The 144,179-nt window shown below is 45.6% G+C and overlaps 1 protein-coding gene across 2 annotated transcripts; it reads right to left on the bottom strand.

The window, feature by feature from the left end:
* Positions 1-49,923: 49,923 nt before the first annotated feature.
* LOC146172489 (uncharacterized) lies at positions 49,924-107,215 on the bottom strand. 2 transcript variants are annotated; one of them, XM_084585900.1, is made up of 6 exons: positions 107,087-107,209; positions 106,893-107,020; positions 105,633-105,871; positions 101,916-102,038; positions 79,470-79,661; positions 49,924-55,663 (listed from the first exon to the last, which is right to left on the bottom strand). In XM_084585900.1, the coding sequence occupies exons 2-6, from the start codon at positions 106,957-106,959 to the stop codon at positions 55,496-55,498; spliced, it is 789 nt and encodes a 262-aa protein (XP_084442026.1). In that variant the 5' UTR covers positions 106,960-107,020; positions 107,087-107,209; the 3' UTR covers positions 49,924-55,495. The 2 variants fall into 2 exon arrangements, with proteins under 2 accessions (XP_084442026.1, XP_084442025.1); XM_084585899.1 differs by having other exon boundaries at positions 106,893-107,215.
* Between the last annotated feature and the right edge of the window lie 36,964 nt (positions 107,216-144,179).

Below are 144,179 nucleotides of genomic sequence, written 5' to 3'. Positions count from 1 at the left end.
GCGGAATTCAAAATTTAGGGTTATCAAAGTCAGGCCATTAGCAACGGCGACGCTGTTGCTATAAAACTCGGGCCACTAGCAACAGCGTTGCTAAGGGCCCTGGGTACGTGAGCGTCGCGGAGAAAGAGAATGCGGAGGGTAAAGGAGGAGGAGAGGCGTTGCAGCATCCGGTCGCGGCGCGGCCGCGCCGGCTTCAAAAAAATGACGTCAGGGCCTCTCCTAAGTTCTTTCCTTCCTCCATGGTGTTTATCATGAGAGGTTGCGGCCAATTACTTCACCAGGGTGGGCAACTCCTGTTCTGGTGAGGGAGTGCGTTGCCGGAGGTGTTCACCGGCATTAGGTCGCACCCCAAACCTGTTTATGCAATTCCATCGACACGCGCGGATTTTTTTTTTTTTTTTTTAAATTCGGTGGAGAATTGCGCGGCACCGGGATTTGAACCCCGCTCCTCTTGCATGCGAGGCGGATGTTCTATCGCTACGCCACCGCTGCACTACAATGCAACGCATATACAAAACCTACCTTAAATATACATAAGTAAACAAAGGACACAACTGCCTAGTTGCAACAAGTAGTTATATGGAATAGAAAAAGGACAAAGAAACAAAAACGAGAGAACAAAAACACAAAAAGATAAAGAGGTCCAGGAAAGAAGGATGCACACAAGAAAACGTCCGTGGGTATAGCCAGAAACTGCAAAAGAAGAGCGAACAGAAACACAAAAATTGTGCATTAAGGATTAGCCAATACACAATAATATAACTTTATATAGAATTTGCTAAACACACTTCAGCCTAGAAAAAATACATATATTACTCCCCCCTTAAAAAAAGCATCGCCTCGATGTTCCAAAGCAAAGCAACTTAAACATAAGCAATGCATAAGCAATGCAATGCAACGCAAACAATACAGATTCTTTAACGCGCGTAATATGGCTTCAGTCGTACAACATGTACAATTTCTAGGCGTGCGCGTCGCCGTTGTGATGCTGATGTTCCTTCGGAAATGACTTCATAGTCCAGTGGTCAGACGCGGCGAATGATTTTGTACGGTCCAAAGTATCGACGCAACAACTTTTCACTTAGTCCGCGACGGCAAATTGGTGTCCAAACCCACACTTGGTCTCCTGGATTGCATTCTGCGTGGCGTCGTCGTAAGTTGTATCGTCGGCTGTCGGTGCGCTGTTGGTCTTTGATACGCAGCCGTGCGAGTCGTCGGGCTTCCTCTGCACGCTGCAGGTAGGCGGCGACGTCAAGGTTGTCCTCGTTGGTTACGTGCGGCAGCGTTGCGTCGAGCGTCGTCGTGGCCTCCCTGCCGTACACAAGCTTGAACGGGGTCGCTCTGGTCGTCTCCTGGACTGCCGTGTTATACGCGAAGATCACGCACGGCAAGATGGCGTCCCAGGTCTTGTGTTCAGCGTCGACGTACATGGCGATCATGTCCGCTATCGTTTTGTTCAGGCGCTCCGTAAGGCCATTGGTCTGGGGATGGTACGCAGTTGTTCGTCGATGGCTTGTATGACTGTATGGCTTGCGTCAACTCTGCCATAAACGCCGTTCCCCTGTCCGTGATGAGCACTTCTGGGGTGCCGTGTTGCAAAAGAATTTGTTCGACAAAAAATTTGGCGACTTCTGCCGCGGTACCATTTGGTAGTGCTTTTGCTTCGGCGTAACGGGTAAGGTAGTCAAAAACGCTTCCTTGAAAATCTCCCAATCCTTCATAGCTGCCTCATGATTTTCGAACCAAACTCGGGCATGTCCTTGAAGAACAAAGTAGACTTGCCTTAGTTTCACGGCGTCGTTCCAGCCATTGAATTCTGCCACACGGTCGAAAAGGTCCATCCAGTCTTCTGCATCTTCGTCCGGTCGTCCATGGAAGCAGGGGGGCTCACGGGGTTGAACGAAAACAACCGGTGCTGTAGGCTGGGCCATTGTCAGCGTCTATGCCTTCCGAGATCGAATGGGGTCCGGCAGCAGACCATGTTCAGGTTGGAGCCCTTGAAGCCGGCGACTGGTTCGGTGGCCTGTTGGCTGTTCCTCGGGTAACAGGAACAAGGCTGGGGTCTTCGCTTGAAGGATCAAGGGCAGCACCTCCACCAGATGTCACATAGTGGTGACAAGGTCGATGACACAAATGAAGGGTCGATGATTGCACTGAAGAAACTCTTTATTGGGCTGACTTGCGCCCGCAAAATACTAAGTAACTCGGCGGCGGCGATAGCAACAAACGTGCTCGTCGATCGTCGAACAAAGAATGTCCGTCACGCTCGTCAGTGCTCAATTTAAAGGCTGCTTAGAACAATCTAGATGACGTCGCAAACTGCTACTAGTGCACCCTGGAACATTGTGGAAACATACGCAAGTGATCGGAATCTTCGAGACAGATATTGGCGCATCTTTCGCGACAAAGAAAATGATAACGCGTCGTATCGCGACAACGAGCATGAACAAACACGGGATACAGAATTGATACGCGTGCCAGAATCACAATAATAAGGCCGCATGCCGGAGGCTGTAAAAAAACAGCAAATACAGTTTTAAAGTTTCGCGGCAATATATATAAAGCGGTTACCAAAGTCTGAAATGAAATGAAAAAAAAAGAAAGCATTGAAAAGTGTCGCGCATACAAAACTAGTGGAGACACAGACACACAGAACATCGCGCATAAAATCCTTGACAGCTCCTGTCACCTGTCACTAGACCACTACTACACTGTCTCGAGTGACAGGAGGGTCTAGAACATTTGGATTTACAAAACCCTGGATGGTCTGCCTTTGCCGGCAGACCATCCAGGTACAACTTCCCAGGTGTTCCGAATGTAGACGTTTTCCAAATACCACGGTGCCTGGTACTTTCTGTTCTGCTAAAGGCCTTGCGGCGGGACTTCGATCGTGCCGCATTTGACTCCCTTCGCTGCGCGCACTTCGCTTGGGCTCCTTTTACGCGAGCTCTGTCTGCCCTGTGTATCAAGCGACACATGCAACCTGCCAAGAGACAACGACCTGAGTGTCTTGAGGTACTGGTAGCCATGCTCGAAGAATATAGGGGCCTTGTACCTCTACATCTGCGAAGGCGGCCTAACACTGATAGTGCCGCAGGGTATTTTCGTCGACGTGGCACGCGCTTTACTTGTGCGCCTTTCTTGCGGAAGCTATGCACCATTCGTAGGAAGCGACACATTTTTCCTTTTAAGGGACAACATCGAGTTTCCTATGTTAGAGAAAGACATGTTAGAAGTGCTGAGGGGTCTCGAGCGTTTAGAAAAGCGTCTACGGCTTGACTTCGATTGCGCCGCAGTTGGCTTTTGCCTCCGCTACACGCGCTTGGCTTCCTTTCTTTTCAAGCGACAGCTAAACACCCTCTTTCGCAGCCCCCTCATGCCACCTCTCATTAGACTACTGTGGTGTCTGGAGACACAAGTAGACCTTTTCTTTGAAAATTTAGTTCCACAAAAGCCCCTACGGCCTGAGTCTGCTATCACAGTAGCTGGGTTTAACCTTTGCTCCGCGCGCTCCGCCTTTGCTCCTTTCACGCGGTAGCCATGCACACTCCGTAGCAAACGACACATCTCACCCGACAAACGACAACTACCGGCGTGTTTCATGTTAGGGGAAGACATACTCGAAATGCTGAGGGGTCTTGAACACGCTGTAGTTGCTGATCGATTCTTCAGGCAGTTGGTCGCGTAGCTGGAAGGCGTACCGGCTGTACAGCTCAGATGGTCTAGGGTCAAGTGCTTCTGGAGAAGTTGCGGAACCGAGACCTTCGACACTGCCTGCGCGCTGGTTGCACCGAAGACTCCTGGAGAAGTCATCTATCAAGACTTAGTCACATGACTAAGCGTCAGGAGGAGCGCGCGCTTCTTCACTTCGTTGGAGACGTCGTTTGCAACGTAGTAGAAATTGAGGCGGTGCATCCACGAAGACCAATTTCTGCCATTAAACGGCTCGATGGCGTCGTGCATCGTTCTAGTAGCCATGGCCTGACTTTCGACTGCGTCTGCTCTAAATCCTGCTTCTCGTCGCCAGTGTTACATTCCGGGCGTGGGAGCTCCGTGAGCGAGGACCCAGGAGACTGCGTTCATTGCGCTTTGGAAGAGAGGGGAAGAGAGGGAAAGAAAGAAACGTGAGCGCTTGTAAAGAAGGCATTGCTTCTCGTGCCTTGGTCGCGCACACGGTCCGAGGGCGGTCGAGTTCCAAGGAACGTACGGCTCGGGTTTCGTTGGCCCGCGCGTCGTCGTCGTCGCGGGCAGTGGGGAGTCGGGACCCCTGCTGGTCTTTCCGAAGCGGCCGGCTCGCGCGTGCAAGGAGGAATTGCAACTGGAGCGGCCGTGCGTCCGTTTGCTAGGAGGCGGTGTGGCTGTGCGTCGGTTCGCTAACACAACAATAATTACTCATGCAATTGGTATGACTGACAGGTCGTGCGGACACTTTTGCCGACATGGTCTGTCTAGGCTCTGTCTGCTCCAAGGGATGTCTCCGCGTTAATATCTAGCATGTGCTGCAGCTCGAGGTGATGCGGCCGCGCGTTAGCATAGAGAGGCGGGTCCTGATCGAGTGACAGTTTGGGGCTCTAGGTTCCTAGTATAAAGCAGTGTTTCTCAAATGGGGACCACCGGCCCCATGCAGAGGGTCCGCAAAAACCCCAGCGTACATCCCCCCCCTACACACACACACACACACACACACACACACACACACACACACACACACACACACACACACACACACACACACACACACACACACACACACACACACACACACACACACACACACACACACACACACACACACACACACACACACACACACACACACACACACACACACACACACACACACACACACACACACACACACACACACACACACACACACACACACACACACACACACACACACACACACACACACACACACACACACACACACACACACACACACACACACACACACACACACACACACACAAAAGGTCGCACCCTATTTCTGACCTGGCTAGACAGTTTTGCAGGGTTCAAAACACGTAGGTTCAAGCCGACTTTAGTTTATCAGAGCAAAAGAAATGCTAGAGCAGTGCGGAAAAGGAGATCTAGACAGTGAGAGGGAAGAGTGATCGAGCGTCTATGGCATTCGTTGATGCCGGCTTATGTGAAACTCGAGCTGGCTGCACTGCTCACGACTCACCTGTGTACGAGGAGCGAGCGGCGCGGTGTTGAGACCCCTATGTAGCGGCATGCTTGCAAACACAGGCGCCGACGCGTCGCCTCTTCGACACGTCCTCTGCATGCAGTGGCGCGCTGCTTATCAAGTTTTTTAGAGGCCACTTTAGCCTTGCCAGCGGTCCGCACAATAAAGCCCCCCTCTTCACCGGTCACAAGAGGTCCGTGGCTGAGAACCACTGGTGCAAACTTTACATGCGCATTCACAGACATCACCAGTAATTTCCCTGAGCGTTCCTTTTTCTGGCAACTCATAACGACTTTTTTTAACACTGATGACTGCCAGAAGTACTACTGCTCCTCTTGCTCAACACTGAGCCCCAAGAAACCTCTGGACGTCACTTTTACTAGCCTGCATCTTACACGCACCGGAGGCGATTAGGCAGCCTGTCTCAGCTTAGGGGGGCAGTAAGTGATGACCCGTGCGCTGCTGTGTCATGAGGAGAAGCCAATCAAAATAGGTACTCGCTATGGAATCTCCGCCGCGCGCCGACCCCACCTCCTAGCGCTGAAGCCAACGGAGGACGCAAAAGAAATCAGGCGCCCGTTGGCAAGATGACATATGCAGGGTGACTTTTTAATCATTTACAAATTTGCATTTTAAATAACAAAATACACGTCTGTGCTGTATCCGCAGGTGAGTTTTACAAGCAAGGCAAACATCAACTTTGAGCCTGTCAGAGAGCTTTATGAATTATTGGAAGGATAAATAAAATAAAGTGTGTAAGAGCAGATATATTGAGAAAGTGGAGGCCGTCTACAGCCAAGGTGAGTATTGGGCGCGAGCGCCACCACTGGAGCGAATGGCGCTAGTGTCGGCCTAGGGGAGAAAGTGGGATAACGTGACTCCTCTTACTGTTGCTAAAGCAGACGCTAGATTGAATTCGTGCGTTTTAAAAGCTAATAGTCGCGTTTATTTCTATAGTTTGGGTTGATATAGAGTGCCAGCCTTGCACTTTTTGACCTTGTATCGTTACTGAGGCTGCTGAAGTTTATTTAAGCTGTAGCTACGGTCCGTTACTGCTCTGTACCCGGACGTAAGCAAGGGAACCCGGCGCAAGCTCCCATTGCTACCCGAAACATAAGCTCACAGAATTCTTCTTCCTTAATTAAAATTTGAATGTGCAAATCAGCGAGTGATCGTTCTCATGATGTGCGCTGCAGACATTTCAGCGAGCGAGATTTTGTCCATAGAGTTGACGCTGAATGTTCGGTGAGCGGCAGAAGAAACGGCGCGCGCGTTTTAATTTGAGCTTATCACTTGTGAATTCTAACGATACTATTGCTGGAAGGATGGAAAAGATGTTGGGTTCTTCATGGAGCAGTGCGCTGTTGTGCCTGGCCAAAGCCGCCCAGAAATTCAGCCGGACGCCAAACTTCTTCGGCTAACGCCTCCTTCACAAAATACGGATACTTCTCTGCAAAGCACAAGTGCACTGGAGGCGAGCCGTGCCAAAGGGAGAGAAGCGACGTGTTTCAACATGAGCTGAGCGTCCAGACAGCACGGCGCCGTGGCCCTGACGCGTATATCCGATCCCAACAAACGGATGCGGCGCGAGGGGGAAAACGAAGATGGAGAGGGAGAAGAGGCCTTCGGCTGGCTGTTACGAGCTGCGGCCGGCACCCCCATTCCGCGCTAGCGACTCAAGGCATGGGCCTCGGCGCTCGTGTTGTAGCAGCGTGCGATGCGCGTTGTCGCGTGGATGTGTGTGTGCGCTCTTGTGCTATACTTGTGCCGCGAGTCTTCTTCAAAGACCGCATGAGGCTAGTCGTCTTGTCTTGTCCCGGATGAACTAAATGCTATTTGTGCATTGATTCAATCGCTGACGCTCGGTCGCTCCACGAAGCCCTTCGTGGCTCAGACGCAGGTTTGTTACATACCGCTTACATGCAAATCGGCCCCGAAATGCGATCTATTTTATGAGGGAACGCAAGCCTTGTATTTCCGCAAGATCCCTTGTGCTGACTGCTAGAGTTTGTTCTAGTAACGTTGCTGCTAGCCGTTGGATGTGCGTGCGTGATGTGCCGCGAGACTACCCCAAAGACTGCATGAGGCTAGTGCTCTAGTGGCTAGTCTTGCCACGAATCAATTAAATGCGGTTTATTTGTGCACGTTTTCGATCGCTGGTGCACGGCCGCGTCATGAAACCCGTCGTGGCTCTCAGTGCAGGTTTGTGTTACATATCGTTAACATGCAAATCGGCTCCGAAATGCTATCGCACGCTTTGTATTTCGGTGAGAACCCCACCTAAACCGTCCGGTGAAGCAAAAGCCTGCTTTAAAAAAAAAAAAGAAAAAAAGAAAGAAAAAAAAAAAAAAAAGCGACCGTCCGTAGCTGTGCTTCAACCCCAAAAGCTGATACATTACTTTTACGAGTGCCTCTACTGCGTGCAAACACCTTCCGCCGTGCATGTAGTGAAAATGATTTGTGTATTTTGCAAGTGGCTTTAAACAGCTCGTGCAGCTGTTGCTTAGGTATTGCAGCAATGTGGCACTGTTTAAAGCTATCTTGTTTGCTTCTTAGTTTCGCAGGGTAGTAGATAAGAGTGAAAGGGTGCTCACAGTGTCATAAATGGCAATATAGCATCAACAAAACCTGCAGATGTCGCCCTTCAACAATTTTCCTTCTAAAGATTTACTTTCAGATTAAAACAAGCATTCATTGAATATCCATGCTCAGGTGGAAATTGCCACCACCAGCTGCTGCCTCTGAATACACTTTCTTTCCTTCAACATCAGGGTTAAAAGCCAGGGCAATCGCAAGTTTCGTTTCTTTTTCACTTATTTGGTCAGTAAAGAAAGTGTTGTTCCTCCTTCGGTGTGGGATATGGTGTTTAACTTCCATAAGTGATATAGAAAAACTGCCTATAAGAGACGTCATAGTGGACAGCTCTACATTAATGCCATTGATTTGAGGTTCTTCGTGTGCACTGACATTGCAAGTGTGTCTTGCATTTCACCTTCATTGATATGTAACGACCACTATGGCTGGAACTGAACCCAGGTCCTCGGCCTAGCATGTCTTAATATGAGTACTATTTTCTTCTGCAAATGCAATCCTTAGAAATGCAGTTTGTTGATTGCAGACAGCAGCAGAAACAAAGCCTAGCACAAACACAGACTAGAAATCACTTTTTTCACTGGTACACACTATGTTACTTTATCTGTGTCAATGTGATGTGGGCATTAACAAAATCAGCCTTGCATGTTACACACATTTGCAAAAATGTTTTTTTTTCTTGCGAACAAAGTGGTAAATGTTTAATAATAATTTATTGGTACAATATATTAATCCATTTATTTCTGCTACCAGCCCGAAGTGCAATGTCTGGTGAAGGTATGTGTCTAATACTGATCAGTTAAGCGAGGCAAAATGCATGAAACAAAGTCTATTACTGTTTTCACATAGAGGAGAAGTAATTCATTTGTAGTCAGTGTGCACGAAGCAAGAAAAGTATTAACTTTGGCATGTTTTAACCTTGACAGTGTATTCCCTTGCAGCATACTTGCGCTCTTGCTGCCCATGCAGTCATGAGGGAGCTGCACTAGTTGCTACTGTTATCATATGGGCAAACTGTCCCGATGAACTAAAATGCTGGCAGAGGTATGTCGCTGTAGGTCGCTGTATGTGAGCAATTCTTCCATTTCAAGTTCCTCGGCATTAGGTCTCACCGCTCGGCCGACAAAACCTCGAGCGTGTTGATGAGCAGCCTCATTGCCTCGGTACCCTGAGTGGGCAGGCGTCCATACGAGTTCTATCTCTCTGTCGAGTCTGATATCCGCGAGGTTGTTTCTGGCAGTATTTGATATTCTGCTACGCGAGAAGTTACGTATGGCAGTTTTTGAATCAGTGACAATTATCTCCGCATCTGCTGTAGCGATGGCTAAAGCGATTGCGGCTTCTTCCTCCTGGTCCGAGTAGCGGACTTTGACCGAAGCAGCTGATACGCATTTACTTACTGTACTGCTTAATTACAAAGATAGCAACGGCACCGTCAGCCATATAGTAATACAAGGCGTTGGTATACACCACCCCATCGTGATTTCGGTATTTTCTGTTTAGGGCCCTAGCTCTAGCTTTCCTCCTGCCTTCATGGAAGGAGGGATGCATGTTTTTGGGCACAGGTTTGGAGATAATTTTGTCGCCAGCTCCTCTTGGTAGTGGTCCTAGTGGTTGGCTAGTGGTTCGGCATTAATTCTCATGCGCTTGAGAATTTGTCTGCCTGCTTTAGAGTTTGTTAGTCTTTGTAGCTGCAATCAGCTCCTCTACATTGTTGTGTATCCCAAGTGAGAGAAGTTTTTCGGTTGCAGTGTTTCTGGGTAGAACTAGCCCAGCCTTGTAGGTGCTTCTAATGAGTGTCTAATTTCTCCTTGTCAGATTGAATGAGGCGGAGATAAGGGACAGAGTATGTGAATCGACTTAGTACAAAGGCATGGATAAGACGACAAATGTCAGCCTCTTTCTTTCCGTTACTCTGTGTATCAGTCTAGTGATTTATCGCACAGTCATTTCCAGCCTGTTGATAGTAACATTGCTCTTCCTATTGCTCTGGATGTAGAGCCCGAGCACTCCAATAGTATCGACTGTGGGTATGGGTAGTCCGTGCAGGCAGACTTTTATCTCTACTTTGTCTTGCGTTTTCCTTCTCACTGCTAGTAGTTCAGACTTATGTTGTGAGCATTTCAGCCCAATCTGGTTAGTGTATGACTGGACTACATTCACTGCTTCTTGAAGCGTTTCCTCTATGTGAGCGTCCGAACCTTTTGCTACCCACAAGGTGACATCGTCAGTATATAGGGAGTGTTGAAGATCTTGGATTTCTTCAAGTTTGGGAGGCAGACTTATCATTGCTAGGTTGAACAAGAAGGGAGAGAGGACTGATCCTTGCGGGGTTCCTCTGTCTCCTATTGCTATTTTGTCCGATGCAAGTCCTGCGATACTTAGCTCTGCCCGCAGTCCTTCCCGAGAGAAAGGAAGGAATGTAATTAAAGGTTTTGTTCCCTGCGTTTATGTTGGCGAGGGTTTGGAGAATGGCTTCATGAGAGACATTGTCGAAGGCTTTTTCCAGATCCAAGGCAAAAATCGCTTTGGTTCCGGTTTTGTTAGGGGGATCTATCACTTCTGCATGCAACTGAAGCATTACGTCCTGAGTAGAGAGTTGAGTTTTGAAGCCAATCATTGAGCTGGGCAGAAGGTCATTCTCTTCTGCGTAGTTCTAAAGCCTATTTAGAATAACATGTTCCATAAGTTTACCTAAGCACGACGTAAGAGAGATGGGCCTTAAGTTCTCTATGCTTAGTTTCTTTTTGTGTTTAGGAATAAAGACAACCTTCACGTGTTTCCACATCTGCGAAAGTTCACCTTTGTTCCAATATTCATTCATTAAGTCGTTAATAGCTGAGAGGTAGTATGTAAATGGCGAATTGCGGCCCAAATTTCCGCTTCCGCGATCTCTCTGTCGAAGTCTTCATTAGGAACCCCTTTGTACTCATAGGTAGCATTGGGGTTGCTACCGGTATTGAGATATCTGCTTCGGAGTTCGCTTAGCAGATCTGCATCTGTACTTGGGTATTCTTATATGATTTGATTCATAATAGCATAATAATAACATATTAGCAGCGAAATGGCTGAACACAATCACTATAATATTTGACTTTTGCTGTGCCTTGGTTGTATAGTCCTTCCCCCTAGCAATAGCAACACACTTTCACCACTAGTGCAGTCGTCGGCACGTCCACAATGCTGAAGAGGTGTGCTGCGGAGCGAACAAAGTGAAATTTTTTCTGGGCTGCTCTAATAGTGGTAAAGTGTAGCTGTCAGTGCAAGTAGTATGCCTATGCACCTTCAGTATAGCGCCATCATTGTTCCTAGAATTGGGCCCCTGCTCAAAAATTTCACTTTCTTTGTGCGACAGGTTGGTGTTCGAGCACTCCGGGCAGACTTGCTGACGTCTGTACATCAAAAGTTGCTGGTTTACCTCGTGCCCCCCACAGTACCAACCTTGTGCCATTGAATTTCTAGCTGCTTCCTAGAATAAAAAAATCATCAACTGCTGTTCACTGACTAGTTTAGTCAACAGATGCACCAGTCACAGTTAGCGTGCTGCCACCAGTGAAAACTGAATCAAAATGTGTGAAGTAGGACTGAGCTCATTTCTAAGCGTTATTTTAAATGTAAATTCTTTCAGTTCCATCATGTAATGAGTTACAGGACAAAAAGCAAAACGTCTTTTAATGCATACTGTATTAGGAACAAAAGTGTTCCTGTGACACAAACAGCCAGTGGTTAATAAAGCCATTCGGAGCTGCCTAGCTGTGTCATCGTGCGGAAGAGCTAGACTTTTTTCTATGGCTACAGTGGAGAATATGATGGGCTTTCGAGTTTTTCCTCCTCAGCTAATTATATCTCTCATTTTTTTTGTTTACACCTTAGTGAATTTACGTCCTACGAGAACTGCAGATTACAAACTTTTTATGGCTGCAACATGCAACAACAATGGCTTTGCAAAATGAGTACATTTCTCACACCTTACAAAAGTTTAAACACCTAATCTTTTCGGCACAATGAAAAACATACTTCTAAGGTAATCATTCCATGAAATTTTTGTTAGAAATGCTGTAGAAAAGTTTTTACCAAGAATATTTTCATCAGTTGATGTTACTGATGTCTTTTGTTTGTATGAAGAAGCTGGAAACCATGATAAATGAGCAAAATGTCAATCACAGGCGGGCAAAAAGGATGTATTGAAAGCTAATATAAAAAGAAAGCTCTGCTGCCAGACATTCATTTTTTTTTTACAGAAGAGAATAATATATATATGAGTTCCCGCACCCAGCCGTTATGGCACTTTGACAAACGCCTAAGTCTATGCAAGCATTAAATGACCGTGGTCGCCATTGCAGCCAAGAAATGCAAAAAGAGTGACAGAAGCTAGACGCACTTCACTGGCGAAGTGAAGGGAGCATTTATAATCAGCAGAGTGATGGCCGGAGAGTGCATAAACTAAAATAGAACATGAACACTCGTGAAAGAAATAGAAAAAATCATGTGCACTCTAATACTTCACCGAGATGTGGCCATATGGTGGGATGCACCGGTAATGGCAAGGTTTCACAGCAATGTAACACTCTAGCTCATTTGATAAGATTTTCAGTGATAAATAAATCCTTTTGCTTCCTGTACTGCTTCCTCAATTGCAAGGCAAAAGCTTGCCATTTCCATCATAATTTATGGCACATTTTGGTCTGTTAGTCTCTTGAATGTGAATGTGAAGAAACCACCTACACATATTTCCGCCACTTTGTGATTCTGCCAAAAACAAATTCCGATAAATGAAGATTACAATCAGTTTGCCACTGCGTTTAAGATAGTTAGTGTATAGTGAGAACTCGGTATTTTTCTGTATTCCTACCCAAGCATGCTTCGTGAATGTGCGGACAAACCCAATCATTATCCGAAAATTACCTGCATCAACTCAGCTGCGTTTTCAACTGTTGAGGACAGTATAAAAAAAAAATTCGGAGTGAGAAAAGCATAACAGAGAGATTGCTGGCAACACTCCCAGGCTTTCCACATTAGGTGTACTGTAGATGCAAGATGTGTAGTGCTGAATGACCCTATAATTCGTCTCTTGTGCTTGATTGTACAAGTGCAAAACTAAAGGAAGTGCGAGTTGCTTTAAGGTCACTCATAAGGCAAAGCCACTTGCCTATGTCGCAAGGAACCCATCACAGAAAGAGCACAATACAGGAGCCTCGAGGCACAACATACACTGACACGTGACCAAGAGAAGATGGTTTGTGCTTATCGTGTTAATACAGTTCTTTACAGCTTTTGCTTAACAAAACTTTTCAGAGTTGTATATAATTCCTCATTAAAAACTACCTAGCACTAGTTCTAAGGAAAGTTCACACTTTTACAGCCATCTTCTACAAAATATAACTTGCCAGTACAATAATCTCAAAGCAGTGCACAAAACAGCTTTTGATAACTGCATCTCCTGAATGCAATTTCAGCGATTTCAGAGAAAGTTGCACATTCCCTGCAGTATACCTTTAACAGTGGCTCTGGCTAGAACCCTTTGGTGCTCCTAGAGGAGGACTAAAGGGTTTTGGTACAGCTGCTACTCTCACCACTCAATCGCATTCCAAGTGGCACTTGTGGTATTAGACCTATTGCCGCATTGGTTGGGGGTGACCCTTGTGAGCAATCTCAATATTCGGCTATGCACAACCGAATTAGTATACTCGGACGAACAAGGTTTAACAGCCACTGCTGTAGCTTTGGATCTCTCTATTTACATATAGTTGCCGTCTCTCCTACTTCCACCGTAATCTTTCAGGTAAAAAACGATTAAAGTAATAATTTTCCATTGAATATCCTGTGAAACAACAATAATAAAAATTTCCATATGCTTTACTTGATTTCAACCACTTTTGGCTTTTTTCATATGCATGTCGTCACGAGCCATTCATTTTCCTACACTTGTCTGTGCACGAAAGGAATAAAGTTGTTATAAAACAGCTGCATGGAAACCACAACAAAGAAGGAACAAATAGATGAAAGCAAAGCTGCATACATTTTTGTGATAATGAACGAACTAGTTCAGCTCAATTAAAAGAACAATGAAAAGGTATTTGCTGTGGCTAGAAAAGGTGCACTAACGATTAGTATTTCATCACTCATTTCCACGACACAAATTTTTAAGCTGGTTTTACTAACACAGATGGAGGTAAAAAATAATGCCCCTCCTTTCCCTTCAACTCGACACATGCCGATGAGAAAAGTAAAGAAAATGTCACAACCATTCCCCACTGTGGCCCATTTTGCCTGCATCATTTGGTCCCAGATGGCCAAGTTTATGTCAGTAGGGGGCAGCTAAGAGTAGGCCGCGAGATGATGTCCAAATAGACTGCGAAAAGCAATTTTGAGAAATTTGTAAATTAAAGGGGGTATGCAGAGACATTTAAAATTTGACTTGAATACCAACAAAAAAAATCCTAGAAGTGTACTGCATTACAATGACAATAATTACCTTTATAGGTTCCTTTTAGCATATTTCCTCAAAAATAAAAAAAAAATCAAACCTTAAAAAAAACGCAAGAAAAGAGAAAAAAACTGGAAGACATCAGCCCTAATGCGATAGTTTTAATGGCTTCCCCTGCAGATCCTCATTACTCTACAACTCGCTGAATCACCAATTCCTGAATTTGTGACACTATCATCCCACACCTACCCATTAGCTTATACTCGTGAGCTAGCACATTACGTGAAACACCAACAGCCATAGCTAAAAAGACCTGCTTCAACCAAGAACGTGCCTGCATGGCATAGGAGTAATGTGCTTGACTCGTTATCTGTTTCATGCCTGTTTAGTACGGATGAATTACTCAAGCAGTTTCTAAATGGGCATAACAGGTTCAACTAGTCTAGGCTACACAGGTGTGGGCCTGCTGTGTTGCAGCTAGAGAAGAGATGCCATGTAACATCAGTTGTCTGCTCTGTGTGAGGAGGGAGACAATGGCTGCCAACCACTCTACTCGGCGCACGGCACTCGGTTGGGGCTCCCAGCTGGCTGCTCCGATCGATGAGGATACGATGCATCGGTGTTGTAGCTTGCGCTATCAATGGGAGATTCTTGTTACAGTATAGAAGGCTTCCGGTGAGTCCGATTCTCATTTCCCCCTCCATCTCAAAGAAGCTGCTTGAGTCAGGAGTAGTTCCAAGTCGGCCATGTCTTGTGGCTTCGTGGCGACAGACAACCTGCTGACCAGTCAGTGCACGGCTTTTCACCTGCCAACTGCTACCTGCCAGAGGCATGCCCATGATTTTTCACTCACATCAATATTGCTGCTGTTGCTGGATTTTCTGGAAAACGAAGTCTTTAAGCTATCATATCAAAACAATGCCGCAGAAGCTAAATGCTACTTGGGCTCGAGGCAAGGCTGGCATTATGCAAAAAGGAACAGGGGCCGAATACATTGTAGGCTGAAGACCTCAGGAGCGAAGGACGAGACAGCTGATAAGGATCTAGACTAGAACAGACCAGCCAACTGTGGTTTCAAGTGCCACTGCCAGCCGGCGTCTTTTTTCATTTTTCCAGCGGCCATGCTTTGGCCGCAGTCTTTGCGCAGCCAGGGGAAGGCGCTACACCATGAAACTGTTTGATTTGGAACTGGCTCGCTTTGCCGCAATGTCATTTTGACATTGGCATAGGTGAGCAAACATTTTGGTAGGACAAAAAGGCAACAGCAGCCAATCGGCCATCGAGCGAGCTTTATTCTGCACTCACGAGAAGGTACCACTCAACTGAATTCGCGTGGGAAGCCTGTAAAACTTTTAAAATTTAAAATTTAATTTTAAAAACAAAATTTTTGCAGTGTTTTGCAGAAAATTTGCTGTCAGCGTTATGGAATGTGTCAGCATCATGAGCGAAAAATCACATGCCATTGCCAGAAAAAAATATGCATCTCAGTGCAAAAAACACAGGAAGAAGAAAGGAGACAGACGCAGGGCAAATGCTTCAAAGGATGCAGGACAAAGCGTTCATCCTGCGCCTGTCTCCTTCCTTCATCCTGTGTTTTTGTACCCGCAGTCATCATACCAATACCAACTAGCCTGTCTTTCCACTTTAACTTTGTCAGAAAGTAGTTGGCAGCTGTCATGGCCGGGCGCTTACTGGGTATCAGGTTGTCTTTATGGCAGAAGATTATACGGCATGGCCACTTTGGCAAGTGCTGCAAACTCAGACTTTGCCTTTGAGATAAGAGGGTGAGATCGGAATCCAGCCCTCCAAGACCCTTGGATCTTGAGTAGGACACACTGCTTCTAGGCCCAGGTAGGACAAAGGTCTCTCCCATATTTCTCGAATTAACCAGGTCCTGCACTAGTTGAATCCACTTGACCCCTGCAAATGTCTTGGCTTCATCAGTCCACTTAAGGGCAATGCTTGGCATCCGTTGGAAAAAGAAACTGCTACCTTTGCAAGCGGAAAGGACTATTCCAGTTAATGCAAAAAGGAAATGACCCCGAACTGTCCGTTCTTCTCCTCCGTGCACGTCTTTTGCGCTGTTTTTCTATCATGTCACCATACCAACTCGCCCAGATGTCTCTTCTTTTACTAAACATTGTCTCCGTTATGTCAGGCCCGCTGTAATGTTAATACTGTGTGGAAGTGGTGCTGTTGAACACAAGTGTGATGTGAGTGGTGCCCTAGGAGACCTAGCATATCATTGAAAAATGGGGGTAAATGTGCGTCAGTGCTTGAGAAAGTAGGTTTTGACATGTGGCAAACGCAACGACAATCAGGAAAATTTGTGAAGCATTTAACACAGCCCAGAAAGGCATTTTCATAGGTCCTTTATGACTATCATTCAGCAGGAAAGAATTCATGTTCATTGCGGGCACAGGCAAGCAAAAGAATGAAGCAGATGGACATGCTCAGAGGTATCGTCACACCCCTCACAAAGCTTCAAGAAGCTAGTACAGTCACAATCTATAAAGTTGTCCTACCTGCTTGAAGCTGATAAACATGCTGAGCTGATGAGTGCTTCAATGGTAATATTCTAATGCAAGAAGTTCACGGAGGTGGTCTTTCTGAGCACTCAAGTCAGATTTCAAAGCTTTGCAGATAATTCAGTTCAGTTCAGTTTATTACCTTAAGGACCCCCGTGGGGGTATTACATAAGGGGTGGATTATACAAAAAAAAAATAAGTACAATGGTTGCCATGTGGGTTCAACATACAATATGATCTGTTAGTGCTTTGGAAAAGTATGATGGGCAGGTGATAGCGGCGATGCTGTGGGAAAGGCCGTTCCAATCTAATGCTGCTCGGGGGAAGAAGGAGGCAGCGAACGTGGTCGTATGGGTCCGAGGCCGGGCAACTTGAAGAATGTGACCAGTGCGATGCGATATACGAGCTGGTGATGTGATATAGCCTGCGTAACCGTGGGTGCTGTAAAAGAACTTATGAAACAGGTTTAGGCTGGCAATGCGGCGACGAATAACAAGGGTTGATAAGGCGGATTCTGCTTTTAAAGACGACACGCTGGCTTGGTATGAATAGGTATTGTGGATGAATCTAGTGGCACGGTTCTGGACGGATTCGAGGGCATTTATGAGGTATATTTGATGTGGATTCCATATGGGGGATGCATATTCTAGTTTCGGTCTGATTAGCGATTGGTAAGCCAGGAGTTTAACTTGTTGGGGAGCGTGACGTAAGTGGCGTTTCAAAAAGCCTAGTGTTTTATTCGCGGATGATATTACATTAGAAATATGTGTGCGCCAAGATAAATCATGAGATAGCGTGACTCCTAAGTACTTAAATGACTTAACTGCTTCTATTGGGATTTGAGCTATATTGTAAGAAAAAATAAATGGTTTAGTGCGACGGGTGAAGGATACAATCTTGCATTTCTGAGGGTTAAGTGTCATCATCCACAGGTCGCTCCATTTCTGAACGTTAGTTAGGTCAGTCTGGAGGGCTTCTTGGTGGGAAGAGTTATTAATAGTACGATAAATGACGCAATCATCTGCGAACATACGAATGTGACATGAATGTGACGAATGTTTAAAAAGTGCTCCTGGCAACTGCTCGCAATCAAATAAGGTGACGCCTCTCGTGCGCTCACTCTTCAATGATGTTATTGGGGTCTGCTGGGTGCACAAAATAACTGGACACTCCCAGGTGATGCAGGCAGGCAGGCGGGATAGGGCATGGTGGCATGCGCTGAGTTGATGGGGACAAGAGTAATTTTTTGCACCGATACGATCAGTGCTAATGCAGGTAGCTTGAAAATGTTTGCATTGCAGAGGTACTGATTGCTTGCGCGCGTTTTCTAGTTTTAATAAATGGCTTTTCATGGGCCCTTTCAGTAACAATTCTACAGCAATTATGTGCGAGACGAGACACTTATTTAACAAACACAGTTCCACTGTAAAGATATGAATGTAGCCTATACCATGTTTTGTCATAACTCACTAGGCACGCCAAGGTGTTAAATCATTTGCATGAAATGTCAACCACGATATTGCACATGAAAGAACTGAACAATTGACTGCTACAAACTTGGCTTGACACTGCATTTAATCTTTGTTTCATCAAGATTTCTGATAACAGGAAACTTTTTATGAGGCAGTTTGAGTCTAGAATCAATGTGTACCTGTTAGCAAGGTATGACTAATTGTACTGGTGTTATAAAATGCTTTGGAAGCAATAACGGGCACACAATGCATGCTCATAACTGGGAGGTGAAAGAAGTTTGCTCGTGAGAACTTTATGCAAAACTGTGCAAAATATGAGCGCTCGTTACATTTGTGCAGTTGTGGAAGATGGTGGCTTAATTATTTCTTCCTTGTCCCTACATTTCACGCAATTACCTTTGAATCAAGATTGCTGAATAATTGAGCTATAATTCAGTTTGCAGCATGAAGTTCATACTTACCTAGAGAGCATGTACTATGGTTGCATTATCTAGCTCTCTTATTTTGCGCATTTTGAAATGCAGCTTTTGAAAGTTTTCACAAAGCCATGGCAGCACTCGCGCATCGTCAGAGTATCACCAACGAAACAGCCGCAGGCATCTGCAAAAAAGCTGCAGTACGCTAGTCGTTTTAGGACAACAGGCCCCATCTCAAATATTAGGTTGTTTACAGCCTTGCCAGAGACGTGTGCTTCGGAATAAGCCCTGAGCTGCGTTCTAGCTACAACACCCGTATGGAGTCCTAAACGAAGGGTCATCTTTTAGTTATCACTGCATGGAACACATCGCGCCTACGCTGCTCGTCGTCCTCGGGTCTCCGTCCGCTGGTCCGAACCATGATCCACTGCCGAAGTTTACAACGTTCCTGATGATGAAAGCTCTATGGCTCCACTTTGATGATGTCCGAATTCAAAACCACCGTGTACAAGTTTCTTCCCGTGCTGCGCCACAATGCGCCATGCTGCTAATGTCGCTGTGGTTGCGTTGTGTTGCTACGCTGCTACTGTTCACATACAATCATGTGCCTTTAGACACATTACAAATTATTTTGTTTACTCGTCATAATACAAAATACAATATAATTCACTACTTTGCGTGCATGTTTTGGAACAGTTAAATGTGGCTATATTTGACACATTTTGTTTTTTCTCTTAGTGTCATTGATGTTATTTTGCAAGATGGCTGCGCCCAGTATAGCGAGCTCGCTATCTCCTCAGATTATCTCAGAGGTTTGTTTTGCTCCTCCCGGTTTGCAAAGCATTTCTTTTGAAATTAACCTTAAACGAGTGTGGAAACAGTTGCGCTGCAAGTTCACATTTTTTCCCAGCAATAGTGCTGAAGCGATGTTGGTTTTCTGATGTCCACTTCAGGCACCGTCTGCTTCCACATTAAGCCGGATTTTAAACTATTGGCTTTCGTGAATGGTCTTGTGCTTACGGAAATGCACTACAGATATTTATGTTCTGAATGTATGCGGTTTTCACGGACGCGGTCCACTGTTACCATAGGGTGTCTACGGCTGTTGCCGCATGGGTTGCCCGCAAGTACTTGGCTCTGGCTAGTAGCATAATGTTGATCCGAGCTTTAAAGCGTCTGCCTGTCTGGTTTGACTGCACTGGCGCTAGATCCATATAGTTCTTTGGTGGTGCCACGAAATGTGCGTCATTAATTGAAGTTTCTACTGTTATACTTGTACTACTGCTTCGAGATTTGAGCGCTCATGCTTCAAACTGTTCGATTGAGACTTGTGCTGTTGGGCAAGTTGGTTCGACTTCAAGGCCAAAATGGACAACACACACGACTCAATTTCGTCGTTGCCTTGGCGCTGGTTGCCTAAATCATTATTTTTTATCCTTTACTCTGTAAGCGGTCACACATCGATGATAAGTATTTTTGTGGGGGTTTGGTATGTCGTTGCTATATTTATTTGTAGCTGTGGGGCCGACCAGTTGTAACTTACTGCCTCCCCCATTAGATATCCACTGCAAGGCAGTACAAACTACAATCGAAACATGCAAATTCTAGCTTTGTAAAACATATGTACACTTGGTTAGCAAGCCTGGCTTTTTGCTTGATGGTAATAGAGTATTTTTGTAAATAGATGAAGAGCTGCAAAGTGGTTTGCTCTCCCTAAGCCAGGGAAGCCACATTTTGGTCAAAGTGTTTTTTTTTTTTTTCTTTAGAAATAGCAATACAGCATACCCTACATACATACACCAGAGCAGATGCATGCTTTTTTTTAACCAAATTATAACAGCTCGTGCGTGCTGTTCAGATGTCATTGCCGTGCAGTAAACAAATTGAAGGAAATTGCCTGTCTTTGTTGAAATTGTGTGTTCTTGTGTTTTTCACCGGTACATTAGAAAATCAATAGTGCTTCAATCAGTTTGACTTCTGCTGTGTAATTTAAGACGTTATAAAGTCCTTGTTAAATTTAATACTGGAGTGCTTTGCCAGTAGTCATCTTAAATATTGTGGTTATCCAATCCTTTCATGCCACAACAAAAAGGAAACATACTAAATGTATATGCAGCATGAATGAAGACGAGAGTTCGGTTGCTAAGAAAGGGGACAGCTGGACAACTGCCATAATGTGGGTACAGAACTCTTCAGACTTGAGTTGCAGGTAGGATATGGCCTACAAAGCACAGTTCAAGGAAGGATGCTGATAATTGTTTGTTGCTGCTAGGTTAAATGTACCTTTTTGGCCCAGAAACCATAGTCCCCAGAGTTCATAACATTTTCACAACCATTTCAAGCTTATTGGTTCCATCAAAACCTATGGTACCTACCAGGCTGTTTGATAACACACATCCACAAGCTTTTGTCTGTAGAGGGTGCTAGGAAGCTGCTAACAGATATGGCCTACAAAGCACAGTTAAAGGAAGGATACTGACAAATGTTCATTGCTGCTAGGTTAAATGTACCTTTTTGGTCCAGAAACTGTAGTCACCCGAGTTCAAAGTGCATGAATGCATATTCATGTGACAGCCCCACGATGCCTTCCTTGTTCACTTCTGTAAGGGATGCCATAGAGAGTAGCGGCACAGTTGATTTCAGAACTCCTCAGGTGTGTCAATTAGTAATTTTATGAAGCTGGTATAATTTCATCTCAGTGTGACGTTTGTATCTTTTGATAACAGCTTTTACCGACAAAGACGAAGGATTTGCATGAGATCCTGCGTAGCCCCTGTGCTAACATTTTTTTAGCCTTTAATGACCGCACCCTAGAACTCAGTTTGACTGAGAAGGAGGTACTAAACGTTTTCAGGTATGTTGATGATTTTCTAATAGTTATTAAAGAACAGAAAGATTTGACCTACACAGATGCTGTAAGCCCAGTTTTAGCCAACTTTCAAGAAGAGGGGCAGGGATTGTGTTTTACCCGTGAACTCCCTTTGCGAGGATATTTTCAGTTTAAGGATAGATTTAAGTATTACCTTGGGCGAGCATCATGTGTGTTGGCAATACTCGCCTCGAGCACGGAAGGAGCTGCTGCCTTATTCCTCGGCTCATTCAAAGACTGAAACGCGCTATTGCTAACCTCTGCCTTGGGTCTGCTCTTGTGAAGTCGTGTGAACATACTATGCAGGCGAGCTTTGAAAAGCAAGTGGATTGATTTGCTATGGCGGGGTTCCCAAGCTCGGTAATCACTGGTGATGCTGAAGCCTTCCTAAGGAAAACCAAAACGTGCAATGTTCAAAAAGTCGTGCGAGACAAGAAAGTCAAGCGTGAAACCAGAAGTGGTACCCTATGTTCACAGGGTTCCGCACAATGTGAAAAAGGTTCCACGAAAGCTTGCACAATTATGCGCGCGCATTGCGAGCAATGAAAAGGAGGGCGCTTGCAGCAAAAAACATGGCAAGCAGTACGTGAAGTGCTGCATAGGAGTAGTATATGAGATACCACTGGCCTGCGGAAAAGCCTATGTGGGCCAATCGAGGCGCCGTGTGAATGACCGTGCAGCTGAGCATGCACTATCACAAAAAGAACTAGGAGGTGCACATCTTTCACAGCATTGTGCAAATTGCTTCATGTGCAACCGAGCGGCAAAACATGCACCGGGGGAAAAAATATGCGTGCACTGAAAGATATGTGAACCACAGCTTCATGAGATAAAGATTCTGGGCAGAAGTAGAGATTTGAAGGCACGCGAGGTCTTGGAGGCGTTTCACATAAGAAAGAGAGGGAAAGCGTGTGAGTGGTACATCGGTTCACCTTTTCAAGACCGAGATGACATATCTTGAACGGTTTGTTTAATGTGTCGTGTTGTTGTTCATGCGCATGCCTTAAAATTTCTATATATTTGCTGCCGTGGCAGTGAATAAAGGCCAGACGAATTTAGCGCTCGTCCTGCGTCATTCTCTCTTGTGTCACTTCTTAGCACTATTATTTTCAGTCTCGAACAGTATGCACTATTTAGCCCAAACTGACATTCTTCTAAACCATTTAATCATGTTGGCTATAGGGGCCATATGTGACAGAAAATATATTTAGAAAGCTGTGTATTCATAAGTCACTGAGAACAAAATATATCAAAAAGGCTGCGTTAATCATATCTGGTTCACTTTTCATACCCTTCTACTTTAAGATGACAGACATGGAGTACGACTGAAATCGACAATATGCAGGGATTGTCTGCCAACTTGAGCATCACAAGAATTTTGTACCTTTTTTCCAGCTTTACAGGACACAATAACAGATTTTTTTGCAGATAGTGACAGTGTAGGGCAGTATTGTTTATGCATCCAGAAATTACACCAGAGCTTAATGGTTTTTGCTTGGTGCATGTGAAGAAATGAAGCAGGAATAAGTTCTTAACAGAGGTCCATATTTTAAAGCAATGAAATTGCTCATGGATGTTTTTCTCAATGTGAAAAATACAAGTTTATGTTAATGAAGCAATGAAACTGAATTGAAAATGAAAAATAAGTTATGTATAAACAAAGACGGAGGGTAAAAAAAGTAGGAAAGGAGAAGCTCGGAAGCACTTCAGATTTTCCACTGTGGCCATGGAAAAAGTCTGGCTCTTCAGGACGATGACACCGGCTAGGCAGTTTCCATCAACCTTAGCCTCAGACCATTTGTGCCAAGTGAACACCTTACTGCATCATTTCTAACTAAATACCACTATTGATGATACGTCTATGGAAAAGTTTCGCTTCTCGTCTTGCAACTCATTACATGATGGAGCTGAAATATGTTCCGCTTATAATAAAGTTGGCTATGAGCTTCTCACACTTTTTGACAGTTTTCACTGGTGAAGTATGCTACTGTGAATGGTACAGGCGCCCAAATCTTTAACTGGCGTGTGCGAGCGGCGACTTTTCTGTGCGTCAGCGCCATATGACGGAGCGAAGTTCGAAACAGGATGAGGCTAAGCGCATGCTCACAAAGCACGCTCAGCTGGACGGAACAGCCTGGCAGACGACGCATCCAGCTGAGCGTGCTTTGTGAGCATGCGCTTAGCCTCATCCTGTTTCCAACTTCGCTCTGTCATAGGGCGCTGACGCACAGAAAAGTCGCCGCTCGCGCACGCCAGTTAAAGATTTGGGCGCCTGTACATCTGGGCACTCTATTGATGTGCACTCCACTGGTGTCTTATTCATCACATTCAGTGTTTATTCCCTTCAAATATAATTTATCCTAAGAGTGGCACAAGGTTGCTGCTGCAAGGTGCATGATGCAAACCAGCAACTTTCACTTGATGTACTAGTGGTGAAAGTGTGTTGCTATTGCTAGGGGGAAGGACTATACAACCAAGGCACAGCAGAAGCCAAATATTATAGTGATTGTGGATAATCCTGCCAGAATTCTAGTTCATCGGGACAGTTTGTCCATATCGTAACAGTAGCAACTAGTGGCTGCATGGGCAGCAAGAGTGCAGATATGCTGCAAAGGTTAAAACATGCCAATGATAGTACCTTTTTTGCTTCATGCACATTGGCTACAAATGAATTACTTCTTCTCTATTCCTCTATGTGAAAACAGTCACTGACTTTGTTTCATGCATTCTGTCTCGCTTAACTGATCAGTATAGACATATACCTTCACCGGACATGGCACTTTGGGCTGGTGGCAGAGAGAAATGGATTAATATATTGTAGCAACAAATTGTCATCACTTACTTTGCAAAAAAAAGAAACTTGCTTGTAGAAGTTGAACCCCTTATACCACACCAAAAGAGCAACAAAAAGCTGTTTAGTAACCATGCAAATTAACGAAACAAAACTCGCGAGTGCAGTCAGAGGCAGCAGATGGCGACGGGGCATAACGCAAACAAGATTGTTCTGAAATGTGCCACATGGCTGTCATTTATCGAAAAAGTAGCATACAAAAACAATGTTTCATACTGTAAAGGTCACTTCCTCTGATGATAACGCGGGCGATCTCCAAATTTTGGAATTGGTTTCCAAGATCAAATAAAAAAGGGCGTGCATGTCATTCATGAAAGCGGACGAGTAACGAACTTCGTGCTTTACACATAACCAAACTTCAATCACAGCTGTTTCATTTAGAGCTTGCAGAAGCCGCACATTACTGTCAGTAGAACAAAACACGTCATCCCGAAAGCAGCCAAATGCATTTGGTCTCCGCACTTTCATTTCATTGTAGCCTTGCGAAATGCACAAATCACTCTCACTGCATGCACGGCGGAACGTGTCTGCACACAGTAGAGGCGGTCAGAAAGCACAGCTGCGGACGGTTTGCTTTTTTTTAAATGCAGGTCTTTTCTTCACCGGAGGGCGTAAGTAATACAGTCGTACCTTAGTGGGGATCTTGCCGAAATACAAGGCTTGGGTTACCTCATAAAATAGATCGCATTTCGGGGCCGATTTGCATGTAAGCGGTACGTAACAAACCTGCGTCTGAGCCACGAAGGGCTTCGTGGAGCGGCCTTGCGCCAGCGATTGAATCAATGCACAAATCGCATTTAGTTCATCCGGGGCGGTGCAAGACAAGATGACTAGCCTCATGCGGTCTTTGGAGAAAACTCGCGGCGCAAGTATAGCACAAGAGCGCGCACACACATCCACGCAACAACGCGCATCGCGCACTGCCGCTGCTGCCACCACAACACGGGCGCCGAGAAGGTGTTGGCCGAGGCCCACGGGTCGCTAGCGTGGAATTGGGGTGTCGGCCGCAGCTCGTAACAGCCAGCCCACGGCCTCTTCTCCCTCTCCATCTTCGTTTTCCCCCTCGCGCCGCATCCGTTTGTTGGGATCGGATATACGCGGCCCTGACGGTGAACCCCTTCTCGCCCCGCGGCATATTTGAAGCGAGAGTGCAGCAAGCTCTCCCATTGGCCCTGCGAAAGTGCTGCCGTCGGATTGGACCATTTTGAGCGTCAACGGTTCTCGGCGACGGAGTCTCAAGTTCGAGACTCCGAGTGCGAGTTCGTCACTAGCGTCCATCGGGAGCAGTTCGCCCCCTGACAGTGCGGACGCGGCGGAATCTCCCCGGCCGTCGCTGCGCGAGAACAGTCGCGTACGGCTATGTTAGCTTTCGGCCCCAGAGCCGAACTAGTTGTTTAAATGCCTGTAAATAGTGTATAAAGCTTTTTCTTCATCTCACCAACGCCGACTCGGATTCATCGCTACCGCCCAGGGAGCTGACAGCCCTCGTTCACGAAACGGGTGACGAGCGCTGCGTTACCAACTCCTTGGCAAAACCCTGTTTACGGTGGGCTACTGTGTTATAACCCCACCGGCACAACATTGGTGGCAGCTGCGGGATCCACTTAAAACCCCTCAATAAACTAAAAGTAGCGCCATCTCCTCTCTCCTCCTCCGGCGGCGCCGCTCCTCCTCTCGCATTTCGACCGTGGCTCCGCCTACGGGGTGCGCGACTAGCGCGCGCTCTCCGGAGCAGGCGCCCTTCACAGCCGTCTCGATCAGCGCCGCGCGCGCGCCGATCGAGGCGGCCGTGCGCCGGGTCTCACCAGAGCCTTGCATTTTGTCGCAATGTGTTCAGGTTAAAATATTACTCACTGCTGAAACATAATTACCGAATGTTGACAGGGATTTCCCGCCAGAATAGTTTCAGCTGTGAGTGTCATACACCACATATACGCGATTTCGGCGTTGGTTCAACTCGCCGTCATCTCCGTGTGTCCGTAGTTCGTCACATTTGGCCACTCAGCGGCATGCTTTATAAAATTTGTAACTAGGCGGCGGACAGGAACAATTTTGGAACAGTCTGTGTATGGTTTCTTTGCAGCGTTGACTGGATTGCGAGCTGCCGGTAAACTTGAGAAGTGTGGCAGCAGCTGTCTTCCATGTATTTTCAACTTCAGCTGCAGATCAAATTAACTATAGGCGGCGGAAGCTGCAGTCTGTGTGGAGTCTTTGCAGCTTTGATTGACTTGTGAGCTACCGGTAAACTTGGGGAGGGAGGTAGCAGTTATTTTTTTTTTTATATTTGGCGTTGAGGCGGTGCCGTGTTCAGCTGCCATGGTGTGTCACCATACGTACACGATTTTGGCGTCGATTTAACTCGCCTTCACCTCCTTGAGTCCGTCAGCCGTTGACAAAAGTGCGCAACATGCTTGAAAAAAAAATTAACTAGGCTGCGGAAGCTGCAGTCTGTGTGGTTTCTTTGCAGGTTGGACTGAATTGTAAGCTACCGTGAAACTTGAGAAGCGTGGTAGCAGTTTTTTTATATTTTGCGCTGAAACGGTTCCGTTTTCAACTGTCAGTGCGTGACACCATTTGTACGCGATGTCTGCGTTAGTTGAATTCGCCTTCACCACCGTGCTTCTATCAGCCGCCGGCCAAAGAGCGCAACATGCTTGAAAAAAAAAATTAAATAGCCAGCGGGAACGATTTAGTAGCAGTCCGCGTGGCAGCAAAACACACGGCGATATGTGCCGCGCGCGCGCCGCCCGCCCCGCTGGAAAGGAGGAAGCTGCACGCCCAGCAAAAAAAAAAGCGCGCGCGCGCACGTGACGGCGCTCGGCCAATGAGAGGGTCGAACGACGAAGGAGAGCGCAGGAGAGGAGGCGGGCGGCAAACTTCACATGTTGGCGCTACTTTTAGTTTATTGAGGGGATTTAGATCCACTGGCACAACAGCGCCCTCCCAAAGAAAGGAGTGATCATGCGAAGGCCAGAAGGTGTCAAATTATTCTAAATGAATACGTTGACACGGAAGTTTCACTGAAGTGAACTAGCAGATTCTGCTTCCTCGGGCAGCGGTATGCATGGTGAGTTGTCTCAAGCAACGTCTCCAGTACTGTAGTAATTTTAAATGACAGAGTACGTGAATAAACGAAAAATAGAGCATTGCATGCATGTTGTGATGTGCTCATCAAGATATGCGTTAAAAAAAAAACCCCTACTGTGCGCGGGAAAAACAAATATCCGCTCTAACCAAGGGTATACAGTGCACAAGAATTCGCTGCGTGGAACACATGTCTTCACACTTGCTAAAAAGTTAATCCATGTCATCCCTGCAGTCAAACTTGCTTGCTCTACTACCTTCAAGAGAGCAAGCGAACGGCGCCGCTTCCGCCAGCGCTGTACGAAGGTGCTCAACATCTGTCAGGCACCTGACAGTCATCTGCTCTTGCAAAGGAATCCCATTACCTGTGCACTGACTGCTTACATCTGACTGGTTGTGTGGTAGCTTCAATTGTTGTTGTTTTTTCCTAACAGCAGAAATGCTGCAGCCGGTGCGCGTCGTCGTTGCAGTAAAGCTCGCCAACTTCGATAACTCTGATTCGGTGAAGTGCTTTCTTGCCGAATGAGTGGGTCTCATACCTCAAAATAAGCTCAAACAGGAACAGGCTGAGCTGTATATTAAATAAATATTTGAACTTAATGCTAACGTGCAACTTAACTGCCCAGCAAAGCATCCAACAGCAGCCGTTCAACGTGCGTTATCCCACTAACTTCGGCACGCGGGCGCTTCCGAGAGGTGGCGCCCCGGTTTATCCTCGCGCCCAATAACGCTTTTAAATTTTCTTCGCCGGCGGTGTGGTTCTAATTATCGCAAGCCAAAAATGCGTATTTTAAACTAAACTCGAGCGCTGCCTTTTTGGCAGTGCGCTGTTATAAAACGGAGTCTGTCGCCGCACGCACGTACACTGCACACGTCTTTTGTGTATTTGGCATCGTTGAAGCAGTTTGTTTTGGGAAGTTACCACGTCACTGCGCAATTATGCACTGCTGGAAAAGGCAATTAACTGAATGAGCTTTAAGATGAATATACTTTGACCTTCGACAATTCGAACCATATACAGCCGATTAAGAAAATTTATAAGGTTGGCGGATCGGTGCCAGTATAATCCAAAACCTTAAAACATGGACGAATAAAGCGCTCGCCCCTACAACTGTCCGTCAATCCTTTCTTCGTTCCGTGTTTTTAGCGCTTATAAATATGATTAATACAATTCAAAAGCAGGCTCACAGTTTTTGCTGTGGATGGCCTTCAATTTCTCAATATTTTAATTGCTAAGAAAAACTAAAGAAAAGCTGATTAACTGTCGTTAAATAATCCACTAGCTAATACAGTGGTTCTCACAACCAGCCATGGCTGTGCCGGGGACACTTTCAGACGTGGGGAGGGGGAATCTTGTAGGGACTTCTGCCACAGTTGCGGGAACAAATAGCGGAAACAAGTAGCGGAATTGGGATTGAATCACAGCTAAACTGGCATCTAAAAAGCAGAGCGACACGGCCTGCAGAGGAGGGGAGGACCAGGCGACGCGTCGGCGCCGATATGCATAGGCGGTGTACGCATCCCGACAAGGGATTCGACTCCTCCAAACACCGTGCCGCTCACTAATCGGACACCCATGACGTTTTGTATTGCAGCCTTGACCAGCAGTGCAGCCATCTAGAGCGTGAGTCTCACCGAATACGGCGTCAACAAATGCCATAGACGCCATATCCCCCCCGCCCCCTTCTTGAAGGTTTCTTTTTCGGCACACCTCTCGCGTTTGTTCCACTTTGAGAAACTAGTATATAGTATATAAAACCGCCGATGTTTTTAACCTTGCAAAACTGCGTGTGCGCGTGGGTTCCCCTCTACTCCCCGCTTGAGATACACTGCAACCAATAAGCTCTATCATGATGCCCGCCTGTGTGGTCTGTGCAGGTGGGTTTTATATGACCCACCTGCACAGACCATCATCATCATCAGCCTGACTGTACCCATTGCAGGGCGAAGGCATCTCCCATATTTCTCCAATTAATCCGGTTCTGTGCTAGCTGCATCCACTTGACCCCGGCGAACGTCTCAACCTCATCCGCCCACCTAATTTTCTGCCGTCCCCTGCTATGCTTTCCTTCTCCTGGAATCCAGTTTGTTACCCCCTAAGCGACCATCGGTTATCCTCTCTTCGCACTACATGTCCTGCCCATGCCCATTATGCACAGACCCCGCAGACGTTATTATCCCGACGGTTTTTGAAACACAAGTTTGTTTGAAGTACGTTTGGCAGTAATAGCAAGACGACGGCTCGGCACCTCTCGCTAGTCATTCGATAATTTTCAGAGTACCGCGAAGGTCCCATCGTATGCTGGCAACCATGACCGGCGCGGCCATGAAGCTTCCAACCGCTAGAGGGCGCCTCTGGCACGGCTATATTCAAATTAAACGTAGAGAACATTTTGAAAGCAGCATGAGCATTTGCCTATGCATTGCCTTGAAGAGCACCACAGCTATTTTAGAAACAGTAGAATTTGCGAATTGTGAACGGTAAGCTTGAAAAAAAAAATAGGCGGGGCTTAGCTTTAGTTTTAAGCCCGGTAGATTGCGAAAGCAATAATAACATGGCTGCGCTATACACGATTTTACAAAGCGGTGAAGGGTGCTCCGGCCCATGTTGAGGAACAGGGCTGCTCGTAGCAGAGGAAAGTGCTGACGACTTCCCGCCTTAACAGCTCAGCCAAACCGATTTCTCCAAGGGTCGTAAAATGGTCTTTAGCTCGTAGTGTAGCCAATTGTGGTGTACCATACTGACCGTACGACTAACAAAGGCCACACATTGGAGTTTAGTATTAGGAGGGGTTATTCGTGAATCATCTATGGAATTCACGCGTAGTCGAGTCAAATAGAGGCTTTACAAAAGTTAGCGCCATCTAGTGAAAGAGACAGAAACTGTGCGCGGCGGCCATGTTTTGTTCAGTATGCCCGCGCCTCCCATCAGGTACGCTGTCAACGTGCGCATTCGTGGAACCCGGGCTTGCACCGCAAGGTGCATTGGAACGATCACAAGCGATTGTTTCATTTTTTAACATCACAGCAGTCGCTGTTAGCTACAAGCTCTATTCGGAATGATGCCAGCATGTTGCTGCGTACCCTTCTGCGGCAAGCGTACCGTCGTAGACGCGCTCGGAAACAAGGTATACGCGAGTATGCGACCGCTCGTTTGCAATCCGGCTTTACACGTGTCACTTGCATCATGTAAAGCATTACTTCATGTCCCTCCGATTGGGAGCTAGCTAACAGAATGTGCTATCACCTAAAACAATAAGGTTGTTTTGCGTGCCATGGAGCCTTGTTAACTTGAAGGATAAGCTTATGCTTCAATGGAGGACACGGGAGAAGGAGCAATGCATGTATAACGAACACTATAGTTCAAATACGTTCTTGGAAACCTTTTGTACGTAGGTTGCGTTTGCCATTGTGTATTTGATTTAAGACAAGGGCATGATTACCGAAACTACTTTTTACGGTCGTACGAAATGGTAGTGCTTGGTGCAGAGAGCAATACGGCTGTCTAGTGCGCCCGAGGTGCGTGTTTCATGCTGCAAAAGCCGCTGCCAAACCCGCGGCGTCTAGTAAAGCAGGAAAAGATGACATCCAACTAGTGTGTTGTAATATGCTCACGTCCAGCCCGTTTCGAAAGGTATCACGTGATAATGCATGCGAAGTCGGGTCCGCGTCCAGAGCGCGCAGCTCAGGGTTCCATTCTGTGCCTTCATACCTGCCAGCGCGGCCGATAAAATAACGACGCGTGCGCTTCACTTTTGTGTGTTTTGTCGAGTCACCCGATGGTTCGCTAATTGGCAGCCACCTGAAATTCAGTTGATTTTGTAAATATGCCGATTTCTTGTTTATCCCCTCTGTCAGATAGTAGACATTTGAAGCCTTAATTTGATATGAAAGCGCTGTCATGGGAAGCTTCGAGGAACTCGGAGGAAGAGGAACTCGGCTGAAACGAAAATAAATTTGAAAACTCACATTACTGCGAAGTGTCTGTGCTTGGTGCAACTGGCTGTGTTCGTGAAGTCAGATTTATATTATATAATACTGTTATAAAATTTAGGGGGACAATTAAGCTCCGCACTTAACGGTATGACGCGATAGCGTCTCTTTCACACACACACACATGATGTTTTCTTTCTTCACGTTTTAAATTTTGAGCTTTTATTTATTTCATATTTCTATCATTTCCTTCTTTCTTTTATTTACTGTTTTTATTTTTATACACCAATACTCAAGGTCAGCAACAATCGCTTTTCCACTCTGAGTAATTTGACACCTCTGAACGCATTCTTCAGTATTTCAATTAATCATTTACACATTCTAAATTTTTTTCATTAGCATCACCAAGAACTGGTTTTTCATTCTAGCATTTTGACACCTTTAAACCCTCAATTTCCATTTTTTTTGCTTTATTTCATCAATTGCTCAATTACAAATATTTTATTAACTCATCATCGCCTATCGCACACCAATCAATCTTCACTCACTGGAAGCAGAAATTACCATGACACTTTTTTTTTTACGCAGCCCCCGATTATTTCCGAGACCCGTGCCAACTACTGCGTCGACGGCATAGGCAGTAGGCAAGAAAGTGCTAAGCGCCATTCCAACTTACGTCAAGTTACGCACGATTCCTTCATCTCAAAATAAATTGCATCCTCGCTCATTTCACCAAGTATCTACCAGTGGGATGAGCGACGGTAATACGCAAACCAAGCAAACAAATTCGCGATCATCTCTCATAGTCGTTCAAGTAAATAGCAAAGGCACACAGACAAAAAAAAAATTCTGCACATTACAAAACTCTGGATACTGTACCTGGATAGGGATGATGCTGCGCTGATCGACGAGGGGCCCATGCACGACTCGTAGAGCAGTTTGTAACTGCGCTCGGCAGCGCGGCCGGTGGGCCCCGCTACGCCTCGGCTGTCAAAATACGCTTCTTGGCGTCGCTAACAGACATCACCAGGGACAGAAGAGAGGTCCAAGCACAGCACACTAGGTTACAACGAGAAAAGCGCGGACAGAACGGCGGGCGCTTACGGACGGACACGAAGCGAACCAAGGCGACCGGATGGAGCGAACAAAATATGGCTGCCAGCGCGGGATCAGCGTGCCGCTCATGGCTGCCAGACTTACTTTTGTAAACCCTTTATTCACTAATTCTTCTTGCATACTCTGAACGTCGTTGCTCTTCCAAGTCCCCGTTGACACAGTGAAACCTACCTTCACCAGTGACGCTTTCCGTATCATTTTCAAACGTACAACTTGTTTTTGCGACGTCTCTTCTTCACACCGTTTCCTCCGGGTCTTGTTATACTTTACTTGTCGAGTCAGCACGACCAACACGCTTCATTTCAAGCCGTTGTTGCTGTTCTTGTTTCCTGAACGCGTCGTTGCCGCCAATTGTTACATTCCAACGTTCTTGACTGCTGCATGAACACGTCGACAGTCTTCACTGTTCAAAGCGTCCATTACAGTGCCGTTTTCTTCCTCTTCCTTTCAACTTTGAGAGAAGTGACAGCAGCGCCTCCACTCGGTAGCAGCGCGGCTCCGGCTGCAGCGCGCCGTGCCTACCGACCACCGCCACCACTTAGTAGCCCATCGGCCCATCTCTCGCAGCTGGTATGACGTCACAGTGACGTCATCATCTCCTCCGCGGCGCGCCGTGCCTACCGACCGCCGCCGCCACCGACGAATTGACTTGGTAACCCATCTCTCGCAGCTGGTATGATATCACAGCCATCACGTGCCTACCGACCATGGCTACGCGAAGGGCTGAAAATAGTAGTATTGCTTTCGTCATAACAAGGCTGAGTGGCGGTCTGCCAAAGAGCTGTATAGATTAATCCGACACCTCTCTATTCTGTTGCGATTTTCGTGTCATTGTGTCACTCGCACTTGCCTTCCTCGATTACCACCATAAATAATCACATTGAATGATTTTCTATGGCTATGCAGATGCCAACTGTACGTCGTCGCACATGCGCGTGCACACTTTGACGCAAGTTCACTCGTGCTTGCTGTTAAACATCTTAATGACGCAACTAAAATTATCATTAATCATTACCACTCATCGCTAAGCCTTGTTACTCGTTTCCAGTCATTTGCGGTCATTCAGTCGTCGTTTGACGTATTGGTCATTTTATAGTCATGACCATTGTAATCATTACTACTCATAGTAAGCATTTTTACTGATTTCCAATCAGATGCGGTCATTTCAAGTCATCGTTTTACATATCGAAGTGTCTAAAGGTACGTCCGACGTATCCATTTGATTCTCGTAAAGATACGGCGGATGTCGATATACAGGCTCATGGCTATATGCACGTCGAACGCGGCCACATTCGGCTTGCTACGCGTGAATGTATCTTATCCTCTATGATATCAGTACGGTGGCTAGATGGGCAGGTGTGCCGACCGGCAGGGCACAAAGCGTAGTTCCGCGTACCTCCGCTTCATAACGACGAAACTGGCGCTGCTGTTCTCCGCCCAGTGCTCACCGGCGGATCGTCTGCTACTTGTCGCAATCGCATCGCACGTTTTGTTAACCTCATTTTTGTTTAAAAACATTACTTATTACTTGCGTTATCAGTAAAAATAGTAGCTGAAACTGAGGCTTTTGCGGTCTGGCATTGAAACAATAAACAGACGACACTAGCTACCTGTTTTCTCGTCTGTTTGCTGTCTGTCATCGTCCACATGCAAGCGCCGTAGCGGAGCAGACGCTGCGCTTTTTGTGAGAAGTAATCGGAATGAAGACCAAAAAGGACACAACTTGTTTCGCACCCTTCTGCAAATCCAGCTACAAGTCATCGAGAAAAGGACTGAAAGTCTCGCTGTTTTCGGCGCCGCGGGATCCTGAACTGTTCAAAAGGTGGGAGCTTGCTCTTCATCGTGCCGACAAGAGGTTGCAGCCACACTCCGTTGTGTGTGAGCGGCATTTTGACCAAGAGTGTATCGAACGGGATTACAAATGTATGATAGAAGGCAACGTTGTTAGCCTCCCACGTTCTCACCCACGATTGCCGAAAGATGCCGTGCCTTCTGCCCTGCCCGATGCTCCTGCTTACCTGTCAAGAAAGGTGACCGCGAAACGAAAGACGAATTCCACAGGCTGCCGCCCAACCAAGGCTGCCAGAAATGACAGCCACGACCTTGAGACAGTGCCGGACGATCCAGTACCTTCAAGCCCCAGTGAAGGTATCTCTACGTCTGTAACCGAAGTGTCACCTCGTCCGGTTGACATTGACTTCACTACCTGCACGGTATCCCACAGCGGCTGGACACATCACTCTATTGAAGATTCTGGCGCCTCTGTGTTCTCGACTTGCAGAAAAAGCGGACAGAGCATCGTTTTGGTGAAAGTAATACTCCTGGAGCACTGTGCGTCAAAACTGCGAGCCACCATGTCCGTGCATGGCGCCGTAACACAGAAGCTGGATTTGGAAACTCGTGAACAGGTTGGGGACCTTTTGGCTGACGTGGATGCCATGATTCCATGTCAGGGCATAAACTGCAATGACCAACTTGACACCGTCCTCGCGAAATCCAAGAATATAAGAATCCACAGAAACACAACATTCAGCTCCAAATGCGTCGGCATCGCCACAAGTCAAGGAGACTTCTGTTTGCATTGCCGATACGCAAAAAAGTTGCTTCTAAATCAGCTGTAATACAAAAGAACAAAGGACCGGAGGTCGAGGGAGCGCGAAAAGAAGAGAAAGCTTGTAACCGCAAAGTTCAAGAGACTGAAGCGAAATATGTTTACTCTTGAGACAAAACTGGAAGAGATGAGGAGGAAGAACTCAAAACTAGAAAGCTGCGCGCTCATGTCAAGAATAGAAAATTTGCCAGTAAGACAACAGTCACAAGTCATGGCCTGTTTAAATGCTTCAAAGCGGAAAAGCACGAAGGGTTTTAAGTACCAGCGCGAGTGGCTGCTCGAATGCTTGATAATGCGGATGAGGAGCAAACGGCTTTATGAGCACCTGCGCAAGGAGAAGATCATGCTGCTACCCGGCAGAACGTGTCTCCAACGGTACCTGCGCGGATTTCGAAGCGGATTCGGCTTCAACAAACGGGTGTTTGCTGCCTTGAAGGAAAAATGCATATGCATGATGGAGCAGCAACGTCATGGCGGCATTATGATGGATGAAATTAAACTTTCCGAGAACCTGACGGTCAGTCACTACGGGAAAGTGAACGGTTTGGTGGACCTCGAAAATTTTCATCTAGCTCCAGCTCAGAATTGGAGGATCACGCCCTAGTTGTTCTCTTCCAACCATTCACGGGAAAGTGGCACCAGGTGCTTGGCGTTTTCGCCTCGAAGGGGAACGTGAAAGCTGATGTGCTAGCAAAAATTACGGTGGAGGGTGTGATAATGGCAGAAAACGCCTCACTTTTTGTGGATTTCATAACAACAGACGCTGCTAGCTGGAATCGTTCCATGTGGCGTATTTTTGGAATTTCTGGGAAAGCAGGACAAGTTGTCTGCAAGTCGCCGCACCCTGTGGACAAGAACCGCTCCTTGCACTTCGTCTCCGATTTTCCCCATTTGGTGAAGAATGTAAGAAACAGCTTGCTCCAGCACCCTTTAACAACTCCTCAGGGCGTGGCATCCATCAGTCATGTTGATGCCGCATGGCAGCTAGATCAACGTAGCCATGTCGGCTTGAAGGCAATGCCCAGGGTGCACAAAGCTGTTGTAAGGCCCGACACATTCGAGAAGATGCGCGTAAATTATGCGTTTCGCTTGTTCTCTGATGATGTCCGGCGTGGTCTTTTCACGTATAAACAGCAGATTGAGCACAACCACGGTTCAGTTCACGCGACCAATGAACTAATTGATGCAGGAGATCATCAGCATCATGACTTCAAGATTTCCAGCTGCCGCCCTCCGCCCGAACTCTGCGAAAGCTCGGCGACTTCGTGACTTCCTCACCTATCTGATGAGTGGCAACGCTGTGCTCAGAAGGAGGGATTCTTATCAGGGAGCACTGCAGAAGGCCTCCGAGTCACGCTGTCGAGCACCCTTTCCCTCTTGGATTATCTGTCGTCCAAAATAGGCTACAGGTACTTAATGACCGCCAGACTAAGCCAAGACATCTTGGAGCAACTGTTTGGGGTTTTGCGACAAATTACAGGAAGTAACGACCATCCAACCCCCGTTCAGTTCTTGATCTCCATAAACACTCTGGAGTTCATGAACTTGGCCAAGTCACCAGATCATGGGAATGTTTCACCCGGTCTACTAAGCAGCTTGCTTGACACCGATGATGTCATAGCAAAAGCAGAGACCCAGCAGAGGTATGTGGACGACTTACTGGACATAGGGAATGTGCAGGCGGCACACGAAATGCTCAGCGCTTGCCAGCTTGACAACGACCACAGCAGCCTGGCGGTAGGAAAAATTGATTCGCGGCTGATTTTCTATTTGGCAGGATACGTGGCGCGAAAGTTTCTTTCAAAGACTAAATGTGCCGATTGTGCCACTGTTTTGCTGGAATCGCCAGAAGCTCCCCTTCCGCCTGTGGCCGCTCTCACAGCCCACGTAAGCATAGGGAACTTAATATTCCCATCTGATGCTTTGAACAGTCTCGGGACATCTCTCGAGGAGACCTTCAGTCACTGCTTCACAGTCACTAAACTGAGGCGAGAAAGTCTCGCAGACTTCGCCTCTTTTCTGCAGCTCAAACCTCCGCCTATGATCGGTTGTGAGGAGCATAAGATTGAGATCACTAACAGCGTCGTCAAGTTTTACTCTATCATGCGCCTCCACTTCTTGGTCAAGAGCAAGAACCTGGCCCGTGAAAACGCGCGAAAAAAAAAAAAAGAAAACACCTGAAATTGAGACGCGTGCTTTGAACGCATAGGCATGATTTTGGGGTGTGTTACTTCACTGACTCAAAAACACTAATGTGTGCATGTCATTTATTGCACTTTCAAAAGTTCAGCTAGAAGATACCGTTTTGCAATTCAAGCTTATGCACTCGTTTTATTTTATTTATTCGCAAGGTCTGCTTACGCCCATGCACACGCATAAATCACAGCTGAGCACTGTGTTAATATATATTCGCGTTGCCTTGTGATGGCGTGGAACATTTAATGAAAAAAAATTTAAGAACGAGGAAGTGACATAACAGTGTTTGGAGTTGCTTGCCCGAAAAATCGGGAACGCAGCAAACACGCTGTACGTAAAAAAACAGCCTTAAACTCGGCTCCCCTGCCTTTGTAATATGTTTACATCCCTTCCCTATTCCCGTAAGACAGCTTGTTTGCAATAAACTCATTTGCACTTGGAAAAAAGTGAAGCGAGTCGCTTTCTGTAATGCGTGGCGGCGGCCGGAGGAAACGGTCATGAACCGGGCTTTCGCTGGTGGCGCCACTGCGGCGTCATGAAGAAAAGGCACGCGTTACCCCGCCGGAGGGCACACCTACCCATCTAGACACCGTAATATCAACTAGCCATGGCGGAAGTAGCTAGCCGCGACTCTCGATGATGTGCTACGAAGAGTGCATCCGTTCTAACATAGATCACGGTCTTCACTTAGGGTTGTGTACGGCAAGCATCGCTGTCACGCACATAGCTGCAGGCGATGCTACGTACTGCACCAGCTCCACCAGCTGGCATCGAGATACGCACATTCACGAGCAGCTTTCGCTTCGCACTAAACTATCACCTCGACCTACCCGTAATGCGAGGGAGCTATTCCTAGCATTTACGCTGTCTTAGGTCCTGCATCGACCTCCGATGATCTAGCTCCGGCACGCACACCTCGCCGTGCAGAACATTCGGCAGTCCAAAGTATGTATGTGAAATGGCATTATGCTCGTTCCTCACATGCAGACTGAGGAAACAGGATGTTTCTAGCTAAATTCTTCGTTTAAATTCTACCTCAGAGCCGTGGCAGAAGACATGCCGGATCTACTAGAGGCCTGCGCTGCTACTGCGGCGAGCTGCACATCGACTCGTCGAGGCGAAGACCTACTGCACCGCACCGCAAGAGTGCACAACCGGAAAGCCGGAAGAGCGAATGATCCGAATTCCCTGTGAACAGCAATGTTCTTTGGTATTTAGGGGAAGACTAGACTAAAGTGCTTAGCCTGCATCTTTTTCTTGTCGTTGAATTTTGCTTACATGTAGTTTAAACCCCCGCATGCTCGAGGTTAGCGTGACCCTACTGAACGGCCGCGCAGCTTTGAAACGATCGGGGTCGATATGCATGCATCGTCGGACTTAGGTACGCGGTAGAAAATGTGCGTTGCACATTTCGTTGCAGAAGCTGACTCTTGGAATTTTGCAGAGTGTGCCATGCAAGTGATCGTTGCTACAACCACACATCCATGTTCCAACGGCTGGCCTACCCCGAGGCGCATAAATGTTCAACCGTGGACGTATCAATGATCGAAGAGAGGACAGATTTTCACAATATTGGGCGCGAAATCGATAGCTACCAGTGCTCAGTGTTAGAGAAATTCTGCCTTGATCATGCGCAATTCAGTGTTTCAGGTGTGGTCAGTAGCTATAAGTTTGAACAGTTCGCCTGTCAAGTCAGCGGCGCCAGCGATGGACCGGCGGAGCAATTTTCCACGCTACACCGCTGTCTTGCTAGAAAGCCTACCTAGGCGGCGATTGACATTCAGCTGCTTTTTGTGGGCCCCGTAATTGAAAGCAACGCCTTCAGAAACGCGTTAAATGTTCAAAAATGTATTCTCTTCAACAGTTTCACTCCAGGCTGTCAAAGCAGGCGGACGTTGATAAAACATTTGAGCACTCCAGTCTTTAGAAATCTGTAGAATCGCCTTCAGTTTGTAAAATTATTGGAATACGTCACTTTCCGATCGCTGGGACATAGACCCTCATGACAGCGCTGTCACGTGAATAAGGACCACACCAGACCGAAAGCTTGTCTCATATAACATAGCTAACCAAGGTATACCTTACAGCATTGTGTTGATTTTTATGGTGCATAAGCGACTAATGCTGCCATGCACCAAGAACAAGGTTTAATGTATTTATTTTGTGTGTAATGAATAAAATGTTCTTTAGGATGTAGCTTGTTTAGGAACATTTTAGGAAACCAAAAATGCAGGAAATTTGCACGTCTCTCCTAGGATCATGCTGGGATGGAAAGGGATCTGTTGCAAAATTGTACAAAATGTTTCCTCTTATTTTCTCGACTCTGATGCACGTGTAAGATATGGTTTATTGTTAGTTCATCTCCACACTCCTTGCATATTGGTTTGTCCTCTTTCATAAGTATGAAGCTGTGTGTGAGGTGTGGGTATGTGTTTTGTGAAGATGACCTAAAATGGCCTCCATGCTGCGTTTTTGATTACTGCATGATTTCCATTCCTTAATGACAGGTTTGACAAGTATAGTTTCTAGTTTATTTCAATGTTTCAAAAATCCTGCCATTTCCCTCTCACTTTTCTTTGTACAAGCTTCTTGGTATCTTCATGCAGCATATTCACCCTCTAATTTAGCATTGCGTCAAGGTAACCTGGTTATTTTTTTTCATCGCCTTTCAAGACAACTGTCCCGATTTCATAAAGTGTAGGGTTTCTGACGACAGGAACTCCTTGGAAGTCATAGAAATAAATGAGATCCACAATCATGAGCTATCTAGGGTATGCATATACATGTCCATCGCTCAGTGGAATGGTGTCAGTACGCTGTTAGAACAGGTCTTGTGGTAACAACAACCATTGTCTGAGGTGGTCCTTTAATGGGCATTGAAATGCTATGTAACTACAGGTACTGATAGAACTCTTGATCATGTTATGTGATGATGCAATTCTTGCATGCATATAGGTATACATTTCAGAATCTGCAGTGCACCACTTGACCATTTGCCACCAGTTTGTGTGAAAATGTATTTTTCATGCATGTTAACCAGTATTTAATAGATGACCCCTGTGTACAAGCCAAAAGTGCCACGAGCCAAATGTCATGAGGCCACACGACATGGCAGGAGCTGTTAAGTCAAGTTTACAGTTATATTTGAAATATGTTCTGGGAGGTTTCAGCTCCAATTAAGAAAGGTTGAGGCTTACAGAGGTCTATGCCAGGTTGTCTATCACCTAACCGGGCAGCCTACGACCGTATGCTAATGAGTATATCTGAGATAACAGAGACATGAATTAAGGAATTAGTAATTATGTTTGTAGCAAAGGGCATGTAAATTAACGGGAATCCACAGTGGGATCTGCAGACAAGACCATTAACGCTGGCGCACCATCCCCTTACAGGTGGAGATTAGGAGTCTCCCTAATTTTTTTTCTGCTCAAAGATTGTCATTTCCTCCGTTCTTCCAGATGAGGAAGATGTGAAAATGATAGCATCGAAAATTCCAGAGACCATCGTTAACAAGGATGCTGATCCCAACAGCGTAAAAAGGAACTTCAGAAAAGATGGGTGAATAGTAATGCTGGCAACAGTTGAAGCTAAGTGGAAAGGCATGAAATTGAAATGCAACATATGCAGAGATATGTTGTGAGACGACCAGTCTGTGGTGTGCGACATCTGTCTCCATTAGTTTTATCAAGTGATTGGCCAAAGCAGATGGGGCTTGTGGTTTTGTGATAAGTGCAGTGTAGTAGCATAGATGCAACCTTGCCCATTAATAATTGGAGTGAAGTAAGTGCATTGTTTTGTTTTTGTAAGATGTTCATGGTTTCTATGAAAACATTATGAGAAATTTTTTTCCTAGAGAATGTTTGCTGAAATGTGAATATAATGTGCAATAAAACTAGTGTTTTCTTGCTATTTACTTTTCCTTGTAAACATTAGTTCTGTGAAGAAAACCACCGGCTAGAAGGAAATGTAATAGCATGCATTTTGATACTTGGCCCCGTTGTGTTGGCTCAGTAGTTAGAGTGCTTGGCTGCTGAACCGAAAGGTGCAGATTTGGTTCCAGCCACAGCAGGGGCATTTCAATAGAGGCGAAACAATAGGCCGTCATGCACCGTGCAGTGTCAGTGCATGTAAAAGAACCCCAGGTGGTCGAAATTATACCGGAGCCCTCAACTATTGTGTTCCTCATAGCCGTAGTTATTTTGGGATGCTAAACTAGATATATATCACATCATACTCCAAGTAAGATGCTATGTCAGTTAATGATACACTAAATGATCAATTTTTTTCTGCACGGCACAGCAGCTGTTGTACAATTTTACTTTAGCCTTCATGAAGAATATCACACTGGCTCCACATGGCCTTCTGTTGACCCTTGATATGCGTCACAATCACACACCCGAGTATGTATTTGTCTAAGGGCACCTATGCATGCAAGGAGGGGACCGTTACTTTCCATTTGTCAGAACTGAAATGCACGATCCACATCATTTCTGTAATTCAACTGCCTGCTATTTGAACTGTCCAGCATTGATGCAAGTTTCAAGGAACTGCAATTAGCAAATTAATCCAAGCAGGAAACCATGCCAAGAACTGCTTCGGTTTCATCTTTAACAACTGTTTGAGAACTAAAATTAGCCAAATGTTGCAAAACATAGATGAGAGGTTACAAAATCTAAAGAACAATGGAGCCTACCTGTGGCATGTAGGGTTTCACATCCTAAAGTGACATATGTAGCTATGAAAAATACCATAGTGGAGAGCTCCAGACTAATTTGACTGCCCGGGCTTCGTACTTTGCGTTGATATCTTGCAGGAAACAGAAGCATTTGCATTTCACCTGCACCAAAGTGCGACTGCCATCACTGGCATTAAACATCACGACCTTGGGGCAAGTAGCCGAACTTGCCACTAAGATGTCGCAGCGTCTACGTGCATGCTATACACGTCAACCTTTCTAGCATTAAAGCTGTCACATGCATGGCAGATATTCATGTTCAGCTTTGGACTGACAAGTTTAAAAGTGTACTATTTCTGTTTGTCTAGCATGAAAAACAAAGGAAACTAAGGAAAAACGAAAAAAAAAAAAATGAACATATGTTGAAAAAGCATATTCGTTCCTTTATTTATCATATTCGTTCCTTTATTATGATAAAGTGGCCTTCAACAATAGTACAAAGCCTGAACATTTAGGAAGGTGCTGTGCCAGGCAGCTATTTTACAGAATCCTGAACCATTTCACCTGTAGTAATGCGCATCCCGGCGGTGTGGGCTGGGCACTTATTTTTCGGTCCACTCCAACATGCGAAAACTGCTGCATTCCCATTTTCCGAGTTTTGAGCTCTGTAGTGCAGGCTAACAAATTGTCAATGACTTATTTTCGTCTGATTGTTGCACAGCGCGTGTAAATAAATTACCACTGCACCTAATAAACACTGACATGCACGTGCAACATCGCCGATCATAAACGGACACACTGATGTCCGTCCGGACATCGGCGCACTCATCACAGCACTCTTCGTAGTCTCACACAGCATTCTAGTAGGACGTAATCCGTACATCACAGCATCTCACGGTAAGCACAAACCACACCTCCAACAAACACGAGTGACGCGAGGCTTGGGCTAGAGACACGCCGGCGGCACCCAGCTTTTTCAGCGCCACTTGTATACGTACTACGTAGAACTTGCAGCACCAAACCTCAATGCGAGCAGAAAGCGATGCGTTACGTGACGCATCTCATCACAGATGGAAGTGACGAAACTTTGAAGAATCAAAACTACATAACTACATAACGACCGTCGTAGACGTTAATCCACATGATAACGAGGACGCGTGCGCGCGAGAGCGCGCGCGCCTTCCTCAGTGCTGTCGCGCACGGTCGAATGAAGTTTCGGGTGCACTTACATCAACACTTTTTGCCCCTAAATTTTTCACAAAACTATATGTACCATTTTATGCAGTGTGCCTTTGAAAGCTGTAAGCAGGTACAGTGCGACCTGACGCTAGTGCATGACCAACTGTTCGGTGGATATTCTGTCAACCGCTCTGCCGCTGCCGTTTTCGTTTAGAGCAAAAGAGGCACTGACGAAAATTCATAGCATGTCTCAGATTCAGAGTAAGGAACAAAAATTTACGCATACAGTTAAAATTTCAGTTGTCTAGTGAAGTGGGCTGTTCTAGCTTCGTTTAAAACAAATCAGTAGGTTGAAAGACAGCAGATGTAAAGGGTGTTGCACAATTAGACGCGCGCTGTAGAATGCTTCTCCCAGCTAAACCGCGGAATCCTTGCAGTTCAGATTTCGCACAGAAATCACATTTTGTCGCTAGTATTTGTTAATACTAAATTTGTTTAGGGTACTTGCCTGATTCGATCAGAAGAAGTAAAATATTCCCATCGCCTGCGGCGGCGGCGACGCCAGACAAACCGCTGCCCCAGCGATGGGACTGGTGGCGCCACCTCATGCTGCTTACAACAACTTTGTAGCAGGAAAAGAGGGGGCGAACGTTCATTCATTCATTCATTCATTCATTCATTCATTCATTCATTCATTCATTCATTCATAAACCTTTATTCATGAGGATGACCTGAGGCCTAGAGGGGAAGGGGGTGTGTTAGGTGAGGTTGAGGGCGCCAGACTCCGACATGAAGTCTAGCAGGGCACTAAGCTTGCGCTTGGCGTTGGTATTGGGGGCTGTCCAGTCTTCTTAACTCTGAATGTGGTGAGCAGATGTGTAGCGTGCGCGGAGGCCAGCCGTGCCAGGACAGGTCCAGACCAAGTGCTGCAGGTCAACGGAGTCAGCAGGGCAGGTGGGGCAGCTGATCTTGGTTCGGCGCCATTGACTCAGGATGTCCGGTGTGTACGCTGCACCGGCTCGCGCCTTGTGAGTTAGAACTTGGGCTGGACGAGAGAGGCCAGAAGGGATCGGAGGAGTAATACCGGGGACAAGGTCCCGCAACAAACCCCTCCGCTCATGTTTAAGCCGCGTGATGACAGAGTCCGGTATGATGAAGGAGACGGGAGAACAGTAAGGGTGGTCCGAGTTGGACACGTTTCTGGCAGAAGGTTTGAGTTGTTGTAAGCAGCATGAGGTGGCGCCACCAGTCCCATCGCTGGGGCAGCGGTTCGTCTGGCGTCGCCGCCGCCGCAGGCGATGGGAATATTTTACTTCTGATCGAATCAGGCAAGTACCCCAAACAAATTTAGTATTAAAAAATACTAGCGACAAAATGCGATTTCTGTGCGAAATCTGAACTGCAAGGATTCCGCGGTTTAGCTGGGAGAAGCATTCTACAGCGCGCGTCTAATTGTGCAACACCTTGTAGACAGTCGTAGTCAGTTTAATACAGTGATAAAAAGAAAACATTTAATCAAGGAAATGGGCATAAACAGATATGCATAATTGAAAAGATGCAACAAGCAATAAAAAAAATATGTCCTTCAAAGTTAACACATTGCACTCATTCATCAAAACGGTACATGCGGCTAGAAAATTAATGTCTCAAAATCTTTCTGGATGGTTTGTGCACATAAGGAGCTGGCCTTTCGTTCCTGTCACTTTCTTAGCATAATTGACAAGGATTCTGAGAAATTTCTCACATATTAAAGAAGCGGACCTTATAGCATGGCTATTGTCAATGCCTTCCGGGCAACTCAGCAAAGGTGAGTTCTCAATTAAGTGATGGCTGGATTAAGACTTGAAGGACTTCAAGGACATTTCTGTGTGGTAGGTGGACGACAGCTTTTTCAAAAAAAAATAAAAATAAAAAGACACAACCTTGTCCAAGAGGGCTACAAACTCTGGTTTTGGATAATATGCAGTCCGCTAGAATCTTGTCCTCGCAGAATATAGTGTACATGGGGCTGCTTCTTTCGCTGGTTTCAAGAAGGATATAGCACAAGCGTCACACCCGAAGTCACTGATTAACTTCACAATGTATCCAGCGACGTAAGCTAAACCAGAATACGTGACAGTGGGTATAATGGGATGACAGGAGATACCATCACTTCTTTCAGTTCCTCGGTTACTGATTGCGGCAGAGCTGAAATGATTTCGTCAGTGTCGACATTAGGTGCCTCAGCGCTAAATGAGAAACCATCGAGGTAACACCGAAGACGAAAATAATTTTATAAAAATGTAATGAAAGTTGCACAATGCTTACATGACAAAGTATTAACGTCAGAGTAAACGCTTTTAAGTTTTGTTATCAATTTTGCTATAAATTATAGACCAGCAAATGTTTTATGTTGTATTATAAACATTATTTTAATTTTGCAAATAAACGTTGGTTTAATGAAATGTTTACATGATATCATGATTATTTCATGAAAAAACAGGAAATCTATTTCAAGCACTAATTCCTAGCAATATTTTCTTTCTTTTTCTAGTATGTTTTTGAACTATATAGTTCCAACTATCTGTGCAGTAATGCCTGCCTTAGAGAGCAATCACTGCCCCATTATTTTGGTAGAATGCTTTGCTTATTACACATTCGCCACTGTTACTCAAGGGTTTTCTCTGTGCTATTTATTCAGAGGTGACTATAGGAGTTGTATGTCCCGCTGTATTGCGCGCCTATTGGTTGTCTCGTAGTCATGATGAATCATGCATATAGTAATTTTACTCATTTCTAATCAGTTCCGATCATTTCAAGTCACCGTTTGACATGTTTCGTAGTCATAATGAGTCATGCCTACTCGTTTTAGTCACTACCACTCATAGCTAAGTATTTTTACTTGTTCCCAATCAGCTGTGGTCATTAGAAGTGATTATTTGACATATGTCGTTCTGTAGTCATTAGCAGTCATGATAAGTCATGCCTAGTGATTACTACACATCGCTAAGCATTTTCACTCTTTCCAATCAGTTGCAGTCATTTCAAGTCATCGTTTTACATATTGGTCATTTCGTAGTCATGATGAGTCATTGCAACTCATAGTGAAGCATTTTTATGATTTCCAATAAGTTGCGGTTATTACAAACCATCGTTTGTCATATTGGTTGTTTCGTAGTCATTAGCAGTCATGATGAGTCATGCATAGCATTTTTACTCATTTCCAATCAGTTGTGGTCTTTACAAGTCGTAGTTTGACATACTGGTAAATACAAGTCATATTAAACACCATCAATCGCTTTCATTCTTAATTTCGTCCCTCACACGTCCGCTATTTGCGAGCGACACATTTTAGCGCTACCGCCGCGCGAGCGTTAATACGCATCGCAGATCACCCCGATGGCGCCATGTTCCTGTCAAATTTCGGCACGCCGCACGCGGGGACCAATCAGCGCGTGCTGTGCTGACAGTGCGCGGTAGTGGTAGACGGCCGCGGTAAGCGGCAGCGCTAAACGCGCACATATTTTCGCGAAACAAGTTAGCCTAGGAAGGCTTTCGCCCTAAACAAACTTTCCGGACTCAAGCAGGTTGCTGCAGACGCAGGCGCTGTAGCCAGACATTCTGCCGCTAAGTACTTGTTACAAGAAAAAGCCAAGCAACAAAACCCGGGCGCCAAATGCAGCAATCCCCGCACACCATTCCGCACACGCACTGCGGTGAAAGGCGTCCACGATGTGCCTGTTTGGAAGCTTCATGGCAAAAAAAGGGCCACGTGACCTAAGCTGACCAATCGGTGGCGCAGCGGCGCGGAGAAAAGAATCGCGGTACTCTGAAAATTATCTAGTGATTCATTCTACTTCTCGCCGATCTCCGCCGCCCCCTGGCTTGTTTTTGATACCGCCGCACTTTGCATCCTTCTGTTGTGCTCACCGCTTGCTCTGCTGGTTACGTCGAGGCTAATGCTACTCAAGAGTTGCACTCCAAAAGAAAAACTAAAACAAGTTGGTGAACAATCAAGTGAAAGCAAGCTCCTCCGTACAGAAGAGGAAAAAATAAATTGTCCCGATGCATAGAGCCACACTTATGACAGTCTATGTAGTGCTTATACCTTCTTTCCCGCAATGCATCACTTCTTGCGTTCACGAAAAAAGAAAACCGAGAGCAGACCTGCCAACCGCACAGTGCTCAATCTACTATAGAAGATGCCAAAAGATACTAAAATCTTATTACTCAAAATCTCTTTTGAATAATGAAGAAAACAGCAGCCTAAACTAGAGTTCCAAAAAGTCACAAACAAAACCTCAGAAAGACATATTTGAAGTGAAAGGCTGGTACAGTACTAGAGGTTACTGCTTTTGCCTTACACAGGAAGTCCTTGTCAAGCACCTGATTGTGACAAACTCCAGACTCCTTTTATTTGACAATAACGTTGTTCTAGGCCCCTCTTTGACATGGAGGAGCAAAACCTGGTGCACTTCTTCTTGACTTTGCTAAATGCTAATCAATGTCCTGCTTTGCTAATCAATGTCCTGAAGACTGGCAACAAAGTGCCCTGCTCGTCTATGCACTCCTGAATGGTTACTTCTACTCGATCATACAGCCGTCAAGAGACACTCGGCTTGAATAGTAGCTTGTGGTCCACTTCAGAATTAAAATACCCACTAATCTTCTTGTTGGTGTCAACAATACTCGCTAAATCCTTATTCTTCTTTGTACTAATGTACTGAGATGGAGCAGAATTTCCCGACGACCGGCATGTACAATATTCACATCAAGCGGCAGTAGGTGCAGAAAGCGTACCTTTCACCTTTGCTACATTTTTGTATGCACAAAAATCCGTTGAATATTTGGGCATGAACACTTGAAAGTACTTCTTGTAGACATCTCACAGTCGCACCCGCAGCAACTACGCTGCCAACACAGTAAGCCTAACTAACAGCTTGACAGCCTCGGCTAGCCAAAAACTCAACGATTGCGATGACAATGTAGCCGCACTTTATTCAACAGGCATGATCTGATTGGAGTAGAGGCGCCGACAAGGGATGTGGCAAACAAATAAGATGCGCCGCGGAGTACAGAGCCCACCATCAGACGGCGCACGCGGCACAAGATCAGCTGGGTTTGCGTTTTCACACGTCTACTCGGTCTAACCCTGCTACCTTTTTTTAATCAACACATAAATAGAGAAAAATTGTAAAATGAGAGTGGGCACTACGATACTCTTAATAAAACACTGAAAATCGGGCACTTTACGATAAAATTGTAAAACTTGGCAGGTATGCGAGAGCTCCTGATTGATGACCTGTATTAGGCGCCTCACACAATTTGAGACTCCCGGCAAGGCCCACTATTCTGAACCCGACGACAGAGAACCCCAATTACATACTACAGGGAATCAGTCCCACCAGACACCACCAAAACAACAAGGTTTCGTGGTCGAGTAACACGAGAACCATTTAGATTTTTGCATATTAAGAACCACGACAGACTATACTCTGAAAGCCTCCAGCACTCTTTTAATGCGATGGCAGTGCAGCTGTCCCACTAAATACTTTTTTCAGTTTCGATTAGTTGAGAGCATAACGTGGCCTTGATATTATTTACCTCTCAGCTAACCAAATCTCAGGTAGCCAGGTCATGTGAGCTACCTGCTTGGTTAGCAAGTCCATGTGACATGGCCTAGTGCTGACTGGTCGCCAGTGTGTGTCGGCCAAGTCTGTAGGTGCCGAGACCTGTGGTGATACATCAGACCTAAACCTATCAGCCCCCAAAATAAAAACAATATTGTGTGGCATTCGCCTAAAGGCGCTAAATAATTTATATTTGAATTTCTTCCTTGATTCTGGCAGCATTTTTACAGTCAACAGTTCGGTCACCCGAGCAATGAAAAAGGTGCAGGCCAATTGCAGATATGCAATTTGATTCACTGCGAAGACATAAGCCAGGCTGTTTCATGTCTTAGAATGGAAACAAATGCTGGATCAGCGATTGGATTGATATTCTTTCTTTTCTTCACGTGACCTAAACACCAAATTGACATTACAGCCATTGCTCAGTTGATGAAACTGACAGTATCAAGAACACCCAATTCAAATATACATTATTTAGTGGTCACAGGCAAAAACCATAGTGTATGCTAATGCAAAATGCTTCTTAAAGAAACATGGAAGCAAAAATTTGATGTTTATCCTTGAGTAGCTGTGGATTTGGCAAGTTATTCACAAGGGTTCGTGATATAAAACTAATAACAGAAGCGATAGTAGGCAACTCTACTGGACATAAGACTAGTGGAATCATTATGGCAAGTTCATGATTTACGAACAACCTTGTTTGGGACTGTTTGTAGCGCAGTCTTATTCCCTCAAGCAATACATCCCTAATGTCTGCACATTTGAAGACTGCAAAGAGCGAACCACGACACATTTTAGCAAGGCCTTTGTAAGATCAATCTGAATTACGGCAACCTGACCGGCCTCATCTGCTACCGATTCAGACACTGCATGTGCAATAATGAGCTCCGATACCATAGACTAACAACACATGCTAGATGTCAGCCATTGCCACAGCCCAACATCTCATGTGTTGAAAGGCCAGTCTTCTCACTGTGGTTTGGATGTCAACTTCAATTCCAGCAAAACAAAAAAAGTATGCAGGCACTTGTATGTACAAGCTGAAATTTGAATGTTTAGCTGTTTTACTGAAAAAAAAAGGTGCTTGGAAGTGTCACCCCGCACTGGGAGGGCTCAGTGCCCTTTTGTCTTTGAAATATCCCAAGCGGCAAAGAAAGAACTTAATTTAAAGATGTTCATAAAAAAGGAAATTAATTTTATTCCAAGGCAAGTGTGGTTCATACATGAAATGTAAAACAGGTTACTGAATGTCATGCACAAAGGCACTTGAACAAAGACTATGTAGTGCGACAAGTACAATAGAATGCAAAGCAGCTCAGGAAGACACTAGGCATCACAATACTCGATGCCATAAAAATGCACATTCGATGAGTCATGCTTTTATGTGGTACACACAAACTAGTTGGATGTGCTGGTATTCAATAATGAGGGATAGAAATAGCAATCTTGGCAAGGCACTAATGAAGATGCACATGTGTGTGACACTGCCAAGTCCTGGCCCATAAAAACCAGTTTCCAAACAGCACTATGTACACATAAAAAAACATGCACAACTTTACTCACAAACACAAAAATGACAGTTGTCCATGAAACGTTTCCATAGGAAGCATCCACACTACCAGCAGCACCGTGAAAATTCCAGAAATTGTTGAGAACCACTTCAGTTTGCACATAAGAAGCAAGACGTGCGATGGAGTCACTGGTGGAACTGACAAGAAATGAAAAAACTTTGCCCAATTTGAGACTTCAGCTTTGGCAACAAACTCTGCACGAAAACATGTCGGTTTGCAGTTAGCAACCATGCCTAACATGGCTTGAAGCAAGCTTTCGCAACAGTGCTAGCTAGATACAATTCGCTAAAGATCAGAAAATTTCCCAAATGATGCTTTGTGTGCTGATGAGCGACATGATATGTGCCGCAGTTGTAAATACAGTTCCATCACCACAGGGAAAGACACAGCTGCTCAATCAGGTGCTGAGGCTCTTTTTTATGTCATTTACATATTTGTCCCATAAGGCATTAAAAAGAGGACATGATGGCAGGAGTGCATGTATATCACTTCACCCGCCTAGCTCACCTCGGCAACCAAAAACAACACGACACGAGCACCAGTGCTTGTTCACTTTCTTTGCTGCCACATTCCCGGCCAGCTGTAAACTGTCTTGCAATACAGTGCAATAATCATTGCTGTTCAAAACTAAGAACGCAAATCCCTTTCATAAGGGCCAAAAATCCCTATTTCAGGCACTTTTCTTCTGTGGCAGCTTGCAAATTCTGAATTTCTATAATAAAGGAAAAATGACACACCAATCTTGTGCTTTGTTTCCCGATCCGTGAGAGCAATTCTGCAGTGCGCTAGCAATTGGCCCCAAGAGAGAACCGCAAGGGCAAGGGTTGTTAAAAGGACCGCAAAGGTGTTAAACTGCAAGTTTAGGGGAACAGGCAAATTTTCAAATATTTACTCGACTACTTCAAATGAGAAAGAAACAAAAGTCCAAATCTAACAGCAAACACCTTTCAGGAACCATTTCATTATTTAAACACCTGCAGATCCCTACTTTCTGCGACACTATCATGGAAGCTATGAGTCACCAAAGAGTATAAGCCCCAAAGGAAAACCACAAGCATGCGATTTGAATTAACAGCTTCACCGATGAAGGAGCAAGTTTAAAGCAATGCAACAATGAACATGCAGCAAAATATTGGGAGGACTGTGTGGACCCGAAAACAGCACCCACTTTCAACCATTCTCACAGCAGATTTTTAGCGACTGTTTGGTGCAGACATAGTTAAGCATTGCATGTAAAAAAAAATCAATAGACGCATCACCAACAGCAAAGTTTGCAGCATCATGGCTGCCCTAGGCTATTCAAATAGCCCTTGGCACTATGTTAAACAAAGGTCATGAATCTGCTGAAGCCCTTGCACAGAGGAGGCTGTTAATGCGGAAAGCAACTCCAGAAAAAAAAAAAAAAAAAAAAAAAAAAAAGAAGAAGAAGAACATTACCCTGCCCTCCATACAACATAATGTTGATCCTTAATGCCTAAAGAGCCCACATCATGGGAAAACAAGGTGATATGCTAAATGCTGTCCTATATGGGCTACCAGCTCTGTTAAGAGGTTAGTTTAAAGAAGAATTTACATATGCTGATGTGAGCTCGTGACTGGTTCATTTGCAGTTCTGCTTCTGACAAAAATAACAGGGCCTGAAAGTGGCATACCATACAAAACGGTGATAAATCTTACTTTAACAAAACTACTTCACAAAATTCGTTGAATGGTATGAAAGTTATAACAAATTCTCGACTGAGGTCCACCTGCTTTTGAAACAACATAGCTACAGAATATGTGCAAACTGTACTGCCAGAATGAATATCAATAGTCTCACACAAGCAGCCATGACAATAAACAATGAGAAGCCCCAACCGACTGCGTTGAGCTGCTACGAATGATGAGAGTGACACATACTGCAATGAGAAACAACTAAGAGGACTTTTAACAGCATCAGAGGCGACAAATTGGAATAGAACTGACTGCTCAAGTCAGACTAAAAAGATAACTTGTACTGCTCGTATTTTTTTCAAACATCATGCTTCAAATTGTGGTATTTTTCAGGCACTTATTTCAAATGTAATGCACCACAATCAGCAGGACTGCAATGTGGGGCTCACTGCTCTGATCCATAAAAAAAAAAGTGTAGCTCCTTACCCTTATTAAAGTATGCACCCAATCGCAATAGTCTAGAGACGTTCACAAACTGGGTTCCCTGGGCACCATGCATGCTTTAACCCCCTACCTATACTCCGAACACTTTATACTTAGACAAACCACGCTGCAACTGCTCATAGAAGACTTGTTTCACGATAAGGCCAGTCATTTAAGTTTGAGCACTAGGAAGATGCAGTATCAGCCTGGCTCGGTGGACCCCTGCATTTAGAATGAACAGCAAACAACTGGAGTTACTATGTGACCGGTTTGATGTGACCGGTTAGCCTTTAACTTGTCTAGCAGATGGATGTTAAATGGCAGCAAAATGGCACAATACCATCCCAAATGCCTTTTCCAAAACGCTTTTCGGCCTAACGACCGGTATACGCTATCGCGAAAAACATACGGGATTCCCCAGCACCTTTTGAAAACCAATATTTCCCGAGGTAGAAAGGTTTGGTTTGGTTTGTGTGGTTTAACGTCCCAAACCGACTCAGGCTACGAGAGACGTCATAGTAGAGGGCTCCTGAAATTTTGACCACCTGGTGTTGTTTAATGTAAACCGACATCACACAGCACACGAGCGTTGAGAACCCTTAGCGTAGAGTGATCAGGCAGCTAGCTCCACACCGTGCATGTGCAGTTGCGTTAAGAGTGACAGACCAAGAACAACAAAGCTTGCACTCACTATGTGCCTTACTATCGCTCATGAACTGACAATCCACATAGGCTGGTGTCTACTGAGACACAAATTACTCACATAATTAGCCTGCAGTGCTGTTCCCTTAGCTCAGCTAAAGCTTTACTGGAAATGTACACACCCATTCAAATGACAGGGTATAAAGAGTCCCAATCTGACTGCACATTCTGATAAAGGTTCATAGCTTAGGAGACATTAGCCCACCAAAGCTCCTTCCCAAGGTATATTAGCTTGCGAGGCAGTCAATTTTTTATTTTTTTTTTTGCTTAAGTGAAATTGTTGTGAGCACTCAGCACATTCCAATTGTTGATTTGGAGTCCACCCTGCAAACCAAGAGCCGTGTTTCAACGGGTGATTTAGTTTCAGACCCTGCCTACTTGTTGAACATTTGGATGCTGCAATGGATATTGTGCTCTTTCGTGAATGCAGGGCCCTGGACAACCAATTGGAGTAAGCCATTACCTTGTATTCAGTCTCATTTGTGGCAAGACACGACAATGCCAAGCTGCACAGCTCAGCTATTTTTGCTTCAGCTCAATTCTCCGGACTAAACAATTTACACAGGGTACATTATTATTGACCACTAGTGAACATACTCTACCAGGTGAAACTTTCCTTCTTAGACAATTTGCACACATGAACACAACACACAGCAAAATATTCAAAGTGACAGAGCATGAGAACACTTGAAAATGAGATCAAATGGCCCTCCCACAGCCTCTTCCAACCACACCGAGTACAAGTGTCACAAAGCTCAGTATCCTTAAGCATGTCACTAATGACTAATGAATCATACGGGCTACGCAGCTGGGCCTTCCAACTGGCTTGAAACACCTTAGCTAGTGCTGACCCCAAAATTTAAAAAAAAAAAAAAAAAAAAAAAAGAAAACAGTAAATGATACCTTGTGAAAATGACAATGGCTTTGAGCAAGTGCAACATATGAAAGCACATTGCCACAAACGCCATAAAACCCAATCACACACTTGCAAAACGACATCAGGAAACAGGACAACCACAAGATGTGGCATGACAACAAAGAAGTGCATTAAAAAAAAAAAAAAAGGAAAAAGAAAACCAGCAGAAGCTAGTATGGACGCAGCTAACAGGGCACGTGGCAACCAAATGCAACACTGCTAGTGTTAGTATGTGCTGCTTATTTATATTAGTGGCACAAGGTGCATAAAATCGAGTCACACTAGCACAGCCATTTGAGCCTGTTTGGTTCGCATTCATTCATTCACAGTTCTGCAGATTCATGAAACTGCCTGCCCGCGTCACTACAGTTTATAACAGGCAGCGAAGAGTTGCACAAACGTCAGTTTTTCCAGCACTTGGTAATAGCTGCCTATTTTTAAGTTTCCATTTCGAACATGACGACCTTTAACAGCAAATCCTTGTGCACTGTTTTGACTTATCAGAAAAAAAAAAAAAAATAAAAAAAGTTGCTGCTGACCATTAAAGAGAGGGGCCGTTCTCCGAGGTGAGAAATATTACACACGAAAGCCATGCTGAATCCAATCGGACAAAATACTATGTTGGCCAACAGAGATGCGAGTAGCACATAGATGAGAAACGCAAAATGCTGGCTCTAAGACCTGCACAGCTTAATCAAAACTGGATAAAAAGCACGAGCTTTGTGAGGAAAAGAAAAACGCACAAAAAGTGAATATGGAAGAACACAGGAGATAACGCAGTCAGCTGATTTGGCCCTGGAAACAACCTTGACTATGAATTCAACACATTCAACCTTGAATATGTCTTCACGACTATAACAATACTTTATTTTTTTTTTAGATGCAATGAAGACTTTGGTATATAATGCTGAAAAAGTACACTACAACTACTACAAAATATTCTTCAAATAAAATTTTCTATTAGTTAACATTGTGTGCTCTGATGCTAGAAATAGTAATCGGCCATCGTAATGCCAACGGCACGCCAGCAAGTGAAAAAGTGCGAACAAACCTGATTCTGAACCCCTAGTGTGCCTGTCAGCTCAGTATACACCTTCCAAGATACTTCAATGTCCATTACTTCTTATGCAGTAAGAAAAGAGGAGACAGAAATAAAATACAGTTTGACACAAATAAGAATGATGCATTTAGCAACAGCCCGGTAATGGACACCAAAAAAGGAGTCGGTGGGAGAGACTGGTGATACTGAAATCTCAGCCTCGTTTGTCTTCATATGATTTCCTGTTCTGTAATAAAACCTAGACTCATTCTACACCCAGTGATAACTGTTTGACTTATATGGCAAGATGTCCTTTCAATTTCCATCGTAATGCCTTCACCAACTGTGTCCTCAAGCTTGTATTCAGTGTGGTAACCAGTGCTCAGAGGTTGTCCGTGATTGAGTTGAGTTCCACAGGGTGCTCCATTGATTCCTGCAGCTCCAGCAGTTGAAGCAGGTGTTTCTCCATGATGGGCTGCTTCTTGTTGATTACCGTCTGGATTATCTGCTCCGTGTCTCGGTCCAGCTGAAGCTTCTCTCCATCGAGGATCTGCACACAGAATTACCAAGGCTGTTCCAGACTACTCAGAAGTGAAATGGAGTACAAGTAACGCCCTATGAGATCTTCAGAGGAGGCGAGTTCTGGGAGGCTAAAGCAGAGCGAGCGCCTTGTTTACAAGTTAGGCATGTGTAAAACATTAAGGAGAGTGAATATTGAAATTTCCAAATGCAAATATGAGAAAAAAAGAAATGCCTTCAAATATTGAATGTCTGATATGTGACAAAAATTAGAAATTAAAAAAGCAGCAAACATAGTTCACCTAGAACTGCACGGAAATATAAACCCTACTGTAAAATCCAACATAAATTTATACAGGATTTATACCGGAACGACTTGCATGAAACTGAATGAAACTGTCAGATCGCTGTTAAATAGAGTAAATTATCGTTAATTCAGCTTCTAAGGGAGCATAAAAATGACCAAACTGAGAGCTCGTTATCCAATGGATGAGAAAAAGTTGCCAAAAACCAAATGAACCACAGTAATTTTATATGATGAACACCCACATGATGGTTGTCTGCATATGAGGTGAAAGTGAGAATGACTTTTTTTCACGGTTTCGTCAAATGCTTCATTTTGCGCGCAGTGTCAGATAGGCCCCTTTCACAAAACTGCTTCGTCAAATTTTAAGTATGCTTCACTCCACAGCCCATGCAGTCAAGCATTGCAGTGAAGTGTGCAGTGCGGCGAATGAGGAAATTTTCTGTGTATTCGGTAAATACTAATAGGGTTTGGACACTGAGATTTAAAGTGATAAAGATTGATGAAAATACCCTGAACTCAGTTCTCAAAATTCAGATCCAGATTGGGAAATTAGAAAAATTTGTTACATCGTGAATTTCGTTACATTGAGGCTCATTATATCGAGGTTAGACTGTATAGGCTAGAGGCAGTTTTTTTCCAAGTGCTGATTTGGATGCCATTTTCCATAGTAACACTTCCAAAGGTACTGTTCAAATAGCAGACCTTAGACTCTTTCCCCGCAATGTTTGGAGCCACTAACACCTCGCATAAGTAAGAGTACAAAGCATAAAGGCATTGTACTGCTCTTACAGGGTTCTCTCAAGAACGATTTCTTCTGGCATTTAATATTTGCCTGGTGTCCTGCAAATTTTCTTTTTTGTGCTGGTCCAGATTATACTTGTTTGGGCGAGAAATACGTGATAATGACACATACTTTTGTTACATAGGATATAAAAAATGCAATGTAGTAACAGGTGAAAATATTTATGCTGTGAAAAGGCGAGCATTTAGGGTATGCCATAGTACCAGGGCAAAACTTGAGAAGACACTTGGGCATTGTCTCAAGAGTAGACACTATGGCACCTTTAAAGGGCTGCTGTCCACCCTCTGGCCGCAAATATTTTCTTCCCCGGTGACTGTGAAGCTTCACCAAGGCCGAAAAAATGTTTTTGCAAAGAGTCATTAATAACGCAGTTACAGCCACCGCAATCACAAGATTCTGTCGTGTTTCTTTTCTTCCATTCACTCTCAGAGGCTTTTCACTCTCCTGTCCGGTCGTCTAGCCTCCGCAAGCCAAATACCCTTTCCTCCTCCACGTTTGGCAGGAGGTCGGGCGAAGCACTCTCCGTGCATGAAAACGAAACGGGCGTGGGAGCGCACGCCACTGCATTCATTGCATTCAGTCTGGCTGTGACGAGGAAAAAGCGTGCAGTGAGTGGCGCACTCAATTAGTCGTGTACGCCCATCCTTCACCCGTCAGTCAGCGAGACGGACCAATGGATGTCGTTGCCTTCTGACGTCAGCGTAGCGGCCCGACGGGTCAGCGTAGAGAACGGGGAAGCTGGTTTCCCGGCAGGGAGGATGAGAGAGCTTTGATATGTATTTTTTTTCTGCTTTGCGACGCATGTATCGCTGTAGCATTTTGCACAGACTATCTCCGGTACCTGATCGAAGCGTTGGGCTCTTTTGCTTAAAACGTCATATCCTGGACAGTGGCCCTTTAACACTGCTTTTTCATTCCGTGATTTATACATTTTTCTTTCTATTGGTTTGTGGGGAACGTAAAGTGCAGTGTCTTACTTCCCTGCAGACACCTACACTTACAATTAGGAACATACAGTTGGAGGTATATAAATCTAGTTAATACAGTCGAACCTCGATATAGCGAACCTCAAAGTAATGAAATTCGCTATGTTCTGCATTTATTTTTAATTTCCCAATCTCTGCCCTATTGAAAACAAAGTTTTTTTCACAATTTAACGAAGTAATTTCATGCCGCACTTTCGATTAAACAAAGGTCTTGTGCATTGCATGCATATATCAGCAGCCACCTTGACAATGGGATGAGAACTAAAACTTTAGCAGAGACTCACTGTATTTCGCATTTACTCGACATTGACGTCAATTTGAAGTGAGGGCTCAACACGCGAGAAAGAGTAGACTTTTTTTTTAACGACAGTTGTTTATCCTTCCACCCATCAGTCGGCAACGTAAACAAGCGGTCAGCCGTGATAATGACGCGGGCTTTTAGCATCATTCACTTCAAAAGGCGTTTTCAGCTACATACATTCCAATACTTTTGTCGCATTGGACCGTGCCCACTCCAATCGCTGCATGATAAAGGGGAAGCTGAACAACTGGACCAGCCGAATAAGCCACCGCTAGTGCTCCTGTCAAAACCACTGGCACGGCTAACATACACTGTGAAGTTCTCGTGCGAAAATACACTGGACTGCTATGGTGCGCAATGGAGGGGTTTTAACAACTAGCAATTTTTAAAAAAAGTTGTCCGCGGCAAAAGTGGGAGGCAAGTACATTACGCGTGTAAATACGGTGTAGGTACTACAGGCACGTGTATGTGAGGGCTGAACAAAGATTGCCGTGCCGGCGTGGGCGCGCTTGCTCTTTGCTCACACGAAGAAAAATGATGTATTCGCGTCAGTTTGCTACTGCCCATTATCCTCCTGATATACAAAACAACAGCCGGTACTCTTGTTAGCGCTATTATTGCTTGCTTCCTTTCCGAGTTCGTACTTTACAAGTTCCCATCTACTAGCAGTGTTCCCCAAAACTGTTAGTGCCTTATCTGGGCAGCTAGAACATGGGAACCGCGACGTAATGAAATTCGCGATTTAACGAAATTTTCGGCCGCAAGTAGGACTTCGTTATTTCGAGGCTCGACTGTAGTAGATGCTAAATGAGAAGCAAAGTGGTGAGACATCATCCTGAACGCTGAAAAAAACTATGTTGCCTCACAATTTATCATACAAAGTAATGTGCATATTTTTTCTTGACCCGTTTCCGAGCAATCCTCGAAACCTTCCTTTGAAACTAGGGCACAGCAATGGCTTTTCAGTTAAGCAAACCCCATAAGCTATCAAGCAATAGACAAATTTTAAAAGATGTGGGCCCTCTCTTTCAAAACCAGCATTAAATGATGGTGAAGAACTGTGTGGAGCCCTTCATAATTTTCGGGTAACTGTAATGGTTCCACTAAAACACGTCTATTATGAACTCTCCTTCATTCTGCATGGTTAGAAGATATCGCCATCTAGCGTGCATAGCAAGGTGTACCAGTAGCCTCCTCCCGAATTAATGCACTCTTCTTTCGCTTTGGCATGGCTGGTAAGCCCAGTCGAGATTCGCGGCCAAATAAGAAAATGAGGCATGGTTCGTCAGCACTGCTTCTGCTTTTGTTAGGGTGATACAGGAACATTACAGATTATACAGTGTGGATCATTTGAATATGGCATGGGATTAACGGTGGAAGGGTGGTTTTCATACAAGCATTAAACGAGAGTCTTGTTAAACATTCCTTACATAGGGCGCAAATGTGTATTTGTATGCACACATGATTGGCAGCTTTCCAGTATGGCGTGCATACAGCCGCGAAGCACAAGAAAAAGTACAGCGGAAGTCGAAACCTACAATAGTTAAAGGTCCACAGAAAGGGGTCACCAAGAAGGGTAAACAACTCCATAACACTGATAGATATTGAACCACCCATCATTCTCCTGCAAAAACTTTCGATCTAGCTTCTGCAACGCCAGATATCAGCGATTAAAAATGACCCTTCCAATTTTCCCTCTCAATTCGTACGCCAAAGGAAGTAATAAAAAAATTAAGAATACAAGCAAGTTCAAAGCTCCGCCCAGTAATACGTCACTTCGACGAACTTCTGGTTGCCGCGCGCTCGCCCACTGGCGTACTCGCGTCAACCCCTCCTCGCTCGCACACGCCCGAGGAGTTCGCCAGTTCGCGCAGTGATGGTTAGTGTAACCGTGGTTATGCGAACCCGTGGTTAGGACGGAGGACTGAACCATGGTTACACCACTAACCGCGATCATCGCAAACCGAGCTTGGCGACCTCAGTTTGCGTCGTTAACCGAGGTTATGGCAGCGTCTGCTGACGGAGGCAACTCGTCAGCGCCCGAGTGCGCGAAACGTACGAGCGAGTCTGCTTCACAAAGTTATTCATTTGCCCACTGTATCACGTTTAAAGATCGATATATAGAATATGGTGCCACCCGACGTCTTCGATTACGGCAGACAGCGCAGCGATTGCGTACTGAAGACTTGTCTTGCCTGCAGTATTGTTTGAACGGTTGTTACAGAGCAGAACGTCGAAAAATGCGCGGCCTTAATTATGAAAGTACACGCTTTGCAATGCTTGCAGCACGGGATGCCGCGAGCAGGCTGAGATACGTTACACAATTAAAGCGGGGGTGGGGCGCGAGCGCGGCGAACGATGCATCGTGCGTGACTGTCCCTAGTCGTTGCTAGGCCTAAATTGTTTTGCTTCGAAGCCGCGGCGGTCGGCACTTTGGAACTGATCAGCGCTGTTGTAAATCGTCTACTTATGAAACTGCCTTATTGTGAATCCTATCCTGCCACAGTGAATAATCATATAATTAACTCTGGCAACGCAATAATCACAGAACTAGTACGAGCAGATCGGATGAGCCCAAATGCACCAGCGGCAGCTGACTTGAGCAGAAACTTGCTTGTATCACGGCTATCGTTCTTACCAGCAATTTGCTGCTGGACAGCAATCCTCACGAGGGCTTCATATTTGATATTTGGCTTAGTATTCAGACGCCAACTAATTTTACCATGCTTTATTTCGGACATCAGTGCTAACGATCCGCTGTGTTGTTCGCGTACGGTATGCGGGAAGAGGGGCCACAGCAGTGGTGTTTGCGGCGGTCGAGGAGATGCTGCCATCGTGCGGTGCTTGACCGTGCTGTTGACACCTCGTCGGACGACACTCCGGTACTCTCGAAACCACGTTATATAAATAAGGTATTTGTAAATGCAGTTTCGCTCCGCCGATCACTGCGTCGCTTCGGTTGTTGTACTTAATCGGCAATGGCCGCCTAACCGATAAGGGCGGCGAGCTGTGTAACAACAGCCCGCATAGAGTTTGAGCAGCGCACGAGCAGACGACTTTCGCAGCTACCGGAAGTGTGCCCGTGACGTCATGGCTGCAGTGGCCACAGCGAATGGCAGCTTCTTGCAAGCCTTGCCAGCTGCTGGCTTTGTTCCAAGGAGTTATACTTTGGGTTAATGCTCAAAAGCATTTGTTCTTCATACTGAACACGTTTATCAGTAGCTTCTTGGTGACCGTTTCAGTGGACCTTTAAGCTGGTTCTAGACAGTTTATGCAACCACTTTTAATCAGGTACAGCTGAAACCTGCTGGGATTTGCTCCGACTGAATTCAAATGTTTTTCAAAATGCAGCGTATTCCGGTCGATTATACCACCTTACCAGCCAAATTCTACAAGCCGGAACGATAAAAATATTAGAAATAGGGAAATAGTTGTTTCTGTATTTTCTGCTCACGTGGTCAGCATGGTGTTAAGGAAACTTTGTAGCTAAAATAGGGCATTTTTAGGCACAAACATCTGAAAAAGGCATTTGTAGGCACTATAAAACTGGTATTAATCATATTCTCAACACCTAATTCGTGCTCATATGTAAAAATGGTGCGCCTATGATGCGTAAAAAAAAAAAGAAGGTATTTACCTAAAATCTGCCGTTGGTCGCTTTCAATGCGCTTACTGAAGCAGTCAGCTCGGAAATAGCTGCTTCCAACCATTTTTACCTCGCTCAAATTTTTCATTTCTTTTGATGAAACCATGCTTTTTATTCAATTTCCTGCATATTTTTAGCAGCCAGAAAAGCAGGCTAAAACTGCCCCTTGCTCTTTTCCCAACATCACACATGATGTGCAGGGGGAAAAGAAGCCAACAGTCGGCGAGGCCAAGGAAAGCGTTGGGGATGGTACTTTGTCTTTTTTTTTTTTGTAATGTTTACTTGGATAATCACAGAAATTAGTAATGTAATCTGTTTAGGTGAAAGATAATTAGATACAAAGTAGAAGAAAAAACAACGTGCCGATGGTGGGATCCGAACCCACGACCTCCGAATAACGCGTCCGGTGCTCTTCCAACTGAGCTACATCGGCCGCTGTCCCCCCTGCTACTTTCTTAGGTATTTATGTTGTCTGTATACGAACCTTGAGAGTGTTCACCAGCGCCACCCTCTATAAAAAAAATTTCTTTGAGGTTTTCCATGGTAACTTGCAGATTCGTGATAAATCCTCGATCCACATTTCCTTGCCCGTGGCTGAGAATAAGCAAGAGTTCCCTGTACGATCAAACTTATATTCGAGAGTTCATAAAAGAAGTTGTCTATGGCAATTGAAGATCCACCGAACTGTATTAGCTCATGCTTGTGCTCCCCTAAGCAGAATCGCAGTATTTGCAGATAGTGTAATCTCCAGAACTCTTTTAAAGCCTCCAATGCTCTTGGCATGCTTCAAGCATACCTTTCTAAGGTCCAGCAAGGAAACGACTCTCTAATGATATTTTACAAGCTATTCACAGACTGCGAAAGGCAAGGGAAATCAGGGCCAATCAGGAAGACTTCACTCCTCTTCAGGGGTGCAACAGATGAAATAGGAATTGTAGCAATTTTTTGAGCAGTAAAATCCAGATTTGAAGCAGCTCACAGGAAGAAAAAAAATCCACTTTGAAGCATAAATTCAAATTTTCGAGCCGTTAAACAGGGAAGAAACCTAACCTTCAGTATATATAAAGAAAAATGAATATTGAACCAAAGGAAATCTAGCAAGGGATACCTATCAATGGCACTTGGTATATTTTCTTTGGGAATCCAGCGTGTAAACATTTTATATTACAAGGCATGCATAAAACACAGAGAAAAGAATGTGAACCACAAAACTAAGGAGGTTAATTTTTAGAACTTCAAGAAGCAAATAAAAATGAAAAAGCTAAAAAATATGCATTTCTTTTTTTGCATCTAGCATGGTTTGACATGCACGGGATCGTTATCCCCCTCGCAAGACCCACAAAACTATGTTGTACTGTCTGCGAAATCCACAGCTTGTGTCAAATGAGGACAGCTCCAGAAGAGTACAATTAGAAGCCGTGACTGATCTGTCTGCATGCAAAAGCGAGCACAGTACAAAAACAAAACAAAAGGGCGATACAAAACAAACAGAAGAAAAACAAAAACAAAGAAAGAGCAACCAAAAGGTGAAGGGCAAATGCCAAAAGCAGATACGGAATGACATTCTATAAGGGCTGGCAATGACTCTGTGGTTTTGACTTATTAGGTTATACAGTTAAACCTGGTTATAATGAAACTGTAAAATGTCCATGATTTTTTGTCATATCCAGGTTTTCATTACATGCAGTTTTTGCATGAAGAACAATAACCAGATTAAGAATTGATGTACGGGAAGCCACCCTGAAAGTGTTTACAGTGAGCCAGAATTATTTGAAGTCATAGAAGCGGTGAAATGATTCGCGAAAGAGCTGATAGCCCGGTGCAACCACGGCGGCAGCCTCCACCTCCTCTGCAGCTCGCACGAACCATCTACGAGGGAGCGTTGAAAGGGGGTGGAGGAGGAATCAGTCAGCGAGAAACCGCGTGCGCTCGCTCACCACCGTTGCCCCAAGAAACTGGCTCTGCCTCGCGTTGCCAGCGTGCTCCGCTGTTGCCGCTACTAACGCACGGGAGCACGGCAATGGACGCACGCTGCTCGCCCAGTGTTCTTTTTGTTATTTTTGCTCCTTTTAAGCATGAGCTATTGCAGTACCATTTGCCAACAGCGGAAGCAGCGGGCTGCTGCATCTGTCAAGGAGATGTGGCGTCAGCGCTGCAACATGGCATGCTGTATGAACTGCGGTCGCTTATTGCTACAGTAGGCGTTTCACTTTAGTTCTTGCTTTATCGGCCTGAAAATTGCGGGGTTTTGCCAAATTTCCAGTAACTCGACACTAGCTAAGAGACAGTTGGCGCCGAGAGTTTGTTATATCGAGGTCAACCGCCGCGACATGTTCATTACATGGAGTTTTCAGTTACATGCACTTCTATGGGGGCAGCATTGGGGTATTGAATGAAAGACTTCGTAATATTGAAGAATTCGCTACACGGAGGTTCGTTACATAGAGGCTTAACTGTATACATTTCGTGCACAGTGCTGACATTATAGTATTTCACTGTTCCAGCATCTGTAAATGTTAATTTTGGCAGTCTTTGCCTCCACTATGCAGTTATGGAACTAAAAAATCTAAGGCTGCTGCGTATTTCCCAACCTGCTGACACTCAAAATGAATCTTTGTACCACCTCAAGTTATATTAGCCTAAACACAGAAGAACTGATGCTCTTCCTACGCTATCTGATGACGAGAACGTGAGTCTGGCGGCAAGACAGCATAGAAACAATCTCGCTGTACATGAGAATGGCTCGGGAAAATACCGAAACTTCAAAGAGCCGCACAAAAACAAGCGATACATCCTATTAAGGGGGAATGAAGAGATTGGAGGGCGCTTGAAACATGACTCTACTAGTAAAAGTACGACCCACTAATTTCTGACACTTCAACTAAAACCTTGTCAAATGATGGCACAGACGATTCTGGCCGCAGATATTTCTGCCCAAATGGACGGTGTTAGTTTGCAGCACCTGTCAATTAGATGTGCATCGAACACACTGGTGGCCCAATAACAATCTGAACAATTAAGACAACCTCTCTGTGTTGACAAGCACCCATGTGCTTTTCCTAAGTTGCATTAGTTGTGTTCAGGGTTTTCCCCACAAAAGTTTGAGGTCGACATTTGAAGACCAACAGGGTGGGGAGTGGTGGTATAACCTGAATAATGACAACACAGCCTACATCTTGACAGAGAGAAAAGAATCAGATACAGCTGTGGAGCTCTTTCTTTTAATAAAATATAATCTCGTTGATTCGGCAGTCAGAAAAAATGTTCGAATTACGGGATAGCCTAAAAAACTGCCAAAAACTAATTGCATCACAGCAATTTTTTTTTAATGAGTCCCTGGAATACGGCTGTGTATACATTTGAGATGAAAGCTATGCAACAGTGACAATGGTTCGTGGATTCATGAAGTGCTTTATTCGCAGTGCAACGCAGTAGCAGTAGTATGTTGTTACAAACAGCCCCTCTGCATTATGGAGTCTTTTTGCACCACATGGACTGCAGTGAAGCATCCTCAAATCACAAAGGGAAGAGCAGAGAAAGTACAATCTCATTACAAGAGACTGTTACATGGTTACTAGAGACACTCGGTTACTAAGGGCAACTTTTTCAGGTCCCTAGAGTAAATTCTTCACTATTTAGAAGAGACAAAACCCAGGTGTACTCATGCAATGCAGCTGAAGCGTACCAACTCGAACATGATGCACTTCAGATTTCCTTAGCTAAATTCTGTTCCATATCAGCATCCTTTTTGTTGCTATATGTCAGGAACTAAGAAGGAGTGCTTCTCCATGATTGGAAAGACAAAACAACCCGGTTGTTTCAGCCACTGGCATCGCATTACAATCACCTACGAAGCAGATCAAAATGCATGAATGACATCCAGCATTTTTAACTCCTCGTTGTTAAAATTTGATCACAAGATGAAAGCTCAGAATCCTGGTGTTTTTCTCTTTGTGGACAATGCTTCTAGCAGCACCAAAGTTCTTGTACTCAAAGCCACTAGTTATTATTTTTTCCCTCCAAACTCCACACGCTACCTTCAACTAACATACAAAGGCATTATGCACTTTGTCAAGTTGCTGTACAAAACAAGGTTGGTAGAACGCCTGTTGCTCGACAGGTAGCAAGATTGTACAATAGTAATTGATGCGAAGTTTGCTGTTCAGGTGATTTCAGGTGTCTGAAATGGCCTGAGAAGTGAAGCTGCAAAAAACTGTTTCAGACAAGCAAGCTTTAAATGTGGTGACATGATGTAAGAGGGCCCATATACGGATACTGTGGAAAGCTTCCTTGAAAATGAAGCTTGGGTGAGCATCTAAGAGACTGCTGGTACGAGAGTCTTTTGAGGAATTCATATCTGCAGATGTGGATCTTGTGTGCTCCCGAAGAGCTTACAGACTGTGCAATTCTCACGCAAGTAAATGGTACATGTGCCACAGAGGATGACAATGAGGACATTTCAGAGAAAAAGCGTCAGCATGTGAGGGTGATGAGCATGTAAAAGTGCTTCAAGCTATTAGAGCAACAGGAAAGCTTCCAAAGTGAAGTGCTTTACCTTCAGAATTTGGAGAGGAATATATTTTGCACTAACAAAAATACATACTAGTATGCATAACTTCTTTAAGCTTTCCTAAACAATACCCTGTTAATGCACATGAATGCATTTATATGCTGATGTGTAGTAGACTGATCAACACAGTGCTTTTAGAATTTTTGGTTCCAAGAGACCTTGCTTACAAGAGAACTTTTTCGGGTCCCTTGAGTGTCTCTTGTAACAAGGTTTTACTGTATGTGGATGCAAAAAGAAAATATGAACAAGCGTTAGGACAGCATGATGCCTTCTCAAAATAGAACTAAAAGGCCAGTGACGCATGCTGCAGCGTCTGAAACGCCATGACTGGTCCCATCACAAGTCACATAAAGTGGTCCCCGAGTATGGCAAACTTTCGCGGCTAATCAGAGCATTTTGGCACAGCGTGCCCCAAATTTAATAAATTCCACTCTTATGGTGCAGAAATATGCAGCTGTATCAAAACGGCAGAATTTTAGCATTCTGACTGCCTTTCAGAGTGTTGCAAACAGCTTGTGGAGCGGAGTGTATGCAAGCAGGCACCCTACAGTTGCAGTGCAACAAGTGCTATGCTCGGCCGTTTTTGTGTCTCCTCTTGCCTGGTACCCAAGCACGTTTCGGTGCAGGCAGGGGTATGCTAGGCTTGTGTGGTGTTGCACAACGGCAGTAGAGTTCTGGTAGAATTCTCCCGTTGCCCAAAAATATTTGTGAAAACAAAACAAAAAAAAAAAAAAGACCTACAGGGCACTACATTTTTTCGCGCCATGTCCTTTTACAATCAGAATTCAAGGATTTTCAAGGATCCCACAAAAATTTCAGGCCTCTCAAGGGCCTCGAAAACACGTCTATATTCAAGGGTTTTCAAGATTTTCAAAGACCCGCTAGAAACCCTGGGCAGAGTATCATGTAAGCTTACTGGGTTTAACATCCTGAAGCGACTCAGGCTATGAAGGATGCCCCTGCGAGTCCTATCCTATTACTAAAGCAGCAAAGAAAGGGAGCTTTACATGAATATGTTCCGACTACAGGTGCGTGAACATTCAAAATTTCAAACAGCTTTTTGAAACATGTATGCTATCCGATTTGATTTGCACCGTACCTTTACTATTTGAACCTTTTGAATGTTTAGACATTATAAATTTCTAGCTATATACACTCGCAGTGAAGCATTGCGACATTCTTATGTGGCCGTTACCTTGGACCTGTCACACAACTTAGCTGGCTCTGCTCCCTCTTAAAGCAACTGGGACACAACAAAAGTTCACCAAGCGATAGCTGTGACGTCAAAGTGGGGTCACATGAAGGATAAAGAAAAACTGCAGTAGAATCGTTGCTTCTCCTCCCCTTGTGTTTCCCGTTCTTAAAGGCTGGACATATAGTGCTCTGGTAAATTAAAAAGGGCAAAGTAGTGGTTGCATCACACGTTTAGCGTCCCTCATATGACCTAAACTGCAACTCTGACGTTGCAGCCCTTTCTCGGCTGTTGAAACCGAAACAAAACAAGTGATAAATAATGGTGCTGTGGGTGGAATTTCACAAATGATGCTTCTTCATGAGGCATCGCAAAGGAGCATGAAAGAAATGGTCCTCCTAGCCCTACTGCTCAAAATGATGTTCTACGGTTCATTTTGTGATTTGCCTGGTTGCATTTTCAGTGTTCTGCATTACCACAAATTGACTGCTGATGTCATGCCTCCAGTACGGAGCAATCTACCTTACAATGTTCCATTCCCTTTCTATGTAAGCACTGAGTCGATTTGGGACAATAAATGTTTTACACTGACAGCAATTTTTATGAAATTAATGCACACAAGGTATGCAAAATATAGTGCACTGCTATAACTACATGATTCCTGCTTCTTTAAGCTTGGCTGCCTTACAAAGTCAAATTTCTTTTTTTTTTTTTTTTTTTTGCAATCTCTCTCCTTACTGCGGTGCTCTGTGAAACTGTGTTGCTATTCACACAAAATTTTCAAAATATTTGAAATCTGAAAATGTTTCATTTCTAACCAATTTTTATCATTCAAAGCTGTTTCGCATGCAAAACTTGTTACAGTACTTCCCAGCTATTATAGTAAACTCAGACATAGCAAAGAAAAAAGAAATGACTACAGTAAAGGGCATCTGGCTGTGGTAACTACTCGTAGAATGCTGACATTGTGGCCCGAGTGCAGACTGGAAGATTGACAATATTGAGGAACAAACAGATACTCTAAATAATAAAATGAACCTTTTCGAGTCGGCTTGACCACCTCTCTTTTAAGAGGTGAGCAGAAGCCATCTTTCCAATGGCCTTGGCCACGTGGGGTAAAGCGCACAGGACTCATTGGACTCGAGATTGAGCAGAGTCGCCACCTAGCGTCATAGTGACAAACCCTACCCAGTGTGGGTGCGTGTTCGCGTCGCGTGCCAGCCCGTAGGGATTTACGTGCGCGTGTGCAGCATGTACAAGAGGGCTTTTTGTTTGTTTCGTGGTTCCTGTGCGTTTTTGCTTATACTTTTCTGCCTCTTGCAAGAGAAATATGAGCAGACTATTACCCCACGCTCCATTAAAAAAAAAATACTCGTCCATATCGAGTATGTCACGCTGGAAAGGACATATCAGTCGCTGTCTTCGGTGCTTGATATTCTTTGACAAGCGGTGCCTCAAACTAAGCGCTGCTGTCATTAGGCACCATGTCAAAGCAAAACAGGTTGCTGTCGTCAATACAACTTAATGCAAACGCTCAAAAATCGTATATTCCCATTTCTGTCTGGAATACCGCAAATGCTGAAACATGCGACCGCAGACTGCTACATAGCAAAATCTAGTTTGAACAAGCCACTCTGTGCCTTCGGTATTCACGCTAGAGTTGTCTGAATACTTTATTTTTTATGTTAAACCTCTGTCGCAGAGTCTCAGTGGTAGGGCGCTCGACTGCTGATTTCGAGAACGGGGGGTTCGACCTCGGCCGTTTCGAAAGGCACTCCTCGGCTGTTGAATTTGACTGCACGTTAAACAATCTCACGTGGTCAACAACACCGAGGCCCGCTCCTACATCATCCGTTATATAGCCGATGTCGCACGTTAAACCCATATATGCATTTCATTTCTTCTTGTTTTTTTTTTTTTTGCGTAGATGAATTTTGCACATCCGTAACAGTGGTAGTGAGCACATTTCGCTTTAGAGAAATGCTCAAATGTTTGAATAACAAATCTTCGCAGCACCTGTTACACTACATATTACATTACACATATAGATAATGTACACTATTAGCCCATTAGAATCATTAGAACCCCTTTTCGTCTGTGCTGTTTTTCGAGCAGACAGGTTGTTTCTGACAAGGGCAGTAAAATAGCTTCATACGGGCTAAACCATCTGTGTTTAGTTCAGGAATAAAAACATATTTATAGTTGCATGATAAAATGAACTCCATTTCTTTCAGGATAGTTTTATATACGGCACCTGTTTTGGAAGTAAACGACGAAACCGCCCCTACTCACTGCTCATCACAAATTACAATGATAAAGAAATCATCTTTCAAAATTTCTTGCTAGAACATGACAATGACCGGAGTTTTTACGACGTCTTCGCAGCTACTGATTCGTAGCTTGCACTTTAAGGGGACGCGACCTTTGAAAACCGAAAAATCACGAAACAGTCGATTTTTGGAAGATTATATATTCCGGTAGTATGTCTTATAAACTACCATTTCTGTAATTATCAATGCCCAACTCGCCGTAGAAATACTCGAAATTAATTATTTAACAAGCGGTGGCAGCCGCGGAGCAGCAAGCAAGCGCCGAAAATTCCCAAACTTCGCGCGCGCGCCATTCCTCTCCCGCCGAACTGAGCGCCGCCATCTTGGTCTTGTTTTGTTTGTGAATTCTTGCGCTTTCTTCTGCCACCCTCGGCGGCGGCGGCGCGGTCGAGGCGTGGCTAAAGTCCCTTGATAATTTGAAAGTAGCGACACTCTCCTCCGCGCCGTGCTTTCCTCCTCGATTCTCCTCACGCGGCGGCGGCGAGCGCTGCGCACGACACGCTTTTTCTCCTTGACGCCCGCCGGCCGGCCGCAGCAGTAAGTGAAGCGCGAGCTTTTGGGCCAGGTCTGTGCTCCAGGAGTGCACAAAATTTTTGAAAAGTTGCGAGAAAAGCATTGAGAATGCCGAAAGTAAAGTTCATGAATTGATTGGTTTTTTTTTTTAGAACTGTTTGAATGGGGAATACTGATAAACAAAGCTTTCAGGCGAGTTCTGTGCTACAGACACTTTTTAAGTCACATGATAAGGTTTTACTTTGTGCACTTAATCCAGTACTGCCTCTGACTTTGTGTTTGTTTTTTTAGAGCTTGAAATCTGTCACCGCGGTAAAACTTCGGAAAACGATCCAGGCTTGTGCTTTGAACTTCAAGATCAGAGAAGGTCAAAGCAGGACAGTCTATTTCGCTACTGTCAAACTATCTCTCTAAGCATAGTATATGTCACGTGATCAACCATGAGATTGGATTATTGGTTAATTGTACACGTATTTTGATCAATTACTGGGCCAAATTAATTGATATTTAGTAAATTGCAATTAAAATCTAAATTTTAGCTGCAACATCGAACCGTATACCGATGGAAAGCTTAGGCCAAGTGTAATGGCACTGTGCTAGTTAGCGATCCGCAAGAATCTGCGTTAATTAGTTAATTTTGTATAAAACCAAACTTTGAGCTGTTCCTTGCCGCTTCGAGGCAAGGAACAGGTTTACCACGGCAGTCTTGATATGATGCTGATGGAGGAATTAAATAATTTTATGAGTACGCGGCCACTCACTGACTTCGCGTGTGATTAAAAGACAGCAGGGTACACTGGGAGAAGTGGTGGGCCCTACTGCCGACACACTGAAGTTCTGGGGCAAGCATGCTGTGGCCTCATGCGCTATGTAAAAGAGCTTGATTTCATTGAACGCAACAGTCAAATAAAAAAATTACAGGGTGCACATAGGTCTTCAACGTGCGGAAGTGAGAAAGCATATAACTGCCAATTTATTAACTATCGCTATCCTATCTATCACTATATCTACTAATGCCAGAGACCTATCGTAACTGTCACTATCCGCAACAAACACTATCACCTCACTATCCGGGCCTATTACTATAATTTACTATTATTATCCGTAACAGTCACCACCATTACCTATCACTATTCATAACCATCACTATTTAATCTGATGCCGTCCCATGACCCATTGATATACTTCAATTTTCATTGACTTACGTTGTCAGTCATATCTCTATTATCTCATAATATCTGACGAGACAACTATACATTGACTTTTAATTCTTATACTTTCTTGTTTTCTCATAAATGGAGGTGGGAAAAGAGCAAGCCACAGAAATAACTGACTACTATCAGCGCGAGGTTCATGTCTCTGTCGAGGACGCTTCCTTTACTTCAGGACAGGTCGGTGAGAGAAAATTGATGGAACTGCGTTTGGCCTGTTTTTTTTCGAGTTCGTGTAATATTGGCGGCTCAAACTGGTCTTCAGTGACATGTAGCTAGAACATAGAGCGATGAGCTAATCACTCAGGCTTGGTGAAAAAAAAAAATCTTGCATACAATTGAAATGAGTAATATGTTACAGTGTTGTTGCTCGCAAAATGTTCCCCTATTTTTACATCATAACTATAATCATTATTGATTGTTTAAGTTTCGTAAATACAGAAAATTGATGCGATGATTCCGGCTGATTTGACATTGATGGGAAAACTTTTCTCACAATAAATGAATACACAAAATCGCGGTTTTAGAGCTCCATGTTTCAAAGCGAAGGTAACCTGCCAACGCCTAGTAGTCGTGGTCAAAGTGAAGCGTGTGTGATCATGTGAACACCTCCTGCACATTGGCCGTATCCCTGATAAAACGAACGGATACTTTTTAACCCACGCGTGAGTCAAAGCATGGCAAGACACATTCAAGAATTGAAAAAAAAAAATGCCGTACGACCTAACTAGTGCAGATTACCCGCAATACCTCGGGTTTACTTGCCAAAGAGTTTTTTAGGGCCAGCATTCATTGCTCCCGAGTAACGGACGCACACTACAAGTACAAGCTGGAAAGGCTAGCACCTCTACAAGCCCGAATTTTGATTTTTAGCGAAGGAGGCCAGGGATCCTAGCATAATCGCGACAAATGCAATCGAGAGACTGTAATTTTCCAGTTATCTCTGACAGCAAAAAGCAGATTATAGCGCCCTATTTCTGACTGTACAGAAGTCGAAGCGTGTTAAATGATGGAGCCTTGGAGCCTCGCAGAATATTCAGCATGCTGCAGAGGACAACCTTATTTTTATACAATGAACATGTTGCCGCCGCAAAAATATTGAGGAGCAAGCAGGAATAAAAAACGCGTCAGGTAACGCGTTATTACGGGCAGTGAGGAAGGCACCTTACGTCGCAAACAACTCTGTTCTTTCTAGGAATAAACGTCTTTCGACTAATCTTGTGAATCCATTGACTCGTGCGCAAGCCGTCACGCTTGCCTTGAGATATCATGAATACCGCATAACCATCTTCAGGCCGCTTGCTGCAGTTGTATGCGCAACAGCACGGCATAGAGCTTGCACGCTGCAATAAAAGCACAGCGCGCAATATTCGCTCGCCGAGACTAGGAGAAAAATGGCGCGAAGGAAAAAGAAAACACAAGGAAAACGCCGGACGCGCTTTGGTTTCCAAGGGCAACGGCAGGGAGACCAATCGTCGCTCAGGAAATCGGGCGGAGAGCCGGCCTTCAGCGAAGGGGCGCGCAAGGGGCGAGGAGGCAGCGCGGCGGCGGCAAATTTCAATCGTTGGCGTAACTTTCAAAGTATCAAGGGGCTTTAGGCGTGGCTTGCTATCGATTGAGAGCCCCGTGGCGGCTTTCAAGTTTCTCGCGCTCGAATTCAAGGCTGCGATTGGGCAAAGCGCGCGCTCCGCGAGAACGCGGGGGATCGGGCGACTACTATTGGCTGCTGCGGCCGCTGACGCGTCGGTCTCCGCCTCCCCGCGTCGTCTGTTACGGCTCTTTGCTTGCTGTCGTTGTTGGCTGTCTTTGTACTTCGTACTATAGTGAAAGTATTCTAGTTCACTATACTTCATACGTTCTGTTCGCCTTTCGCCATTTTTGCGATCGCCGGATTTATGATCTCTCGTCGTGCCCTCTGAACGGTTTCGTGCAACGTGTTAAACGTTGCGTGGTCGCTCACGATGCCTCGAGGTGCGACACGCATTCAGTGCAGACTTGGCTAGCTTTCTTTTTTTTTTTTTTTTTTTTTTCGTTTCGGCGCTTATGCCACGGAAGATAACCCGGGAAGTCGCTTGTCACGTTTGGGCCGCTCCTCGTTCCTCTGGCGAGATGCCGCGATAGATAAACTGGGAAACCGCTTGCTGCGTCTGCGCCGCCCATCATGCTAGGGCGAAATGCCGCAGGGGAATCGGGAATGCCGATTGTCGCGGCTTGCAGAGCACAGGATCGACGGATCTCAGCATGTGGAAAGTGGTCTGCGGCACCAAGGCGTTCGCTGTAGCCGATCGGCTAGTCGCACAGATGTTCGCTGTAGCCGAGATCGACGGAGCGTCATAGCCCTAATGTATATTTTGACGGTCGCACCGGACTTGTTCGTGATAATTGCGAGTGTTCGTCTTAAGTGGGGCCGTTATAAGTGGGCTTGACTGTACCTGAATAAATTTTTGAGGGCAAGACAAGCCCATGTGTTCAAAATATTATGTCTGGAATTTGTCATAATTAATTTGGTTAATCAACATAGGTCTAATTGATAACAAAAAATCCAATTCTATGCTATTTTTCAGCAAGAAAATTTAGAAAAAGGGCTTTGTCTTGCCCTGAGGAACCTATCTAGGAATCAGCATGACAAATTGCACAATGCCAGTGCCTTTCACAATTTCTCCAGGCTTGATATAAAGGACCTATTCGAACCAGTTTGATATGCTTCTGTGACTTGAGAACTAGCGTGCACAATTCTATGAAACTTGGTGGTTTTTCATTTGTCAATGTCATGAGCCTGTCTTGAAAATTTCATTATGATAACTTGAGAAACAAAAAAGTTATTGTTCTCTCAACCTTTGACAGCCGTTTTCTCAGAATCAATTTTTTGCACGGTGTGGCTGCTAGGGAAAGTCATAGCTCAAGAACCGCTTATTGGATTTTCATGAGGTTTTTTTTGTTATATACCCAAGTAAAATTCTGAGGGCAAGACAATTCGTTTTTTTCAAAATATTTCATGTGTAATTAGGGGCAGTCAATTAAAATATCGTTAAGTCAGGTGTAAATTTGAACACTAAATTTGGGGCTGTACTAAAATTTTTCAGAGAGGAAATTTGGAAAAAGGGAATTGTCTTGCCCTGGGGAAACTATCCAGGAATGACCATAACAAATTTCAGACTGCTAGCACATTTTGCAAATTCTCCAGGCCCGCCCCTAGGGACCTATGTAAACTATTTTGATATACTCCTCTAACTTGAGAACCGATGAGCCCAGCTCCATGAAACTTGGTAGTTCTTCAAATGTGTGTACTATGAGCATACCCTGAAAATTTCATTCAAATACCTCAAGAAATAAAAAAGTTGGTGTTCAAGGGTAGCCTCCCCCCTTAACATTACTGAAAATTAGTCACTGATAGTCCTAAATTTTGTCAAGTGTGCAAAAGTTCTGTCACATGGTGAAATTCCTTGTCATTGAAGAAAAAAATAATTATACTACTAATTTACCATTTATAAACATCACAAACATCAAAAATTCCTTATACTTCCCCAAGTCTCAGGAAATCATTTAGAGTCATTTCACAGTACAAAACCAGATTATCTGCCGCAAGAAGCTTCCACCTTGTTGTGAGCTCGGCAAACTCAATCCACTCACCGCTCTACACGTGAGCAGTCAGCTTTCCTGTGCGGCGAGGTTTCCTTTACAGTGTCCGTGTAATCTAATTTCTGGAGAATACTTGTGCCAGGTTGTCTAGCCAGAGTTGATGTGCACTCAGTCTATGGCAGCCCGCCGGGCAGTACGCTGCAAGTGCTACATTTCACCTGCTTAATCCTCGAGTCAAGTACGATATTATGAACCAGGCTGCATCGATTCAATCTAAAGTACTGCAAGTCAGAACCTTGATCTCCGTGGGCTTGACACTAAATTTGCCTGTCTCACCCGTGTAAGATGCGCACGCTGTTGAAAAGGCGATAAGATATGCCATGTTCAGGCCCAAGTATCAGGCCTGTGAGCGTCGTACAACGCAAAAAGAGTGCAAAAGCGATGTCAGTAAATCTAAAAGACAGGTGGTTGCGTGCCTTGTTTTCTTAAAATCCGCTCATCTATTTTTTTTTTTTTTTGCTGCATTGGCGAAATCCACAAATTTTTTTGTGCTTTCTGCAATATTGGAACACTCTAAACAGTGTATCGCTAATGCATTGCATAAGACATGTTTTCATTGCCAACAAACCCGCCGTCAACTCGGAAGCAGACATACGCCACGTGCGTTTCTGCGAGCGCCGTCGGCTGCCGATCCCCACTATAGGAGCGACAGTGGCGCCACCTCTAGGTCGATCTCGCGGCCAATAGGCAAAAAGTAAAAATGTCCCATGGCTACAAATGTGATGAAGGCGGCACAGGCCTCTGAGAACGTTGAAGGACAGTGAGGAGAAGAAAAAAATAAAATACAAAATAAGGTCCGCTGTGCTCGATACTAATGTGCCTTTAAAGATTGCCTCCGAAATGACATTAAGGCCACGGAAGATGACGTTGTGTCCGTGCAAAGCTTTGGTTTTCATGTGAAATCAAGCTTGCGTCATATTTGGGGAAACAGGGTACCTTCACAAGACGTAAATGACACTGAAAATGTGGTAGCATAAATTATGTGGTGAAATATTTTGCAAAGTAGCCAATTACTTACTGGACAGCATATTCAGAGCCACGCCAACACTAAGAACTCGTATAGTAAAGACAACGATATAGGAGATTTTTGCTAGTCCAAGCAAGTTTACTATAGGAAGATTATACAGTTGAACCCGGATATATCGAACTCGAAGGGGATCGCGAAATAGTTCGATATATTGATAATTCGATATACAAAAATCGGCTTGTGACGGCACTTACGATGCCAAAAGATGATACCGTATTTGTCGCGTAAGCAACCCACTCGCATAATGAACCCACCCTGCACTTTTGCACGGAGAATTTGAGAAAAAAAAAAAAAAGCGTTAAGGCCAGCTCGCTCACATGCAAGCGATTGAGCGATCTCAGCGACGAGCGGCAGCAACAGAGCGAAAAATTTCAAACTGTTTCTCGCTGCTCGAGCCACCGCGGCAGCTCTAAACTAGGTTTCTGTGTTGCCGCGGCAGAAATCGCAATCGCGAGCGTTTTCGGTTGCATGTCGATGGCGCGCGTCACTCCGTTTCGGTCGTCTCATCCACAGCTTATTTCTTGGCAGCGTGCCAAGATGCTGCGCAGCGATAACGTCACCGCGTGTATCTTTTGATAGCGCCTGCGGTGGCGGGGAGCGAACTTGGCAGAGTGACCGTGATGGCTTGATTGCACGCACAAGCCTGGTTCGATCAATCACGCCGCGCTTCGGGCGGGCGTCGTGATCGCAGCAGCTGACCGCGTGCTTTCGTTCATTCATACATGCAAGGGTAAACGACTCCCGCAAAAAAAAAAAAAAAAAAAAAAGCCTGCCGCTTCTTAACGTCTGAACAGCACAACAATAAAAAAGGATGACTCGCAAAAAAAGAAAAACAACAACAAACAAACAAAGAGAGAGCTGCCGCTTTTTAACGTCCACTTCAGCCGCCGCGCGCGCGCAGAGGGTTCGCAACACACGCTGGAGAAAGCGTCGACGCCTGTCTGAAAACGGGCTGAGCTGGCTTGGCGCATGCGTAGCGCGTGCTGAAAGAGCGAGAGATAGCTGGGCAAAAGGATGGGCACACCCACGCACATGCCTTGCAAACATCATGTGTTAGCGCGCGGAAAACGATAACTGCAGATGTGAGCGCCTTTGGGGAATGGGCGCGGCACTGCCCAGACCAGCCGTCGCCGAACTGTCCCCTCTCATTCCTTCCGCACGTGGCTTGAAAACGGCACGCGGCAAACGGCCAAGGGTGATGCAATCGTCTTTGGGGAAGGCACACTTTCCAGTGCGTGGTGCGGAGTTCGATATATCGAATGACCGGTGAAATTAAGTTCGATATATGACGCAGCCTCCTATACTTTTACATGGGATTTTCAAGGGGATATTCCGTGAGTTCGATATACCCAAAATGTTCGATATACCCAAAATTCGATATATCCGGGTTCGATATAACCGGGTTAGACTGTATTGTATTTGCACACCTGTAAAATAAATTGCTTTCTCAGGCTACAGTGTAGGCGAAGATTTCACCCGTAATTTAACGTGGCAGCATTGAAAAAGTATTCAATTCGTACTCAGTTCTTAATATCTTGTTCGGTTTCACATCCCAAATTTTCCCATAGACCAACACCGTGTTTGCAAATGGGCTGCTCGCAACACTGCAGCAGACTGGGGGTGAAAAGTAGGCCCATAGAAATACATGCAAGCGAAAGTTGTGTCGTTTTTGGTAAATAGCAAGCATGAAAGCCCTAGAACAGACTGTGAAAGTATGAAATGCCATTTCAAGGGCGAAGTGTCTTTACAACATCGTGAAACGCATAGGGGTGCGAGTTGAGGGGGCAATCCATTGAAACACGCGTAAACACAACTTACCGCAACATTTTTCTTGTTTCACACAGCACCAGGATAGGTGGCCGGTCGTTAAATATTGGCGAGAGTTTTGAACATAATGTGTGATAAAAATTATGCTACTTCATTTCGAAGGCAATCTATTTTGAAAACACCGCTAAGAATATGAGTTGTGAAGCCGAACACACCGTCAACAGGCTCGTTATCCGCCATGTGTTTCTCCAAATCTCGCTTTTCTTTTAGCCCGATATTCTGCCATATGCACTGAATTTGCTACCTACAACGGTCATTCAAGGTGTGCAGCCTAGGGAAAACTAGATTCAAAAAGCACTTCACAAACCTCACAACCAGAAAAGGAAAGAAAAGAGAACGGTAAGCTGTGACAGATGGCGGCACAGACGACGCTCTATTCAAGCGCGAGAATGTGACTTGTGTGAGCAGACAGGGCATTTTGGTCGTCTGGTGCTGCGTACGCTTCATTTATCGTGCTGTGTGAGGACGACTGATTTCAGCTTAGAAGTTTGTATTACTGGAGCAGCAATAATTCAAGAGGGAATGTAGCCTTGCGGCAGCACGTCAGACAACACGAGTTGTCGCTACTGCGAGAAGCATCCAGCAGATAGCTAGTTTTTCACGAGCATGTCGGTTTTTATAATGCACAATTATTGGCTTTAAAATGACATAGCATAATTTGCCATACGTTTTCTTCGAGATATTCGTTAACGTTTAATCCCCTTTGTGTTAATTGGTGCTCTCCGAAACCAGAAAATTGCTTTGGAAAGTTTTTTGCTTGCATGTTTTTCTATGGGCCGTGCTCCCGACCTGTACGCCCTACGTTGTCTTTTTTTCCCTCAAGATGTGCTCTATGACGTTCATAGTTACTCTGCACCGAATGATGACAGCGCATTGTGAAATCAGACATCAGCTTTGATACCTTTTGGTGCCATGTATTCCTATGGGTGCCTTCTTTTCACCCCCAGTCGAACCAACCTGGCAGCAGCAGCACCACAGATTGGTGTGGGTCTATACACATTTTCAATAAGTGGTTCCTGGGTACCGTGATTATACTCGCTGGACTGCATTTTGCGCAGAAAAACCGGTTCTGCTGCGGTTTCTACCGTGCTAGTGACAAGCGCAAAATGCAGTCCAGCGAGCAATACGGCGGCGCCCGGCGACCACTTACTGAAAAGGTGTACTGACACAGTTCTCGCTCCCGTAGCAATTACCAAAAGCAGCAAGGGTATCTGCAAATATTCGTGCCAATTTTATTAGCTGCTCTTGATGGCAAGCTCTGCCACTAAAATCCTAATTTTCACGAGCTTTGAAAGAGGTTTATCAGGCCTATACCACAAACCAGCACAAGACATTGCAAGAGAGGCAGGTAATAAAGAATATCAAAAGGCTAGCATGAAACCACCATTAAAATGGGAAATTACGTCAAAAAGTAAGTTGTGTAAACCTTGTTTAGCGCATACGCGAGGCATATTTTGAAATCAGCCCAAACTTAAACCACACACACCTTCTCTAGTCCTGTGCGTGGGATGGTCTTTGAGAGGTCAGTGGCAATCTGGTCCACAAGACGTTTGACGGTGACCACAAATCCTTCAAGGTCATGTGAGTCGCTTTGCAGACGCTTCTTTTTGACCACCAGGTTCATCACATATTGACGAGACTTCTTGCAAGTGTCGAGCAGCCATGTCATAGACTTTCCCTGCATAGAGGAAGAAATTTAATGACAGAGGTGAGGTTGGCTGGCACTGACTAGTTACGTGGACTTCTGTAGAACATAAGCTATTATGCGCAAAACACAATGTAAGATGCTCTGTTATGTTTTAAGTACCTAACTTTTATGATACTGATGTGTGCATGGGATGAAATTTTGAGCCCAAACCTGGTCCGTCACTGAGAGGACTTAAGCCCAGCCCGGCCCTGCACTCATACTTAAGGCACGGGCCCGGCCCAGCATGCTATAATTGTGGAGTTGAAGCGACAATACAGGTATAAAAAATTTAAAGATGATGACTGCATCTAATACTGAAATGTTAAGTTCACGTTTAAGTCACAAGGTCTGTAGAATATATAGAGGCACAGCACATACAAAGAATTACCATTCTAACGTATTTTGCAAAAGCAAGTTGTGCATTGATAAAGGCTTGGGACATTTGCGGTCCTCCTGAATAATTAATCTGGCAGCGCTAAGTTTCTTTTCGTGTTCTAACTTGTGGTTGCAATGACTAACACATTCTTAGAAAAGCAGGCAAGTTTTGACTAAGTAGCTTTGTTTGTCCAAAATTGCTCTGACTCGAAATTAAAAAAAAAAAAAAAAGGGGGTAGAATCCATGGCCAAGTACTTTCATGTGCGTTTTTCACGGCACCGACAAGGCGCCATCACTGCAATGCCTGCGCCGAGAAACAAGAGGAAACTGAAGCACCTCGGATGCCTTGAGTATGTCCCACTCCAACCGAGGCCATGTCGAGGCCAGGAGCAAGCCACAACAGACGCGTGAGAGATGACAGCGTGGCGCTAATTTCGAAATGGTGGCCCCTCTACTCGGTCTCGCTAATTAGCAGCTAGCAGAGATCTGTTCACGGCGAGAAGGTGTCGAGGAAAGGTGGGTCAATGACAGCAGTGATGTTAGAAGCTTTCAAGTGGGGAAAGCACAGAATAATGCTGTGCATTCTAAAAGCCTATCACACCATGACTATAATCGTGCTTTCAAACTAGTAGCATGAGCTCAGGGTCAGGGTGTCCGGGAGAGCACTGCACGGGCCCAATTTTCTGGCCCGGGCCCACTGTTTGATGCCAGAGTCCAGCTCGGGCCCATGGCTCCAAGCCCAGGCCTGGCCTGGGCCTAAGCTGACATGAAGCAGGCCCGAACCAGGCCCGCGCTTCCACAACTAGGCCCGCCTCGGGCCCGGCAAAGTCAGCCTGCGCGGACATCTTAAAATGTACAGTTAAGGCAAAATAATAAACCTTTAACTCTTTTCTATTCCATCATAGTCCTCATTGACAAATAACAGCATATAAAAGTTCACGTCTCAAAAAATGCGCAACAAGAATTAGAAGCCTGTAGAAGAAAAAAGTTTCCTAAAGACTTCATGAAGTATTAAACCTTTATAGAAACAGTGTGAGATTGTAATCAACTGACCAATGCGATTGTATGCGCAAATAGCCGCAAGTAATTCTCCTCTCTGTTACCTGAATTGATAAATCAGCGCTTGTAGGTGTTCTGTTCACAAAGCTTTTTCTTTTGGTCATAAATGAATTTCATGTGTATTTTTTAGTTCTCTACTATGATGTGTACTTTTGGTGCAACCAACCCACTCCTATCTTAGTACTGAATGATAGTAATTTTAAATTTATAGATAATACTGCTTATATGGTACATAAGAACAAATCAAGATGAGAAAATTCTTACGAAATACTCTTCTCAGCAGAGAAGGGCACTGTTAAATCATAGGCAGAAGCGAGGGCTTAGTCAAGAAATATTTGGCATGACATTTTATTTAAAGCTGTCGTGATCAGTGCATGGTTAGGAGCTATGAATTACATGCATTTCAAATACGGCTTCTTATCAGCAATTGACTTTTGGGGTAAATTTTTTTCTTAATCACATGTTAAAGCCCAGGATACATGCGGCATTTTTTTTTTTTCACGATTTCCGCGAGCCAAAACGTGCTGTGGCAACGTGACGCCCAGCTCGAGATACATGGAATGACGAAGTGGTGCGAACGCTACCACGGATCCCTCAATGTGAAAGCAAATCCATCAGCAAGCGCAAATAACTGCAGAGCGAGGTATAGGAGAAACGACGCTGTCCCTTGTGTTAAAATCATGAAAGGGCTTATTCCAACGCTATTGTGTTAAATGTAGCAAGCGTACATAGGTCACACAAGGATTTGGCGTGTTCAAACGAATGAAGATATCTCGGAATGCTCGCTCGGATACCAACGGCACGGTTCTTTATTATTATTATTTTTTTTCTTAGAAATTTTGCTTCAGGGAGAAAACAAATGCATTACGATCTGAGAGTAGGTCGTACACTCACAAAAAAGTGACATTCCGTGCTTGATGAAAGCGTTTATTTTTACGACAATCACATTCCTGCGGCCAAACTGCCACATAACTCGTCGGCCATGGTGGCCATGTTGACAACGGCCGCTCAAACCAGAAATGCCAGCTTTCTGCGCTCCTATTGGCTCGCGTCTGCAGCAGCTTCTGGTTCGAGAGAATGACACGCCGCTCACGCGCCAAATATCAGGCATGGCCAGGTCAGCGGCGGGCCCCGCCGCGGTGGTGCAGTGATACGACGCCCAACTACTGTGCTGGAGTACCCGGGTTCGATTCCGACCGCGGCTGCGTTTCGATGGAGGCGAAACGAAGAGGCATCTGTGTGCTGCGCGATGTCAGTGCACGTTAAAGATCCCCAGGTGGTCGAAATTACTCCGTAGCCATCCACTACGGCTCATCTTTCTCTCTTTCCATTTTCACTCCTGCCTTCCTCCCTTTCCTTACGGCACGGTCCAGAAGTCCACAGAAACAAGTGTGACAGATACCGCACCTTTCCCTTCCTGTGAACCAATTATTATTATTATTATCAGCGGCGCTTGTTTTTCCTGACGCCGGGCATCAAATGCATGCCGTCGGGCGAAAAACGCCGGCTTGATGCAGTAAAAACGCTCCATGTATCCCGGCCTTAAGAGACTGCCTCTGGCAACTATGCCGCCAACACCTGTGTGAGCAAGGGCAGGAAAAGCAAAATCTAGATATTCTTATGAAGAATTCAAGGCATATCTACAGAGATGAACAGCGAAACGCATCTTTATTGTATATGTCTGAATACCTGAAGATTCCAAAAGCAGTCCGCTATTATCCAATGGCGTTTATCGGACTTTTTATATGATGGAGGGAGGCAAGGCAAAGGCAGACAAAGACAATCTTTGAACACACAGCTGAGCGCCAAGCAGTCGATTGAAGGTCCTTTTGAAGAAGGACCTTCAATCGACTGCTTGGAACTCTTATGAGGCTTCAAATGCCAAGTCGTTACCGGTAAAAAAAAAACAAAATGGTACAGAGCCCCTTCTGCTAAGTCTGACAGAGTGTGCTCACTGATAGTAGGTGTAAAACCATCAGCTAGCGGTGTTGAGCACCTGAGTGCTCGCAAAACGAGATGTGTGTCATACGTTGCAGTGCTCCATATAAATCGCATTGTAGTAGAGCTCGCTGTTGGGTTTGGTGCTTTTTGTTTTCAACTTCTTTGCTCGTGTCTTTGAACGCTGCGCCAGGCGTGCGCATCCAGAGTTACTTGTACAAACAACTGAATGGTGCTGATTAAACTCAGTCTAAAGATAAGCTCTCGCTCACTCGGCGTAAATCACTGAAATGATTTTAGCACCGTGATTCCTTAATTTCTGAAAGAAGCCGTAAAAGCTACCGCCAGGCCGACCTGGGCCAGCCACTTCCAAGTCCGGGCCCCATCCAGGCACGCATCTTCAAGCCCGAGTCCGTGCAGTGCTCTAGTGCCCGGCCTGCCCGAGGCAAACAGTCAAACCCACTTTTAACAATATTAAAGTGCCACGAAAATATCATTGTAATAATCAGCTTAAGCCAAAAAAATATAAAGAAAACATCACAAACTTGGGAGAGTTTAATGAGAAAAAAGTGGCTCACACTTTTTACTTATTGCCAGGCAGGAACTAGTAATCACTGAGCTTTAACTGCCTCATGGCAATCATGTTGACATCTCTATGCAAGGCGTCCAACTTTCCAAATATCTGAGTGAAAGACTAGCACGAATGAACTCCCAGTACGGACTTGATCATTCTTAGTGCTTATTTCTGACAAGAAAGAGAAACAGCCAAAACTTGCACCGATCCTTAAAATAGCGCAACCTGAGTAAAACTTTGGAACAGACCAGCAACAAATGGAATGCTTGCTTTTACACTTCATAACTGAACATCAAGTTTAATTTTAAACCAGCCAAAATAGACAAAACAGAGACAAAACAAATGAAGTACCTACTTGCTTTCAAAACAGAACCATTAAAACAACTTGTGTAGTACTTTGCTGCCAGACAAGTTTTCTAACGGCTCGTGGTAGCCGAGAGAAAGTGCTGTCAAATGCACAGAGCATTTTGGCAATCACTACTTTGGCAATCAGTTCCCGCCAATCACTTCATTTGAAATTTACATGTGAACAACATTTATTAGGCTCCATGCTCTTCTAGTTCATGAAAAATGTACTAGGTTCAGAAAGAGATGCTACTGCCACCAGCGTGTTGCCCCCATTTTACTAGGGCGACCCCTATTGGATGCAAGCTTCACAAGAGAGAAGCAAACAAGACGAGACTGGCACGATTACCAACTCGCCCAGTTGTCAACCTTGTTACTTCATCAAGTTTAACTAAATCTTTCCACTATTTTGACTGGATAGATTCAGAGAAGGAACACACTTTGATGTGCTCAAGCACCACCACTAGTTTGGAGTTCACATCGATGAGCAGCACATTTCCACTGGCTGCCTCATGCGTGTGCTTTTTGATCCTATGCCTGTACTGATAAATTTCTGGGAACTGGTCAGTAGTACCTCCAGGGAGGATAGTCGGCATGCAAGAATAGCCTCTTCCCCCTTCAGATTCCTTATTAGACGGCCTTCTGGCAGTGGCATGAGCGACGCTGGGTTAATTTCAACATGCTGGCTGGCAACATTCCTGACAACACTTTTAGTGATTGGTACTTTAGTGGCATCACTCCCACAGCAGTTCAAGTATGTTTTTGCCTATCATAGGCATGACAGCCTCAATGATGAGGTTCCTTTCACAGCAGAACCATTAGAACAACTCGTGTAGTACTCTGCAGCCATACAAGTTTCCTAACGACTCGTGGTAGCTGAGAGAAAGTGCTATGTCAAATGCACAGAGCATTTCTTTGGCAAACAATTCCCGCCAATCACTTCATTTGTAATTTACTCGTGAACAACCATTTATTAGGCTCCATACTCTTCTAGTTTATGAAAAATGTACTAGGCTCAGCAAGAGATACTACTGCCACCATTTTACTAGGGCGGCCCTTATTGGACGCAAGCTTCACCAGTGGAGCGAGCAGTGCTAGTGTCGACCTAGGGGAGCAAGCGGGATCACGTGACTCTGCTTACTGCTGCTGAAGCAGGCGCTGGATTGAATTTATGCATTTTGCAAGCTAAAAGTTGCCGTTTTCTGTGCAGGTTTGCTTTTTTGCATGTGCCAGCATCACATACTTTCATCTTGCGTCATCGCTGTTGTTGCTTTAGTTTATTAAGCTGTTGACGTGGTATGTTGCTGCTCTGTATATGAGACTGAACCCAGCGCACACTTCCATTTCTACCCGAAAAATTAGCTCAAGAAAGCTTGGTTAAACGTGTAAAGTGAGAGGTAATTCTAGTGTGTGTAAAATGCGTTTCATTGAGAAAGATTTCATCTATATGGAGTTGAAGAGTTCCGCGAGTTGCGGCCAAAGGACTGGCACTAATTGAAGTTTATGTTCTTGCGCTTAACACTTGTGAAGCTAATGAAGACTGATATCTGACAGGATAGAAAATATACTGGCTTCTTCTGAGAGCAGTACCTACCCGGAGCAAGTAATGTTTGCCCGAAAGTGGGGAGCTGTCATATTTCTTCTCGATGAAGGCATTGATGCCCGAAACCAAAGTTTCTGCTGCCACACGCAGCAGTAAGCGTTGTGACTCGCCTTAGGCAGCTTCACCAGTAATTTCAAATGACCGAGAAAACAACCATGCATACCATGATCTCCTCACGTAACAAAACTACGCGAAAAACCAAACCTACCCAAAGCTCAAGTGGCAATGATCATTGTCAGTGCGCAAGACAGAACACATCTCTGCACATCTGCTTTAAAAGATTTCTTCGCGCCATCCCCGCTGCAAAACTTGGCTATTCAAGGATCAGCTGAATAGCACCGCTTCTGCCGGCACTGTGCAATGCACCCCGCATCTGTTACCAACTGAGACCTCTGCTTTTCTACCAGAGAAATATGATTACCGAGCAAGTGATGTAGTGGTGCAGCACGCAATTTTATCAAAATGATTACGTGATTTATGACTGCTTATTTCTGAATAGATCTGTCACATGTTCACTTTCCTTAACAAGAGCGACAACGCTGCAGGCGTGCAGCGCCTTAGCAGTAGTTCAAACTCGCCGGACTACCTTTCAACAGCTTACAAAATCTGTGAAATGCCTTCTTGGCAAATAAAGTTGGCCTAATACCTCAAATCGTCTTCAACAGGCCTAGACCAAAGTGTATGTGAAAGAAAAAAAAATAATTCAGCATTAACCCTTTCGCTGTCGGGTGTTTCTGGCCGTGACACACCCTCAAGCAGTATTCACACGAGGGAGAAACCCACCTCTCTGGACCGCAATGTTGTGAAAACGAGCCGCCTTTGGGCACCTGAACCGGTTTCCCAGGGCCCCTTGGGGGTGGGGGGCTTTTTGTCTGCTCCTCCACCGGGAGGAGGGGTGTCCGCGGCCTTTTCTTCGCTCTCCTGCCAACTTCGTGGGTTGTGCTCTGCGGGAAGCGCGTTGTTGTAGCAGGTTGTGGTGTGGTGGAGCGCTCCTTTGCTGTGACAGAGCTGATTATGACATACAAAGAAACATTCTTTTCCGTTTTCACTGGCTGAGAGTATCCCCCACTATGTCAGTCGGTATGTCGGTAGTGATGCGGAGTGCAATAAAGCAATCTCGAGTATGTTTGTTTGGAAGATCATAGTGAAGTCAACGGTCGTACATCACCCACTTAGTTTGTGGGATGAATAATTAGTGTAGAGTGTTCGTAGTAAATTAAAATGAAAAGGCTGGCATCCAATGTCGTAATAAAAATTCTAATCTAGAGTATTTTCCTTCAACCATATATCACGTACAGCCTTTGCGTCTGCAATGCGATAACCAAACATTATAATCAGAATATCTGTTGCACAAGAACTCATAACTCAAATTATTGCTAACATGACGTCGCATGTCCACACTGATGCATACTTCACTACTTATCATAGTCAGGTCAGCGACTTTATACACTGATACTTTTATGCATATATAAAACTGCTCTTTTGGTAACACTGACTGTACACTTAAAATGCTCCATTTAATTTGGTACACGCATGCTTATCCAGGGCAAGACCACAACTTTTGGTATTGCCGCTTTGCCGCACCACTAATTATATGTACGCAATCATTATGCTGCAACTTTCCGAAGCAACTGAACATTTTTGCAAAACAAGGCATGACCACAGAAAACAAATAATTATCTGTAATGCCTCATCTTTCAATGTAACGTTTTTCTTGACGTTTTCGGATCTTTTGTTTCGCACTCAACTTTTTTTTTTTTTTTTTTTTTTGCTGTAAGCTTCATGTAACTTTTTTCCTGCCAAGTTCAGTGCCTATGATTCGTAAAATGCTACTCACATATGCGGTATGTAATTATTTTGTTCTAATATGTTGCTTTCTGTGTACAAACTAGAAATCTGATACTACCTCCGCGAATTCTCAAGCCCGGTCGCCGTGTGAAGAATAGGTACAGGGGGTTTCTAAAGCTGCGGCTGGCAGCCTTTTAATCTTTGTCGTGCGTTTTAGTATTGAGCAAAGTAAATAAAATACTTTGATTTCATTTCATTTCTGAAATAACTCAACTTTTCATCTAGTGACCTAGTATTAATGGAAATGAGAGTGAGGGTATGCATTCTAGTCTGTCTGTCATGGCTCTATGTCACTACCTTGTCTCTATGCTCTTATTTTGACATTGCACTGATGTGATATTTCATATAAAATATTGTCGCTACTTGATCGTAAACCTGTCTCCGGCTTCCTTGTGCTTTCTCCGCCCCATCCACACTACCAGAGCTCAAAATTTAAACAATGCACATTGAACCCGGCTGCGGCGAGGAGCGAGGCAGGCAGCGCAGAGACCGCTCTCTATGGCGCGCGCCGAGCCTCTGTCGTCTGGCAACAGTGACACCTCTCTCGTACTTCGTCGCCCGTGTGAACGCGGGAGCAAGGGAGGGGGTTCCGCCAGCCGGCGTTGCCCCCACACCCCCTCCCTGAAAGGCTCCCCCGTGTGAATACTGCTTCAGTGTCAGCGAAAATGTACCGGTACGTTCGTGACAGTGACAGGATTAATGCCCAACTAAAGTGCCTGAGAAAGCATCACATCAGCCGATTTGCTTTTTCGTGCATCGATTGCATTGATTCAACACACATTATCTCACTTACTGCGTCACGTGGTGCTGCCAAGTGGTGGCGCTACAGTATGCCCTAGCGCCCAATACCATGTACGCACAACTCACAACATACCATCACCATGCTGTGCTTCTCATAGTCCAATAAAATTTCATCAAATCGCATTTGTCGTAGGCAATACCATTGATGACCCACCAAGCGGCAAAACCATGTTTCACTAAATCTGATGAAAAAACACTGAGACAGCTGGTCTGGAGAAGTTTTGGAGCAGAATGGAGCAGGAAAAGCAGTTTGGAGCAGCACTTCCACCCGTGATCTGGTTTGGCCGGCACGGTCGCAGTACAGTAAAATTGGAATTGAGAAAAATGTTCGAATTTGAACCGGGCTTTGAAATTAGCCGAACACCTGAAAAAAAAAAAAAAGAAAACCTGGCCCAGGCAGAAAATTTTCCTGCAAGAACACGCTGGGCATACTCCATCATCCTTCCATCCACAAGCATGTAGTCAGCCACAATCATGACGCCGCCATTTTAGTGTTGTTCGCTCAAGAAGGTGTTTGCTTCTTTCAAGCGTTCCAATCATTATCATCATCATCAGCCTGACTATACCCACTGCAGGGCTAAGGCCTTTCCCACATTTCTTTAATTAACCCGGTTCTGTGCTAGCTGCATCAACTTGACCCCTGCGAACTTCTTAACCTCATCCGCCCACCTGCTTTCTTTCCCTTGGAATCCAGTTTGTTATCCTAAGCGACCATCGGTTATCCTCTCTTCGTACTACATGTCCTGCCCATGCCCAACCATGCGTTCCAATGATTTTGTGGCAATGAATGCACCCGCTCCAGTCGTGACATGATAAAGCAAACATACTAAAAACCAACAGGCTTGCGAAACCGGATGAGCAGAGCAAGGCACTGCTGGGCCCCATGTCAGGCACTCAGCCAAGTATGCCTTCCCCCATTCATGTGCCCACTGCCGGGGAAAACCCCAAAAGATGTCATTGCTGAACAGCGTCTTGGCACCCTGCAAAGAAATGCACTGTGAACCGTGGCGATGCGAAACGGAGAAATGAGCCGCACCAACGATTTTTCCCCCCTAAGTTTTCAGCGGCATAACTGTGGCTAAGTTTACATAAAAAATTACAGGACCACAGAAATTCTTTGAATTATCTGAGATTTCGATCTTAGACAGTTCGAATTATCGTGGTTTTACTGTATTTGTGAGTCCTTTCTTCTGAGCACCAGCCCTGAGTGCTACAATAGATAATGTACCACGAGAGCATTGCTATATGCAATTTATTTTACCATAGAAAATATAATAAGGCTGATGGTACCGCGGTTATTCATTGTTATATCCGATAGATTGTTCTGGGTTTGACTGCACTCTGGCCTGGGCCCGGCCCAAGTCTATGTCTAGCAAACCACTATTTTCAAAATCCCTTACTTTTCCAGATATTCCGATTATTTCAGGTCAAATTCCCCGACGAGTGAAGAGGCTCAAAAATGTAGCTGCCGATTATAATGACCATAGACAAATAATTCCCAACAAAAAGCTGTTTAGTAATCGTATTCTGCAGTTTATAATAGTGAAAGGCTGTTTACTGAAAATTAAAAGCGCACTGATGCCAGCCTCAGCAGAGCTCTTTGATACTACCAGTTGCAAAATTTCGTATAGGCCCCATATGTATAAAAAAACTGAGGTTTTGATTAGTCAAAATTCAGGTGTATATAGGGTGCCTCAATGCGAGGCACCCTAGGTCACGGCTGGTCGCGAGGGAGAGCGTGCTTCGCGCTCTTAGCGAAGATTCTTAAAGATAACAGCCGTAGAGTTAATTAAAGGGAGATGGGTGTCTTAGCACGGTCGAAAATGGTCCAAAATTGATTTTGAACAAAACTCATTTTCGGAATGTTTATCTTTTCTAGCACCTGCACTCAAATTATTAACGCTGAACTCGATCAGGAAATGCGATAAAATCGGCTTTCAAAACGTCACTGTAGCCACGAAATGCCTCTCGAAAAGAGGAATCATGTTCAAAATTTCCACGCGCACAGGGGCGTTGCAGCCGGTGATCGTCACCACCTTAGGCTTGGTTTAGAGGTGCTTTCTTTGTACGCTACCTAAAGCTGTCTAAAAATGGCTTCGCTCAAGCAGACTGGCTGCGCGCGCCGTTCCGCGTCTCCCATTGGCTCGCGTGATCGGCGCGTCATTTTTTTTTTCTGTTTTGTGTTCGCCGCCGTGGCCGCTGCTTCATGCGCGTCTCCGTTCGTACTTGTGTTCCTCAATGCAACGTTTTGTGCAGTTTTTCCTTGCGATCGAGATGCCGGAAAACAGTCGATTGTAACCATGCACGCAACGAGCCTTTGGAAGCCGCAAAAAACGGGCGTGTAACAAAAACCAGAAGACAGCGGCCACAAGCGTGCTGTCAGGACCCGAGTTACAGCCGGTGCCAGAATAGTTAGATGTGCAGGGAACATCAACTACGCTGCCCGATGACGACACCGTGGGTCCAAATTACAACGCAAATTGCACCCGGACCACGGTACACTGAGCTGACGCCGCTGCCGTGTACTACTCTACAGCGGAAGTCCGCTCTGTCGGGAAAGTTTGCGATCCAACGTGAGTCATGCGGAATGCGATGCCGGTACCGAGTTTGTGATTGTGGACATGAAAGTGTTAAGCAATTTTATTGCGCACACGAAGGGCGGAACCTGCAGCAAGATCACGGAAGATGTGAGCGGTCAACCTGCATGTATAGCATGCTGTGCGCCAGCTTAAAATGAAAATACACAGCAGAATATATCGTGCTATTTTCCTGGACTTGGCGAAATATTTAATGATTTCCCTGACATTTCCCCAATTTTTCCCGGTGCATGAAATTTCCCTGACAATTCCCAGTTGCTAGACACCCTGCTATGTGTAGATGATATTATATAAGTTTAATTCAACGTTCCTGATGCTTTTGATTATCCTAAATTGGCTCTAAAGAATGTAGCTTGTTTGTTTCTTTTCCCCAAGCAGCCTGCCACCTAGCTCTTAGTTCGCTGCACACTAACTTTATGTAATGCCTGTGTGGTATGTTCACGTTTTATTTTCATGGATCTGGCTTGTGCACCACATTTTTTCTCTTTATCCATAATCCCAAAATGACTGGGGATCCAGAGCTTTATAGCATGTTTTTTTCCTTTTACTACCTTTACTACAATGTATAGTCCATATCAGCGGTTTAACTTTAAAAAATTGCAAACATATGGGACAGCGTGGCACAAAAATATGAAGCTGGGTCAAAATGCCTCAAATGGCATGGATGTTGCATCCCTGGTAATAGGCATACCTCTGGCAGGTGGTAGTTGGCACATGACGTCGCTGGCCACTGATTGATAGCGTGGCCTTCAAATCACTCACAACCGCATGACATGGTGACTTAGCTGGCAGGAGATCCCCCTACCAACTCACTTCAACTTGAAACGTGGCCACCACGGCCGGGATCGATTCTGCATCCTCAGGAGCACCCCGACTGCTGAGCCAACAGCAATGTGCAGTATGTTTGAGATGATTTAGGCACAAACTAAGAGATCAGAGATTAAGCGAGTAATTAAGTGCATGTATGCAAACGAGAAAATGCAAGGGAAGCGACAGATGGGAGCTGTAACGCTGCTGACTCATAACATTAAGAGGGGAATTACGAGTCCAAGTTTTTGCACCTTCACTTTGTAACACCTGGCTCACCGCAGGGGCTTGCAGCCCAGCAAAAACACACAAAGGGAGCTAAACAGGCAAGCCATTGCGAACTCTGCATCTGCAGCGGCACTGGACCGCAAGCACTTAGCGTTTATGCATGCGAGGAAACATGGAAGGGACAGTATCGCACAATTTCTGGGAGTATAGCACAATTTCTGGGAGACGAGTTCACTTCTCGAGCTGTCCTGTTGCCGTTTGCCAGCATTTCCTTGTGGCTTGTCCCACTCATATTCAACCACTCACCACTCCTACACTAAGGAGGTATATGGTTAATTGCATTCCGACAATATTCAGAAAGATCCTTTCTTATGCAACCATTAGGCTAAGCTGCCATATTAGATTTTGTTGGTTTAACAAAATCATGTTAAACACTCAAGGTACGTGTGTGTGTATTAACACAGTCAAATCTCGATATAACGAATCATGCGGGACCGCCAAAAATCATTCATTGCTTTGAAATATTGGTGTAATGAGAAACATGCGGTTATAAACCAGTGGTCAAACTGAGGTATGAAAATGACACACCTTAGCAGCAAACACGTGTGCAGACAAGCAAAATCCCAAACAAAAATGTTGCACTCACTTCAAACCTGCTTAATTTGATGAAATCAGCTTTATTCTGTGCGTGTAGCACACATGATCGGTTAAAAACTCTCTACATCTTCCACTTCGCACAACACCTCATTGCGTAAATCATGGCACCGAGCGATGAAAGTCCAGACTTAGTTCATGCATAATAAAACATTAGTTGAATAGCACCTCATCTTCAGTGAAGTTTGACGATCTTGTATTGGTCTTTTAAAATGATCGCCGCGGTCAGTGAGGTGATGTCAAGCTGTCTGCAGAGGCCGATTTGTTTGTTCCATGATTCCTTGCAACGTGGCCACTTTTTCTGGCAGCGAAAACTGCATTAGCTTTTTTTTTTGGTGCCATCGCTAGTTGTATTCATCGTCGAATCTCACAGGAACTTTTCCAATAAGATCACCCGCAACAAAAATACCTGCCCGCACGCACGAATGACCGACCGGCAAACAATACACGAGAAAAAAAAAAAGCAGGCGGCTAGGCCTGCTGACTATCGCATATTAAACCACAGCTTTGTGGTGGCGCTAGGAGTTGCCACTAGATCATAATAAAAATAATAAATTACGTACATTATTCTGAAATATGTGCTTTTTTGAAATTCGTAGTTCTGAAATAATTTTTACATTCAAAATATGGAAAATCAGCCAGGAATTTTCAAAAAATTCGTCAATTTGAAAAATTTGTTAATATGTTCATACTAATGATGAGAACTGACAGCACATACACTTTCAAAAAGATCACTACGGCTACTACTACAGGATTGTTCCGTAAGTATTTAATGCCTGCTAGGTCTTACATGTACTATAATGAAGTATTCTCACAATGGCTGAGCACAAAACCTCTAATATATTTACTTCTTTTCATAACTGTGCTATTTGTTAAAGCATACGATTTAGGTTAAATTACCTGTATCAATAATTTTCAATATTCGAGACAATCAGGAAATATTTGTTGCTATGACCATTTCCACAATGAGGCGCTCGCATTGCAAAATTCGTGCTTCATGTGCTGCGCCTGGTTCTGCATGGCGATTTGTGTTTGTGATTCTTGTGATGTAATGTGATCACCTGCAGAGGAAGCACATTCGTTCATTGTGGCAAGCATCTATAGTTTTGTCGCTCAATGCAAAGCAGAGCTCGCAGCCAAGCCCTTCCACTCACCGATTCAGGTTGTCTAACGCTCAGTAACAGAGGTGATCCAATAACAACCCGGAGCGCATTACAAGTACTGGAGGAATTTTTATTATGGAGGCATTTGACGCGAGCACTTATTTCCCACGCATACATATCTTGTTCATGCGTTATGAACTACTCTTGTTATGCTGGAGGTACGTCCTCTTATAGCCCTGCATTCAGACTTCACGAACTATTACTGCAGGCTCCTGTGGTACAGTATCCATCACTGCTTGGGCATACGATGTCTCTGTGCTTGGAGGTTAAGTGATTTGGGCAGCAAGCAGCATAAAAGCTTCCAACTGGCTTCAGTTAAACTAAAACAGGCATCAATGCTACAAAGCTTCCTTGCTTACAGAGGTCAGTGCACGTGCCACTGCTCTGCAGTAACGCCAGCAAGAATCAGCACAGCTCCCTAAACACAAGGTGCTACTAGTGGTGTGCACTAGGGGTACCTGTTACCGTACCGATTCGTGGGTGTGCCAACAGAGCCCTCTCTTTTCTTTTACCAAGTGTGGATATGACAAGGTTAACATCCTCTCCACATTCTAGAGGCAACACAGCCTTGTGACTAGGCTTCCCTGGTAAAGCTAAAGCTGTATTTGAGAAAGTACAGCTTTAGCAAGACTCCAAGCTAGGCTTCTTGGTTCATAGTTACTAAAAAGATTTGCAGCGCTGAAAGATGACACAGAGAAAAAAGATGCACAGGACGGCGCTACACTTTCAACAATGCTTTAATTCATGCAAACACACAGAATATATATGCAGCAGGTGATGGGAAGTTATCATGAGATGAGCTATAATCTTCCATATAGTCACCATGGTGCTGCACGGTAATGAATATGCTTTTTTAGATAGATATGGAAGATTATAGCTCATCTTATGATAACTTCCCATCACCCGCTGCATATATATTCTGTGTTTTTGCATGAATTAAAGCATTGTTGAAAGTGTAGCGCCGTCCTGTGCATCTTTTTTCTCTGTGTCGTCTTTTAGCGCTGCAAATCTTTTCAGTAATTACAGCTTTAGCATTAATACCATGTGGTTACGAAGACAACATGAATTGACTTAATGTCAATACCAAAGCTTTGCATGAACACGGCGTCTTCTGTCTTTTAAGAGGCAACAGTTCAGAAATGGACATGACACAGCTGAGCATGGCACAACGGCCCACGCCGCACCTCCACTTCTTGTCATCCCTGCCTCGTGCTTTGCGTTGCCCAGTGCTGCAAACTTTTGGTTGTTACTTCCCTTTCTTAGTTCTCGCTGTAGTTTTACTCCCTTTTTAATTTCTCAACAGTCCACGTCACCCTTCATTCCACGTTCATAGCCAGCTTTACTGTCTTTTTCTCTATGCACCATATGCTCCTCCTGTCTCCAAGGCCCTCGTAAAGCTGGCTTCTCCTCACATCTGATAAGCATAGTAGTAAAGCTATCTTAAAATGTGCCATTTCGTGGGAAGTACGTCACCACAGCCACACACTTTACTGTAAATAGTTCTGAAAAAAAAAAAAAAAATAAAAAAAAAAATAAAAAATAAGATAAAAAATGGCTTCACTATAAAGCATAAAAAAAATGTACAGGCATTTATAGAAGAATTGGCACTTCAGCCTCACTTTGCTATATCCAAGTTTACTATATAGCGGAATTCTACTGTATTTGTGGCGGAACCAATTTGCACTCGAATTAATGCATTTTTTATACCATATTTTCGTGTTTCTAAGCGCTCCCCCCCCCTCCTCGGAATCTCGTAAAATGGGGGAAAAGGCTTGCACTCAAATCTATGCACCCCCTTTTCCTTTTTTGTAAGCAACAGCATGTCAGACAAGGCTGCAAATGTGCTAGCTCATGCAACCAGAGTCGCCGGACTCCCAAGGTGGTGCAGTCTCTGCGGCGCAATAGCAATATACTTTTGTTGCTGTGTTCCAATACTACACTACAGCTGGAAACGCACAACGGCAAAAGCCGGCCGAAAGTCAGCCAGTAACTCCATCTTTGTGTTTGTCACGTGGACCCGGAATCGGCAGCCATCGGGCGGAGCTCAGAAGATGTTGCATCGCAGACCCACACTGCTTTGTTTGGTGATCATAACTGAAGCCAGAATGAGTTTCAAGAGGGCTGCCGTAGCTTAGTATTGAAGCGAACTGTAATCGCGTTTGCTGATGATGTTTGCCAAGCTTATTGGCTAAATAAAATGTTATTTTTTGCGCCCGTGTCATCAAGGTATTGCCACAAGAACAGAGATGGGGGGGGGGGGGGGGAATATCAAATTTTTCAAATTTAAGCACCTACCCTTCACTTTCAGCATTGCAATAGTGAAAGAAGGGGGGTACTTAGAATCGAGTAAACAATGTATGTATATGTAAGCATCTCGCTTTTACTGTTCTCCAAAGGTACATCAGCATGGACACAGACAAGGGGAAGAATGCCTTTTTAGCCGATACGTCAAAGGCGTTCTTTCTCAATCAAGGCAGTGAAAGTGAAATGGAATGCATCAAAATCGTAAACTACAGTGAAACCTCGTTATAACGAACAGTTAAAAAATCGGAAAATAGTTTGCTCTATCCATAATTCGTAATATAAAATTTCGTAGAAAATACATGCAAGAGCAGCAAAATTAAATCAGAGAAGGCACAGCAACTCGGAGGGTGCCTACTTGGGTCACGTCTATTTATTTACGCGCAAAGAACTGCGTTACTGTGGCCTGCTTTTTTGTGTTGATCGCGTTTCGTATCACACCCTGTTCCACAGTTTGCAAACACTCAACAAGGGCAAACCCACTGCTCTCAATAGCACTGCAGTGGCGGCGCAGTAAATCCAATGCAGCAAGCGCTTCGTCTGTGGGGGATATTCAGAAACTTCCACAGCGATTTCAGCGTCCGTCAGTACAGCCGTGGTTGCCGCGATGTCGTCGTCGCCTACAAAGTCCTCTACAGTCATTGTTGCGGGCATGTCACCAACAAAACGCGAAAAACCTTTCCAGGCTTCATCGAGCTTGCGGAGCTCTGCTTATGCTTCGTCGGGATCGTCCCCATCGTCACTTGATGCACGGGCCTCTGCTGGAACAAAACCTGCATACCGAAAGCAGTTGGCAATCGTTTCGCCATTGATGCTGTCCCGTGCTGCTCCCAGCAAGTCGATCTTCCAAGTTCTGCTTCATACGAAGCTTCACGAAAAGAGTGTCAATCAGTCTCCTCTTGTAAACTGCTTTGAAGGCCCTGATTTTATCTCGAGCTTGGCCGCTAACGTCAGTGCTGCTCTTTTTTTCACGTTCACCGCCATCACAGCACTACGCACACCCGCGCACCACACTCTACACGACGACCGACGCAGCCTCCATCGAACGCTACGACGGCCACGCCGCAACGCAGCTGCTAACACTAAAACGCGAAAGACGCAAAAACCAAAAAGGCAAAAGCAACATTCGATCATGCCGCTGTTGCCGCTGCTGAAGTGGCGCTGTCAGCGATTGTGAGATGCGAATGATTTCTCATGGCCTCCGAGATCACCTCTGCGCGCGTGTTTGTGCGTGCGGTGGTGATCTTGGAGGCCAGAAATTCGATCGCGCTGCTGCCGCCGCTGCTGCAGCGGCGCTGTCAGCGATTGTGAGATGTGAACGATTTCTCATAGCCTCCAAGATCACCTCCGCGTGCTCAAACACATGCGCGGAGGTGATCTCGGAGGCCATGAATTTCTTTGGCTGTCAGCTCTCAATGCCGTCGTGGCATCTGTGGCGCTGTCAGCGTCTGCGAGGTAGTCCTGAACGTTTGCTGCGCCGCACAACACACCTGTAGTGCAACGAAGCCTCCCTCCTGCTATTAAGTGAGGTAGCGCTTGGCGTCGCGAAGTTCGTAATATCCGTCTTATGCCGAACCACGTTCGCTATGCGAAATTAAAATACATGCGCCTGACAAAAATATTTCGGAAGAGTTCGATATATTCAATAATTCGTTATATGCGTGTTTGTTATATTGAGGTTTGACTGTACCTGTTTAGCATGCATCGAAACTTTAGAGAAAATATGCGATGCGATGAAGTGCATGGAGATTTACGCATCTACTTCCATTAAGAGATGAACTCACTCTAGAGGATGACCTCATCTACAAGGCACTATGACTGCCCATCCTAACGTGTCTGCGTCGTGAAATTAAAGAGAAGATACAGAAGAGAAGTATGAACCCATACCAACGTGCCCAGTCATCAACCTTGTTAAAGAGAAGCTTTACTCATCGTACATGGGAATCAATAACTGTCTTCAACGTGACAGCAAATGTGTTTCCTGGGCGAGCATGAATGTGGAACTGAAAGCCTATGTTGCACGGTATGAATTACGCCTAAAGCATGTGGATTCCCAGAGCAGCGAGGAACTATCATCCTCACCTGGAACTGAGTTACTCGAGGAAACGAGTTGGATATGACAACTTTGAATAAAGGAAAATACACCTTCAAACCAAGGTAGAAAAAGCTCACTTTGCCAGATATGGTGTCCCAAGAGTGCTAGCAAAATTACAACGGACTGCAACTGCAAAAAGCTAGAACTGTAAAGGATATTCATGCTCACACGATATGGCCAAAACAAACTGAAACATGCTTAAGCAAGAGCTGTTGCCAGGCTAGTTGGTAAATGTCTGCAGAAGCCATGGCAAATTGCGCTAAAAACACCGCACACACAAAAAAAGAAGGACACGTAGCGACGAGCACAAATCCTGTGCTACATGTCCTTCTTTCCTTGCGTGCTGTGTTTTTAGCTCAATTTGCCATGGCTTCTGCAGACAAACTGTGAAAATGGCTAAAATGCAAAAAAAAAAAGAAAAAAAAAAACAGCAGAAAACAAGTCAAAACCAAAATTTAGCATTTTTAGATCGTTTGGTCTGGTTTACAAGGTTTAACGTCCTAAAGCAACTTAGGCCATGAGAGACGTCGTAGTGGAGGGCTCCGGAAATTTAGACCCCCTGGGGTTCGTGCACTGCCATCGCAGAGAACATGGGCATTTTTAGAGTTCTGAAACATAGCACTAAAGAACTAAATATCAGCCCGATATAATTGCTCGTAGTGATGCACGTGCCAGCACCAGCCGCGTGTCGAAGAGCGAAAGAGGCAGCGCCGGCACAAGCGCTGCAGAATACTCTTGAATTTGCCCTTAGGTCAGATGCTGCCACTCTTACAGCTTTGATTTAATAAATGTGGTCACAGTGGTTGCCCCTATCCAGTGATCTCCCCGTGCCAATAGGTTATTGCACAAGAATGACTTCGCTGATGAAAACACAGCTGCTGCATACCAGAACAATGAATGGGACCTACAAGAAACAGGCAAGAAAGCAAAGAACAATCTTCAATCATAACAAATATAAAATGTCTCAGGAATTGAGCATGGATTGAAGAAAATGTGAAAAAAAGATCTGATGACAGACAGGCAGATGTGCTTACTGAATGGAAAAGCCTCTGACAGAGGTCAGCCGGAGAGTTGACCATCTGGCATGCTACTCTGCACAATGCAAGGAGGAGAAAAGAAGAAAAAGGGCAGTGGTGGGTGACGATGCGTTTTAAAGAGGTATGACACAAATATACTGGCACAGTCATTTGTCCCACAATTTGTATGACTATGGAACCGGAGTAAAGAAAAGGGATGTTGAAGATGGAGAAAAGCAAACGAAGGAAACTAAAGAGCAAAGTAGCAGCACCCTGAAGTGACTCAACACATCAGTGTCAACCATAATGTCAAGATTGCTGGCAAGCTACAGGAAAGTGTGTTGAAAGAAGCTCCTATCGATGGTGCCAGCTGCAACAGATTCACAGTGGGAGCACCTGCAAGCAACATGCCAAAAGCATCGACCAGCAGCAGCTATTCCTTCTCACCACCAAGTAACTCAAGTTACACGTCATCAATTCTCAAGCTGCTATACAAAAGATCCAATTCTGTATTCCTGTAACCCCAATTATGTAGCCTAAGCTGTATTTAAACCACAGTCATCCCCATGCAAAAGAAGTTGTTAGTTCATTCAACCAACCGCTATGAGACAAAGCACCAAAAGGAATGGTCATTTACAGTCGTTACTTCACCCATTCAATGAACATATGACTGTTTTTCCAATACTGCCTTTGACACCATCACTGCGTCAACCTGAGCAATGTCCCTAGCCATGAAATCAGTTTAGGTTAGCAGTTTTAAAACACGGTTCTATATGCTATTTGCTAATTATTTCCTAAGTCGGAAATAGGGAACTCCAAGGAATATCATGCAATAGTCTAGCCCAGTTATAGCGAAGCCACTCATAGCGAAATAGCGGTTATAATGAAGGAAGTTTAATTTCCCATTCCCATTTTTGATTTTCAATACAATTTGGGTTCAGTTTTAACAAAGTAAATAAGTGCACGTCAGCGGATATAGCGAAGTGATTTTGTACCAAATGAAAAATAATGTATCAATCGGCAGACTTTTATGCCTTCAGGCAAATTTTTGAGCGAAAATAAGGACAAAATGTGGCTGACGGTCGCATTCACAGCGCAGTCTGCTCTCCCGTGAAGCAAAAGGTTGCTTCACTGCATCGCTTGACTTGGCGTCTTCGTGATGCAGCGTTTCGCTATGCCGTTGAGCCGGTTGCGTGGGAGGTAAAACAGAAAATAAAAGTTAATTCTCGGTGAGGTCACAGAGCAGCGATAGACTTAGCCAATCGCGGCTCTTTAATTTCACTCTCTGGAGCTTCTCTCCTCTCGGTTCTGGGCCCGGGAGAGGGAGAGTCAGGGAGAAAGCATCGTGGGAGTGAGAGAGGAAGAGAGAAGCAAGAGCGTTTCCCCTGCTTTTGTGGATCTTTGTATGCCATTTGTATGCGCTTCTCTCGCTGACGCCATTACGCCTTCCTGCCTTGTTCCGCTTCTCACCTTTGATATCTTGTGACCCCTGACTTCGCCTGGTCAATTTTTAGACAACGGACCTACTTAGTTATCCCATTTCTCGGATCCGACCCCTCGATTTCTCGGCAATGTCAAGTCTCGCGAGCCCCAGCACTTCAGCGGGAAAGAGAAAAGTGTTGTCATTGAAGACTAAGCGGGCCATTCTGGACGAAGTGCGCCGAAACGTGAAGAAGAGTGATATCGCCCCGAAGTATGAAATTGCATAGTCCACACACACTATGATAATCAAGAACAGCAGCAAGATCGACGGCGTTATTGATGACGACGTTGGCAGTGGGGAACGGAAGAGGATCCAGAGCGCCACGTACACTGACATAGAAGCCGCACTTTACAGATGGTTCTTGGATGCCCGATCAAAGAATACCCCGCTCAGTGGACCCATCGTGCTAGTGAAAGCTAAGAATTTGGGCTTCACTCTCGGTCATGGTGACTTCCAGCTGGGAAATGGAGCAGTGCGGACACAGCGCCTGCCGAGGATGAAGCTGTTGCGGTTGTCATTGCTGCAACAGCTGATGGTGTGCCACGACAGCCTGCTTAGAGCAGCTATGGGAGTCTGCTAAAGAGTTGGACCTTGTGCCTTCAGGTCTGTCCCATCTGGACTTCATTTCAGCCGACGACGAACTTGTTGCCACGCAGGACTTCACAACTGATGAAGTTGCCGGGAACGGCATGGAAGGGATGGATAGTGCCTCCGAGTGACTGCGGTGACGCTAGTTGCGCCCCTCCGCAGCAGCCATCGCGGCAGTTGACACACTACAGATGTGTACCTCGGGAGTTCAAAACAGAACTTCAGTTCACAGTTGGACTGTATGGAGGCAGCGATCATGAAGACCGCACTTGCAAAACATCATCAGGGAATGCTGGCCCACTTCGTCCAGCAACGATAAAACAATTTACTCAAATTTGTCTAATTTTTTTATAGTCCAGATACAACAAAATAGTGGATATAGTGAAGCAATTTCCAATTCCCGCCGACTACGTTATAACTGGGCCAGACTAACTCGAAATGGTTAAAAAAAAAACACAACAAACAGACTTTCCCTTCAAATTAGATGCAAGACTTCTTCTTGGGAGTTGCAGAAAAAAAAGAGGCCACAGCTCTACTTTTACGATGACAGTCATGTAATTCTTCTGGTTTGTGACCTACACACCTTAGAATTCTCTGGCCTTTCCCTTGATTGTCACCAATGTCCTGGTCAGAGGTCACGATGGGTCTACATGAGTGGCATCTATCTTTTCCTACCTTTCTCATATCATGCTCAGTTGAAATGCCTCTCTGCTGTATTCACTTTTATTTAGTTCTCGCCTTTATCTGGACATGATGCATGCTTACTTACCTTGAGGGAGTAGGTCTGAGCAAAGTCCTTCCATGTAGCCTCTGTTGCTGTTGGAAAATATGTGTCCAACTTCTCCAGCACAAATCCAGGTGGCAGGGCCTTTTCAGCATACACTATGATCTCCTGAAAAAGGCAGGAAGGTTGAAATATAATTAACAAAGTATGCAAGTGAGCCAGACAGAACTGTGCTGCAGAAGAAACAGAAAGCAACAGCTGATGTACAAATGCAGATAACTGTTTTAAATCTTCAGAGCAGCCAAATACTTTAGCCTTTTGCCATTCTCTTCCCAATAGTGTGAAAACAAAAGCTGTCATCGTTCCTGTGATGCTATTTCAGAGGCTAGAATGAGCAGTTTGCTCATCGCAGTCATGTGTGCCAAGTGGTCGAGGATAGTTGACGTTCACAGGCTTGCTCTTCTAGCAAAGCTCCAATTTTGGCGAAACCTGCATACTTCATATCCTTCGAGGGTAATTCCCACATTTAGACTGACTATATTGAGGTTTGCAGTTTTTTAAAGTATAGTTATGCTAAAAATGGCTATACATTGAGTGCGAGACCATAATAATGCACAGCTATTCATCCAAATTCCATAGATGAGCGAATGAGGATTTTGTATACCGAGACGTTAATCTCATGTGGGCTGTTACCAGGTTGTTTGGTGACCAAGCCTCATCAAGGGGTGCAACAGGTGAAGTAGGATTAGGAGCAATTTTTGGAGTAGGAAAATCTTATGTTTTGGAGCATTAAAATCCAAATTCTGGAAAAGGTCACAGGGGAAAAAAACTTCCGTTTAACGGGGAACAAAACCTTATTTTAACCACAAAAAATAAATAAATAAATGCCAAAAGCATATAAGGAAGCAAGTTGTAAGGAAACTAAACAGGCGAGCGCATCTTTGGCCACACACTTTATAGGGGCAGGTGATGACTGGGGATATTAGGTTATAGACAAGCGTCAGCCCGTGACGTCAGTGGAGATGCGGCGGCGCTGGCGACAGCAGTGACTTTCGTGGTGTAGGCAAAAGCCCGAATCGTCTGCATTGGATGCGCAGCGCTTGCTGCGTTTTCGGGCATAATTCCCGATATTTCTGCAAGCTGTGGTGCGGTTGATTGCGCCAAGAGGCACAAAAAACAAAATGGCACTTGTTTTAACATGTTTCTTGCGGTCGGATAAAGATGAGAGCGAAGGGCAGCCGCGTTGAGCGCGACAAGTAGACTTCGGTGACGGATTACCTTCGCGGCTAACGTGCGTTGCACTTCTGCACTGCAACTAGATGAGTTCGTTTGCAACCCTTAATTGTCGTGATTATACTTTTCGGCGGCACGACGTAGAGCGCAATAACAACAAACGCCTGCAGCTCGTGCCCGTTTTGATATACTATGAAGTCATAAAAAGTTTAGACGCGATATTCCGTGTGCGTATGATCCCGCAGGGAAGCTGCACTAGTTCCATTCACCTCCAGTATTGCCGATGCATATATTCACACAGAAAAAGACACAAAACTTGCTGCGAATTGGTAACTGCAATTACCTTGAGCGGTCACTCCAGCGCGATATTGCCGATATTACAGGCCCGCGGACTTAATTCTAAAGTAGCTTTTTTTTTCCTTTTTTACTTTCGCGAGTTTCGATTGACTCTTCATCACCGGTTCTATAGTAACATCGTTATGATCCAGGCAGTCCCGCAGCATTATTTCTCATAGTCTTAAATTTTCTTTTTGAACGTCAATATGATCCTGACGAACGTACGAATTAAATATCCACGTACAACCTAGCTCTGGTCAAGCAGGATATTTAAGTATATATGGTACATGGAGTTTAATGTCCCAAAGTGAAATCGGCTATAAGGGGTGTAAAATAAGCATAATAGATGACGCGAGTCCGAATAAAAAATTTCCAAGTATATTCAAGAACATCAGCAGGTTGCGCAAATTTCGCTGCAAGCGATCGTGAAGAATGTTAGTTTGCATCTGCACTCGTGCTTCTCTCCTAGAGAGCAATGAGGAAAAAAAAAAATGAGAGCATTCTCGCAGGCCTTCATGTATATATTAAACTGTGAATGACCTTGGCTACGCATGTAAGATGAGACAGACGTCAAATGTCTTTTTTATCGAGCAGGCGAACATAGGTTGCCAGTGCACTATGCGCGCGAACATGTTACAATTACTAAAAGATTGAGTTCTTATTAAAATATGAAATTCTATGACTTACGTTTTTGGTAAAGTGAGCTAGAAATGTAATTTCTAGTTCACTATATATAGTTGTCGATAATATTGTTCCCTAAGTGAAAGTGCTTGAAGCAGCTAGAAAGGCGCGCAGTCAAAAAACACACTTCGTTATTCACATCGTCGTACTCCTTGCATGCGCTATAGGCCCGGGAGTTGAGCAATGTTGACGATTAGTCTTTCTTGTACATTGCGCTTTCTCGTTTTAATTTAACTTATTCAACACTGCAGTCGCCTACGCACCGTAGCCGCGCGCTTTTGAGGCCACGGATAAGGAAACCAATGCAGCGCTCTTTGCCAGGTAATTCCAGCAGTAATTGGCTGATAACGTGCTGAAATACTCTCCAGGCATACACCAAACTATTTCTAAGCAGAAGCGAAGCTTATGCTTCAGAATACTCGCATGCGCGAACTGATTTCGAAGGCAGTGTTGCTTGGCGCAGTGTAGGCACGCTGCGTTTTTGCCTACACCCCTTGTCGCTGCCGATCGCAGCGCCACCTTTGTTTACAAACATGACGCTTGTCTATACACCGCACACGTGTTTCAGCAGTTTTAAAGGTTTTTTGGCAATCTTGGGCTTCATCACGATGTTATGGAATTGAAAATTTAAAACTAAAGCACATTTTGCCTGCCTGGCCAGCGTCTGAAAAAAACTTTACATGTGCCCGCTATCCCCCCCCCTCCTGATCTTTGTCACAGTAACCCTTCTGAATTTTTCTGGTGCTGAATAGGCAGACATTGTGCATTGTGTGGTGTGCATGAGGTTTGGTCTAACGTCCCAAGGCGACTCCGGCTGTGAGAGACACCATGGTAGAGATCAGAACGGAGTCCGAAGCGGACACTGGCATGGTTAGCTCAAGAACAATAATATCAGATGGCGGTGACGTCAAGGCTCTGCACAGTGCGAGAACATTTACACGAACCTGACGCAGAGCACCAACGCAGTGCTGCAGCCATGGTCAATAATGATCAGAAAAAAGCAATTGCTTCCACAGAAGAAAGCCGTTTGCTGAGAAGAACATTAAATGAAAACAAAGTTTCACTTCAGACAAATCTGCTCCATGAAATGCACTCAAATTCTGCTGCAAAAACAGCTAATAGGGTGGAGCAAGCAGTTAACAAATTTGATGCTACCTTAACAGACAGCCACCTCCAGCATCACACGGTGCTAACCACCGGGTGCCAGACCAAGACATGCTTGAGGTGGCTGGTTCACTTTGCCTGCTTTTTCTCCTGTGTACAATCGGTCCTTAGACAATGCGCTGAAAACGCGCTGTTCAGGCAGCGATCCGGTACATGTGAAAAAAGAAGCCGAACCACTGCATCAGCTATCGTCAGCCACACTGACAATGAACTGAAACTGCGGACAGTTTTCTTGTATATTTTATGTAAATGTTTGACACATCAACAACAGTTGAGAAATGAATAATCACCTGAGCATGTCAATACTTCTTGAACACAAAGAGCACACCATGAAAGGATAACACATACCAAAAGCCGGGCACGCAAGATGAGGGGAACAAGAACCTTCTCCGAGGTGAACTTTTCCCTTGAGTACATGTCCTGGAAGACGTCCACCAGCACTTTGAGCACTGCGGGGTCCCAGGAGGAGATGGTCTTGTAAGAGGAGGTCAGATAGCCATTGAAGATGTGCACCAGGTACATGAGGCAGATGTATGGTGAGCTCAGATTGTACACAATAGTTTGCTTGTTACCCCGCCCACGGAGCGCTGCATGGAAATGAATCGCCAGGGGCACACACAAGCTTCAAATCCCTGCCACACAAGCACACCTATTTTGCTCAGGGCAATTATGTACCAAGCAAGAGCAGCTTTGTGAGCAGTGGTTCAACAATGTTGCACAGAATGCACAAAATGAAATGCATACAAGTAGACTGCACATCCACACCTTTCAGTATTATACTTAAGTCTAGATGGTAAGAATGGGTAACAAGTTACGCATTGAGACTCTTCACAGCCACTAGACCGCAGAGAGGGAGAGAGAGAGAAAGCTGCCTGCCCTTTTTATAGATTTTGAGCCGACTGACAATGTTGATGTTTGCAGTTGCGTCTGATCCTAATTGGATCTAAATATATGCAATAAATGCCACTGATTTCACAGAATAATAGCTTGACTTAATAGCTAAAAACACAATTTCCGCGATCTGAACAAAAAAAGCGTTTTATTCCACTTATTTGTCCGCGTAGCGCCTTACACCTGACTGAGCTCATTGCAAGCACACTGCGGTTACTGTACAATGCTCTCACGAGGTTACAGGTGAACAACCGTTCGTATCTCGGACCAATCGCATTTCACTATGAACCTTATAAATGAGCGAGCTCAACAGAACACAATTACAATCACGATATAGTACGCAAATTAATACACATGCGCTCCATAATATGCGCCTAATACAGGCAGAACGGAGTCTGGAGCGAACACTGGCATGGTTAGATCGAGAACAATGGTATCACACTAACAGTGGTGACGCGATTCCTTTGCACAGTGCGAACACATTTACATCAACACTGCTCAGAGCCCCAAAAGCAATTCTGCAGCCATGGTAAAGCATCGCTTAGTCAATTAACAGCTAATGAACTAGGATTTCGTACGCTCACGTGCGCGACATCGAGAAACATGAGCATGAATGTCATACCGCGTTTTCCGCCACAGCGCAGGGGCAGCAAAATCAGTGGAGCTTGAAGTTACCTGACAGGCAGGTACTAAGTAAAGAACTCGACTGCACATTACCTTTTACGGCACTTCCCATTTGGTACTTGAGGGCATGCTCGAGGACGAAGATCTCGACCGGTCTCATTGTTAACGCAGGGAACCGTGGCCGATCTGGCGTCGAACACTTCAGTTAGGATAATATGTTCCTATTAAAGTAAATGACAGATATGAACTGATGCAAGTGGCCGTAAACAGCATACAGCAGCAGTTACCAGATACGAGAAACGCACGGCAGAGGAAAAAAATACGTCCACAAGCCAAGATGCAAACCACAGACAGCAAAACGTTCGCAAGAGGCGGCAACGATAGACGCTAACAACGTGGCTTTGGATACGACTGTTGTGGGTGCTAAACCGGCTAAACTGGCTCAGCCGGTGGTGGCGTTTGCTGCAACCCAGTTGACCCGGTTGTTGCAAGCAAAAGCTTAGTGGGTGCAGCTCTTACTCCAACCCATGACGTTGCATATAAAAAATGACGTCACGTCTTCCTATTGTTGTGCGGGTAGGTGGTTGTTTTTAAGATTTGGCAGTGTGTCGACCGCATATAGTTTCTTACTCTTACCTAGAGGGAAAGCTGTGCTGCCGTCTATGGGCGTTTACATGGAGTTTCCAGACGGCCAGTTCAGCCACCATGGGCGCTCAAAGCATCATGGGCCGGTGAGCAACCGAGTGCAGAACTACAACTTTTGGCCAAAACTAATGCAAAGATAAACGTTGTTCTACCGTAAATAATGTCCTAAGATTGAATATTGTGACTGTAAATTACAAAAAGAGAGAGAAACAGCATGTTTGTGTGATATTTATCCAATATAAGCGATGGCTCTTTCTCCTATTGGCTTAGTTTTGAGCAGCACAAATACCAATATTTGACACTTAATAGGCAAACTTTGAAATAAAAAAATGTTATGAAAATATTTATCGTTGTGCCATCACTTAAGGAAGTTTTTAGTGGCATTTTGGGAAACAGAAACCATTTATTGGCGACGTCTGCTTTTGCGCCTTCGCTACTATGGCTTTCGCGGTCTATGTACGCACCTTCAGATGATGATGATAACGAAAAAAACCTTTGCAGTAACGCCACTCCACGTACTCGAGAAAAACCGACTGTCCCGCAACAAGTAGCACACCGGCCCATGATTCTTAGCGCGCCCATGGTGGCTGAAGTGCAGCGCCCTCAGCTTTCCCTCTAGTTAGTGTAGGGAACTCTATGGTCGACCGCGCCGCGAAATGCATGGGAGCGGGGGACACTTTTGAAACGACACAGTGCCGCAGCGCAGAGGGCGCCACCAGCAACGAGGGAAATTGTTTAAAGGGAGACAACGCAGTGAACTACATTACATCAGTTATAACCGAGTCATTTAAGAACGACGATAGGGTAATCTCCGCAAATCAGGAAGCAACACAAGGTAGCAGAATACAAAACACCTTAGAACTGAACAATCAAAACTGGAAAAAGGCAGAAAAAAATATTCCTAAAAACACATCTACAGGAATAGATGGAATTCCGATCAAGCTGATTAATGAACTCGGTCCAAAAAGTAAGGAAACGTTGTTAAAAGCTTTGGAAACAGTCATAGCGAATAAGCAAATTCCGGACAGCTGGCGGCAGAGTAAAATGAATTTGATTTATAAAGGGAAAGGAGAAAGAATGCACATAAAATCCTACAGGCCGATTACCATAACATCTGTAATGTACAGGTTAGTCATGCAGGCGGTGAAATTAAAGGTGCAAGCATGGGTTGAAAGTAACAAGATACTCGGAGAACTTCAGAACGGCTTTAGAAATGGTAGGCGCTTAGATGATTGCCTGTTCGTGCTTACCCAATGCATCGAAATATCTGGAGTGGAAAATAGACCTTTGTATTTGGCCTTCCTGGACATAAACGGGGCGTACGACAACGTAAGCAGGGAAATCCTGTGGAACATATTAAAAGAAGAAGGTAGCGGTTATGAGATAATAGAGTTCCTACAGGAAATATACCGGGATAACAAAGTAGAAATTACGTGGGAAGGGATAAGAAGTACGGAGGATGTCAAAGTATGCAAAGGATTAAGACAAGGCTGTCCTCTATCACCGGTGCTGTTCATGCTTTATATGATAAACCTGGAACGGAGGATACAAGACAGTAACCTAGGTTTTAACCTGTCATACAGATTAGGTGGAAAGGCGGTAGAGCAGCGCCTCCCCGGTTTGATGTATGCAGACGATATTGTGCTGCTAGCTGAGAGTCTGGAAGAATTGCAAACTCTTGTTAAATATTGCGGAGACGAAGGGGACGCTCTAGGCTTCAGTTTCAGCGCAGTTAAGTCGGGTCTGATGGTTTTCAACGGCTCAACTGATCAGGGTCTTAAAATTCAAGGCCTTGAAATACCTAGAGTAGCAGAATATAAATATTTGGGGGTATGGGTAAACGAAGGATTGGCATGCATTGGAAAGCATGAGCAATCACTTAAGGCCAAATGGCGAAGGAATGCCGGGATAATGAAGCATAAGGCATTGTGGGGATACAATAGGTATGAGGTATTGAGGGGTATTTGGAAAGGAATTATGGTGCCCGGACTTACTTCCGGAAATGCGGTTTTGTGCCTAAAATCAGAGGTACAGTCGACATTAGAAACAAATCAGAGATCCGTTGGACGATTAGCACTAGGTGCCCACGGCAAAACTACAAATGAGGCGGTACAGGGAGATATGGGCTGGGCATCTTTCGAAGTACGGGAAGCTCAGAGTAAAATATTATATGAGGAACGCCTGAGGAAATTGGACAGTAACAGATGGGCAGCTAAGGTATTTAAATACCTGTACCTAAAAAGCGTTGACTCACAATGGAGGAAAAGAACTAGGAAACTAACTAGTAAGTATGCTAGTAACAAGGACGGAGAAATAAAGAGCATTAAGCAACAGGTGAAAAACACAGAAGGTAAAAATTGGATAAATTCGATGGAAAAAAAAAAAACAGAGTGTGGAATTATACCGAAAGTGGAAAATGCAGATCAGGAAGGAAGATTTCTTTGATAACTCAAGAGGCAGTGCCCTACTTTTTGAAGCTAGATCAGGGTGCCTTAGAACACGCAGCTACAAAAAGAAGTTTAACAATGGAGATGACGCATGTGCTGTATGTGGAAACTGCATGCAGTGAAACAATTGACCATATTATACTCGAATGCAATGGTATCCATCCGGAAGTTGATGCAGGCGCGATCACTGTTCCTGAAGTTCTGGGGTTTAGAGATAACAGTGGCCGGGTGAATAAACCGGCGGTGGAAACTAGCAAAAAACGGCTGGAAGATTGGTGGCTTAAAAGCAGAGAAGTGACATAATGTTAGTAATGTAGGAGCAAAATTTAATAAATAGAATGATGGTTTGTTTAGTTAACCATTCTAAATCAATAATTAAGATGTATGGAGAAAAATGAGCATGATAGCTACTGCTACCACCCCGTTTCAAAGGGGACGCTCCTATATTCCATTCATCCATCCCATCCGTGTCAGCCCACGGCCGGAATGAGAGCGCGCTTCTGTTCGAAAGAGCGCGCGCTCTCCCTGGAGACCGGCCGTGGTCAGCCGTCCGGGCGCCCGTTGCTCAGGGTACAGTGAACTAGTCTCAGGGGGTGCCGCGAAAACGGTGTTAAAAAGCGCCTCCTAGGCGTCTGCTGGGTAGTAGAAATCGCCGGCGTCTGCATTCGAATGCATGGAGTCAATATGGATCCACCGCTTTACCTTCTATTATGTATGAATTACAACAAATTTAAGGCGCTGAAAATTCTTTTAGGGTTGTCACGACGTAAACAATGGCAATAAATAATCCAACGGTCAGGCATTATACGACAAGCAGCAATCGGAGGCGAAGTCTCGGCGTGCGCCAGGCGAGTGTCGCGCGAATTCGTGGAGCTCTACGCAGCTGAGCTGAAACAAGTGAATCCACGAAACCGCAGCACGGATAGGCAGCGTAAATAACCCCTCCCAGGCACAAACAGTCCTTCCGATGGGCACTTTGAGACGGCAGCGTGCACGGGCCGTTGGGGTAATGTATGCATGTGAGCTTGTAAGTTGATCCTAAGCTGGTTTTTGCTTTTTACGCACAATTTAGCTGATAAGTCACACTCGTAATGCTTGGAAATACAGTCCACGTATTGGAAAGTCCCACAGAAAGCTAAAGCTGGGACTGCAGATACGTTCGGATTACACCGCGGCAGGCGCTTGTGTTCGTCGTGCAGATATCAGAAGGCACGCTGACTTCGTTTCACTGCTCAACTGCTAATAGCCTTTGATTTATGTGCTTGCAGCTCTCGAACCAGAGTTTTTGCCTGTTGGGGGCAGTGGGGACTTTGCATATTAGAATTAAGCGCTCTATCAAATCAAGAACGCGCGGTACATGACAGAAATGCTATTGTCGGCTGCTTAGTAATTTTAAATATGCCCCAAATGACGTCTATTACTGTTTTCTCTTGAAAGTGAATGGCATATCTTTCATATAGCAATCGTTTTAAGTAAACTCTAGTTTATCGTCCTCACCTTTGGTTGCTTGACGTACGCACGCGCAGCTCTTACTTACACAGCTACCGAAAACAGGAGCATAACGGACGGTTTTGTTCTCGATCAGAATTGAGGCCAGCTTCGAGCGAACGGCGTTTCTCAGTGCATGCATGCACATGACTGCCCGTACCAATCGCACCGTAGCCCCGTTTCGTGCGGCTTGAAAGAAAGCAGTAGAGTTGAACAATGAAATTGTTAACTTGTCCGTGGCACCCTACGACGCAAGCAAAAAAAGCAGCGCTGACGATGTTTCGGGACGGATGGACACGGCAAGATCAATGCCGTATGCTTTCAACATTTCGCCGGAAGGCAGCCGCAGCGCTTCTTCTTCTTCTTCTTCTTCGTTTTTTTTTTTTTAATTTTAGGCTACTGCTGGTTCACAATGATGTCCATGATACATGACGACTCTTTTCACTCTCACGAAGGAGCGAAAAGAAGCAAGGATCGACGTAGAAAGCCTGCGAGATATGCGTTGCAGCATAGGCAGAGCCGACGTTGAACTACCCAGTCAGGCTTTTCTTGGCCGCCACGAGGCGGCGCCACCCTACTCAAAACTCAAGCGCAAGGTCCATATGCGCACTGTACGTTCTTGTTTGCTTGTGCGTCGTCTCGAGCTATTCGCGACAAGATTTTACAAATATGCCGGTTAAGGGGGGCTCAGTACTGTTAGCAATCACCTAATTTATTTTCCATTTTGGCGGAAGCACCATGACAGGAGTTGAGCTCGCCGTACAGCTCGCTTTAGCATTCCTAATGCACCCAATTGACGTCCAGAAATGTACTCGTTTTAAAAAGAGGGCAGTGTGGAGACAGGGCGTATGAAGAAGTCAAACATGCAACACGTGCGAATTCGAGCGCTCACTAAAGCTGGCCAAAGTGACCCCATTATCAAAACAGTTCAAAATGGTATATTCCGTTACACGCGCAAACTATGCCGTATACAGTACGTCACCTGAAGCCACAAGAGAAGCCGGCATTCAGTTCGAATGAATTAAATGTGGACTACCCTGCATGGAGGTATACATAGTAAGGACATGAAAAACGAACGGCACCACACCAGGTAAACGGCTACAGAATAACGGAACACAGTGGGTCAGGAAAGGTGGGAAGTAAAGGTTGCACAGGGGAAAAAAAAAAGAAGAAACGTGTCGCCTACTAGGGAGGGAGAAAGGGGTTGGTGGAAAGCACGCAGCGCCGTGAAAAGAGCGACTGCCAATGTGAACAAAGGGTTGGAGGTTTCGTGGGGCACGGCAAACGCACGACGGAGAAGAAAGCAGGCAGCTAAAGACGAAGAAAAATGGAGATATATGAAAAGTAATAATAAAACAAGAAACAAATAACCAAGCTTAAGAACCAAATGAAGGCCTGGGAAGAGGAAGGTAGTGCACAAACAGGCAGCAATCGAACGCGCATAAAGATATAAGCGTCGAAATTTAAGAGTCAACAACTTTGTGAAACTGTACACTAACCTAAGAACAAACCATTTTCTTTTCTTTTCATAAGCTGGAACATTGTTGTAACGGGTAGCTTTAAATTCCCAGATATGCGCGCTATACTTAAGACATTTAACCTCAATGCATATAGTTTGACAATAACTTCATTGGTCCAAAAAATCTCTAGGTAGTTTTTATTCTGCGTACTCAAGCCGGTAATATGCAAGTCATTGCCCCCAGTTAGGGTGCCCCAGGTGTCTGTAGTCCTGTTTCGATGCACATACAAAATGAAAAAAAGAAAGAAAGAATAGCTTTGAAAAAGAAAGAACGACGGAAAATAGAGGATGCAGAGGCTGTATAGTGAATGCCCAATTCGCTTCCGCTAGATCATCCTCCTGCGAAAGAGAGGTTGTGAGGCCGGCATGGTTTCTCGCCACGAACAAACACTGCGCCATAAGCTCGAAGCTAGGTAGCAATTTACCCAAAACTTTGGCTCAGGTGTACGGTCCTTCTTCCGCTAGATCATCCTTCTGCGAAAGAGAGGTTGTGAGGCCGGCATGGTTTCTCGCCACGAACAACACTGCGCCATAGGCTCGAAGCTAGGTAGCAATTTACCCAAAACTTTGGCTCAGGTGTACGGTCCTTTTGGACGCCTTTGCACTTCAGATTTTTCAACCTTCCTGTAAAATGTGGAAGTTCAAAAATTTTACCTACTTGGAGCACCAAAAAGCTCGCACTTGAAGTAATTAAATTTAATGTGTTTTTGCGGCTTCGCGAAGTAAGCAAACCACGACAAAAGTTCCCAGAGGGAAAATAATTAAATTCCCTTGGAAGTATTCCCCATGCAGTATCAACCTTGTTAAGAATTATAGCCTGATTAGTTCTGCAAAGAGTAGCCGCGGCAAGTTGCCCGACTTTATACCGGCAAGAAGTAGTTGGCAGGTCTATCCAGTCGATTACTCACATTTCATACCACACACTCGAAGAATAAACACGCATTAATGTCCGCATTTGAATTCGGCCTTAAAAAATTGCATGCGCATTAGGTGCCCGTCATCATTTTCGCATTTTTTGTTTTCTCGCAGCTCGCGCCAAGAACTGCATCATACCTGCCAATACGACGCGTAATTATAAGTGTTTTTTGTTTTGCTCTGTACAATTTGATGCCAGTAAAGCATTAGAACTCAAGTGCCCCCTATGAACGTATTCCCTTGTAAACGTATGTGTAAGATTTAATTTTTCATATTTTATCTGAACTATTGCCCTAGCTGTACTTCACTTTTTGTTTTCCTCTAAACAGCTGGTTCACCCTTTGGTGAGCGGCACGTAAAGAAATGTCCGCGATATATGTATTTGTTAACATGAACAAAGAATAAATGCTTGAGTCGCGTATACGCTCTTTCTTTTTGCCGATAAATACCGCAGTCCTTTAAATTAGTATGGTAATAAATGAATGTGTTCTGTTCGCACGCTGTATTTGTCATTTCTGCAAGTGGTGATTAGGGCACATAAAGGACAACGATTAAAGAGATATATCACAGATTACTGGCGATTAAAGATAAACGTTGTTATGTATTATAGGCACAAGCGGAAAAATGTGTTCGTAATAAGGCTTGTAAAAAAATAAGGTGTTCCTAAAGAGGCCTTTTTTTTTTATTTCAAACAAAAAAAACCAGCACAAGGAACATTGCAACAAGCATCTGGATCCCTAGCTCGCAGGCTAGTTTGGATCCATGCACAAAATGTTCAAAAGAAATTATTTAGTAGACAGCACAGACATTTGGCAAAATTTCAAAAGGAGTAAAAGAGTCGCAACCTATTGTAATAGTACTTTAGCAGTGCAGAGAAGTTGGCATTTTGCTTTATTTCTATAGGGATTTCATTCTATATTGTAGTCCCTACAGACAGAAGAGTTGTTTCTCCATACACATTTTTGCTAATTGGGATGAGAAAATTGTTTTTCGCTGCGCTTCGTGATTTGTATTGTGAGAAGACAAAATGAGATGAGGGTAAAGAATCCTTACGTAGCAGAAGCTTTGATTCGCATGTATACTGTTTTTCTCCGCGTGGTAATAGCGCTCCTCGGCAGTAGCCCTTATTCCCTTAATGGAAGAACGAATGCAAAACACTCCACTTCGTTGGAAGCATTAAGTACAAATTGCTCATCTGGCCTTTTTAAGGCTCTCCGCAGGAAGAAGAAATGTTGAGAGTTTCCAAATAGCGATTCAAACATCGCGCGCTGCTCCGTAGGACTACCCAAGCGTGCACGGCGTCTCCACATTAACTGAAAGGAATGGCAGGGGCCAGTTTAAGAACTTGGAATAAGTAGCCTCTTTATTAAATATCGCACCAATTGCGTAGTATGTGAAAAAAAAAGCTCCAAAAAGAACCGCGACCCTCATCTGTACCCCCACTATCCCCGCGGCCGCTACGCGCCGAGCGGCGCCCCTGGCATTGCCGTGCTAGTGTTCCCGTATATGCTCCCTAGGGAGCATATACAGGAACACTATGCCGTGCCGCAGACGATGGCGGTGATGATGACCTCAGACAAAATGGCACATACTCACGGCGGGGGATCGGCCAGGGTCATTGTAGATTCTAAATATATGCGGCCAAGGACTAGAGGTGTACATGAGTGTTTAACTAGAATTTGGGAAAAATAAAAAGGAAAAGAAAACGCAATGAAGCACAGCATAAAAATGTGCCTGGTGATGCCGTTGGTGAGCGTAAAAAAGCAGTGCATATCATCATCATCATCATCATAATCATCAGCCTGACTATACCCACTGCAGGGCGAAGGCCTCTCCCAATTTCTCCAATTAACCCGGTTCTGTGCTAGCTGTATCCACTTGATTCCTGCGAACTTCTTAACTTCATCCGCCCACCTAACTTTCTACCGCCCCCTGCTACACTTTCCTTCCCTTGAAATACAGTTATTGTTACCCTAAGCGACCATCGGTTATCCTCTCTTCGCACTACATGTCCTGCCCATGTCCATTTCTTCTTAATTTCCGCTAGAATGTCGGTAACTTGAGTTATTTCTCTGACCCACTCTGCACGCTTCCTATCTCTTAATGTTACCCCTACCATTTTTCGTTCCATAGCCCTCTGAGTTGTCCTCAACTTAAGTAGAACCCTCTTGGTTAGCCTCCACGTTTCAGCCCCATAGGTGAGTACAGGTAAGATGCGACTGTTGTATACTTTCCTCTTGAGCGATACCGGTAAGCTGCTAGTCATAATCTGCGAGTGCTTGCCAAATGCGCTCCATCCCAATCTTATTCTTGTTATTTCCTTTTCAAGGACCAGGATCTGCGGTTACTACCTGTCATAAGTATAAACATATTCGCCTACTACTGCCAGTGCTTCGCTATCTAACGTAAACTGCGGTTCCTTCCCGAGGCTGTTGAATATTACCTTAGTCTTCTGAATATTGATTTTCAAGCCTATCTTTCTACGTTTCCTGTCTAGGTCACGAATCATTTTTTGCAGTTCATCTTCTGAGTTACTTAGCAAGGCAATGTCATCAGCAAATCACAGATTACTGAGGTATTCTCCATCTACCCTCATCCCTAACTGCTCCCAGTCTCTGAATACTTCCCCTATGCAAGCTGTGAATAGTACTGGGGAGATCGTGTCTCCTTGCATAATACCTTCACGGGAATTTTGTTACTTTCTTTATGCAGAACTATGGTTGCTGTGCAGCCACTATATATATCTTCCAGCACTTTCACGTATGGCTCGTCTACCCCCTGATTTCGCAATGCCTGTATCACCGCCGAGGTTTCAACTGAGTCAAATGCTTTTTCATAATCAATGAATGCTATGTATAAGGGCTGGTTATATTCCGAGCATTTTTCTGTCACCTGGTTGATGGTATGGATATGACCGATAGTAGAGTACTATTTTCCGAAAACCTGCTTGATCCTTTGCTTGATTGCAGTCTAAGGTTGTCCTGATTCTATTAGCGATTACCTTAGTAAATACCTTACACGTAACAGAGAGTAAGCTGATTGGTCTGTAATTTTTAAGGCCCTTAAAGTCCCCTTTCTTATGAATGAGAATAATGTTTACATTCTTCCATGGTTCCGGTACTGTCGGTGACACCAGGCACTGCGTATACAGGTGGCCAGTTTTTCTATTATGATATCCCCCCCCCCCCCGTCTTTCAACAAATCTGTAGTTATCTGATCCTCTCCAGATGATTTCCCCCTTTTCGTAGTTTCTAATGCTTTCTTGACCTAGTCCTTCGTCACTGGTGGAACGTTTGACTGTTTTTCCCTACCGCCAATCTCACGGTCCTGACTACTTTGGCTACTGTAGAGATCTGTATAGAACTCCTTGGCTACTTTGACTATCTTGTCCCTATTCGTGATGACGTTGCCCGCCTTGTCCCTTATCGCATACATCTGGTTTTTGCCTATGCCCAATTTCTTCTTTACCGCTTTGAGGCTTCCCCCGTTCGTTACAGCATGCTCAATTTTCTCCATTTTATACTTCCTTATATCGGCCACCTTGCGCTTATTAATTAGCTTTGATATCTCGGCCAATTCTATATGGTCTGTCGGTCTGGAAGCTTTCATACTCTGGCATTTCTTAATCAAATCTTTCGTCTCCTTAGACAGCTTACCGGTATTCTTTCTAACTATCCTACCGCCTACTTCTACCGCGCACTCAGTAATGATATCTCTGAAATTATTGTTCCTTGCTTCTAGGGTAATGTCTCCATCCTCAGTTAGAGCTGAATACCTATTCTGTAGCGAGATCCTGAACTTTTCTGCCCTCCCCTTCACCGCTAATTCGTTGATGCGTTTCTTTCTTACTAATATGTTGCGTTCCTTCTTCAGATTTAGGCTAATTCGAGACCTCACCATCCTGTGGTCACCGCATCGCACTTTCCCGGTTACCTCTACATCTTGAATAATGGCGGGGGTTGAACACATTATGAAGTCAATTTTATTTTTAGTCTCCCCGTTAGGACTTTTCCATGTCCATTGCCGGTTCTTCCGTTTGCTGAAGAAGGTATTCATGATTCTTAAGTTATTGCGCTCCGCAAACTCAACTAGTAACTCCCCCCTGCTATTCCTAGAACCAATGCCATAGTCACCTACTGCCTGGTCTCTTGCCTGCTTTTTCCCTACCTTGGCATTGAAGTCGCCCATTAGAACAGTATACTGCGTCTTTGCTTTTCGCATTGCCGATTCTACATCTTCGTAGAAGCTGTCAGCTGCCTGGTTACCATAACTACATGTAGGTGCATAGGCCTGTACAGCCTTCAGTTTATACCGCTTATTAAGCCTAATTACGACTGCATATCGATCAGTAGCAAAGCGAGAATGAGAGTAAGACGGCGAGGAGAGCAGCGGAGACGCCCGATCAGAGAAAGAAACGGCTTGCCAACCAAACAGTGATGCCAGACTAAGAGTTCAGTCAACGAGAACCAATAGAAGATGATCTGACTCTAATTGCTAAACATAGATGACCGTGCTCAAGCTCAGCCAGAAATGATGATGTCGTTGGCAGCAGACGCAGCACGGCACTGCCACACGGGTGTAGGTCACTAGAATTACTTTCTAGACCTTCTGGTGACGAGGCTCAACCGTTTTTCTGATGCTGATGTAGACCTGTGATAAGGGTGATGATGGTATAAGCAGAATGAGGCTTAACCGGTCGTGCATCATGGACATATTAAAGCATCGCTCCAAGCTTCTCCGGTAAAACCGGTGGTCAGTGCTCTTTTCCCTCCAAAAAAAGTGAGGACTAGGCGCTGTCACTGGGTGTTACCGCTGCCATAATTTTTGTCATGAATTCCAAGGCGACAGGTGAAACCGCTGTAATAAAGCTAACATGCATCATTCATCATTGCAGCTCGCCACGGGGAAACGTAGTCTACGTCCTATAGCGCAAGACTTCAGCCCTGTTCGGGGACATTTTTTCCTACACTATAGCCAAACGGGCTAGTTGGTGGAACATATTGGATGGAAAAACAGCGCGACAGACGAACACCACTGCAAAGGAACACAAGACGAGCGCTGCCTTGTCTCGTCTTGTGTTTCTTTGCTGTGGTGTTCGTCTGTCGCGCTGTTTTTCCACCCAATTTTTTCTTACTTCGCCAATAGGGACATTTTTTTTTCCGGGGGCATTTGCACCGGATCCGCTGCCACACAGTCTTGTCTGCATGGTCGCATAGTGCGCGCAGACGATGCTGGCGCGATAAAACAGGCCGAGTGCGGGTTCTTCACGATTCCAAAAATATGTCTGCACGAGGGCGAAGGCAAATGATTCTTCTAGCTACGCCGACGCGAATCGCTCGCACGGGCCAACACACGCGAGATCGACGCCAATCCGGGAAAGTCAAACTACTCGCCAGAACTGAAAATGAATGTCTGCGATGTCGACGGGCGGCCAGGTCCAGACGCATGGTGCAGTCATTCGTTCGCGCTTGAAGAGGCGTAGCTTGAATAGGTCTGCGACGCACATGCTTTGCATTTTTCCATAGCGCGCCCGATTTTTCGGGCACAGCGTCGACGCGTATACGTTCCTCAGGAATCTGCCGACAATTTCACGCACGTAAGGGGGCAGCTCACGAAAAGCCGCGTGTTTGCTCGGTGGATCGTCGAAAACGACAAGGCGCTCCGCCTTTTGCGCGAGTTTTCTGCGCATGCACGAAGTCGTAGCGGCGACCATGGAAACACATTGGTCGGCGTCGACGGCGTTTCTCGGCGCCGCCAGTGCACGGGGGCTGGCGGCACGGTGACCGTCACAGGCTTGGAAAAGCGATGCCAACCACATCTGCCGCGTACGGTTGCCACTCTCTAGGCGTGCTGGGATGCAAGAGGCGGTTTTTCAGGTTTCCTTCGGCGAGCCGCGACCAATAACTACGTGAAGCTTGAATTAGGGCCACCAAGCGTCAAGATGTCAATGGCCGACCTTAGCAACCGACTGCGTACTCTCGACTGTGCGAAAAACATTTTGTTACAGGTATATACGCATCTAAAGGAAATGTGCACGATGAAAAGTATCTACTGCAGTTTGCACCAAGCCTGTAACCCACAAGTGATAGCCGCAATGAGCATTTGTTCGGCGCGTGTTTGCTTTATGTGCTGTACAGAGCCTGATGGGCGATGTATTTTGTCGTTTGTTTTCTTTATGTGCGAAGGGGCCGGGTAGCGCAGATATCACAGGTGGCTGTGTGCGATAAACCGTAATATCTAGCATGTTTTATCGCGACTGCCGCCTGACTAAAAAGAAAAAAAAATATTGGGCGTTTGTTGTGATGCACCGCCGTTCGCGAGCCGAGTGGTTGAGCTGGTCATGAGGCTCGCGAACGGCAGTGCATAATTACAACAAACGCCGTATTTTTTTTCTTGTTAGTAAGCTGGCAGTCACGATAAAACATGCTAAATATTACGGCTTAGCGCACACAGCCGCCTGTGATATCTAAGCTACCTAGCCCTTTCGCACATAAAGAAAAGAAACGACAAAATACATCGCCATCAGGCCCCGGCGCAACTAAAGCAAACATGCACCGAAGAAATCCTCATTGCAGCTATCACTGGTGCGTTACAGGCTGGATGCAAACTCCAGCAGGTACTTTTCATCATGCATATTTCCTTTAGATGCATGTATACCTGTAGTATATGTGTTTTTGCCGCTCGGAGCATATGACGCACTTGACACTCTTGCACGACGCGTAGTATTTTTTTTTTTACCTTACAGGCTCGCCAAAACATTCGGATTTTGTTCCTTTGGTGTACGCAATCAGATGCACTTCGTTAGGGAGCTTGATAATCGTCGTCTTCGTCCAACCGTTTGCAACGGCAAGGAAACCGCCTGGCACAAATGAGTCTCCTGGAGGACTCATGCAACGTTAATAGAACTAGGATCAGTTGCCAAACTCTCCGGGTTCCCCATGCCGCTGAATCGGCGCCTCAATTTTAACGCGAGGTGGCGCAGCCATCGAACTCAGCTTCAGGTCGCCGTCGAAACGCAAGCAGACGCCGCGGGCCCGGCCGTCCGGCGAGGCATGTAGCCTTCGGGAATGTTAAATTAACTGGCGTCCCAAATGTCGCACTTGCGTTATTTACGCTAAAGAAAAAAACGTCTGAAACCCGTGTGGCGACCATGCTACAAAAATCTGCTGAAGTAACTCGAGCTGTACAGGTGATCGCTGCTCAGCCAACGCTGGCATACATGGGCGGCGGTCATCTTTTGAATGAAACGCGGTTGTATGAGCTTCGTCCCCGAAGTTGCATGTATGAGACATCTATACTAAAGGCGGAAATCAGATTATCACAAGGCTCATCGTAAGGTCACTAATAAGCTTAGATCAGCGCAAAGGTCTGGCATGTGTTTCTGCTGTTTCTGCGCCACCGCATATGTGCCTAACGACCAATTAGCAAGATCTTCACTGCACAAAGGGCCACATTTGTGGCAATATAAAGTTGACCACGAGTAACTACGATGTCAGTAGTGTGGATCTCTGTAATACGCGGATTATGCGCACAGCACTAATTTCGTCAATGACATTTATCCGCGCGCCACGCGCAACCTGCCGCGAAGACGGCGAACTCCTTCAGCTTCGTGAGTTGTCTGTTCTCTTCCCGCAAAATAAGAGGGAGCGTAGTTAAAGAGGCACTCCGGCGCAAACAACTCGGGACAATAAAATTTAGTCTTTTTTGGGATTCACTACTCTCGGTTTTATCGTCCCTGGCCAGCGCCATGCGTCACAAGTATTTATTTTGCGATCATTCGCGCAGTGCGTTGCTGCTGACACAAATACAGAGGTAATTGATTCATAGCCGCCTATATACATTATGGTACAATTATTCACAGCACGTTTTGCACTTAATAATGAATGCAGACATTATAGCAGGCGAGACTTCTGATTCACGTTACTCCCCTAGGACGTAAATCTTTTGTAAAAATGCATCCGCTTTACCAAACAAAACTTCCTCACTTGCACTGTAAGCTGTACAAAGTGTAGGTAACATATGCTATTCGTGGTAGCTTCCTGCTCTAAAGCTGATCCGCAGTCGAACAGAACAGATCTCTAAAGACGTTTTCGGTTGATTGTCGCTCCACCACTGACTAATTTTCAGTCATTTGTTCAGTAGCTTGAAGGGTTCTTGAGTACTCCACGAACACTTTAGCGCTTTTCAGTTAGAAGATAAAGACACTTATTTATATATTTAATACTTTTAGCCCCTGAACATCAAAAATGCCACAAAGGTGCCTCCGCCGTCACCTTCCGCTATCTTTCGCCAGCGTGGGGACGATGGTTTAAGGATGCTTCTTCAAAGTGGCAGTCCGGATTCATTTTGTTTTCCTTCCATGACTGTACCTGAATTTCTAGCAGTTTTCGTTTCTTTGTAGGCAGCTTCGATAGGTATGAAGGCAGGTTAGGGAAAACTTTAGGCAGCCTTCAACGAAGCGCCATTTACCCCTCTCAATTCTTTACCATTGATAACATGACTGTATGTCTTCAGCATACCTTCGTGAAAATGAAAGGTCGAAAACACGTGATTTGACAGAAAGCGTTCTGTCAACACGCGGAATCGCGCGATCCCATGCTGCACGGAGGCCCGCGTAATGTGGAGCCGAGAACAAATGCCTCGCGGTTTTGTTGCTTCTGTAACCACTCACACCGCCCGGCACGCAGCTAGTCGGCATGACCATTATAAACTCTGTATGCAAGCATAGGCAGAACAGACAACGATCAATACAGCAACCGCGTCATGAGCGCACTGCACTCTATGCTGCGCGCACTGTACGAGTCCAGCCAGGGGGTAATGGCAGTAAGGGTCCAGCCACCGATCGGACCGGCTGGATCCTAGTTCGACTGCAGCGCCACTCAAAGCAGCCAGTGACGGCGACGCCGCGAAACAGCGCCCAGTTTGGGTTCATGCTCGTTCACTTGCTGAGTGGATCGCTCTGGACGTAGAACAGCGTTGGTTCCTGACCGAGATGCGCATCCGATATGTAGGAGATGCACATGTGTCACCAAGTCACTGATTCCGCAGAAATCGCGGCGGAGGCAGAAAGGTTGCGGATCCTTTCACAACAGAATGACCATTCTCTATGCACCGAGAACCTTTTTACACTGCGACCAGATCCGTTATGAGGGCAAAAATCGGATACAGCGCTGAATCATCGATTGCCAGAAAAAGGCCGCGCGTTTTCTGCAGGTGTGCATTCCGGCCGGGACAATGCCCTTTTCAGGGGGTGTGTATAAGTGCCTCTTTGCTAAGCTTCGTAGATGAAATCCTAGAGCTGCACGCATTTAGATGACGCGATGAGGAAGCGACGCCCATTGCACCATGCCGGCGCCGCGGTGACCGCATTGTGCTTGGTAACTCAAGACGCCTCGCATATGCGCCGCTCGTAAGTCACACGAGATGATTCCCCCTAGCTCTGCAGCATCAACAAACCCCTGGCTGCTTTGCCCCTTCAGATCCCTCTCTCTCTCTCTGCCTTCGCGCTCTCCTGTCTGCCGAGAACCTGCATGCTGAGAGCGTCTCATTCTGTCACGTCGAACACGGCCTGCGCTACACGCTCTTACAATAAAAAGACAGTATATGCGTGTGTTATGAGTGGATTGTGAAAACGCTGTAACATTCCCCCATACTGCGTGAACATGATATACTGCAATCCCTGTTACTACTTTCCTCCCCGAGGCCAAAAAAGGGGGAGCTTTCGCTTTCTACCTGCGTTGGCGTGGCCATTTCGTATGGTGAGCTTTCGCGTCGTCTGCTACACTGCCGTCCAATGTGTTTCTCGCCCGCTCCCGCATGATGGCGCCATATCCTCCCGCAAAAGGCGGGGGCTGCGCTGCCCGCCGTCTGCTGCCAGCGACATCATCATGGCGGATTACCCAGCATGCATCGCTTAGCTGAGCTAAGACCTGACTATAGGGCCTAGAATATACTGGCTAGCGTGCCGAGGACGCGCGCTCGCGTGGCCGCCGCAGTGATGCCTTCCCGCCGTCACCGCGGGGCGGCGCTACCAATAGCTAAAGTGCCATCGCTCCGCGTTCGCGGCCTTGGCAGCATAAGCGGCATATAGGTCCGAATAGCGCGCGGCGCTTTTCACTGCGAAACCCGTCTCTGACGGTTTGAGCGTACTTTTTGTCTAAAAACAGTCTTGGTGGAAGACAATCGTACCGTCCTAGTACTGTGCGCAGAAAGTCATACGCTGAAATAGCGCTCGAGGAAGCGTTTAACAAATACTGTCGGGTCCATGTCTGCTATATCTTACTGTTTTATTTATTCAGCTGAACCGGATAAGGTCTTAAGCAGAGCACATATTGACTTCCTGATATCCAGCGAGACAAGAAATTTGAAACAACCACCTAACGTTGACACGTTGGTTGCAATACTTCGCTTTGATTAATCGATGGAGTCCGGGCCGGGTTCAATATATTGCTGCTATGAAATATTCCGATGACAATTTTATTTGATCTGGAGCCAGTCGATTGCGATCCACGCATCGCGATCGCGGATGTAGGGTATCGTATGCATCTTCCTTCTGAGTGAGCGCTCAGTCAGCTCATATCCCAGGTGTTTGTCCCGAATTATGGCAACTATATTCTCAGTCGCGATCTAGCCCGGAACGGATCGACGACGACTGTTATTGTCCGTGTGACACAGGTATCAGAAAATACCCTTAATATTTTACACTGTTCATTAATCTAACTTTGAATTTTATTTACTCTTCGGTCTTTTTATTGCGAAAGCAATACTACTTGCACTTTCAAGCCTTGCCGTACCGTAGCGGTGCCACCATTGACCTTTCGCATGACCTCTGTGTGACGTCACGTCGAAGAGCTGGGCGACCATCTCGCGCCGTCTGCGAGTAGTGGCGGTGCCACCACCGGCGGCCTAACTCGTGCGCTGTCCGCCAGGAGCGCAACAGGTGTGACGTCTCGCCGAAGAGCTGGGCAACCATGCATCTCGCGCTGTCTGCGAGTAGTGGCGGCGCCTCCGCCGGCGGTTTAACATCTGCTTCGACGATTCCACCTACCGCTAGGGAAGCTCGTCGCAATGAGCGTAAGAGACAGCAGCGAGCTACAGAGACGGAGGAACAGCGCGAGAGAAGACTTTCTAAGAGGCGTGCTCAGTATGCAGCTTTGCGTTGACGTGCAACCTCTTCAGTGGAAACAGTGGAAGATGTGACGGATGTTACTGATTCGCTCAATGCCATGGACAGTGATGCAGAAGCCAGGTGTAGTCTCAGCAGTGATGAACGTTGGAACTTGACAAAACGACTGTGACGTGCCCAGGAAACCCAGGAACAACGACAGAAGCGGCTTGAGAAGGAACGTCCATCCCAGATTAAGAAATGAACGCCAAAGGAAGAGACGCGCCGAAGAAGTGACGCCATATCGTATCCAGAGTGAATCATTGTATAACCACCACAGTCTAACCATAACAAGCATATCCATAACCACCACCACCAGCCAAACGTTAGCTGAACCTGGGCGTAGCCATGGGTATTGCTTTCGCAATCTGCCTGGCTTACCCAAGCTAAGCCTCTGCCAATTTTTTTTATGGTCCATGATATATCGCGATGCCGCAGTCAAGTGCTACAAACGTCCATACGGGCCTCATGCTTTCGGATAGGTTGCGTCGACGTTTCTTATTGCTAAGGTGATATATATCAGGTTAGTGACGTTTCATAGCGTCAGATATATGCTACAGAAAAGAAGGGCGATCTTGCTTTTTAGTAACATGGCACGCGCGCATGTTTTCAAAGATCGCATGCGACAATAAACACAAGCAGTCTGAATCTGACATCAGTTTTTGTTCTTACTCTTTATTCATGTGTTTTATTAGAAAATCAAATGTTGCTTCATACATAAATGATTATTGTGCGGTGTGCTTCCTTTTGTAACGGAAGGAAAGGCAAGAAAGAGAAGTGGTGATTGTATCATTGATTCTTTTTTTTAAGTCTACAGTACAGTAAAATTTGCGAGCAAACAGTCGCAGCAACAATAAACAAGTAAAAATATAGAAATGCACCGTTAAAGGTTTTGAACAAAGGCCGCAAATGACACCGCAATAATTTTAAAGTAGTATGATACCGATGTTTGGTGGTATTTTTTTTTCAATTGCTAATGATGCGCTAGATATTCCTGTATAATTCTCCACGTGGTTTTTCGCCTACCACCGCTAAGTAATTTATAATTAATTTTACTTTCTTCACCAGTTTCGGCTTCGCGGCTTCAGCAGCCGATCCGGTTGTTGTACGGTCACAATTGTCTAGGTCACGCGCGGGATTAAAAAAAGAGCTTCAACCGCAGACTCACTTATTAGCGCCTCATTTCGCGCTTTTATTAGAGCCACTTGCTTCTGCGCTCCAGCCAGTTTTCTCTTAACTCTTCTCAGAGCGCGAGAAACGTTGATGCATTTCTTTGGCTGGTTGCATGCTTTTTCCTTCTTTTTGCGCATCTTGTGTAAGCCTCCGCTGATATTTGCATTAAAGGGCAACTCCGGGGTTTTTTTCACATTCGAATATTGTAATAAAAATTTTACTGTAGATTCTCCTCTTCGTCCTGACGCATTCTACAAAATTTGGGCGCCGTACGATAATCCGTTCGCGCGCAACACGACTTTAAAATATGCTGTTTTTATGGCTTAAGTTGAGACTATTTCTGCCGGCAACACTGAGTTTCTGACGTCACAAACAGTATACCAGCATTACTGTCCCCTTCCCGCATGATTATGAAATTGTGAGGCTTATATTGAACTACCTCAGACATTTTATGCAATGCTTCATGATGTCCATACTTTATTTTCACCATCCAACGCACGTACGAGTGTTTCTCTAATACTGAGTGTGACGTCACCATTTCGCCACCTGGGACGTCGTTTCTGGCCGTAAAAGCAGTTTCGGTTTCGATTTGATGTTTTTTCTCTTTAAAAATACTTGTAATTGGAATTTCGAAAAACGGTTTTTTGTGTTCGAGTCAGGACGCGCCGAGGAATGTAATTCAACCAAAAACACAGAATGATGGAAAAACCACCGGAGTTGACCTTTAAGCGCAGCTAACCCCTTCAGAGTTGACGGTCAAGCGACACTTTTCTGCAAAATACATTCTTATGAATGATATGTGCTTCCTGAATCAGCTGGTTTCAGGCCACATCCGGAACAAAGACGTACCCTCCAGTGCACTCTGCCTATATAGCTCTTCAGTTTTAGCTGTTGTTATGTTGTACGTGCTTGTTTTTTTCTTTTCCGAAAATATACACTGCAGCGTCCACTGAACTGCGTTCAGGCTTAAAGCCTCCAAAAGTTATCATTTTTTTTAAATCTACAAAGTGGCATGGTTTTTTTTTTCGGCTCGATAACGCGCGTAGGCTACAGAGTCAGCAGTTGCTTCGGTTAATTTGGTCCAAGTTGCAGGGATGGAAATTGAGTCAAACGGATGCTGAGGTTCAAAGCTGCACGTCTGCTGCTGCGGGCATGAGTTCTCGCTCGGCTCTTCTGCTGCCGGCTCCTTGGAAGCATTGTCAAACATCCTTGACGGTCCGTGGCTGTCGTTTGCACCACTGGCATTACTGGCACTGCGCTTTTGTCATTTAGCGGCCGGTTGGTCACAGAGGTTCCTCAACTTCCTTTTCGACGTCTTCTTAGGCAGAAGATGGTTCGGATTATGGTCGAATAGCGTTGGCACGGTTTTGGGCTTAAGGCGTGGTCTATCATTAGCGATAGACCACGCCTTATGGACCACGCGTGGTATGGTCCATAGGGTCACGAAGAGTCGGACACGACTGAACGACTGAACTGAACTGATCTCTAGCGAGCTCGTTGACGATGCCGTTCACCGTCACTTTAAAACGTTCTCTCGATGTAGCTCTCCTCAAAATATTTTTCGCAAACAACACACGTTGAAGTCAACTTGCGGTCCTGTCTTTTAATCAGCCGCTTCCGCTACGCAAGCTGCGCAGGGTTCGATGGCACACCGAACATAGAAACCTGGTCCTGATTCGAGCGGCAGCCACTCCGACAGAGCGGCACGAAACATGTGTCTTTTCCCTGCCCCGATGCTTTATTTTTAGCATCATTAGTCGTTGCAAATTTAATTCCCTCACATGAATGCAAGGAACAGAACGACTAAAACAAAAGAACAGCGTAGACGCGTCCAAAGTGCTCGAACTACTGATGGCTCGGCCAGCGCAACTGCGCCAAATCAAGGGCCCGCCGGCGGCCGACAGCGTCGACGGCACCTTTACGATGAGCAGCGCCCCTGGCGGCCAAAGTTTGAAGGCATCGCCGGTGCGGCCACCTCGTCCCATTGAGAGACCCCTCCGCACGGCACACTAGCAAGTATATTCTAGGCACTATAACCTGACGCACCTATGGTGCTGAAACGTGGAGGCTAACCAAGAGAGTTCTACTTAAGTTGAGGACAACCCAGAGGGCTATGGAACGAAAAATGGTAGGGGTAACATTAAGAGATAGGAAGCGTGCAGAGTGGGTCAGAGAAATAACTCAAGTTACCGACATTCTAGTGGAAATTAAAAAGAAGAAATGGGCATGGGCAGGACATGTAGGGCGAAGAGAGGATTACCGATGGTCGCTTAGGCTAACAAACTGGATTCCAAGGGAAGAAAAGCATAGCAGGGGGCGGCAGAAAGTTAGGTGGGCGGATGAGGTTAAGAATGTCGCAGGGGTCAAGTGGATGTAGCTAGCACAGAACCGGGTTAAGTGGAGAAATATGGGAGGGGCCAATTCGCCCTGCAGTGGGTACAGTCAGGCTGATGATGATGCTGATGAACCTGACGGTTGCACCGTGCGACCTTAGTAAGCTGCGCATGCGCGAGAGGAAAAAAGGTAGGCGAGGAGAAATCATTTGTAATCAGGCGGATGTGACGTAATAAATTGTTCATTTTTGTGTTTTGCTTGCGCTTACTCTCGGACCCAGGAGCTTTTCTTTCACCGACTCCGAAGCCGCAGGTGCTTTTTTTCTGTTTTCAAATTTGGCGCGCAGCGGCGATGGCGGGAGGTTTGTTTGCATCGCATTGTTTCAGATCGACCAGACTGGAATGGATTCTGCAAAATAGATTGGGCGGGAAGCATGGTGCAGCTTTCTCCAAACGTTCGTGAGTACTGCGAAATACAGCGCAAAACACGTGTGGCATTCCGTACTTTCCACGGTGTGGTGGTGGTGACAAACGTTTATTGATTTAAAAGAGGTGGATGTATGCATGAGCCGGATCTTTGAATATCCAGCCCTTACAGATACAAGGTGGGGTCCCTAGTACGGGATCCCAGTGGCGTCGGCCGCTGCCCGGGCGCGCTCGACCAAGGCCTTTTGGGCCTGCAGGTCATAGCAGCCGAGCAGGGTCGCCTCCCAGTCCTCCCGAGTGGGGTTGGGGCGAGGAGGAATAGCTGGATTGGATGGGCAAGCCCACACCATGTGGTAGATGTCCGAAGACTTCTCCGCACATTGCGGACAACTGCCCGTTGAGGAGGGATTAAAATGTTTTAGTGCTGCCGGGCACAGCAGAGTGTTGGTACACAGACGGAGTAGAAGCCGCTCCTCCGTCTTAGATAGACCTTTACTCGGGCGAGGGTAAAGACTATGACAAGATTGATAGTAAAGAACAATGTCTTTAAAAGAATACGCGGGTTCGAATTCGAGATCCTGATCTAGGGGGTCGAGATGGGAAGCCCGGAAAGAGAGCGCGCGGACGGCGGCGTCGGCTGCCTCATTCCCCTGGAGACACATATGAGCAGGATCCCATACTATTTTCCGGTAAGCGGGGTCCTCGGTATAGATGCAATTTTGAAGTAGTCGGTAGGCTAAGTATGGCGCCCAGTCTTGCTCGACGTTCCGACAGGCCCCTAGCGAGTCGAATATAATTGTTTTAGAATCAGTGTGAGTAGCTGCCAGCGCAATGGCGACCTCCTCCGCATTGGTTGTCACGGGCGCGAAATGTAAGCCCGTTAACAGTTTTGGACTGGTGGACCACTGCGGCCGTGTACCATCCCCCATGGTGGGGGTTGGAGGCGTCTACGTAGTAAATGCCGGGTTTCGACCCATAATGGCGGCCCAGGGCTTCCGCCCGCGCCAGGCGCCGGCCGTTGTGGTCTTCACGTGTCATGTTTTTAGGAAGAGGGCGTACGTGGAGGGCGCACCTCCACTCGAAAGGAAGGCGTAAACGATCTTCCATAAAGGTGGTATGTTGGATGTGTAGCCGGGCAAGGAGGCGGCGACCCGACAGTGTCTTAGAAAGACGTGTGTATTGGTTGGTTAAGTGAGTCTCTCGGATCTCCCGGAACGTATTCACCATGCACAGGCTCAGTAGACGTGGTTGGAGGTGTTCACGGGGAGATCAAGGGCTCTCTTAAAAATTTTGCGCAGGACGACTTCGAGTGCATCCTCGTCTTGTTTCCGAAGGTGGAGGTAAGGAGTCGAATACAAGATTCGACTGGTCACGAATGCATGCGCCAGCCGCAAGGCGTCTTTGCACCGCAACCCCCCACCTTTGTTATAAACCCGGCGGACCATGCGGCCCACCTGGTCCCCCACCTTACGGAGTTTCGCCAAGGCAGTGTCCGACCGTCTATGTTGATGAATGAAGAGCCCTAGTACCCGGACTTCTGTGCGTTCAGGAATTGACCCCTTCTCTAAAAGAGCTCAATTTCGGCCGTACACTTTGGTGAGGGGCATATGTGTACAAATTCAGATTTTTGAGGGGAGCATTGAAGGCCGCAGCGACGAGCATAACGGTCCACTGTGGTTGCCGCTTGCTGCAGGTTGTCCTCAATATCTCCAAGAGAACCTTGCGTGGCCCACAGGGTGATGTCATCGGCATACAGCGCATGCTGCACACCAGCGACATCACCCAACTGGGCCGGCAGGTGCATCATAGCCAGATTGATAAAGAGAGGAGACAGCACTGCACCTTGTGGTGTTCCTCTGGTTCCAAGTTGGAAAGGGCCATGTTCGGTGTCCTGGATTTTAATGTAGGATTGGTGATCTGTCAAAAATTGCCGAACGTATCTGAATGCGTTGCGTCCGCAACCAGTTTGTGAAAGATGAGTGAGTATTACCTCATGAGTAACATTGTCGAATGCTCCTTTCAAGTCTAAGGCGAGTATGACCCTGTCGTTGTGAGGGCATTCGACCGGGTTAAGAACATCCCGATTGAGTTGTAGCAAAACATCCTGTGCGGACCTGCACGGGCGAAATCCGAACATGGAGTCTGCGAAGATGTGTTGATTTTCCATGAACTCGGACAACCTGTCACGCACCATCGTCTCCATTAGTTTGCCTGCACACGAGGTTAGAGAGATGTGGCGAAGGTTGTCAGTGTTGATAGCCTTGCCAGCTTTTGGGATGAAAGAATTATTAGAGCAGTCTTCCAATCCATGGGGAGTGGCGCGTCCCCAAGCCAAATTGAATTGATGTAATCCAATAAGGACTGGTAGGCCGGGTCGGGTAAGTTAGCTAGTAATTTGACTGTAATTTTGTCCCGACCCGGGGCGGTGCCACGTTTCATTTTCGCCAGGGCGGCCCGCAGATCGTGGAGCTGGAACGGCTGATCCAGCTCAGCGTTCTCCGAACCTGCATAAGAGTGCGCCGGTCCGCGGGGGTCCTGGGTAGTGCACAAGTATTGGTCCCGTAACTTGTGCGCTAGCTGAGTTGTGTTGCCCTGAAAGCTGTGTATGGCACGTTGTAGATGTTTCTGAGTTTCTGTGTGTGTCTGCGTTGGGTCAATAAGAGCGCGGAAGAGCCGCCAGGTGTTCCTGTTGGACATCTCCCGCGCCGCCGTGTTGCAATGATCCACCCAGTTGGCGTCTGCGAGCTGGGCCGCATACTCGGCCGCCTGCTGGGTGAGCTCTGAAATTCGAGCCTTAAGTTTACGGTTATGCTTTTGCCGGCGCCACCGGCGGACAAGGCAATGCCGCGCTTCCCAGAGGTGGAGCAGGTGGTTATCCACGTCTGATACCGGCTAGGAAAGCTGAATTTTGGTTTCGGTGGAGCGAAGGCTAGAAACCAATTGTTCGGACCATGACTGGTAGCCTTGCTCGAGTATAGATGTAGCTGTGTTGTAATGTTTCCTAAATTCGGACCAGTCTGGGAGTCGAGCCTGTGTTGTGGGTTTTGCTAATGGTCTGGTCCGAATTGTAGTCTTTAGTGTACAGTGGTCGCTACCGAGGGTTTCCTCAGTGTTGATCCAGTCAGCATACTGAATGTTGCGGGTAAAGGTTAAATCCGGACACGTATCCCGAGTCACGGAGTTACCTATACGTGTTGGGTGGACGGGGTCTGTGTGAAGAGTGAGGCCCAATGTAGACGCAAGCTCCGCCAACTTGCGTCCCCGTTTCTCTTCACGGCGGTATCATCAGACTCGACTGGGGGGTTAAAATCGCCCACAATCAAGAGGGGGTCCCGACCCGCAGCTTTCAGTGCATGGCTGAAAAGGTCCGAGAGTGATACATTCGGCAATTTGGGTGGGCAGCAGACATTTAGAATGTGCAGTGGTGGGTCCTGCTTGCGGAGGGGGATGAGAGTCACCATTACATGGGAATAGCCAAGCTGGAGGTTCAAGTCTACCATATTTGCTGTGTAATTTTTATGAACGCATAGACAAGACGAGGGGTCCTGCTGAAACGTCGTATAGTTTGTTAGGGTGACGCCTCTTCCTGGCTCCTGAAGGGCCACCACGGCGGGCATATGCTCGAAAGTTGAGAGGAAAAGCCGAAGGTCGGCCCGCTTAGTGCGAGACCGCAGCCCTCGGCAGTTCCATTGAGCTCCAGTGATGGGGGAGGCCAATTTAGATAAGGGGAACGCCTATACCGAGGTTGTCCCGCCATGTTCAGGTTTTGGGGTTAGAGGAGGGAAGGTAGATGTCCCGGAGCTATCCACCCTGGGCTGAAATTCAGCTCCTGGGAGGGGGCAGCTATCTTCCTCATTTTCGATGTCAATTTCTAGACGCGAAAATTTTGAGGGCCGGCTCGATACGTTTTTGAGAGGAGCGGCCCGGCGAGACGTGCGGGGGAGATTGGCGACATGTTGAGCGATCATGGTAGGAAGGGCCTCCATGACTTTGGCAATGATACGCTCCATTGCCGTCCCGATAAGGGTTTCGAATTTGGCGTTAAGGCGGGCCTCAAGAATGGCCACGGAGGAGTCCAAGGTCACCGGTGCCGCCGCCAGGTTGTGGGGGAGGAACAGGTTTAGTTTCAAGGGCTTCAATTTTGGCAAGTAGCATCTCGTTTTGGACCCGGAGAGAAGCTGCCAGGTTATGAAGCTCGGCGTCGGCCACCGAGCGAGCGTGAGGAGAAGGGGGGGTGGGAGGAGGAGGCATCCCTACCCAAGCCGCTCACCTGTTTTCCTTTTTCTGACCGCATTTGCCCAGGCACCGCTTTCGTTTTGCTTGAGTTGGGAGTGGGCTTGCTTCCCCGATCCGCCGTGTGGGGGCGGTGGTGGCGCTTGGTCGCCTTTGATGTCACGCCCGCTTGAAGGCGCTTGCATCTTGGAATTGGTGGCGTCACCGCCGGTGACGTGATTCTGTTGACGTGGCTTCTTGCCCGTTGCGCCAGTTTTGCCGCCCTTTTGGGCAATCGTATTGGTGTCGAGGCGGTACCTGGCGGTACAGTCTCTGGAGTTTGTGGCATGGCCGCCACCACAAACAGCACATTTCAGCTTACACTCATGAGGGGCCCGCACTCCCTCGACGAAAGGAGCCTGTAGTCCACACAGGCCGCACTTATCTTGCAGTGGATTTGGGCATGTGTCTGCCCTGTGGCCCACGGTGCCACACACACCGCAGGCTGGGATAGTGCGCAGGTAGGGCGGCACTTGGACAATTTCTGAGTTGTAGGTCACCGTCCGTGGCTTCACTTTTCCGGCAAAAGTAAGACGAGCCTTATTGGAGGTTCCAAATTTGCGAATGTCCAAGATAGTGCATGCCTCCACTGGACACCATCTTTCAGGGTTTCCTCTGTTTCATGATTTGCCACAGTGATGACGCCGTAGCAAATTTCTTCGCCATCTTGCTTGAGATGGCCTCGCAGTGGCACATCTCCCTGAGCTGATTTGATCGCGAAATCACCAAGCAGACGTATTCGTTTTTGGTGCCCGCAATGAGTAGATTTTGCTCGCGGGAAACGACAAAGCTGAGTTCGGACGCCATTTACAAGCCGAGATAGGCACGCTAGGCTAAGCCCAACTCACCACATTGGAAGGCAGTCTCGATGGCCACAGCGGTTCGGGGCTTGATGATCACGACGAAAACGTCGGGGCGGAATTTGTGGAGAGGTCTGGGCCTCTACGATGACTTGGGTTGGCGATCCTTGGCCGCGTGCGAGACGCGGTCGTGCTGAGGTGGGGTTGACTTGCCGGATGTCAACCTGGCGTCTGCCGTCATCTTGGCTTTCCGGCGCTGAGAGCGGCTCTCAACGAGACGGAGGAGATTTGAGTCCCGGAGCTGGTCCGATGGTGCCGAATTGGTTCCCCGGCTTGAGGAACCGTCGACCAGGTCATGGCGTCCGGGTCGTAGCCGCGTTGAGGCTGGGCGTTCGCCATGTTGGTGCGGAGTGTGGCTTCCTCGCCGCCGAACGCCGGCGCAGTCGTTAGGCTTAGCGGCGGCGCCACCGAGCGCGAGTGAAAGTCCGCTTTAAAGTGGTGAAAAATTTGCCCACCGGGATTGAAGTGGTGTCCCTGTGTGCCGGGCAACTTGCTGCGTCCGATGGATGCCAAATTTGCGGGGTTTGACGAATTGGTCCGTGGCTCTTGTCAAAAACTGACGGAGCCGAGGCGCCACGCGTGCATACGTGCGCGACGCAAAGTAGCCGTTTCCCTTTCCACGCCAGCTCATTGCACCGCTGCCCCCTCGTTACAGATTGTTTGAAATTTTTTTTCTGCATCGACGCGCTATTGTTCAGCGATCTCAATTATTTTTTCGTAATCTTGCTGTGAGTCTATTTGTCAGTGACTTGAAGTGAAGTGTAGAAGAACTAGGGAGCCCTTTTTCGTGTGCTTAAAAGCAGTCCCGGCGGCTCGCACGAAAGGGCTTTCCTTTTGTAGTTCATTTTCGAATACGCCTCCGTTTGGCCCCGGCTAGCCCTGTCCCAACAAGATCAACCATTTCTGTTTCCTTTCAGTGTTTACCGAAATAATCTTGATGTACGGCGATTGTGAGATCTTGGTTTCGTCGCAGCTTATGCTCGTGGCCTCTCCCGATGGTATGCCTTGTGCCTCATGAAAATGTGAGTAGCACTTACTTGAGTGCACCCGCTTGTAAAAATATGTGCTGGCAAAAATTGGTTGCTCCGCAAGGATGCCGATATATGGAATTAACCTGACTTTATTTATGAGGATAGTCCACAGCATGACTTTGATGTGACCACGGCATGACTTTGGATCAGCACCGCCACAGCCAAAGCAATAAAAAACGGGGGAGTATCGAAGTTAATGTTGGCTATACAGCGCAAAACATACACAGACCAACAACAACAAAGAAACGAAACGAGACACACGAACAGCGCTGAACTTACAGCTGATTTCTTTATTGGGAAGAATCACGTCATATATATGCACACGAAGAAACAGCGCACATGCGCAATGTCAGCGACCTCAAGTTTTGGTGAAAAGGAAAAAAAGTCTTTAAAAGCACGAGTGCACCGGCAAAACTGCCGCCCACTATGCAGCATATTCATTTTTCGAAGAGATAATGTGACAAAAGGCGTACTCACGCACCCTTTACTTTTTCTGATGTGAAAAGCTTTGGCTACTTCTCTAGTGCACTGGTAAGAATGAACGACCAAAACATCACTGTCATCAAAAAAATGACGTACATTCGCACGTGAATCAATGCTATGCTAGGTTAGTTTCTTTCCTTTTCAGCGAATTAGCGTGCTCCATGAGCCACACTTTAATGCATTGCACAGTCAGCCCTATGTAGGTAAGGCCACAGGACAGAGGGATTCGATATACTATGCCAGTCTTACAAGGAACATATCTATTTTCATGATTTATGTTGCACATATTTCTTCTGCGCCCCTCGTGCATTCTTTGAACCGCGGCTCCCACTCTTCTAGTTTGTTAGGAGAATGAAACAGAACTTTTACCCTATGCTTGCTTCCTACTCTTTTAATTCGGTGCAACAGCGTGTGTACATATGGCATGACTACTACCTTTCTTCTTCCTTCCTCCGAACCCCTTTCCCGCCCTCACATGCTTGAAGACGATTTTAGCGGGCGGAGGACTTTGTCTGCACTCGATACGAGAACTGAGTTCAGGAAACCAGCTTCCCTGAATTTTTCCGCCGAGTTAAGAGACTGGACATCATTTTATGATGACAAGATTTCTTCACTGCCATGCCTAAGCATCCCGTAACAATACTACTTTTTACGAGCTTTGAATGAAAGGACCTGCAATTCAGGAAGGGCTTTTCACTCCTAGGTGAATACTGCCAAGAGACATGGTGGGGTTGGAAAGACCACTTTAAATCGAGAAATTGTAAAGCTGTTTCATGGGGGACTTCATGCGTGAGCCTTAGTCCCGACCCATTACACGCAATAACATCAAGAACATTTGACACAAATTCAGGATTCACAGACCTATCTAGCACAAGAAAATATTTCACGTAACGGAAACTGTGCATGCAACAACTAGCTAAATCATTCTGAACTTCCACATCAATCCTGCTTAGATAAATGTCGTTGAGGATGGGAGCTACCTTGGCACGTATGCACACACCAGATTTTTGCGTATTAAGTCGACCATCCCATTCAAAAAATGTGTTACTCAGGTAGTAAGATAACATTTTCAAAAAGGATCCGGTTAAGATTCCACACTCATTTTGGAACCAGCATTCATCATTGTCCTCCGTAATACATTGCTGAACATACTGGATGAGTTGAGAGTGTGGAAGAGAATATACAAATCAACCACATCTACGCTAACACCAGCGCTGTGTACCAAGCTCTCATTTCGGAAGAAATCAGCATCTGCCTCAGAATTAGGAACGAGAAATGAATTCTTTACGCGAAGTGACGACAAATGTTTGCAAAGATAGCAGACACAGCCAACTGCCATGAATTGCGGAATTCATACTTTCATTCATTATACTTTTTGTGTTGTAACAAAATCCTTCACGTCTTACCTTTCCCAGGAGTGACAAGCAGATAAATGAAGGGGAAATGAGGGTGCTCGTTATAATACATGAAGGAAAGAAGCCAACAGTCGGCGAGGCCAAGGAAAGCATTGGGGATTGTACTTTGTCTTTTTTTTAATTTTTGCTTCAATTATCACATAAATTAGTAATGCAATCTGTTTAGGGGAAAAATGATTCAGCACAAAGTAGAAGAAAAAACAATGTGCAGATGGTGGGAACCGAACCCACGACCTGCGAATATCGCGTCCGGTGCTCTTCCAACTGAGCTACATCGGCCGCTGTCCCCCCTGCTACTTTCTTGGGTATTAATGTTGTCTGCATACGAACCTTGAGAGTGTTCACCAGCGCCACCCTCAACCATAGAGGCGGACGTGGAACGTTCTGTGTTACCGCCAGCGTCACGTAGAACGTGATCAAGAGCGAGGGCGAAAGCTGTGCTAGAACCCTCTTATGCTACCTATGGCTTCTAGACTGCCAATCCCGTCTTCTGGCGGTAACACAGGACGTCGCTGGCGGTAACACACGACGTTCCACGTCCGCCGCTATGGTTGAGGGGGGCGCTGGTGAACACTCTCAAGGTTCGTATACAGACAACATTAATACCCAAGAAAGTAGCAGGGGGGACTGCGGCTGATGTAGCTCAGTTGGTTGAGCACCGGACGCGATATTCGGAGGTCGTGGGTTCGGTTCCCATCATCGGCACGTTGTTTTTTCTTCTACTTTGTGCTGAATCATCTTTCCCCTAAACACACTGCATTACTAATTTATGTGATAATCGAAGTAAAAATTAAAAAAAAGACAAAGTACAATCCCCAATGCTTTCCTTGGCCTCGCCGACTGTTGGCTTCTTTTCTTCATGTATTATAACGAGCACCCTCCTTTCCCCTTCATTTATCTGCTTGTAGCTTAAGGGGGTCTCGGGTCTGGCAGTCTTGAAGCCATAGGTAGCGTAAGAGGGTTTTAGCACAGCTTTCGCCCGCGCTCTTCATCACGTTCTACGTGACGCTGGCGGTAACACAAGACGTTCCACTTCGCCGCTATGGTTTAGGGTGGCGCTGGTGAACACTCTAAAGGTTCGTATACAGACAACATTAGTACCCAAGAAAGTGGCAGGGGGGGACAGCGGCAGATGTAGCTCAGTTGGAAGAGCACCGGACGCGATATTCGCAGGTCGTGGGTTCGGTTCCCACCATCGGCACGTTGTTTTTCCTTCTACTTTGTGCTGAATCATCTTTTTCCTATACAGATTGCATTATTAATTTATGTGATAATCGAAGTAAAAAATAAAAAAAGACTAAGTACAATCCCCAATGCTTTCCTTGGCCTCGCCGACTGTTGGTTTCTTTCTTTCATGTATTATAACGAGCACCCTCATTTCCCCTTCATTTATCAGCTTGTAGCTTACGGGGGTCTCGGGTCTGGTAGTCTTGAAGCCATAGGTAGCGTAAGAGGGTTTGAGCACAGCTTTCGCCCTCGCTCTTGATCACGTTCTACGTGACGCTGGCGGTAACACAGGACGTTCCACGTCCGCCGCTATTTGAGGGTGGCGCTGGTGAACACTCTCAAGGTTCGTATACAGACAACAATAATACCCAAGAAAGTAGCAGGGGGGACAGCGGCTGATGTAGCTCAGTTGGAAGATCACCAGACGCGATTATTCGGAGGTCGTGGGTTTGGTTCCTACCATCGGCACGTTGTTTTTTCTTCTACTTTGTGCTGAATCATCTTTCCCCTAAACAGATTGCATTACTAATTTATGTGATAATGGAAGTAAAAATAAAAAAAAAGCAAGAATACAGTTCGCAATGCTTTCTTTGGCCTCGCCGACTGTTGGCTTCTTTCTTTGCCAGGAGTGGGAATTTATGGAATTGTTCTGATTTTCAGGTCCTTCCCAGTCTTTGGTGAGTGTGCTGGAACAGGGATGCTTTTTAGGCAACCTGCAGCTTTCTTTTGTGCTTTTGATTCTGCCTTAGTTTCCATCGGATAGTTGCGAGCTGCGACTGGTACGTGTGGGCAAGGCGTTTCATACTTGCAGACAAGCATATATATGGTCCAGTGCTTGTCAAGCCAACAAGTTTTTTCGATACAAAGTATGATGCTGCTGCAGTTTCATAAAAAAAAAATGTTTTTACAATTTTTAGATAACTTACCTTCAAGTTCTTCGATTTTGTGATGGTGTATATATTGTCACGCGCCTTCGTAGAACATCGACGGAAGATGAAGAAGAACGGTCGGGTAGATCGGTGAAGAAAAAAGAAGAGCAAGGGCAGAGGGATGTTTTTACGCTTTGCCGCAGTCCTGTTTGGACTGATCCCTGTAAATAAACCCCTCGTGCGTACAAAGCACGTAACATCTTCGTGAGAGGTGCTTGGGTAGCGACCACGGAGCGTTTCATCTACCGAAGAAGCCGTAGACTTGCTGGTCTACCACCAATGCCATCAGACATGACTGAAGACGGCAGCACCGAGCAGCCAGGATCATCCACGGCGAACAACTGGCCCCATTACAGAGAGGCGCGTACGTTTTCCGGAAAACCTGAGGAGGACGCTGATGAGTGGCTGAAACACTACGAAAGAGTGAGTAAATACAATCACTGGAACGCCGCTACTAAGCTGGCTAATGTGGTGTTCTTTCTTGCCGCCACTGTCTTTGACTGGTTCGGTAATCACGAGGATTCATTAAGTACATGGGCTATCTTTAGAAGCGAAATCAAGAAAAATTTGGGGATGAACCTGCAAAGAAGAAGCGCGCTGAACAAACTGTTTCACCGGGTGCAAATACCCGGAGAAACTTGTACTGCATATATCGAAGCCATCTTAAAGCTATGCAAACTCGTCAACCTCACTATGCTTGAAGAAGACAAAGTCGGTCACCTCCTGAAAAGAATAGCGGAAGACGCTTATAATTTTCTTATTAGCAAAGATAGCCTGAGCACCACCGCTGATGTTATAAAGCATTGTAGAACATTTGAGGCTCTCAAGCGGCGACGAATTACACCTAAATTCGGAAGACTGGCCAATGTCACCTCTGTAGCCAGTGTTGAAGCCTGTCCTTCAGTTTCCATGGCTGATATGATACGAGAGATTGTACGCGAGGAATTGTCAAGATCTAGGGGCGCCATCTGTAGTGAAGAATATGTGCGGCAGAGGTGTGCACCGCAGGCAAATGTTGCCGCCCTGTCCACTCCGTGGGTTCAACCTAGCGGCGCTTCGCATATGGACGATCAGCGCAGCTGTACTCAACGTTATGACCACCAGCCGATGGAAAAGAGGCCCTCCTGCTCTGAAAATGTGGTTCGTCAGCAGCGAGAGCCTCGCTACGACCAACGTCGCGACTTTGTTAGTGAGGACTCTTATGCTGATCGCTGGCGCCCTCGACCTGTGTGCTACAGGTGTGGAATTGCGGGGCATATCACTAGATACTGCCGCCGCCGTTTTCCAACTGTCCAAGATTACCGACCCCACGCGAACATTCACGGACGGCTGCACACCGAACAACAGCGATCCCCGACTATGCCTACGGGGGACTCATACCATTCGACATATTTGCGGAATTCATCGCCTGCATCTGATCGTAGTGTGGCGCTGCCACCCCAGCGCCCGCGCAGGTCACCTTCCCCTCGACGTCGTTCTTCCCCTCCGCCTCAGGAAAACTAGGAGGCGCGGCCGATGGAGGTGGGGCCGCCGGCGACTCGATGACGTCCATACCTCTGCCCGTGTTTATGTTAAAGAACAAATTGGAAATGTTTGTTGATGGTGTGAAAACAATGGCTCTTGTGGACACTGGTGCTACACATCTGTTATGAGCTTGAGTTTAAGGAACCGTCTAGGTAGAAAAGTAATGTTCAGTGGTGACCGTGCGGTGTTATTCCGTGGTGTCGGTGGTGAACCTTTAGTTCCTCTTGGTGTGTGTGCTTCGGATGTTGTTATTGGCGGCCTCAAGTTTAGAGTAGAATTTGCAGTACTGCCTCAGACAATGCATGATGTTATTCTTGGGATTGATTTTCTGCAAGAGTGTGGTGCAACTTTAGACTGTGGTACGGGAGAGATTGCTTTGAATCCTTCACTACTTTCGGGTCTTGTGGATGACTCGACACCTGAATTTGGAGCATTTGCTGTGGAAGAAGACACAATTGTGCTAGCGTTATCTGCAGAATTCGTGCGGATTTTCTTTATTCGGAACCAGTGCGAATCTTTTGAGGCTATAGTAGAACCTACGAGATTCACCTGCTCTAAGAAGAGTATCCTTGTGCCTCGTTGCGTCATTCCCGTGACTAGAGACTGCACTGAGCTGTGGACAGTGAACCACTCCGAAGAGCCAACTGCGTTGCCTCGGGGCCTAAAACTCGCCCGTTTCGAGGAAGGCATATCTGGTTCCGTCGCGGCGTTAAACAGCTCTGTCACTGAGCAGCAGGTGCGACCAGGCATGGAGACCCAAGTTACGGCTATGTTTAGTAAGTCTCTTTCTACAACTGAGCGTCGTATTCTAGTGGAACTACTACTGAAACACGTGACAGTGTTCGATTTGCCAAGGATGACTCACTGCCACTGCCTACCAGTCGTATTCATCACACGATCAACACTGGGTCCGCACCTCCAATATGTCAGAAGCCCTATCGAGTCTCAGCAACTGAACGTAAGGAAATAGATGAGCAAGTTCAAGACATGCTAAAGCGCGGCATTATTAGAGAGTCCTGTAGTCCTTGGGCAGCTCCAGTTATCCTTGTTAAAAAGAAGATGGCACATGGAGGTTTTGTGTTGACTACCGCCATTTAAATTCAGTCACGAAGAAAGATGTCTACCCGCTTCCACGTATAGATGACGCAATTGACTGTCTGCACTCAGCCTCATACTTTTCTTCTGTTGACTTGAGATCCGGTTACTGGCAAATCCCCATGGACATTGCAGATAAAGAAAAAACGGCATTCGTAACACCAGACGGACTTTATGAATTTAACGTTATGCCTTTTGGATTATGTAATGCGCCTGCCACATTCGAGCGGTTCATGGATACAATTCTACGTGGGCTAAAGTGGCAAATTTGTTTATGTTATTTGGACGACGTTGTAGCAAAACATTTAGTGAGCACTACAGTCGTCTGGACATCGTACTTAATTGCATGGAACGAGCTGGTCTTGTACTGAATGCAAAGAAATGTCATTTTGGCGATCGTGAAACAATTGTCCTCGGTCACTTAGTTGACAAAGAAGGTGTTCGACCAGATCTCAAGAAAATTGAACCCATCAAAAGTTTTACCGTGCCCAAATCAGTAAAAGAGCTGCAGAGCTTTTTGGGGCTATGTTCGTACTTTCGACTCTTTATACCAAGGTTTGCAGACATCGCTTATCCACGTACGTGTCTACTGCATAAAAATGCACCATTCAATTGGACCAGCGAATGTGACTCAGCTTTCCGTCATCTGAAGTTTCTTTTGACCTCAGGCCCAATCCTCCGCCACTTCTGCCCATCAGCTCCAATTGAAGTACACACTGACGCAAGTGGTATCGGTATCGGCGCTGTACTTATACCACGCCATGGACGCGATCAGCATGTGATAGCGTATGCCAGCCGCTCGTTGAGTAAATGTGAAAGAAATTACACGGTTACGGAGCAAGAATGTCTAGCCGTTGTTTTTGCTGTACAGCGCTTTCGTTCCTATCTGTACGGGAATGCTTTCACAATTGTGACCGACCACCATTCCCTTTGCTGGCTCGTGAGTGTTCGTGACCCCTGTGGGCGGCTCTCTCGATGGGCTTTACGCCTACAAGAGTTTAATTTTACTGTGGTGCATAAAAGCGGCCGTAAACACTCAGATGCTGACTGTCTTTCGCGTTTGCCGCATCAAACGACTGATAACGACTCGGACAATTTCGATGAATATTTGGCTTCAATTTCAAAAACCTTCCCCGATCTCCGAGTTTTCCGAACCGAGCAACGTAAAGACAAAACATTAACTTCACTGTTTGATTCCGCCAACGATCCTATGAAGAACACATTTAGCATTCGCGAAGGAGTGCTTTACAAGAAAAATTTCGCCTCTGGGGGAGCACGTATGCTTCTTGTCGCTCCAGAAAACCTACGTATCACAGTTCTAGAAATGATGCATGATGACGCCATGTCTGGTCACCTGGGAGTGGCCCGAACACTCCACCGCACACAGCAGCGATTTTACTGGCCAAAGATGCGTTCAACGATCAAGCGATATGTAGCCAGCTGTGGGCAATGCCAGCGCTTTAAGCTGTCGACTTCAAGCCCACATGGAAAACTGCAGCCAGTCACACCTCCAACAGCCCCGTTTGAGCAAGTTGGCATTGACCTTCTTGGACCTTTCCCACGGTCCTCTAAAGGAAACCGATGGATTCTTGTGTGCGTTGATTATTTAACCCGCTACTGTGAGACAGCCGCGATACCATCCGCTACTGCGTCTGAAGTATCAAATTCCTTACTTCGACTCGTCATTCTTCGGCACGGCCCTCCTGCAGTCATCATTAGTGACCGTGGACGCCAATTCACAGCGGACATTGTTGAAGAACTTCGCCTCAGCGCCTGCAGTTTTCGCCACTCCACGCCATATCATCCCCAAACGAGCGGTGTGGTAGAACGAACTAATAGGACGCTTACCACCATGTTGGCTATGTACGTCGCTGCAGACCATAAGGACTAGGATAGTGTTCTACCGTTCATTACTCATGCATATAACACAGCGCAACATGAGACAACAGGCTACAGTCCCTTCTACCTTTTCTATGCTCGCACGCCTCACTGTGCCCTCGACATTATACTGCCATTTTTCATTCATGACGAACGTTCTCTTGCTACCACACTCTGCAGAGCTGAAGAAGCCCGCCAGCTGGCCAGAGTTCGAATTTTATCTTCACAAGAACGTTCTAAGAACCGCTACGACGCCCGACACCAACAAGTTTCTTATGCTCCTGGTGACTATGTGTGGTTGTGGACACCTCTCCGTAAGCGTGGTCTTTGTCAAAAACTGCTGTCACACTACACCGGACCGTTTGTTGTGTTAGAACGCATCAGTGACCTGAACTACGTCATAGCACGCATAACGGCGAATGGTCGACGGTCACGGCAGTCTCAGGTGGTGCATGTAGCCCGCCTCAAGCGATTTCATTCCAGAGGTTCTCTGTAACTCGCCCGACGGGCTTCGTCTGCGAGGAGGGAAATTTCACGCGCCTTCGTAGAACGTCGA

The sequence above is a fragment of the Amblyomma maculatum genome, unplaced genomic scaffold, assembly GCF_055883805.1.
Source record: "Amblyomma maculatum isolate TAMU_Amacu unplaced genomic scaffold, ASM5588380v1 scaffold_13, whole genome shotgun sequence".
NCBI classification, from domain to species: Eukaryota; Metazoa; Arthropoda; class Arachnida; order Ixodida; family Ixodidae; genus Amblyomma; species Amblyomma maculatum.
Note: the sequence above shows the minus strand (reverse complement) of the source record. Positions and strands in the feature narration are given on the sequence as shown.

Coding starts and splice junctions, on each gene's coding strand:
- LOC146172489 (XM_084585899.1), bottom strand. CDS start 106,959: ATGAGACCGGTCGAGATCTTCGTCCTCGAGCATGCCCTCAAGTACCAA. Junction 79,662..101,915: donor CTCAGACCTACTCCCTCAAG/GTAAGTAAGCAT, acceptor TCCTCTATGCAG/GGAAAGTCTATGACATGGCT. Junction 55,664..79,469: donor CACGCACAGGACTAGAGAAG/GTGTGTGTGGTT, acceptor TTCTGTGTGCAG/ATCCTCGATGGAGAGAAGCT.